This window comes from Phalacrocorax aristotelis, chromosome 5, assembly GCF_949628215.1.
Source record: "Phalacrocorax aristotelis chromosome 5, bGulAri2.1, whole genome shotgun sequence".
Lineage (NCBI taxonomy): Eukaryota > Metazoa > Chordata > Aves > Suliformes > Phalacrocoracidae > Phalacrocorax > Phalacrocorax aristotelis.
The window spans coordinates 29850385-29952548 of NC_134280.1; the positions used below are offsets into that span (position 1 = coordinate 29850385).

At 39.9% G+C, this 102164-nt stretch overlaps 4 protein-coding genes and 2 non-coding genes across 9 annotated transcripts; 4 read left to right on the forward strand and 2 right to left on the reverse strand.

Annotated features, from left to right (window-relative positions):
• Window positions 1-8588: 8588 nt before the first annotated feature.
• On the reverse strand, window positions 8589-24438 carry NDUFS1 (NADH:ubiquinone oxidoreductase core subunit S1). 2 transcript variants are annotated; one of them, XM_075093721.1, is made up of 19 exons: window positions 24160-24438; window positions 22550-22617; window positions 22221-22312; window positions 20675-20782; window positions 19451-19527; window positions 19277-19358; window positions 19037-19167; window positions 18133-18318; window positions 17562-17696; window positions 17045-17159; window positions 15900-16045; window positions 15177-15305; window positions 13240-13369; window positions 12572-12732; window positions 11181-11335; window positions 10409-10584; window positions 9540-9674; window positions 9268-9340; window positions 8589-8949 (listed from the first exon to the last, which is right to left on the reverse strand). In XM_075093721.1, the coding sequence occupies exons 2-19, from the start codon at window positions 22611-22613 to the stop codon at window positions 8858-8860; spliced, it is 2187 nt and encodes a 728-aa protein (XP_074949822.1). In that variant the 5' UTR covers window positions 22614-22617; window positions 24160-24438; the 3' UTR covers window positions 8589-8857. The 2 variants fall into 2 exon arrangements, with proteins under 2 accessions (XP_074949822.1, XP_074949823.1); XM_075093722.1 differs by having other exon boundaries at window positions 24002-24226.
• Window positions 24439-24582: 144 nt separating this feature from the next.
• On the forward strand, window positions 24583-28625 carry EEF1B2 (eukaryotic translation elongation factor 1 beta 2). Its single transcript, XM_075093725.1, has 6 exons — window positions 24583-24735; window positions 25125-25247; window positions 26539-26662; window positions 27041-27107; window positions 27787-27912; window positions 28435-28625. The coding sequence occupies exons 1-6, from the start codon at window positions 24656-24658 to the stop codon at window positions 28587-28589; spliced, it is 675 nt and encodes a 224-aa protein (XP_074949826.1). The 5' UTR covers window positions 24583-24655; the 3' UTR covers window positions 28590-28625.
• LOC142058192 (small nucleolar RNA SNORD51) lies at window positions 26889-26968 on the forward strand. Its single transcript, XR_012660883.1, has one exon. It is a non-coding gene; the product is annotated as a small nucleolar RNA SNORD51 (small nucleolar RNA).
• On the forward strand, window positions 27404-27538 carry LOC142058181 (small nucleolar RNA SNORA41). Its single transcript, XR_012660873.1, has one exon. It is a non-coding gene; the product is annotated as a small nucleolar RNA SNORA41 (small nucleolar RNA).
• Window positions 28626-32775: 4150 nt separating the features above from the next.
• CMKLR2 (chemerin chemokine-like receptor 2) lies at window positions 32776-58316 on the reverse strand. Its single transcript, XM_075093724.1, has 4 exons — window positions 58054-58316; window positions 47919-48033; window positions 45457-45603; window positions 32776-34389 (listed from the first exon to the last, which is right to left on the reverse strand). Exon 4 carries the CDS (start codon window positions 34371-34373, stop codon window positions 33321-33323), a length of 1053 nt encoding a protein of 350 aa, XP_074949825.1. The 5' UTR covers window positions 34374-34389; window positions 45457-45603; window positions 47919-48033; window positions 58054-58316; the 3' UTR covers window positions 32776-33320.
• A 71-nt stretch (window positions 58317-58387) lies between these two features.
• ZDBF2 (zinc finger DBF-type containing 2) lies at window positions 58388-81385 on the forward strand. Of its 3 annotated transcripts, XM_075093727.1 has the most exons (10): window positions 58514-58573; window positions 59818-59876; window positions 61757-61865; window positions 62487-62538; window positions 63073-63124; window positions 67294-67399; window positions 68282-68409; window positions 74604-77434; window positions 80440-80542; window positions 81077-81385. In XM_075093727.1, exons 3-10 carry the CDS (start codon window positions 61842-61844, stop codon window positions 81105-81107), a joined length of 3327 nt encoding a protein of 1108 aa, XP_074949828.1. In that variant the 5' UTR covers window positions 58514-58573; window positions 59818-59876; window positions 61757-61841; the 3' UTR covers window positions 81108-81385. The 3 variants fall into 3 exon arrangements, with proteins under 3 accessions (XP_074949827.1, XP_074949829.1, XP_074949828.1); XM_075093726.1 differs by lacking the exon at window positions 59818-59876 and having other exon boundaries at window positions 58388-58573; XM_075093728.1 differs by lacking the exons at window positions 59818-59876; window positions 80440-80542; window positions 81077-81385 and having other exon boundaries at window positions 58388-58573; window positions 74604-78888.
• The last annotated feature ends 20779 nt before the right edge of the window (window positions 81386-102164 follow it).

Consider the following 102164-nt stretch of genomic DNA (forward strand, 5'->3'; position numbering starts at 1 on the left):
AGTTGTAAAAATTAATCAGGTAATGTAGGCTAATTGGACTGCAGTCAGACTAAGGTCATATGAATGAAGGTATTCAATTCCTTAATATTTTATCAACCTCTCCCCGTCCTCTGTCAAATCTGAAACACGTTGTTTTAGCTCAGTTACTGTAATCTTAACAAAAAAAAATAAATTCCTGAATCTTGATACGTTCCGTTTTCAAAACATACTTTTATGAGTTTGCCTAGCTAATATAGTGAGCATCGTTTGTGTGTTTATAGTGGGCTTTTGTTTAGATAACTTAAAGTATAATTAAAAGTCATCTGCTCTTTCTGTCAAATGGTGTATTTTTTGTTCAGCAGGAATTTTTTGAAATTATGGTTGGTCTACCTAGCATAGATTAATAATCCAGCGTATTATGTTCTATGGAGTTACTGCATAGGAGATGTTTTCCTGCATCAATTTATTAATCCATTAAATGCATTATTCTGCACTGACATTAGAAAAACAAAAAATAATTAAATACGTTGCTCCTATGTAATATTTTAAAAGATTTTGTATAGAAGTAATGTGATAATTAGGGTACTTCATAATCCTGCCAGTCATTTTTGTGTGCTTTGGAGCATGAAGTATAATGATCCTTTCTGTAACATATTTAAACAAAAAATACTTTTCTATTCTGTATCTAAAATTTGTTACAGGAATGTCAGGGGTTATAAATGTTAGTCATATACGGGATGACTAAAACCAAAATCCTTTTGAAATATTACAAATAAATTATCTCAGTGGATTCAGAAATTCAGCAGATGCAGCACAAACTAATATTTCATTTTCTCTTATTCTAAATAAATAAAGGACCAAATTCTCAGGCCCCAGTTTGCAAGTGCTTGCAGGCCTGATTAATAATTCAGAAGTGTGTGAAGAATCACTCGATACTGACTTGTGTAAAACTCTTACCGAGTTGATAATGTTTTGCTACAGTACTGCATTCAAGTTTCTGCACTAAGTGACTTCTTGTATCTGGTATTATGTTAAACAAGAGAATTGCTACTTTTAACTGTAATTCAGTAGTTCAGTATAATTCATCTATAATTCAAGTTAGTTCTCTTTATTGCACTATTAAGAAATTTTTAGTTTTAGGAAGAGAGGGATACCATGAACAACTGGTGTATACTGAGTCTTTCCATGATACTCTTAAGAATATCTGTACAGCACGCTGAGGGTTATCTTAGTGTTTTTTCTTAAATGGGATGCAGATGATACATGTTAGAAAAATGGCTGTGAAAGCACTTGAGAACCTGAACACAGAAACAATATTAAACCCTTTCTTTGGCATATGTGCTTGACTTTGAAGATACTGACTTTAATCCAATTGCTTGCATGCCTAAATTTAAACGTGCATCACAGTAGCATTACACATTCTGGTGACCTCCTGAAATCTATTTGATGTATGTTAATAGCAAAGCGAAAAGCTTAATGCTAAGGGAAAGGAGAAACATTTTGAATTAGTTTGGAATAGGAAATCTCAAATGGGATATTTTTTAGTCTTGTACAAAAAAAAAATCATTGTAAGGAGGACAAGGTAAAGAAGACAATTCACTAGATCTTAATTACATGGACTTGTGTAATCATTCAACAGAGAAACTAAAATCTGTACGTTATGGATGGAGGAGTTTATTTAACAAAACTTTATTTACCTGAGAGGATCAAAAAGATTTGCTTTCCAGTAATTTACTAAAAATTGCAAATATTATTTTAATTTTGCTGACAACAAAATGTTATACAGTAACACCCTAAAGGAGCAAAGTCTGCTAGCTTTAGTAATGCAGAATTGAAAGAAGTTTTAAAAAAAGATTTGTTTATCTTTATGGATAAGACTTTTCTCCAAGTTGAGAGATGCATCATTTTGGTAAAGTAGAGCAGCGCTCTGAAATTATGCTGGGGAGCAAATGGGACTGTAAGACTCCTGTTCAAGGACGGTGCGTAAACCCAAAGCAAGAAACGCTCCCTGTACACCACGAAGAATTGTATTCTGGAAGTTCCATTTCTTCATTGCAGAATAGGTCTGTCTGCCCTGACTTTAAAGTGGCTGCATCCTTGGACCAACTGCTCCAGCCAGTAAACGTATTGTACACTTGAGCACAGAGTGGTCAAAGAACATTAATGTTCCCTAGATCACTAGTTTCTAGGTAATGAGGCATACTTCACTGATGTGTCTCACTGGTATTAATAGTGAGACAGAGGGCAGTGACATCATGAATAAGCTTTGTGTGTCTAATAAATATAATGGAATAGGTGCTTTAGGTTATATACCAGTTATGGGAGGATGCTGCATCAAGAAATGAACCTTGACTCTCTCCCAAGGTCATATGCACAACCAGTTCAGACCTTAGGAATTTCTGGAGCGTGACTTAGGCACTGTGCTTGTGGTGAAGTATGGAGTTTTCAGCAAATAGTGTTATAATGTCAGCATCTTGGTATTATTCCTTGAAAGACACATACGTTCTGAGGAGACAGTTCCATTGTCTTCAAATGCTTGTGGAAGGGATCCACAATTTATTTAAAATGCAGATGAATATTGTAAAGGGGAGGAACAACTTTAAGAGTATAGATGTGAGTCGCATTTGTATAGATCTTTTCTTTAGGTGTTTAAACACTGAAAAGGATGACAAATTAAATAAAACCCGAAATTATTACTAGACACATTCTCCTAAGCAATGTCTTGAGCAGCAGTTTTATGTGGTGTTGGTTTACTTAATTGTGGTAAGTTCTGGGGCCAAGCTAACCATTAAAGCCCAGCATAATATTACTGAAAAATGCTTGTTCTTATTTTTCAACAATTCGTTAACATGGAAATTTTATTGCAGTGGTTGTCTCTAGCAGTCTGACTTTCAGTTGGATAACTGTCTGCTGCAGTAGTACTTATTTGGTAACTGGCATGCTTTTTGCCACTTTTCCAAACACTGAAGTATAGGTCCCTGTACTAAAAACATTGTGTTCAGTCTAAGGTTTTTTCTAAAGCAAATACACCCAAGTTATGGCATAAATTCAGTTTCTTCATTCGGCTGCTAAACCCCCTCAAATCCATGAGGTGCACTCCTACGTGGCAGATAGCACAGCTGAAAGTATAGGACAAGCCATATGTAGGACGGGAACTTTGCTTTACTTCATCTACAGTCCTAAAATGCTAGCAAAGCAACACAAAGTGCAGATGACTGGCCTTGTTTTCCTGAGTCTTAGGGGCTTCATTAAAGCTTATTGGAGCAATGGGAACTTTGCTGTGGATTTTAGTAGTATAGTTGCAGAAGTATTTAACCAATTGGGAGCAGACATATGCCAGCTATTGCATGATAATCTAATTAATTGATAGTGAATTGTACTGAAAATAGTAATTAACTAAGTCTTAACTAATCTGTTCTTTGTTATCAATGTGTATTGTAATCTGCATTAAATAAATGGTATTGTCTTCCTAAGGCTCACCAAAGACAAAATAGTAAGACTATTAACTGTGGGAAGGTTGTCCAGAGTAGATGATGGGCATCTGTGGGGACGGGTTTAAATAAACAACAGATAAATGGAATAAACTGTCCCAGCAGAATGCTCTAATGCAGTCCCATTTTACTGGGAAGTCCACTGTTAATTCAAAGTATACTACTGCATTTTTACTATCCCTTTCTGTCTATCGATATTTCATTAGCTGTAATTGTAGCAGCTAAGAAGCTACACACTTCATCACCAGTCCTTCTTTCTGCTCTTAGTTCAGTGATCATATACGTTCACGTTAGAGTGGGTCTTGGTCATCACTGCAGTTTGGAAAGATGAGAGTTCCCGCTCTGGACCAAATCAGCTATCTCTTAGTCCTCTGAGAGTAGCCACTATACGATGCTTCCAACAAAGGTGTGGAATATCCTGTGGTGGATAATTCAGAAGTGAAAAGCATGCAGGACAGGATTTTTCAAAAATAGTTAGGAGTTGAGATAACATTAAAGCATAAGGCTTAATTAGACTCTAAGGTCATGAGATCACAGTGGATTTTGAAAGTTATTTGTTATACATGAAGCATTTTGCTCTTAGAATGTTTCTTTTTGATGCATGGTTCTAATCTCTGATCCATTTCAAACACAGACAAAGGTATACAGAAGATGACAAGATGAAATAAAATTATTTATTTGAAATATTAGTTAAGTATATTCAAAATTCAGCATTAGCATCAGAGCGAGGGGATGTCTCTACCAGTTATTATGTCTTACTATGCAAAGAGGCCTCAGTCTCAGTAGGCTTCTCAGCATTAGGCACCGAGAATGGATGCTTGCATGTATCCAGGGGAAAACATTTATTAACAGTGTTTATTGAGCATAGCAGGCTTTGCTCATTATGGAGTCACTCCTAGAGAGTTTAAATCGCTAGGTTTTATGTATATATATAAAAATTCTCCGTGCCATTCCACTGTTGTGCTCAGCTGTGGGGAGCTGGGGATACCCAGGTACTTTGGGACACATTTGCAGAAATCACTCCATCAGCTAATATGCGTTACTGTAAAGTGTCTTTTGGTTAAAACCTTATACAACAGAGAGGACGATGACTTGCATAAGCCCACACACACAACGAAGGATTCAGTGTTTGTTTCTGAAAAATATCTTCCTTGTGACTGACTGTAAACCTCAGTGTTTCATTCCTAAAGGTACCTGTGCCCATCTGACATTTTAATAATAATAATCTGTTAATATCAATTAATACATTGATAATAAGTTTGGGGTTTTTCTAAACAGGAATTTTAAAACTGCTTTAAAACTTTTTGGGTAACTCTGGGAGAACTTACCCCATAAAACATGTTCTTGTACTCCTGAAAAAAACCTTACTTCAGTTGTTAGTGAAGTCCTTAACTTTTTGGTGCTCTCTGTAACTCCCTGATTACTCACTGCTAATTTTTTTTCCACAGTGGTAGTCACAACTAAGTCCTCTTCTATCGGTTAGCTTGTTAGCGCTTTTTCTGTTCATGTCCTGTCAGTTCCTTGAAAGAGTCAGTCTTTCAATCCTTCATCACTGAAAGTGATTCAATCTAATTGCATATTTGAAGGACAGAAAACCAAATCATTATTAAGAGACACTCTTGTTTTGGGAGAGGATGTTTTGGCTTAGCCATTGTTTGGAGTATTTTATGAGGAGCAGGTGTGTGGGGACAGGGATGGGTATGAGGTTTTATTACCTTTTCTTTTTGATTAAGGCTGATGCCAGGCTGCTGCTCTTTTTCTTTAGCCCTATGAATCTGAGCTGCTTTTCTACTGGCTTCAACAGTAATATCCAGCACATCCCCCAACCAAGCAAATAACAGCTACTGTCTTGCAAGAATCTATCCGCATCAGAAGAGGTGTTGATCCCAAATCTTTTACTTCCTGGGGAAATGCTACAGACACTTCCTTTTCTGCCTTGAGCTACACTTCAAAATACATTTAAAAAAAAAGAGTCAGTTGCAACTATTTTTATGAATGGCCTAGTTTTGTTGGCTGTTTAAGAGTCTTGCTGAGAACATACCACAGTTTGATTTGCCTTCCATTTGGGACCACGTTGTCTGGTTTCTTTTTATTCAAGCAGCTCGCTAAATTGCCCAGGATTTAAAGCAGTCTCCCTCTGGAACTGTAGGGGTATACCCATGGGATGCTGGTGGTTCCGGGAAGGTGGCTGTTGAACAGGGTTTTTAAAAAAATTTTGTTGTTTGTTTTAAAATCACAGCTTTAGACTTAGATGCTTAATTCTGCCTGCAGTAAAATACAAAAAGACAATCTGACTGTTTGTGTTAACCTGGTCTAAACGTGCTTGAAAATACAAGTGCTTAGTAGGGTTTTACCTTGAATTAACCCACCCTTCTCCACTCCCTACAACCTTCTGCTGAAGACAAGGCTACATAAAGGCAAGGTTTAATCTAAGCCATGTTTGGCGATAATTGCTTGCATGCAAGAGTTATGGTGACAGAGTGCTGTGTTGAGAGAAGAAGGTATTTAATGACTAAACCCGTCCATCTCTCTCCCAGACATAATACCTGTCCTTTCTCGTGCTGTCTGTGCAGGCAGGAGTGTACACGAGGAAGTGAGCTGAAGGTTACTAGACCGTAACGCGTGATGCAACCGGTGAGACATTCTGCCAGTTGGCCACTAGGTGGTATTACGGCTGCATTTGGGGAATTTAATATCGTTCAGTTCTGGTCTTAGCTTTAAAATAAAGTAAAATAAACCCCCTGCCCACCCCCCAACAGAATCTGGATAAGTGCACCCACCAACATGGCATTTGGATATTAGCTGCATCAGCTGAATGGGACATTCAGGCAATGTATCACCTAGCTGATAAGCCTTTACTTTAACAGCCAAGAAGAATACTTTGAGCATGTTCATCTCCCATCATCCCAGCAATTCATTGCTGCCTTCTCATAATGCTCTGCTTTAATCTGAGGTTGCAGCTTCTGAACCAGCAAATAGTAGCACTAACTGCTAACTTTTTTTTTTTAACTAAACAGAACTAAGTTGCATGAATATCTCTGTTTCTGTAGTTTTCTGTTCCAATACTTTGCCCAAGCTACATGGCTTCCATTCCTTTGCAGACCCCCACTAACCTTTTATCGCTGGCTGGGCAAAAGTCCACATGTGCACTGACTGTCCAGCCACCCGAACAAACAGAAGAGATAAGCGAAGGGCTACACTATAAACTCAGTTGATAAGAATGCTAATTTACATTTCTCATTACTATCTAGTTTCCAAGAGTCACACTTGTAGAGAGCCTTGAGACTATTATAAAGTTTGGCTGAAAAGTTCTGTACTTGGTGATTAGATAGGTTGGGGAAGAGGGTGGAAGCAGGACAGACAGCACTGCATGTACTACTTATCCTTTTTGTCTTTCAAGGTAGGGGCTAGACACTTTGTGAATAGAAATAAGGATCTCCTATATACACTCCCTGAAGGATGCAGAGCTTTAAAAAAAAAAATTTAAAAAACCACCAACCAAACAACCACAAACAAACCACCAACCAAAAAGTAATGTGTGGCAGAGCTCCCAGAGTTAAATAATGCTGTAACATTTAAGACCAAAAAACACCAAATCTCTAAAGCTTTTGAACCTTTAGAAATTTTGAAGTGAAGAAGTTATAATTGAATTGTTGCACAGCTGAAATTATTCCTCTGTGTTTGTACAACATGGATTTTCAGGAGGGAAAAAAAGGGTTTTCATCCTAGGAACCTGAGAACCAAATGTTTTACTGAATATAGGATTCAGCTACATCCTTTCCTGTTAAACCTACCATCTGTGAGAGGAGCCAACTGCCTTGCTTTGGCATATGTTCTCACACACATTCTTTTGCTATGTCCAAGCCATAAACACCTCTTCCTCCTAAAGAAGTAACGTTCCACACAGACAACATGAAGGTTTTATGCTCTACTTGGTCACACATGTGGACATACACACTATGGGGTCCTGTGAACTGCCACATTAAAAACAGACAACACTATTTCTAGATGTCTTGTTAACATGCATAGTAGTATCTTTGAATAAAGTGAATAGTTGTCTGTATTTTGTACCACCAGGAGAACCGACCCTGTTGGTATGTAGAAGATGGCAGGCTGAGGCAAGCACTGCCCAATATTTAAGACTCAGTCAGCGAGCGTAAGGACACTGGGCTATACCAGGATAACCAAGATGATAATTTTCTTCCTGGGTAGAATGAAAACAATTTTTTAAAAATTATTTGCTTGTTACTGAAAAATTTCAAGCATGGAAGAAAAAAGGAATTCTATAAAGCTAAGGCTTCTATAGCAGCACTGTTATGCACTCAGGGTTATTCTACACATTCTACACTGGAATATGTAGCTTTTTTCCTCATGCAAAATTAATTTTTTTTTTTTAATAAAGTTGGAAGTGATGGCTTTACGATACTGTTCCCATTTGCATGATTGCTGGAAGGATTACTCTAAACCTTATTACCCTAGTAGCCCATTGAAAAGGAAGCTATCCTTATTCCAAACTTACGTTAACCAACATAACAGTGGAGAGAGTCACTGTTCTGAAGTCATTCTAAAGCTTAATAAAAAACCCAAACCCACAAAAACCACCACACACAACCCCTTCCCCTTCTTTGCTATAAAAAGATCAGTGCAGAGAAACTATTCTGTGATCTTTTCTGTATCTGAACTGGTATAGCGAAAGGCCTTTAATATTTTTGCTCAATTTTAAAGCAGCTCAATATGAGGAAGCTGTGTAAAAAGTCACTTTTCTTTTTCACAACATCAACATTATTCTTACTTCCTCCATGAGTAGTTTCTCAATTGAAACAAAATGGAGAAATACACAAGTATCTAGAGCAGTGATAGGTCTGAACACTGACATAAACCAGGTATGCTTGGCTTAAAAGCGGTACAACTTGCTCTGAAAATGCATTACAAAAATAGCATATTCACACTCTCACCAGTGCTTAAAATTAAGACAGCTGGATACTCTGGAAGGTTACAATCTAGTATTTTTGCCATGTAGACTTGTTCCTCGCAAATCAAGACTTACTGAGTCTGAGTTGCTTACTAAGTTCTTTTCATGCAAGAGGTGTGAGCTGTATGAATTACACAGGTAATGGATCGGTTGGTATTATAATTTATTTGTATACAATCAACACATACTCTGCTCTGGGTACAGTAAGTTGAGTGCTGCATGTCCTCCCAGACACAACAACAGTCCTATAATATTATGGGACTATTTGAACTGATGAAAATGAAAAACTGAATTAAGTGAATGAAGAAAAGAAAAATACAACAGCCTAGTAAATAGATTTTGAAAAAAAATATATCAGTCACAGCAGTTAACTGCAACAAGTACTTGGATGGAGGTGTAGCAGTCTGATAAGTCTCTAGCAGATGGTTGGCTCTTCCACTGCATGAGCACCTTCAACAACAGCTTTCACACACTTGGCCATTGTCTGGGATGCTCTGCTGATTGAATCTGGGGAAAAAAAATCCAAACACACATTACTGTGTTATAACTGTTCATTTTAAAAATGACACAGACACAATGTAAAAGAGATTTAATACAGGACTGCATGCAAAGAGGGTGAAGAAAATTGTTTAATTGAAAATATAGTCCCAATAGTCTGTGCTTTCTACAAATTCCAAATCATTTTACTGGCGAATTTTGTTTCTTCAAAAGACTCAAATCCTACATGTCTTAGTGGAAAGCTTTAAATGCCTCATATGAATCCTATTGTAAAGCTAAGCAAAATGCATTGCTGATTTCAGAATGGAAAGGCCATACTATACATACCTGTCATATAAAAGTCCTTTATTGTGAGCTGAGGAGGAACAAGAGGATCAGCAAGAAGCTGTTGCTTCACTAACTGTGGCAGGAAAGGAAAAAAAAGAAAGTCAGCTTTATGATAGGAACTTGTTACCAAAACATTTGTTGAGTGAATTCTGCATTAAGTGCAGGTCAAAGAATGCTTGTAGTACTACATATGAAGAAGGCCCATTTCTTTAAAAAGCATCAAGCTGTGTAACAGCACTACATCATGCCCCAGATGCTTCAGTTTTGATTACCTTTGACAGTTCATTTGCCTGGTTGAAGTAGTTAGCCTCTTCCACATCATCGTATCGAACCAGATTAGGAGATACTTCTTCTAAACGCTTCCGTATTTGATCAAGGTTCTCGTAAGGCAAGGTCATACCAGCCAGCTAAGAGATTCACCAAAAAAAAAATGCCATCAAGTCTAGGGATTTAATATGTAGTGGTTTAGGTTACTAAGCCATTAACATACCTAAAGTAAAATCAGGAAAAATCTACACTCCTGAAAACACAAGTAGTTACAATGTACATACTAAAGCAAAGTCATAGTGTTCTGTTGGACTTCTGATGCCTACAGTTAAGACTTCCCCATGTTAAAAACTAGGCTGTCCTGTTTGCTATACAAAGGAAGAAAATAAGTACTTTTCTCCTTCCATACAGATGTCACTTGTACTTTCCCTACCTTACCACCAAATGTGATAAAAGTTGATGCAATTATCAATGTATCTTGTTTCCAGTGACTAGCAAGCACGTATTTCACCTTATCCAACAATACCAGATCCTGTCCTCAGAGTTCATGCTGTTTTCTTTCTAAAAAGAAAGAAACTGCATCCTCCCACCAGTTTCCTCTAAAGCATTTCACGACGATTTTGCAGACAAGGTTCACCCATTATGCATTCCAATGGCATACAGCAGCTATAATGTTAGTACTATCCTCAAAAGGGAAACAATATGATTTAACTCACAGAATTAACAGAGGATTCAATACAAAACATTGCTTCTTAAGACTACAGTCATGCATTTCCCTGAACATGTACATTTTTTTGGAAACACTTCTCAATACAAAAGGAACTTAACCTCTCAGTATACTTTTATTAGAAGTAATTTATAACAGCAACAGTACCTCAGAGATAGCTCTAATAATTCTCCAGTCTTCCCTTGCCATCCCAGGAGGTGTTACTGCTACTCTTGTCTGCTGGGCCCTACCCTCAGTATTCACATATGTGGCTGCCTTCTCTGTATATGCTGCTCCTGGGAGAATAACATCAGCCATGGGAGCTCCCACATCCCCATGATGTCCTAAACACACGGAAAGAGGAAACAATATGCAACCACGTAAGACCTAAGTGAATCAAAATGAAAAGAAATGCTTTACTAAAAATACAGAATTTCTCTGTTCCCAGAAAAAAGGAGTTTCTAAGGTTCACTTAACCAGTAATATAAAGCCTATTAGGCCGACTGCTCCAAGGTCTTACTTGCCTAATCTTTGGGGACAATGAATGAACTACAAGCAGTAGTAAATGTTAGTTCAGTCTCTACAGTCACTCAGCTTGGGGGGCTCCTGGAACAAAGATGTTTAGTGCATTAAGGTAAGACCATGTTTTGGTATGACAGAACAGCTGGGAACCAACACCATTTTGTCTGCCACATTTGAAACTATGCTCCAGAAGACAAAACTGTTTATATTTCCTTATTACTCATCAACAGTTTCTCATTTTTACCTAAAAAATAGGTAACCAGTATCTCAGTTATGTGTTGGAAGTTCTATTTCTTGGCAGAAAATAAAGGCTATAAATTATCAAAGGGTCAGATATGTTTGTAAGAGTATGCCACTGTTTAGGCTTTCTCTCTATCTACTAGATAGCAACATTTCTTAATTTACATCTACGAAGTACCTTGATAGATGATAAAACAGCCCTTTGGCAAATCCTGACGTGTTATACAGCCTGAATCTGCTCCCAAGAGATACAATACTTTGGGAGGATTTTTCCTGATTGCTTCCACTCCTGGTTTGAAACCCAGATCCAAAGCAGCTACCTGGCTTGCAACCCTGTAGGAACAAACACATTATGACTAAGTTATTTCAGAGTTCTCCCTCTCCCATCGGACCAGACCTAGCTTCTTTTTTTGACTAAATATTTAGGAGGGACACAAGAGGTCTCTAACAGTAACAGGAAAAAATGAAGCATAAAGGCAACTGAAAAATTTGACAGAGTATTTGGCAGAACATCAGGTTGGTTTTGCATTTTGACAAACTGATGGCAGTTGAAGTTTGCACGGGGCATCTCACCTATTTAAGATGGGATAGCAAAGTAAAGGCAGATATTCCAGGTCAGGGCCTAGTGGCAGACAGCTCATTTGTTATCTGGAACATCAAGGTTCACATCTCAGCTATGAAATGAACTCAACAGGCCTTTTATTTAGGGCACTCACATGGAAGATGTGAGCTACTGGACCATCAGCTACTCTGAAGCATTTAAGACTTAAGACCACTATTTCATCACTATTCATTTATTCACACATAAAAATATTGTTAAAAGAATGAAAAAATCATTCTCATTTTCTGGCACTCTCTTTTGTTTCCAAAACAGTTTTGCATATCCTGCAAAATCAGGTGCCAGACTTACAATTATATTTAAAAGAAAAAACATTCTCTCTGTAGGGTACGGATCTTTCAATGTCACTCATGTTTGTCTGATATAGTCAGACATCCCAATAAGTTAAGTTATGTTGCTTAACTTAAGGTAGAGAGGATGGTGGACCAAAAGCATGAAAGTCAGTAATACTAGATTGTCATGGTCTAACCCCAGCCAGCAACTAAGCACCATACAGCCACTCGCTTACTCCCCCTCAGTGGGATGGGGGAGAGAACTGGAAGATTAGAAGTGAGAAAACTCATGGGTTGAGATAAGAGCAGTTTAATAACAGAAATTTAAAAAATAGTAGTAGTAGTAGTAGCATCATTATTATTAATAATAATATTAATATTAATATTAATAATAATAAACAAAGCAAGTGAGGCACAGTGCAGTTGCTCACCTGCCAACCAATGGCCAGCCAGTCCCCGAGCAGTGGTCACTGCCCCTGGCCCACACCCCCCAGCTTATATACTGGGTATGACATCATATGGTATGGAATACCCCTTTGGCTAGTTTGGGTCAGCTGTCAACTGAAAAGTTTGCCATGTCAAGGAACCCATTTTTATTAAAAAGTTTCTGCTAGTTTGTACTCCTTGCATAGGCCCAGCATGAATGAAAGTAGCTCCCAAAAAAGCTTTAAAGCAAACCTGTGGAGGATGTTCATGACTTTCCAATCAGAACCAACACCGCTCTTAGTCCTGGCATTTTGTGCAATGGTGGAAACAGCAGCATGGATAGCTGCTCCGTCACTGCGCTGCAGTGCTGCGCTACCTACCACCACCATTGGCTTCTTGGCCTGGTCAAGGACCTATGCAAGTAAAGAAGCAAGAAATTCATTCCAAGGCTCTGAACACAATTCTTGGTGCAGATAATGTAATAAATACCGTAATTTCTATGTTAGTCTTTCATGCAAAGCTATAGTTCTGAAATCTCTTGTTTCATTTAGAGACAAGGCCAAGAGAAACTGGTATAAGCAGTATGCTTCCCTGTCAATACAGAACTATACTCTTGATAACCAGACATTTAAGTGGAAACAGCAGTGGCTGAAAGCCTGTTTTATACGAAGAAATATTTCAGGAGTTGCCTGCACTGCAGGAATATACACACCTGAATATATTAAATACACACCTGAACATATTAAACTGTTCACACATACTTGGCGAACACTGATCATCACCTCATCTCTGCATTTGATTAAAAGCAAATAGCCCCATATACAACATGGCAGTTCCCTTCAAATCTATCTCTGTGGAGAATTCAGATTATTATTCAATACATCTGAAATTCAGCAGACACACTCGTAACTTGTGTGTACCTTGGAGAATGCATGTTTTCCAGAGGCAATGTCCTGGAGTATCTGTGGGGACTCTCCTAGATGATCATATGTGTAGGTCAAATTCACAGGGGAGCCGACAAGGGCCACTTGCAAGTCGTTGTGAAGCCAGCTGAAAACACAGCAAATATTTTATAAAAGTTAAAGAAATAAGAGTTTTACTCAACCAAACCCACTAATTATAATTTTAGCAATAACTTGAAATAGGATGCAAATTCTTTCAAAGTACTTTAAACAGCATTCATTGTTTCAGTAACATGCAGTTTAGCATTATTCTGACTGTAAGCTTAAGTTTCTTTTAGAAGGACTATTTCTCTGTGTACATTCTGGCACCAGTGCAGCAACACACCTTAGATGAGAAGTTCATAAATCAATTCCCTCCTCCCCTCAAACTTTTTTCCAATTCAGTGGAAAAAATGGGTTGTACAAAATTAGGTGCTACAACTTTAAACCATCTTTTTCCAGTATTAGGCAAAAACAAACAAAACAAAAACCACCCCACACCTACAGCTATTATTAAGTTCATTTAGCTTGACTTAACTCTTAGTTAATTGAAGAATTGAAGCTAAAGTAATTTGTAGGAGGAAAGAATTTCTTGTATCAGAAATAGTGTGGCCAGCAGGAGCAGGGAGGTGATTGTGCCCCTGTAGTTGGCCCTGGTGAGGCTGCACCTTGAATACTGTGTTCAGTTTTGGGCCCCTCAGTACAAGAAAGACATTGAGATACTGGAGCGTGTCCAGAGAAGGGCAACGAAGCTGGTGAACAAGCTCTAGAGAACAAGTCTTATGAGGAGCAGCTAAGGGAACTTGGGTGGTTTAGCCTGGAGAAAAGGAAGCTGAGGGGAGACCTTATTGCTCTCTACAACTACTGAAAGGGGGTTGTAGCAAGGTGAGTGTTGGTCTCTTCCCCCAAGTATCAAGTGATAGGATGAGAGGAAACAGCCTCAAGTTGTGCCAGGGGAGGTTTAGACTGGATAATAAGAAAAATTTCATCACTGAAAGGGTTGTTAAGCATTGGAACAGGCTGCCCAGGGAAGTGGTTGAGTCACCATCCCTGGAGGTGTTTAAAAGATGTGCAGATGTGGCGCTTAGGGATATGGTTTAGTGGTGGACTTGGCAGCATTAGGTTAACGGTTGGACTCTATGATCTTGAAGGTCCTTTCCAAGCTAAATGATTCTGTGATTCTATGACTTGACAGTGCTCATGGTTTTAGGAATCCACTTATTTCTTAACTAAACAGAGAAAAATTTAGCTGGTTAGAAATTTTTCCTTTTTTGCAGCTTCTCGTAGCACGGACATATATGAATAGTTCATAAATGTCATCATTTTTTCCTCTCAAAATTTTCAGGCTGCCATTGTTTAAAATGATGTATTTTGGAAGATCCCAGCATTAGGAAAGACAGGGCTTTTATAAATCCCTGTTGTCTCCTACTGACATATCTTGTTGAAGTTGAATTAGCTACGTTCAGAAGTTGGGAATATGGGAAAGCCACATTATTTGCCAAAGAAAATGTTAAACTTGAATGCTTCTAAAATCAGCAAGTCTGATTTGTTACATCAACAATACAAATAGGAGCAAACTGATGCTGAAAATAAATCTTTAAGGAATATGCTTTAACAAACTTCCATAAGACAGAAAATCTGAGATGTCTGTGTAATATAACAAATGAATAAATGTCTAAGTATATGAACTTGCAGAAAATGTCAAAGTGAGAATGAACAAAGCATAGCTATACACTACAGGGAGAAGAGACCCCCTTTTTCTACACATAAATCACCATTCCCTTTACTAAAAGGTGAACTAAATCCAGTTAGTCCATCTGCATGAACACCCTCTGCATACTGCCTGCGGCTCCACCTGAGCATTGTATCAAATCCAGATGGATTTGCATGCTTAATCACCAGCAAGGAATCCAAACCTCTTTCGAATTCTGGCATTAAAAAGCGGGGCCTCAAAGCGTGGATTGGTGCCAACCAGAAGCAGGACATCTGCCTCCTCCACTCCAGCAATCTTGGTATTAAGCAGGTAGTTAGAGCGTAAATCTGTGCTGTAACAAAAAGATTTAAGAAAGAAAACTGATGAGAATGCAGTAGAGGGAAGGAACGAAGATGTGATAAAGATTCTAGATGCTCAAAATATTTCTTCTCAAGAGGAGAAAGGGAAAGGAGAGATTTCTCCATCCAAATAACTAACCGAAATAAAAAGTAAGAGCTGCTCTCTTTCAGGATTATCAGAGACAGCAAAATATTAATTGAATTACAATACAGTTATTGTCAGCCTTCACAAAATTCATCTGTTATTACACAGTTTACAAGGTCATAATTGTACTGTAGTTTTCACAGTACAAATAGAAATAGGCTAAATTATCCAGTTTACAACAGAGTGTAACTGGCTTTTGGTAGCCTACTGTTAAACTGCAGCAGCCTCAACATACAGTAAAGTGTGCAACCCTTGCTGTACTAGATACTATGTGTCAACTCACAATCCATAAATACTGTCTATAAATTAATATTGTAAATTCAAACAAAAGCTGCTAACGCATCAGCAATTGCTGTCCTTGGTCATTTTAGAATCTTACCATGAGATGATTTGCAGACTGGAAAGTTTAACATACTAATTACAGTATTGCCTGAACTCTTACCCAGCTCCAGCAGTAGGGAAGACCTCTTCAGTGCAGAGTATATCACAATTCACTCTATTCAATAAGTCTTTCAGAGCTATCAGCGCTTCTGCGTCCACCAGACCTCCTACAATTGCTGCTGCTTCCTTACCTTTGACAGCCTGTAGCTGGAGAGAAAGTATAAACGTAAGCAAAAGAAACCATTGAAATAAATTCCCATTTGGGCCAGGTAAATGTTTGTTACATTAGGATGTGCCAAAGCCAGCAGCACAATCCGCTGGCCTGGAGTAGCACAAACTGATCAGCAGCATCTGACTTCTGCAAGGCAGCAACTCCAGCTCCTTCAGAACTCACGATAAGCAAAGAACAGCTCTCTGCATTCTGTGCAAGTCTCTCCCACTCGACTTATTGCTCAGATGTGGCTGATTCTCATTTGGTGTGGTGAGGAGAGGAAGATTGGTGAATGCTTTTACTTTAATGAAGTCACAGTACAGACAATACAAACTTCTGTAACGCAAGCTCAGGTAGTAAACTCAACTCAAAGGTATTATCTCAGAAGCAATAGCTTTTGTAACAAATCCTGCTATTGTACCATGGGCAAAAACATCCTTGAGGAAAGTTCAACTACAGTTATTCAATTCTACTTTGTCCCACATAAAATTTTTAATCAAAACCCAGAGCAGTCATGCAGCACTTCATTTGTGCAGCAGAATCAATCACCACACAGAGAAAGCACTGAGGAAAGCATAATTCAAATATAAATAATACAGAATTAATGGCTTTGATGGCAAAAGTGGTGATAGCAGAGTTTAAATAAATTTAAGGAAGTATTCAGGCAGATCAGAGTAATTCAGGAAAGTTGCTTCCTCCTAAGATTTCTGAAAGAACAGTTTAGTTTCCTATTTAAATGAAAGTAATTTCTCTCCCAATGCCTGAAATGAAATCATGGTAAGATAAAGTTCTTCAGATGGCATAATCCATGAAACAGGAAATAATATTCAAAAGAAGAACTTTAAGTGGAAATACAATGGATTAGAAGTCAAAAGCACCCCTCTAACCTTAAAGAAAAAAGCCCTTTTCTATATGACTGCTTTCATATTAATCATTGTAATGTGCCCAGCTTTAGAAATCAATTTTATGTTATGTATATTGAAAATTGTTCTTACCACACCAGCAACACGACTTAATACATCCTCCCATGAGGCATAAACAAGTAGTCCTTTCTCATTTTTGATCATTGGCTGAGTAAGTCTCTGACGCTTCAGACCATCATACGCAAACCTAAGTGAACACCACTAATAGTATTAAAAAGCAAACACAAAATAATTGTGTATACTAAATATTTTCCAAGACTGAGTTTTCTAACAGCTTGCAGTTAGAAAAGAGAAGCACAAGAAATATTTCTCCTGAAAGTTTACCTTTTCCTTCTCAAAAACAAGCAAGAAAAATGTGATATAAATAAAAAAGTTACTGTAAAAAAAGCTACAAAAATTAAAACATTAGAAAACTCAGTAACTTCAATTACAGTATTAAAAACATCTTTTACCTTATTCTTCACTAAAGCTTTGCAATATTAACAGTGGAATTCAGAAGTCAGTGCTACTGTCCTCATTTCTGGTTCTGCAAAGTGTGCCTTTAATGCATGCATAAACGCGCACGTGGGTACAAACACCTGCCACACACCTTGTTTTGTCAGATATCCATTCCTCGTTGATATCTTCATGCAGCCTTGGCAAAATTCTCATCACTTCTCCAGTTCTTGTGCTCACTACAATGTTGCTTCCAACCGCATCAAGAACATCAATTGACTCTACCTTCCTGTTTAGAAGAACAAATAAACCATTTATAGTTTTCTATATACAAGCAGCAACAGACTGTGAAACAAACAACAAAAAGTGTTGTAGGTTTAGCTTTAGCTATACATATAAGAGCTTAGTTTCACAAGATATTTTAAATAATATCCTCAACAATTCCTTAGTTAATTAATTCGGAATTTTCCTTTATATACTTTTTTTTTAACTGAGCAATCAGCGCGACCTACAAGTCCAAAACATTTTGGAGTAAAAATAAGGGAAGAATAGTCTACAAACTGTATCTGTGTTAGATTCAGCCAGTGGAAAAGTCTACAACAAAAAATGCTAAGAATAAAAAAAATCAGAGAAAACCCTTGGTATTGTGGATGCACACAGTCTAAGATAAAGTGTATGACAGAAACAGAGAAAGCTGCATCTACAGTATGAGTTAAGATACATACCTTGTCTCCCATGGGCGTGCAGTAAAGGCATATGGCTTGGAGGTGAGAGCACCAACTGGGCAGATGTCAATAATATTTCCTGATAACTCAGACATGAACATTTTTTCAACATAAGTACCAACTTGCATATCATTTCCTCTTCCGGTTGTTCCCAAGTCGTCTACCCCTGCAACCTCGCTAGCAAACCTGGCAGATGCAAAAAGAAGGAAAAACAAATCTGGAACGTACAACAGCAAGACAGCATGTTTTTCAACCCTTATCTGTGTTCTTAAGATACAACGTTAGCCTTAATTCACACACCTGGACAAAGAAAACAATTGTTTAGATACATTTGTCAGAGCACATGCAGGACTACACATTTGCAGAATTTCATTCAGAGGGGGCTACAAAAACTAGATGGATTTAAAAAACAGAGCAATTTGGTGCTTATTGAATTTCACAGTCTGAGTCCAAGATTAGTCCTAACTAACAAGTTCTTTCTAGAAATAGGCGGGTATGTTGTATTCTTTTCCATCTGGCTCAAGTTTGCTGGTACTGAATCTCAAGACTGCAGAACAGCATAAATAAAGCTACCAGAAGCTGTCAGGAATAAATACATCTTGCAACTGTGGTTAAGGAAGTCAATGTTTTAAAATCCATTCTGCCACTAACATCATGGGACCAGTTCTGCCCTGTAGAACTCTGATTTCACTTGCATGTTTTGGCCACCTCTCTTTTTCCTGCATGACAGCTGCCTGGTAGCTCTGGGAAACCATCTATCAGTCCCTACCAGAAATAAAATCTGAAGTACAGTCAGAAAAGAAATAAGAAAAATTGACTGCCTCTCATGGTCTTTCTTTCACAAGTAACAAACTGATATAAATATGCCTTAGTAACTCTCTCCAGTAAAAATAAAGGACATTACCTGATACATCGAGTGCACTGTATACACCGAGTCATGATTGTTTTGACTAACGGGCCAATGTTCTTGTCCTCCACTGCACGTTTTCCCTCTCTAAATCTACTCCTATCACTGCCAAACATCATCGATTGATCCTAGAACACACAACAGAAAACAGACATATCCAGGCTGCTGGAATATCCAGTACAATTTCACCTAAGAATATGAATACATAAGTCTACACATTTTAATTGGATGTTTTACCTGCAGATCACATTCTCCACCCTGATCACAGATAGGACAGTCCAATGGGTGATTTGCCAGCAGGAACTCCATTACACCCTCTCTGTTGGGTGCAGGAATTAAAGCTAATGTCAACTTCGCATCATTTAGCAGACAGTACAACTAATCAGCACTAGGAGGCTAAAAGAAAGGTACCTTGCTTTCCTGGACTTCTCAGAGTTTGTCAGTATGTTCCAGCCCTTCATAACTGGCATGGCACAAGCAGCAACTGGCTGCAATCATCATAAAAAGCAAGCATGAACACAACTTATTTCTTCTCAATATGAGCACAAACACCGACATCCCTCTCCCCCCAAATTCTTACATAGACATATTGTAGAAATAAAAACGTATCTGCAAGGAAAAAAAAAAAAAATCTAACCAATGAAAGGCATATTTATTAATAAATAGCCTGCTATATAGAAAGGTTAATTAGTTGTGATTTATTTATTTTCAAAGTTGAAAATGTTACACTTTCAGGTTCCAATTCAAGGAGTTACTAGCAAGAAGAAAGTCAGTTATAAGAGATATAAGGCAAATCAAAGAGATTCAGTAGAGATCTGGAAAACCTCTAGAACTGAAGTTCAGAGTATGCATCATTTTAGACATTTATTTGGACAAAGCCTATACAAAGAGTCTCAGAATAAAGCTTTTTCACAGGATGACTGCAAGATTAACAAAAACTCCTGCTCAGAAAACAAATCCCTCCTACTTTTCAATTACATCACGAGATAGACCATCATGACTTCAATCTTCAGCAACAACCCAGCACTTCCAGAGGCACAAAGCTCAAACTATAGAATTGAGGTGTGCTAAAGAGTTTTATATGTGAATATAAATGTGTAATCCAAGACTGAACTCCAAAAGAACGCCTCAACTATCCGCATAGATTTCTTAATACTGCTAAAGACAGCCTTCAATTCTGAAGTCAATGACTATTTTACAACAGACATCAATGGTACATAATGCATTAAAATATAAACTAGTAAGTAACTGCAATCTCTACTTAGCTAGAACAAACCTGCAGACATTAATCCTAAGGCAGAATTCATACATTATCTGAAGTTTAATATTTGTATAATATCAGCTGAAAATGCGCAGTTGAAGCCTGAATTACAGAAAATAAAAATATCTCTAACTGAAAACACACAACTATCAAGTGCTCACACCCAGGAGCAAGTTACTCCATAAGAGCCTGAGAACTGACTTTGATCCATTGGCAATCACTGCAATCCAGTGGGAAGAAAGGAAAAGCCTGCTCGGAGCAGCTGAATGACAACAATTTGTGTGCTAATGATAGTGCAAACAATTATTTACAAGATTTACACTAGGTCCTAAGCACAGCAGAAAACCATAATTCCTAGGAAATATACACAGTACCTTGGGTGCTTTCTCTATTTCCACAAGACACATCCTACAGTTTCCAGCAACAGAGAGACGATCATGGTAACAAAAACGAGGTATTTGAATTCCAGCCTTTTCACAAGCCTATAAACAATACGAAAAAAAGTAAAATTAAATTTTAGTTAGACCTTTCAGTTCCACCTCATAAAGCATTACTCAGTTTTTCAAAGAATAACAGTGTTAGCACTCAGAAATATAGAGCATTCAACCTTTTATCTTAAGAAGTGACCGTAAAAAAAAAGATAGTGATCAAGCAGAAACACGTCAGGTTAACAATTGCATACATAGCTTTTCCAAAATTTGTAACTGAGGAAATGAGAACTGACCTCTCTTTGATTCTTTCCTCCAAGAACAGAGAGAATTCTCTTTGATAGGACACTAGCAATAAAAATAACTTTTTAAAGAAAGCATGCATTATTTAAAGAAAAAGCACATAACAGAGGAAAAGTTGAAAAAATACAAAGGAAACAACAATGGGCATAATGACTTTGACAATTTAACAACACGGATACTCTCTATAAAGATACTGGAACACAGTCAATCTTCAACTTCAGTAGAACTCCAAACTCAGAAACATTCTTCCATGACACGTCTGAAGAAGAGGTAGGACAGAGACAACAGACTTCAGAGAACAGATGACAACAGCCTTTCCTGCACAAAATCCCCATGGCTGATGGGGTCTATGCTACAGCACTAGCTATGCCTGCCAGAATAAACACCACTGAATTAAATAAAAAAGAACTAACAAGACCTAATTTTTCTCATGATTTCTACAAAAAATTACCACATGCAAGCAAAACTCAAAAGCCTATTAAAAAAAGCATTTAAGAAAATATTACGTTAGACTCCTGATAGGGGCATTCTAATGCCAAAATAATTAGTAACTTGTATCCAAAGAACGACAGATATATTTTGAAATAAACACTATGTACTTTCATCTTCTCACTACACCATGTCCCCATTTAATGATTTCTTAGAAAGAAGTTAGACTGGAAAAATATCTGCTTGAAATTTTGGCCTGAAAAGTAACAATGCTTAGTACAGGCTGGGAGATCCAAGTTCCATTTCATCCCATGCGAAGAATAAAAGCAGTGAAGGATCAGCATTCTAAATCATAAGAACTAATAACCTAAAGGAGAAAATCCCTCATTTACCTGAGACACCACTTTAATAAGATACAAAAGTAACAGGTTCTGAAAGGCAACCAGGTCACACAGAGTTCAGAGCTAGAATTTCAACCACAATTTAATCAAAGCTTGTTATTGCATTGGATACATTTTTGCAGTTGGGATCCAAGTTGCATGCATCTTCTTTCAGGCAATCATGTCAGATGCTTCTTTTTCAAACACTGAACTCCCCCCAAAGGATTTCTGCCATGTGAAATTGTATCACAGTCAGCAAAAACATCACTATGGAATTACAAGAAACAATGCAAAGGGTCTTTTTTTTTTGCTATATGGAACATGCTACAAAAAAGTGATTTGGGGAGTCCAAGAAAAATTCAGTATGCCACTCCCCCCACCTGAAGTACTGTGGTTCCTGGGTTCACCAGTACAGGATGACCATCCACAAACACCTCAATTTGGTTGCTGGCTGCTGTTGCAGTTGTACGTCCTGAGAGATACAGAACAAGAAAACAAAAAAATTTCAGTTACTGCTGGATGCAAACCGTTAGACCCTATGTTCCTTATCTTACAGTTACAAAGTACTGATATATTTCCAGTTCTATAAAAAGCAAAACACAGACTTCCAGAGTTGCAAACAAAGTATGAATACATGCCCTTCAATAATCCAATTACAAATACATTAATTCTATCACTATACACACACGCATAAATTAGAGACACTTACCACACACTTTGGAGGACTGGGCGACCCCAGCTAGGGTCCTGCGGACAGCAGGTAGTCGAAGCATGGTGCTTTGGTATGAGAGAAGAACAGCAGTGAGTTTTGATCAGTTCAAATTTTTGCTGACAGGTTTTAAACAGGCCAAGTAAAAAATGCTGCACCAGTTGCAAAAAAAGTCTGTCCACACCTATACGTGCAGAGGAATCACAGAATCACAGAGTGGTAAGGGTTGGAAGGGACCTCTGGAGACCATCTTATCCAACCCCCCTGCTTGAGCAGGGGGCACAGGAACGCATCCAGGAGGGTTTTGAATGTCTCCAGGGAAGGAGACTCCACAACCTCCCTGGGCAGCCTGTGCCACTGCTCTGGCACCCTCACAGTAAAGAATTTTTTCCTCATATTGAGGTGGAACTTCCTGTGTTCCAACTTGTGCCCACTGCCCCCTGTCCTGTCACTGGGCACCACTGAAAAGAACTTAGTCCCATCGTCCTGACACACACCCTTTAGATATTTTCCCCCTCAGTCTTCTCCAAGCTAAACAAACCCAAGTCCCTCAGCCTTCCCTCATAAGGGAGATGCTCCAGCCCCCTGATCATCTTGGTAGCTCTCCGCTGGACTTGCTCGAGCAGTTCCCTGTCCTTCTTAAACTGGGGGGTCCAAAACCAGACACAGTACTCCAAATGTGGTCTCACTAGGGCAGAGTAGAGGGGGAGGATAACCTCTCTCAACCTGCTGGCCACACTCCTTTTAATGCATCCCAGGATACCGTTGGCCTTTTTGGCCACAAGGACACATTGTTGGCTCAGGGTCAGCTTGCTGTCCACCAGCACTCCCAGGTCCTTCCCAACAGAGCCGCTTTCCTGTAGTTCAGTCCCCAGCCTGTACTGGTGCCTGGGTTTGTTCCTCCCCAGGACCTTACACATGCAATAAACATACAAGACGTACTCTTACAAGAAAAAGAAGTTACTTTCTTAAACTGCAAGATACGTCTCTCTTTTTGTAGCTATGTAGCGATACTTCACACGTATGTATATCACCTTACAGTAAAACCGGTACAAGTGACGATGCCGGTACAGGTGACGACGACCAACAAGCGGCAGCCGAGCTGAGTGAGGCCCCTCAACCCGCAGGAGCCGCCGGGAGGGCGGACGAAGGGACAGCGGCAGATAAGAACGGGTCGCGGCTTCGCTGCACCCGTCCGTGTTTACAAACAAACGGGAGGGCGCACAATCCGCGCCCCGCCGGGAGCCAGGGAGGCGGCCTACACCTCGGGGTTCCCGCCCCGGCCCGGCGACTCTGCTCTCCACGGGCCCGCGACACCGCCCGGCGCGGGGGTCACCTTGGAGGCGCCACTGCCCGGCGGGCTGAGCCCGTCAAGGGCACCGGGAACCATGACAGGAGGAGAGCACCCGTAACAGAGGAGCCGCCGCCGCAACCCGAGCTCCCCGCCGTTACCTGAGGCGGGACAGGCGGCGGAGGCGTCTCGGGCTCTATGGCGGCAGGCCCGGGCCTGTCCGCCGCTCCCCAGAGCCCCCCCGCAGCCTCCGAGACGGGCAGCCTCAGCAGCCGCCGGCTCTTCCTGAGCCGCGCGTTCGGCAACCTTCGGAACTCACCGCTTCGGGCGTTTCCGTCGGGTACCGGACACAGGCGGAACACGGCGATTTCCGCCAGACTCTCCGCGCCTTCTCGGCCACCGTCAGGCGCGTCACCCTCAGAAATTTCCGTCTCCTTCCGCTTCTGGCTTCGGCCAACCCCGGCAACTTCCGCTGGCGCCAGCCGTGCGGGGGCGGGGGGGAACACAGAGTACAAGGAATGTTACAGCACCTTTGTAACACTGAAAAGCTTCCTGGGCTTTATCACTAACTCCGCACTTACTACTCCTGTCCTCCCCCGCCCCTCTGGTACTCCGACCGCCTCACGCCGCTCGCTGGAGCGACCAACCTGTAAGGAACTATTTGGCGGCTTATTCTTGCGGAGGGATCTCTATGCGTGTAAGTACGCGGAGGGATACCGAATGTATATAAAGACGGCGCCGAGTTAGGCGGTCCTCTTTGCGCGGCGGCAGGGTCGGGTCGCGGGCGGGAGCGTGTGTGCTGCGCTGCCGCCGCCATGGGCTTCGGGGACCTTAAGTCCGCCGCTGGCCTCCGGGTCCTCAATGATTTTTTGGCTGATAGGAGCTATATCGAAGGGTGAGAGGCGGACGTGGGGGGCTGGGGGGAGGGGGGCCCGGCCGTGCCTGGCCAGGCCGCGGTGAGGGGCGCCGGCCGGGGGCGGGGGGGACGGCCAGGGGCCGCGCCGGCGCGGGGGGACCTTACAGGACGGGCCTGTTCCGGTGCCCGGCGGCCGCCGCTGTGAGACACGCAGGGCCGGAGGTGGCCGAGCTCGGGGGCCGGCGCAACGCGCCCGCGGGGCCGAGCCCGCCCGGCTGCCGCCGCTGGAGGCGGTGTACTCGCCGCTGGGCCGGGCGGCGGGGGCACCCCGCTGCGGCGGCGCGGCCGTCTCTGCGCTCGGCTGCTGCTGCTTCGCATCTCCCGGCGTGCTCCGAGGAAGGGGGTTAACTTCGGCTTATTCTCCGCAGGTACGTCCCTTCTCAGGCTGATATAGCAGTCTTTGAAGCAGTCGCTGCCCCACCTCCTGCAGACTTGTTTCATGCTCTTCGGTGGTACAATCATATTAAGTCGTACGAAAAGCAGAAGGCAAGGTATGGTTAAATTGCAAAGCTGGAATATACGGCGGACTGGCCTGTGCAGTGTTGCATTTGTGTTTTCGAGTTTGAATAAAACGGTGCTTTTCGCTCGTGCCACGTGGCTGTTTGTGTTGCCGTTGGAACTGGATCAGCTCCAGAAGCAGAGCAGGCTTCTGTCAGTACGTTACACTTATCACTTAGAATTTGGGCAGCCTGATTCTGTCTCTTTCTAGTGGCTGAACTTTCTACTAAAGCTTATAAGAAAGGCTCAAGTTCTGTTGCTGTCATTTACACAGATAACTGATGAAAGCTGAAAACTACATACCAGTAATCTACCCAATAAAGACAACACCAAAATGGATTAGAAAATATGGTAGAAGTTGTTAAAGATAAATATAGAGTACATAGATGATAAATAAGGAAAGTGGTTTGTTCAGGTGTTCGGAAGATAAAGCAAAATGAATGATTTGCAATGCAGAAGCCCATATAAAGAAGGGGAAATATGAAAGCAAATGCTATCTTTTTTTCTTTTTTAGTGATTTTAGTGTTCATGAAAGGTGCTGTATTGACATCCATGGAGACTGCAGGCCTCTCTAAAAAGGTACAGCATAGGTAGTGTCAGTACTGCTACACTGCCTCCTCTGTGTGCCTCAGTCATGTTTGGAGGGAACTCTTGTAAAGTTGGGCGGCTCAGTCACTGGGCCATTTCCCAAGGTCTTCTAATGCTGAAGGTGGCTGAGATTATACAGTTGCTTCACAAAGTGCACTCTGTGGAAACTACTCTTTGTTCCTGAAAAATAAAGCTAGTTTTACAACTCTCATGACAGCAGTTCACAGTAACAGTAGAACTGCAAGCTTATTCTAAGACTGCAGAACTATAGAAGAAGAATAATTCAGGGGTTCTGGTCTCTCATGTGCTGTTGAGAGCTAGCTTTCAGAGTAAAGCATTCACTGAAACTTCCAAAGTCACAGGATTAGTTAGTTACCTTGCAACATGTTTTCTGTCACTATTAGTTTTTGAACAAATGAAAATATTTTTAGGGAAGCATGAACAAGAAGTTGTTAACTCTTCCTCCACAGAATGTAATGCAGATAAATGATTTCAATAAGAAAGCTTGTTCTAGCCATATACCTAGGTGGAGCCGTAATGTTGAGCAGGATCGCGTCAGTTTATATATACACCGTCTTCCAAGATGGCATTTGCTGTGGTCTCAACTAGTATGCCAGGAGCACTGAGGATTGTCTTTGGGGAGGTTCTGTTTTCAAGTAGCGGAATTGGATCCTAATATCTGCTGTTTTCTTTCAGCTTGCCAGGAGTAAAGAAGGCTTTGGGGAAATACGGTCCCGCTGATGTTGAGGACACGACAGGTGCGGCCACAGATAGCAAAGATGATGATGACATTGATCTTTTTGGATCTGATGATGAGGAGGTACTTGTGACCTTTTTGTATTATATTTGGGTTTTTAAGAAATACCTAGATAAGCAGATTTCTGCCTTAACTAGTTCATTACTTAAATTTGCAACCCTGATATCAGGTCCTACTTGGAATTCTCAAATTCAGCTGTCTTTGCAGAATAGAAAAGTTTGGAAAGTAAACACTCAAGAGTTAGGAAGGAATGTGTTGCAACGGGATGAATTGTCATCTTTAACTTTGACTGGTTACATGATGAATAAAACAAAAAATCACCATCTTTCGGCTGACTGTTGTGATGATTTGTTTTTGCCTGAGTAGATGCCAGTCATTTTGGTAATGCTTTAAAGGTGCAGGGTTTAGGTGCTTTTCTGTAATTTTAGATTTCTCTTTCAGGAAAGTGAAGAAGCAAAGAAACTGAGGGAAGAACGTCTGGCCCAATATGAATCAAAGAAGTCCAAAAGTATGTGTACCAAGAATTTGCTGGTATTTTATGCTTGGGTTAATTTTCATGCATTTAAACAGGGTGGCTAGAAACACTAATTAACTGTAATAGATATATTTGATGGCATGAGATGGGAGTAATCAGCTTCACTTGAATTGCCTGTGAGCCTAGCCTTTCCCATAGCAAATGGGAACCTTAAGTTTTTGTCCTGCTTAATGCACTCTTGTTTGTCTTACCCAGAGGCTGAGCTTTCTATATAAAAAGAGAGAGCCCCAGGATTTTTGTTAAAAATTTAGAGAAAAGGCTGCAAGTCCCTCCACAGCTACTGGTCTGGAACTGTTCAGAACTGTAGCAGTTGCAGTATTCCCTCTGTGGAAAATAAACTGTTACACGGCATTAAGCTCCTTCTCAGACTCTCTGAAAAAGGACTTCCTATGTAACAAACAATGTTAGCTTCTTAATCTATGCTATCTTATGAGACTATTTCTCAAGACAGATGTATCTGTTTGCATTTTGAACATTGTGATATGCCTAAATACTTTTGAAATGTATGTTGGTATAAGAGCCCTTTCACAGCTATGTGAAGAGGTTCTTGTTGATGAAATTGGGAAAGTAGTTCTTGTAAAGCTAGTTTGCAAGTATATTCATGAGTTTTTGAAAAATTCCTAGCTTTTAATGGTGATTTTTCTTCCCCCAGAACCAGCTGTTGTTGCCAAATCATCAATCTTGCTCGATGTGAAACCTTGGGATGATGAGACGGACATGGCCAAACTAGAGGAGTGTGTTCGAAGCATTCAGGCAGATGGCTTGGTCTGGGGATCTTGTAAGTAAGAGAAAATTTCAAAGCAGGGAGAGGAGAGGTAGTACCATCTCTTAAAATAGCATATGAATAGCTAGACTTCTTGTCACTGTTTGCTGATCTCTGAAAATGTGGGTAGGTAAAACAGTGCAGGAATTACCACCCTACGGTACTTCAGTATCTTGACATAGTCAAAAAGGTGTATTAGTGCAGTGGCCAGGTTAAGATTCAAATACAGGTTATAAAAGCTTTAAAACTTTGGCTCTGCTGTCCTGCAGCTCCCGCCACAGTTCCTGATGCGGCAAGCAAACACCCATATGTCCACATCACTGTTTTGGGGTGGGGAGAGGGGAAACACCCACAAAACCAAACCCATTTTGACTACCTTGTAATGTATGCTGTGTTGTTGATTATATGGAACAAATCACTCTTCTTATGTATTCCTGCAGACTGCTTTGGTCAGTTCAATCTTAGATTTGCATTTTTAAGGGATTCTACCAGTCAGGGAATACTAACTGCCTTTTTAAAAACTTTTTCTTTTTTCAGCCAAGCTAGTACCAGTTGGCTATGGTATCAAAAAGCTTCAGATCCAGTGCGTTGTTGAAGATGATAAAGTTGGAACAGATATGCTGGAAGAGAGAATAACTGCTTTTGAAGACTATGTACAATCAATGGATGTAGCTGCTTTCAATAAGATTTAAGTCTTGATATATCTAGAATAAATGCAATTGCAAAAATTGGGCTGTGTCTGTGGTTAATTCAAAATCATGGTGTAATCCAACTCTGAAATGTAAAATTTGGTTGATGGGTATAAGGTAGAAGCTAAAACTGAATTTCAGAGTTGCTCCAACACTCCCCACTGTAGTACCCAAGAGGCTGAGTAGAGGAAATGGAAAATTTATATTTACCATCAATCCAGATCTAACATTTACTTGGCTTTAAAAATCTGAAATGCTCTTTGCTCCATTTTGGAGGAAGTTGCATCTTTGGAAATTTCTGTAATTCATCTGGAAGGAGGGATGGCTTTAAGGGAAAAGCAGAGGTCTTAGGCACTGTACAAATAACTTTTTTATAACCTTTGTTTAGTAAGGGGTGGTGACTAACCAAATATACTGTGGCTTTTGTTGAAAGCTAAGGCTCCATTATCACTGAGGGAGTAGAGATGAAGATAAGTTAGAAGCAACAGGAGTGACTGCAGTGCATCGGAGATGGGAAGGCATAGATGGAAACAGCCTCTATCTGACCTGAGACTATAATGGTCCTCTCCTGCAGTGTGGACTTGGAGCTGTGTTCCTCTGAGGTGTGAAGACATTTGTAGTGAAACTACTTCAACTTTCATGTCTTTTTCGGGGCTGCTTAATTAGTACAGCAAATAACAGTGTTAATAAAAGCTCCTGCTTTCCTATTCCAATGTCCTTGCATGTCCTGGACCTCAAAAGGAGCCTGCGCAGGCGCTGGTTATCCTGGGAGCCGTGCTTCTTGAAAGGTGCTCTGAGCTCGCAGGCGACTAGGGGGCAGCAGGCACCTTCTGCAAGGGCTCCTGGAGGCCTTGGCTGTCCAACACCCAGCCTGGGTGAGGATTTATGGGGTGCGTTGACCACAGGCTGCAGCTAATGCTGGTGGGTAACTTATAAACTTGAAGCATGCTCCAGGCTAAAAACAGCAATAAAAAAAATAGGTGTTCAATTAAAATGCACAGATGAAGTAGCATAATTAATGCCAGTTTGAGTTGCTTGGCTCCAGCATGGCTTCTAGATTGATTTTCTGACATTTTTAAAGACTATCCATAGGAATGATACAAATGTAAAAGCTGTCAAAGTTGTGATGCTTCTAAAGAAGTTCACATTTCTAGGCCTTCTGTTGGACTGAGAGAATTTATTGTGACCACGAAATGGAAGCCTTTTGTATACCACGCTGGTCACTCTGAGATGAAGATGCTCACTGCTGAAGCCTGACAACAGCAGCTAAAATAACTCTTTGTTCTTTTTTCATGGAGCATCTCTTTGTGGTTATCTGGCCCAGCAGGTCCTGTTTTTGTTTAAAGGTCTGCCGAGTTCAGATTAGGTAAGAGCTTTGTTTTATAATTTGTCTCAGAAAAACCATTTGCCTGCCAGAGGTTTAAAGCATGATTAAAGAATTGAAAGTGAGTGTAATTACAGGCTTCATTCCCATTTTCCATAAATTTAACTCCTAAAGGACTAGCTTCATCCTGTGTGTGTAAGTAATGCACAGTACCTCTTCTGTGGCAATTCTCTAGCTGTTGCTTCTGCTAAATCATATAGCTTATTTTTAGCAATTCTGTCCTGTGCTGTTGAAAGCAATAAATTAGCAAATACCACATCAGGAAAAAAAATAATTCTGCCACAAAAATGTAATTTTTATTATCCTTGCCCATCACTGTTTCTGACCTCCCATTCAACATGCTTCTTGCCTTTAAAGTCTTTCCTTGCCCTTGAAATTAAAGCTCCAAGTGGATAAAATGGTTTGATTTACAGACTAACTTTGCTAAAATACAGTACTATGAGCCATCCACCTGCCCTGCCAGACTGGATTTTTATGTTTGTTTCATTTATGCTCAGCACACATGTACAAACTCCACTTGTTTGGATTTCTTTCGTGTTTTTTTTTTTTTTTTTCCCCTGATGTTAGAAGGAAACTCGCTGCACAGAAACAAAACAAAAAGAAAGGTGGAGAGCACAGTCTCCCCAGTTACAAAATAGATAGGCAAGTGCACAACAGAATTCCACAGAATCTGCATACATCTATGTTAGGGGTTTTTGTGTAGTGTTTGGGTGTGTGCTGGTATATTACTGTGTTATCGTACCTGCGAAAAATCAGCACCCTAGAGTAAACGAGACACTTCTATCCCAAGTGCACCCCATAACAGAAAGATCAGCAGAAAGTTCCATAACTTGAATCCCTGATATATAGGAACACTGGGAAAAGAGTTTCAACAAAAGTGTTGGTTACAGACTAACCTACCTAACAACCTTCAGAAGTACAAACTGTTCAGGAAGCAGGTAAGGGTAAGTAACCAGAACCTGTCTATTACAAAATGTGTTTATAGTTGTTATTTTTTAATGAATGGTTGATCATAGACCTATTTCCTATGAAGTGATTTTCTATATTATCTTTTAGTATGATAAGATAGATCCCCCTCGTCTGCCTTTTTTTCCATTGCAGTGGGTTGAGTGAGCGTTCCTCAGTCCAAGCTGTGTAGAACTGTTGGTGGTGTTTTGGACACTCTTTGGAAACAAACTTAGAGCGTTTATCATCTGTTTCATTTAGGTATGTTCCATTACTCTTGCAGAAATTATTTGGAGATAATTCTGTAACTGATCTTTGTGTGAATGAGGTAGTAGTTACATTGCAAAATTGTTAATTCACTTAATTCCATAGACCTTTGGCATTATTCAACTCTATTCTGTATCTTTGTTGTCCACTTCAGGGGAGGCTTTCTGATAATTTATGCAATACAGCACATGTATGTTCCCCCATTTGAAAATCGATCTCTTTCTACTGTATACAGCAATATGTGTGCTCACATAGCTGACATGCAAGAAGAAAGCTGACATCAACCTTAATTCCTGTAGTAGGTCAGAGCTTGCTTTCATCTTCCAAAAATCTTTGGGAAGGAGCTGTTCTAAGAATGGACAGTCACTGCACATTGCTACTGAGAAAAGCAAATGAACAACTCTTTGGAAACAACAAACTTTTATTACTTCACTTGGAGTACAGTCAGGAGAGTAGTACTAATACATCATTCTTAAAAAGATGTCAGGGAACATGTGAAGAAAAACTACAAAATATTTGATCTAGGCACATTCAGCAGCACGATGCCAAAATATTATGAGTCACTATGTACCAGGCAGCAAATGACTCAAGAGTGCTGCTTACCAACTTTCCAGCCCCAAAGTGAAATACACTGAAATTCCACTGATCCTGCCTGACTCTCCCAAACTCTGAAACCAGAGCCCAAAGAAACAGTTTCAAATCACAGTCAGACTGTTGCTATTTGTACAGCTACCCACGCTGGATGTGCTCATGCATGTGTGTGTATATATATATTTAATACAAAAGCAAATATATTTACATATAAGGCCTCAATTACAGTATAAATGCTACTTATGTGTGTTGGCAAGCCACAGAAACTAGGTAGATTATCTGAAAGGCAGCTTTATTCTATATACCTAGGCCAATAACAAGGAAAAACCAGTTAAATTTACCCAAAGCTTATGCTTTTACTTTTAGGGGAGTTTTATCCAACATTCAACTTTTTAAAGAAGTGGTATTGCATCAGAAATTGGTCCGCTCCACTTAGAATATATATTTTCATTGGTGCATGTGTGATCCTACAGCAAGCAACAAGTTGGAACAGGATACAGCATAACCGGGACTGCTTCATCTTTCTTATGGGAGTGGACTCGATTTCCTGGATGTACTGCCTTGCCTCTCATTTGGCAAGGAAGTCCAAATTTGGCTACATACTTGTAACAGAATATTGTTGAATTCACTCTGCCCATTTTTTGAAGATTGGCATTAAGGCAAACAAAATGTTATATTATTACTTTACCTTTGTTTGACAGAGCAATTAAGAGCAAATCAAGAGCAACTGATAGTTGTAAACCTCTTTGAGCCTGAAAGTTTAAACACAGAAAAAGAACAAGTGTGGCAGGGGACCTTTAATCTCAGCCTCTGTAAGAAAACTTTTCACTAATTCTTTGCACATTTCAAATGAGCTTAATACATACATGAAACATCTGCTTAGTATTTTGCACCTAAACGGTGCTAAAAGCACAAATGACCAGAAAACACAGGATGTCCTTGGTTTTGAGTAGAAGATAAAGAGCACTGGGAGAAATCAACTTTAATTTCCCTATTTTTCTCTTTTGACAAGGAGGGCAGCAATTCAGTGTTCTCTGTCTTGGGATTCTTCTCATTGGAGCCACCAATAGCTTCACTTAGCTGGGATGTAGCCAAGTGATTCCTTCTTAAGGCAATACTAGACAATCAGAAGACTCATGACCTGTTGATGTATGGCCATGACCTCTTGGATGAGAACACCTCGATCAAGAGCTTTATCAGTGATGGCAAGGAGGAATATTTTTATAATGTGCTCTTTTGATATCAATGAGGTATGGAACCACAACAAAACAACAGGATTGCAACAACATCCCTGATCAAAAACCTAGTTCAAGCAATTCCACTTATGCTGACAACTTTCAGTTCAGGCTGTGTGTGCATTGCAAGTACACCACACCCAAATGACGTGTCCTTTAAAAACCTTTCAAGGAAAGCAGCAAGTGCAATTAAGCCAGCCTTTTACATAAAACTGTATATGCAAAGACGCACATCTGACTGGCAGATGTGAAGTCGAGAACACGTCCAAATCTCCTATCAGCTGTTTTGGAGATGGGTGATGACAAGAGCAGTCATTGAGCAGTTTCACAATAGTGCACAGGCGCGTGGGTGTTGTCTGAGCTCCACAGCTGCTCACTGACAGTTCCTGAGCGGCTTACCTCCCACAGTGCCAATTTTAGCACCTCAGAGACTGTTGTCTTGACCTGGGCCTGGAACTTTTTGCTAATCAGAACATAGAGAATTGGATTGAGGCAACTGTTGATGAAACCAAGTCCAGTGGAGAGGGGAATGCCATCCTGCAGTAAGCCATGCAAGTTTTCATCATGGTGAGCAGACAGCTCCACAATGCTGAATATGTGATATGGTGTCCAGCAAACAAAAAAAGCTACAACTACAGCAATGATGGTCCAGAAAAGCCTGCTGGAAGTCAATACAGTTCTCCTCTTCACTTTGACAATCAGCAAGGAGTAGCAAATTACCATGGTCACTAGTGGGAAGAGGTAACCGAATGCAAGCCTCACCCAAATGAGAATGTGATGTGTCAGCAAAATAAGTTCTCTGTCATGCACATGGAAGTTGTTGTAGCAAATGGTGACGTTGTTGAGAACTGTAGCTGTGTCTCTAAAGTATAAGGCAGGACCACCAATAACTGCAGCTGACATCCAAATGATCCCACTAAGAATGAGGGTATTCCTTACAGTCCGATATTTGTAGGAAAAGACTGGGTGGACTAAGCGGATGTAGCGGTCAAGACTGATGAATGTCAGGAAGAAAACACTGGCAAACATATTAAGTAGTGCAATGAACGAGTTCATTTTGCAGAGCCACTTCCCAAAAGGCCAGTGGAAACCCAATGCCACGTATGTAATATAGAGGGGCAGGAAGAGAACAAAAATGAAATCTGCAATGGCCAGATTGAGGAACCAGAGTGTAGAAACAGATTTATCCCACTTAAAGCCCATAAACCAGATGACAATGGCATTACCTGGCACTCCCAGAAGAAATGCCACACTGTAAAAGGAAAGGGAAATCACATGGGCAATGCTGAGGGAGGACTGGGGTGATTCATCTTCCTCAGACAGGTCGTAGAAATAAGAGTAGTTCTCAAAATCTTCAAATGTCATGTTGCAGATTTGGTTTCTAGGGAAGAGAAGAAACGGAACAGTCAAAGGAGAAATGTTTTACTGCACTGCAAATAGTAATCTGCAACTCCTTTAAGATCTTGGTCATAAAAAACACCCAAAACATTGACTGAGTTTCACAGAACTATCACTTTTTAGTTGTCAGTTGCCAGCACAAAACTTGTGGAATATTTTGGTCACAGGCATTTCAAGAAATACTCAGATCAAGACAACATTTGAAATCTTCAGGAACTGTTTTCCTTGCATTTATTTGTTAACAGAGAACACTGAGCATAGCATCACTGATAAACTTCTGCGAGACCAGATGCAAAGTTTTACTGAAGCATGATCTTTCTATTCTTTTCTAGTCGGGTTTCATATTTTACTGCTCTGTTCCTATTCGAAGCAAGTTTTCTGGATTATATCTGTCAGAAATCAGAGAAGCACCAGGCATCTATGTAGGCAAAAAGGTGCAGCTAAAATGCCAGTAAGCCATTTTTAATAGAATTACCACCCACACCCCTCCCCTCAAATTATAGTTAACAAAATCATAGACAGTGGTTTCTTCAGCAACTGAAAGTTCATGGGTTTATTCCTCTCTATCATGTATCTATCTTTGTATCACAGAATGCTGACTTTCAGACACATTCAATGTATTAGCTTTCCTTAACATAGCAAAGGATGTAGAGAAGGAAACATACAGAACATATTTCAGGGTCAATATATAAAATTGGTATTCTTCCACTGGTGAGCTGAGAAACAGGTAATAGATGAAAGAAAATAAAGCTTCCCAGGAGAATAAGACAGACTGTAGGAGCTATAGGTGAAAATATGTGTGTGTCCTTTTTTCTTTAAGACAGAATTACAGTCTCAGTTTTCTTCTGTTGCAAAAGCTTCTGGAACTTACAAGTACAACATGATTTTTGACACAGGAATTTTCTTCTAAGATTTCAAAGGAAGAGTGTGGGAGGGAGAGAAGGGGAGGGAAGGAAAATATAAACCAAAGAAAAAACCCAGAAAAAAAAATAATGGGAAAACAGATAGCAAACAGGGGTTGGACAGGAAAAACACTCAGAAGTTATGTGTCCATTCCACAGTACAGACAAAGCTACAGCACAGCACAGACTGCCGCAGTCTCACAAAAGTATCTGCCATGGTCAAAACAAATATTCTGCTAAATTCTGTTATCATTTAAAGATATATTGTCTGGCTGGACTTGGCTGCACTAAAAACCTGTCCCTGAGAGCAGGATTACAACCAGTCCATTAGCTGTATTATGGATGAGCTCACCAGTACACTTCTGAGCACTAGCTCAATTCAGAAACTGAAATTCAGCCCATGCTTTTGGAACCCAGCCCTGCATTCCTGTAATTCCATCGATTTTAGCATGCTAAGGGCAACAGGAGCAGGGTCTCCAGAGCACACTGCCTGTAGAACCACATCTGCAAGCTTGTATTCATGTACATACCTTTCCTCCAAAAAAGTAGTTTGCTTATTTTGAAAGGATTACTCACACAAGTGAACACAAGTGCACATGCATTAGCAGGATTAGATTTCTCATTCGTAGATGGACAGACAAGGAGAAGAAGAAAAGTTGTGTAATTTTAAATCTCTTTATTAAAAAAATATGTAATAAGGGTCAAGGCAGCCTGCTCTGTCAAGAGGCTATGATAACATTCGCCCTTTGTAATTTACATCAGGCTGAAGGAATGTTATTTGGTTTGCTATCCTGATAAAATGATACTTATTGGGCTGCATTTATGTAATTACATGCCCTTTGGGGGTAGATTCTGCATCAAATACCAGTACCACCCATCTGAGTCATTTCTTCAAGTAGTTTAACAGCTGCTGAGAAATAGTGTAAACAAGAAGCAGTACCACTAACATCCAGAACAACATTACATTTGGACAGTTTTAGGGGACGATCAGGTTAATAATTGGGTTTCTAAGTGTCCTTGTCTATATACACAACTATACCTTCAAATAAAAATTATGCAATTTATCAAAAACAATTCCAATTTTTCAGACTGTTGCTGATCAACATCCTGTATTCCAGTCACTAATCAATTCTGCTTTTAAGTTTCTCAAGAGCTAGCACAACAAAACAATACTTGCATTCAAACATTTCCTCCCAAACATTTTTTTTCCTAATGGTGCTAAAAAAACATAACGACAAACAAACATTTGCCTACTGCCCCAACAACATTAATTTTATATTTAGCATTTCAAAGATTATGTATAGCAGGAGAAAGAAAACATACCTAAATGAATACCAAATATTTACCAAGCATCCTGTAGTTCAGAACTCCTCCATTGAAAGAGCACACCTTTAGAAAGCAATTATTCTTCCAATCTTGTAGTTTTCCTTACTTCTAACTCCCCGCTTTCCAATGCAGTATCTCTCAGTAGTGGGGGCAAAAAAGCAGTAGGAACATTGCATATCATTGCTCCCAGTGCACAGATGCTTGAACTAGACTCTAAGGCTAGGCCTTAGCAAAGACAGACAATTACATCTGCAGAACCCAGAACTTTTACCTCTGACATCCACATATATGAAGCACTTCTATAACAGGACTCATGGTCTTAAGCCCTGCCCTGAAAAAAATAAGCAGTAGGAGATTATCAGTGGAGCTATGCTGGTTTATATCAATAAGAACCCAGATTTTTTTCTCTGGTATAACCATTAGCCATTATTCAGCAGGTATGTTTCTTTGTGTTCTTGAAACACATATAGTCTCAAATACATGAGTTTCATTTTTATTTTTCAGAGTGACACTGTCTTGCAGTTCAAGTCTAGGTCTTGAAAGTGAAGAAATCTAATTCTATTCCTTATTCTGTCACTGATTTCCTGTATGATCTTTGACAAATGGCCTAATTTCTGGGCTGGAAAGACTCTCATGAACCTGTCTGCAAACAGAGGTTCGGTAGAGAAAACAAGACACTTTCCCAGCAGTTTCCGCTTGGCTTTCAGGCCAACTGCTAGAAAGGGTAAGGGAGGTTTGGTGCAGTTCACTGGCTGAGTCCCTGCTGGTCCAAGGTTGCAAAAAGAGCCAGAGTGAGCAAAATATTTTTCAATAAACAGGAAAGTGTGGTTAGAGGCCTGGCAATAGGACTTTGGGGCAGCCACAGGTTACAGAACAGTGTTGTATTATATACGGATGAATATAACCAAGTTTAGACTTCATCCTGTCTTCTTTCTTTTTTTTTTTTTAATAGTAAACAGCTTGTGTAAAGTGTACAGTCAGCAGCTGTTTAACTGGAGTCTGTTCCTGTTTGCTGAGGTCACAAGCAGCTCTGAAAACTGAGCATCTTTCATTCAGTTGCTTAATTATGAATATAGTGGCATAATTTTAAGCAAATAGGCTTCAGAAGGTTGGACCAGGAGGCTTCATTTCCTGTCCCCTTCTGTAAAATAGAAGTTAATTACTACATGACTTCAAAGGAATATCACAGGCTGGCACTTGGTGCTAGTACCTTTTAGGTCCTGGGACAGAAAACAGAATTACCAAGAAATACAGATCATTAGGAAATATTTCTAAAATACGAAGCCATAGAACTGCTGAGAAGAGACTTCACCATGTGCTACATGAACTGTCTTTCTCTGAATTTCAGCAGGGAATTACAGAATTGGATCTCAAATGACATATTCATAGCTTTTTACTACAAGTACCTAGAGTTCATTTTCTTTGCCACCATTACAGTATTTCATAAAGTTGAGCCAGAATGACAGCTTGGACAAATGATTGGGTCTGCTTAAAATAGAACAGCTTTTGTCACACTAAGAATGGCCTTACAGTTATGACATGGGACCAGTACTTTGGACTCTATTCATGGCTATGCTACATGCATCCTGTTTGACCAGGGAAAGTCGTTTGACCTCTCCATGCCTCAGCCCTGAGGTCAGTGGAATGGCTTTGGAAATAAATTACATTGGCTTTTCAGGCTAAAACAGGAGAAAACAAAGGAAACAGTTGCAATTTCCACTAACTTCACTTGATGCAGTCTTCCTGGGAGTTCAAAGTTCTCTGGGCACCACACAAGCGAGGGTCCAACTTAATCACACTCGTAGTTTATGCCACATGTCTGGGCTACAGCCCACAACAGTTCTCTCTCACATTTGGTCCTCATTACTTCTGAAATTTGCAGAGAGGACCAAGGGAACAGCTTATTCATTGTCTATGTGAGTTAAAAGTTAGCACAAGTATTTGGGTAGTAGTCCAAAAATCTATTTGTTCAGTGTGATGAACAGTTCTCAGAGCCTCTGGCCATCTAAATTGATTTCAGAGGTCACAGTAATGGGTCCCAACTTAACAGGAAAATTATGGTTTGCGGAGCTGGCTGCCTCAAATTCATAGAGGGAATATGTTACACAAACACTCCTATTAATGTCTTTATGAATAATTCTGAGCATATCACATTCCACATGTTGATCTATGGCTAAAGGGAAACTTATTTGATTGATTCACTTCAACTTTTGTCATTTAAAAGAGTCAAATGTCGGAGAACAACTAGTTTCTCAAAAGGTCACCTAAAGCCTCCTTGTCATGCTGTGTCTCAGCAAGTTTGTCTGGATATTGAATTCACCTGAAAGCCCGCAAAAAATTTTCTTGGGATTTTTGAGGTGCTAAATTTTTTTATGTAGCTTCAAAACCATAAACATGAAATTCACCCAGTAATTTATCTGTAAAGTTCAAAACAGAGAAGGCTGAGCAAGTTTTTTAGGGTTATTTACCTATTTCTGGCAAGTATTTTACAGAGACATTAGAAAAGATCCTAGAACTCACAAGGAATACTGATGAGATTGCAAACTGTCATAGATTCATATTTGTCTCTCAAAAGAACCACTCACATCCAGGTAGAAATATTCCTATAGCCAAAATGCCTGCTATACCCATACTACAAAATTAAATCATAGCTATGCTATAATTTAAGCCTAAAGCTGGCCCTGCAGACAAAGCTTCTAGGAAATGAGCATTTTAAGCTAGTATACACAAAAGCAGATTCAAGGCTTGTGTGTCTGTTTTCTCTTTCACTGACACATACACAAATGCCTATCTCTTGACTATCATTTTAATGGTCATTAGACATGGTAACAAAATTACTCTGTAAGCTGTCCTGAATTCAACAACTAGAATGGGTTGTAATAGATATGATATGTGACTGGAAACCTTTTCAAGCCACAATATAGATGTATTTGTTCTAGCAGACAAGGCAAGAATGCAAATAACCATCATTCTCTATTATGTCTCTCAGTGAAGCAGTGTTAGAGATGGATACACAATGTACTAGCTAGACATCTCCTAAAATTTATGCCAAAAACAACTTACTTTGAGCAAGGCCAAACATGACCCTGTTAGTCATAACACACCACTTCATCTGTGGTATTGAAGTCATTTGACCAGATAATATCCCCACAACATTTTACACAAAGTGAGCATTACAGCAGGATTAACAAACCCCTATAGAGCAGACTCAGTTAATACCAGTAAAGCAATGATTTCAGACCAGCACTTTTGCCACCACAGAAATGTTAAACAACAAATGGAAATCCCAACTTTATAACTAAATAATGCTGCTGTAATAGGAAAAGTATCTACAGTAGGTCTGAGCTGAACATAACATATCATCCAGACAGCTGTTGCAACTGAGCAGCGTACCATTACCACAATCAGGTAACTCATAAATGTCTGCAACCAGCAACTGCATAGCATCAAAAGTGATTTATTTCCATGTTGATCTCAAGCACCAAGACTTCCATCCCCAAAGAAGACAAAGAAATTCAGATGTCCTTGGAATATGCACAGGGGGCGGGGGGGGGCACTTGGTAACTGTGTAGTTAGCACTTGCTCCTGCTCTTATTTCCTTCTGTCAATACAGCTAAAAGTAGAAATATCTTCTTTCATATTCCTTTTGAACATAAGGAGTTGCTGTAACCACTGCAAACATCAAGAAAATGACAGGTGATATCTGTGAAACACTTAAAGCGACCCCGTTCTGGAAAAAAAAAGAACATCTAATCAGTCTTACAAGTAGGTAAAAATAGAAGTTTAGGGAAACAGTGCCACTTGAGATTTAAAATGTGGTCTTATATTGTATGTTTCAGCACTGCTGAAGTATTTACATAACCAGTCATATCACCTCAGTATTCATAACCCTTAGTGAAAGTGGGCTCAAGTGAGAAGTATCATCAGTCTGGTTTACAGACGAGGAGGCTGAGAATGACCTACAGGAAGTCTCTGATCAAACAAGGTGCTAAACCTAGAATCTCTGCCTAGTGGTTCAACCACAGTCCTATCCTCCTTTCTTAAACATAACACTGTCCCCTCACTCATGATGGAGCCGAGAAACCACAGCTTCTCCTCTGGGAGACCTTCCCCTTCCTGAAGAGAGGCTCTCCCATGTGCTGTCATACCCACTGTGTTGGAGGGAGTCAGCACCTACCTGGACAGCCCTTGCAGATTCTTGTCTGTTTTCTCTATGCTGAAAGGAAAAGGAACCTGGACCATTTGCTCATCATATACTTTAATCTGTCTTTGCAGGCCTAGGACATACCTCAGAGCCATTAAGCACACCTCTCAGATGGCAAAGCCCAGCAGGTACACCATATATCATACTGGCTGTGTCCTCAGCATGTAAGATATGCACACTAATGAAGTACTGTTCCAGGGAAGTTTCACGTGTTTTCTGTTCGTCCACAAATGCCACAAGTATTTTCTTTGGCTATAAGCCACCATACTAACTACGTATCTGGAGTAATGGAGATACCCGATTTAAAATTTTAAGTGCCTCAGCTTCACAGTGGCTGAATTGATAAGATAATGAATGCTTGTATTTCTAATCAAGCATTGCTTTTTACATTTTTTCATGTAAAAAACATTTAGAATTTTTACTTTTCAACTGTTTCATATATTTGTGATGAAAGAAGATCTTGACTAGCATTCATATGATCGTTACATGATTACACAGCTCTGCACATTTTTTTAATGGTTGTACTCCTTCAGCAAACACATGCTTTAACCACAACTCTCTCCTAACAGGAAGTAGCAAAATGAGAGCAGAGAATAAAGAGTGAATGCAGAGATTTCTTTCAGACTATCAATTGTTGTCTCAGCAGACAGATTAAGACCCATTAAACAGATGTTAGACAACAGCCATTCTAAAGTTGCTGCAGGATAACAACAGGTCATTATGGAAAAAAATAAAATAACCCTCTCCAGCAAGACACAAAACCTCTGTTAAATAACAGATAAAAAATAGCTTACAATCTGTTATACTGACAGTCCTTTTAACAAGAAGAGTTAAGAGCTAACCCCAGAGAAAATTAGCAACACAACTCATTCCTCAAATATGCCTTCTTATATCCCATTCTATTTCACATATTAATTTCCCTGTCACTCCTAACAGTACGCCTGGCTATGTACTGCCCTCTAAATTGATCTGTTCTTCTACGTTTATTCTACATCAGTAGTTTCTTCTAGCATGGTCATAACATTGCTGTGATTATGTTACTCTTGGCACATACTTTTGCATGGGTATATCAGAATATCCAGTTCCAAAATATGGCTAGTATGTAACCAAAACATTCCAGCTGATAACATACTTTATTCTGTCCTCACAGTTCGTAGACTAGGATCACTGTGTAAAGTAGATTAAGGGTGTCTACTTCTGTATCAGTGTTAGGCAAATGTACCTACTCATACAAAGCTATCTATTTTATTTATTTTAAGATCAAGTCTAACATAAGCGCTGCCTGTATTTCTGCAAAATTGAAAAATTCATATTAATACAATTTCAGGAAGGCTGGATATTTATCTGTCTCCCTAATATGGCATTAGGAACACTCCCTAGCACTGATAAGAATAGATGGCGCCTATGATTAAGGTGTTAAATTAGGAACTTGGAAATACTGGTTTTACAGGCTTCCCATATTACCTTTGCAAATCACTTCTCAGTTGACTCAGCCAGGTATGGTACAACACCCTCAGTTCAACACGTTACTTGGTCTTAAATGGACAATGGTTCTTAACCTTACTGAAACATCTCATTAAAATGATGTAGGGCTAACCTCATTAAAAAAGGATCACTAGAAAGAAGAAATGGGAGTGTAGAAAGTGATACTACATTGATGATCCAGGACTTGATACTCACCACTTCCTCTTTCTTACCTAGAAGGCTTCAGAAGAGAATAAAACTTCTGTGCCAGGCTCACACTTGCTAAAAGCAGCAAGTATTTTATGTTGGGAAAGTACCCAAAGACCCTAGCCTTTGAGATCAAAGCCTCACTAGATCTAGGCACTATTAGCACATATTGAGAGACAATTCCTGCCTTGTTTATAATTAGACAAAATAAACAGACACAAGAAGAGTAGGGAAAGGAACAGAAGTATCTTGCCCAAAGCCAAACAGTAGATTCAAAAGGTATAGTTGGAGGCAGAAATTAGATCTTGCCAAAAGAATGAAGAGGCAAACATCTCTTTCTGGGTAGAGGGAAAAGGTGCTGGTTCTTCATACTTGTGCCTTGTGATTCTTGAAATACAGCCTTTGAGAAGTATCAAAAAGGGACACGAGAGCCTGAGCTGGGGAAGACAAGTAGGAGACGGCAGCCAACTCTTTGCTAGCTAATGTCCCTGGCAAGGACTAGAGACGTCTAGAGTGCTGGCCTTTGCAGATAACCCTTGCAAACAAATCTGACTTGTAGCAATGGGTTTTATTAGTTTCCCTTTGAGCCCACCAATGAAAAGTATTTTATCTGCAGCAGGTCTGTTCAGTTCTCCTAAAGAACTGTAATGCAGTAAAATGGTGGGCTAGGTGTAAGAGAGCTTCTATAGCCAGCAAAAATTCTCTCTGGAGAAGAGCAGCCGTGGGCTGATACAGGGCTTTTTGCTCCTGTCTCCAGGCCCTCAACCTCTAGAATGTACTGAAGATACAAAGAACACAGATTTAGCTAAGCTCCCCTGGAACTACTACATGCTTCTTTTCAGGATACATATTTTTCTTTTTCTTTCAGGAGCCTCAAGAACACTGCAAAAGCAGTAACAAGTGTGGGAGAGTCAATCTGTGCATGATGGCATCTTCCCTTCTGAAACCAAATGTCTCTTGGACGCTTCCCACCCCAGACACAGCAATCCCTTCTGGTAACAGGCCATGAGAAACTGTTCCTCCCACTCAGCTCTCTCTTGCAAAGCCAGCAACAACAGAGCCCTGCACTGTTGTGAAACTACTAGCTTCAGACTGAATGAACACAAATCGAACCATTGTCAGAAATAATGAGTGAAAATCAGCCAGGCAACCAGCCACCACAGTAAGAGAGACAGCTGAACTCTTGGCACGTTCCATAAGACAAAATGAATAAATAAGCAAATAACAAGACCATTCAACAGACTATAATCCTCTGCAAAACTAGCTGCTTAGTGTGTGGAATAGCAGTTATTAATAAAAATTTAATATCTAAAAACAGATCACAAACTTCAAGTGGCTTTTAGGAAAGAATTTTCTTCTTATGTTTAAGTTAACTGGCTTTATTAGGAAACAGAGATACAAATTTTCCTCTTGAATCAATCTATTAGAAAGAAACACAAATCTAACAGCATTTCAGAAGTTGCTGGCAGCAGAGAAAGAAATTCTTAAAATTAAAAGGAAGAATTTATAATGTATAGTACATACAAATTGCATTATTTTCATCACCAGTTTTCCTCTGCCACCACCACTGCAGTAAAAACTTGTACTCAGATCCCACCTAGGAATCCTTATACAGAGTTTTCCTGACTTACGATTCCTCTTCACAAAGGCAATTAGAAAATTGGAATCATAAATTCATTCTCTAGAGTCAAATAACTTCGACTATGCCACACTCAAAAAGATTCTAAGTGCAATAAAAGCAGACTCTAATATCACTCATAGCACGTATAAAATCCATAGGATTAAAGTACACTTGGTAGGACCTCTATCCTGGCATAAGTGGCTGATAATGTTTTAAATTTGGGCAGAAGCGGCAGTGACATTAAACAAAAGTAAACTGGGTTATCAAAATATTTGCATTTCCTAGTTCAGCTGAGGCAAAAAAATAATATAATGCTAGTGAAAGTAAGCTGTCATAAGCAAGTTCATCCTGACTCAGTTTCTACAAACCTGATCTGACAAATTCATTTACCCTGATGTACCCTCACTCACTCTCTTCTCCTTAGCTATTAATTAATAAACATTAAAAATTATTCAGTAATACCATTTTATTCAGCTAGAAAGCAAATGTGTTTTAATTCATAGACAATCTATACATCTTCCGTAAATCTACAAGAAGAGGTCTGGGATATTGTTTGGCTTTGCAAGATCACATTTAGAAAGGCTACAGGTGACAATGCCATGGTTATCACAAAGTCTGAACAGGAGGTGGAATCTAGCCCTGTCTCATTATACAATAGTATATAAGGCTTCAAATCTTCTTGTCACTTCCTAGGAAACATGCTCCCAAGCACTTAATGACAGCTAGATTCATACCCTACCTTACTCCACAATGCTAAGAGAAAACACAGACACACCTTCCAGCTCAGATCACAGAAACCATTTTAAATTCTTCATTACTGTAATTCTTCAGATTATTTTGTTAATCTGCAATTTAAATTGAAATGATTTCCAGTTTCTGTTCCAGAATATGTTCAGATCAGAACTGATGTACTTATTTCTAATGATACTGGGAATTGCTATATGTACAGGAGATACAGTAACCCTAAGGAAATAAAAAAATTAAAAGCAACACACAACGGGAGATGGTGGCAGGGAGAAAGATTTAAATCAAGGTCACTCACCATTCTCTGACAGAATAAGACACTCCTTGAAGTGTGTATAAACACATTCAAAAGTAATCAAAAATTAAATTCACACATACTTTTGTATCTTTTCTTGTAGCAGGGGTGGTTCAAAATAATCTTTGAAATAAATATCACATTCTTTCTTCCAAGAAGCTCTTTTAGCCACTATATGCTACACTACCTTACAGGATTTGCCTGCAAGTGTTGTTGTAGCTGTAGAAACACATTACTTAGAAGGGAGGGAGAGAAAGATTTAAAGTATAACAGAGAGATTGACCTACCTTATTTAGTTCTTTGGAACAAAACACGCTGTAAATCAGGGATGTGAGCTCTGTAGCAGAAGGAAGAAGTAGTGATCTGCAGAGTTCAGAGTGACTTCAGTGTGATTCCAGCTGCTTCACTTGGCTACTGCCTTCCTTCTAATAAAGCTGCAGAATGATATAACACCGTGTTTGTTTTCAGCTGAGGAAGTTGCTTCCAACTTCCCTTGGTTTTCCAGACCCAGTTTTGAAATATTGCCTTTCTGTATAATCCCAGTATTTCACCAAAAATAAATGTTAGACATGTGAATGAATCATTTTGGTCAGTGTCCAAGCAAACAACAGATGTGGTGGCTGATGAATGGAAAGAGACCTTACAGTTCTAGGCTGCTTTTTGTTATGCAGAGAAGAGATTGAACAGTATTTCTTTGTAAGCACTCTGGTTTATAGAAAATAATGTTGAATGAGCAGGAAGATGCTTAAAAAGTCACACTGAAAGCATCATTTTGTAACTGTACGGTGAGATACACTAATTTTGTATTTATGATTAGTAAATTAATCTCCTTTTGTACGTAAGAGAGAAGTGAGCTCCTCAAAACATCACTAATTCGTGCCTCTGTCTGTCAGTCAGTGCAACACTGGTCAGAAATTTGATCTGGGTTTTAGGAGAGGTTTTTTTGCTTGTAATGGCACATGAGTCTGTGTGTCTCTAGGTACTTTGCCAAATCCAGTTATTGTAAGGCAGTTAATTCAAGGGCTTGCTTGGTACTATTTCAGTAAGACAAAAGAGGAAATTACTGGGTAGATAACACTCATGTATAATCTACAGTAAAGGAAAAAGACCTCAGCAAGCAGAGCCACACATTTGCCAGATGCTTTTCACCTTCTTGGTGAAGGGAGCATTCTGGAGAGTGCAATGGATTCTAGCAGTTTTGGGGTAGTGAGGAATTGTCCTTAACGGGCTGTTTCCTTCACCATAAACTAAAGCAGGCTTGGGACTACACTAACGTGTACTGGGGATGATAGTTAAACTGCTTCATCCTTCACAACCAAGGGCAGATCAAATCTCACACAGCAATGTTCCCCACTCTTCCTACCACTGTACCAAACATGAAATCACAACTGCTAAGGACCCAGAAGACATTTTGTGGTGATAAGCTGTCATAGAAAACGAGATTTTTCCCCCCCCCGAAGAACAGCAGATTAGTGCATTTAAATTATTTTTTTCTACCAATCTGTCCTGCCTACATTTGCTCCTTTTCAATTGAAAGGGACTTTTGCTCTGATGAGCAATTACCCGATTTGCACAGTATAACCAGCATGTGTAACATATCTGGGAGAAAAAAGAGAACAGAAATTTACAGACAAAATTGCATTTAATCTGAAAGGATTTTGTTCTGCTTGTTTTCTGTTTAGAGCTACATACAGCACTTTATTCTTCTACAGTTTTGATTAACCACAGTGGGAACCTTAAGTTCCTGAAGAATATAAGCTTGGGCCCTAAATGTTTCCTTGTTCTAGTTCCTTCTATGCTCAGACACAGTAAAACTGGAATGGTGAGTCCCAAATTACGTGACTTTCTAATATACACTTTCATGCAACCCATTAATGATTGACATAATTTTACAAGTGTGATCTTTTCAGATAATTTTGTGAAATTTATATGATTGGAAGAAAATTAATGGAAAAAATGTACCTTGTTTGCTTTCCTGTATTCTCTCCTTTCTACTTGGTAGCTGTATTTTATTTTGCCACGTCATTTGTGCTTTTTCAACAGGGTAAGCTAATGAAGCCTTGGAGTTTTTACTCTATACTAAATATGCCAATATGCCAGAGCTATACTGAAGAGGGACATGCATTCATGAACATATAGTGCATGTGGGACTTGCAGAGCAGAGAAATACTACTTTATACCTGATGGAAAAGGAACAAAGGAGAGCATTTTCATACAAATAATAGATATTGGGTTGTCCAGCAGCAAATAAACTAGGTCTATTGAAAAGCACATGAGTTTTAAAAGCACTTCTAAGTCCTTATGGTTTTTTAACCCTATAAAACAAAACAAATCCAGAGGATATATGGGGAAAAAAAAAAGATACAGAGGAAATTGTAATGGTTCTACCTTTAAATTGTTGTAACCCATGATTTGAGTTGCATGTTATAGGAAAACCTTCAGAAATACTTCACCAAAGCACGAATTACAAAGCAATAAACAAAACCAATGTAGCTTTAATTTACCTGGATTACCAACAATTGCCTGATAGTTCTGATAACGACTTCCCACTGCTGGGACCACCGGATCTTATTGAGCTGCTTGTTAGTATGTGCAGATAATCCCAGCACTAACAGACACCTCAGACTGAAGTAAACGTGCACTAATTTAATTAAGTTGTACCATGAATTTGCAAATTAGGTCAAACAAAAGGTACTTGTTTTTTCTCAGGGTTAATTTAAGCTGAAAAACACATTAAGAAATTACTTACCTTTTGAGGATTCAGCTGTTTACAGTTCTGTTCTTTCTTTAAAAAAAAAAAAAAGATCTTCACTGTTCCTTTGTCCTCACTGTTTGAATTAACACCTCATCGATTAAAATCCACTCTGGAAAGACAGAGTTACCTGACAATCAGGAAAAGGGTAATTTCCTTCCTTCCTGTGAAACTAATGATTATTCATGCTTATCCTTCTGGTAAAGTTGTAATGTTTACTTGTGGCTTAACAGCCCACTATATACCATAGTCAGCAACTATGACAAAATTCTCCAGCGACACATTTAATCCAAACCACCTTGATGAACAGAGGTTTGGCTCATTTAGAAAGGTCCACATCCTCTTTCTCTGCTGATATGAGAAACCTGAAGATTTTAATGTATAATGTGTTGAAGAAATTCAGTAATTCTGCAGAAGGCAAAATCCTTCATTTATTACTTTAGTCAGGTCAAAACACACAAGCATATACATGAATTGCTATACGTATACGTGTGTATATATATGTATATACCTACAAGTTCGAGCAGGATCTTTAAAAGCAGCACTTAATGAAACTCCTGCAAACAAAGTCAGCAGAGTGTTACATTCTATGAAATCATGAATACAGGAGAATAATTTACGAGGAAGGGAAAGAAAAAGATATTTTTTATTATGATACCTGGAAAAAATACTATTAGAAATAGCCCTTTTTTCCCCCTACATTTTGTTTTTATGTAAGTATATAAAACATTTTTTTTTCATTTTCCATAAATAAGTAGGAATAATTTTCTACATAACTTTCAGACCACAGCTATTCAAATTTTGTATTCATATGATTATAAAATAAGAGATTACACCTGCCACTCAGATAATGCTTGAAATCCATGGAATTTTCAGAGGGTGTCTTAACAACAAACCTTCTGATATGTCATTGAGAACTAAAGAGTATAGTCATTGTATAGCTAAACAGCCAACTTGGCAACAGTGTTTTTTCCATTTTAGCCAAGTGCTGTCTCCTCCCATACAAAGGAATGCCAGTGTTTGGAAAAATAATTTCAGAGAGAACTACAGAGATTACAGAAACAAAAATAAGGCTACGCAAAATATAGTTGTTTCACTATGTATTTCACAATCTTTAGTACTGCGATAGGGATTAGCCAACTTGCACTTTTTTACCTCATAAATTACCAAGAACTCCAGAGTCACTTAGAGAGGTCTTGGGAGAGAAGCCCTCAAAAGGGAAGCCAGAATTTACTGTTATGCATCTAATTTACAACATACAGATTAAGTCAGGTGTCTCAAAAACTGCTGAAAGCCTAACCAGACTAGGTTCAAAGAAATCCAAAGCACAGAGATGAACCTGAGCCACACCTCTTCAGGATTTTAGCTGCCTCCAACCTCTCAGGATCCAAGTCACTAGCAGAGCTGCCTACACCTTTTCTTTCAAAGAGCTGAGAGATTATTTTCCATTTAGAGTATAAATTCCGGAGGTTCGTCCATCTTTTATGTAATAGGTCTTTTGATTAAAACCCCAAATCCACAGTTCAAATAGGATTATATTGTAGTGTGACACACAATGGACATGACGCAGTGCCCCAAGACGTATTTAAATTTCATGTTCTGCATTCATCTACTAAAAATTCACAGCTAAATTATTGAAGCCTGTCATGATGAATAACAAAGCACAAAACAAGCAGATCCACAGGGAGATGATGATCGCAAGTTCCCATCTTTCACTATTCTGCAGCTAGACTATTCTCTTGGCTACCGTGACTGAACTGGTCTCAAACACTAACAAACTGCAAACAGGGATATTGAAAAGGACTCCTAATCCCCCGCAAAAGAAACAGCTGAGGGTCGATACAAAATTAAAGACAGCTCCCTGAAAATACATGCTACGAGGCAGGGTGCCTCTACAGGAGTCATGGGAGATCAAGCAAGGTTGTTGCTTTGCAGCATTACTACTCAGAATCTTAACTAAGGGGAACACCTATGCACTTGTGGAATCATGGAGCCTGCTGGTTACTCTTTATAATACTGACCAGCCATTGACACTCCTTAGGATTTATGGAGATGCAATGGTTTTAAATTGGACAGTAGTTCAGAATCACAGAATGGTAGGGGTTGGAAGGAACCTCTGGAGATCATCTTGACCAACCCCCCTGCTTGAGCAGGCACACCTAGAGCAGGAGGGGGCACAAGAATGCATCCAGGAGGGTTTTGAATGTCTCCAGGGAAGGAGACTCCACAACCTCCCTGGGCAGCCTGTGCCACTGCTCTGGCACCCTCACAGTAAAGAATTTTTTCCTCATATTGAGGTGGAACTTCCTGTGTTCCAACTTGTGCCCACTGCCCCCTGTCCTGTCATTGGGCACCACTGAAAAGAAGCTAGTCCCATCGTCCTGACTCCTACCCTTTAGGTATTTATAGGCATTGATGAAATCCCCCCATAGTTTTTTCTTCTCCAGGCTAAACAAACCCAAGTCCCTCAGCCTTCCCTCATAAGGGAGATGCTCCAGCCCCCTGATCATCTTGGTAGCTCTCCGCTGGACTTGCTCGAGCAGTTCCCTGTCCTTCTTAAACTGGGGGGTCCAAAACCGGACACAGTATTCCAAATGTGGTCTCACTAGGGCAGAGTAGAGGGGGAGGATAACCTCTCTCGACCTGCTGGCCACACTCCTTTTAATGCATCCCAGGATATTGTTGGCCTTCTTGGCCACAAGGACACATTGTTGGCTCAGGGTCAGCTTGCTGTCCACCAGCACTCCCAGGTCCTTCCCAACAGAGCCGCTTTCCTGTAGTTCAGTCCCCAGCCTGTACTGGTGCATGGGGTTGTTCCTCCCCAGGCGCAGGACCTTGCACTTGCTCTTGCTGAATTTCACCAGGTTCTCCTTGGCCCAGCCCTCCAGCCTGTCCAGGTCTCATTGAATGGCAGCACAGCGTTCTGGCATATCAGCCACTCCTCCCAGCTTGGCATCATCAGCAAACTTGCTGAGGTTACACTTTATCCCATCATCCAGGTCATTGATGAATATGTTGGACAGGACTGGACCCAGCACAGACCCCTGGGGAACACCACTAGTGACAGGCCTCCATCCGGACTCTGCTCCATTGGTCATGACCCTCTGAGTTCTGTTGTTGAGCCAGTATCTCTATCCACCTCACTGTCCACTCATCCAACCCACACTTCCTTAGCTTGCCTGTGAGGAGGCTATGGGAGACAGTGTCAAATGCCTTACTGAAGTCAAGATAGACAACATCCACTGCTCTCCCTTCATTGACCCAGCCAGTCACACCATCATAGAAGGCTATCAGGTCGGTCAGGCATGATCTTCCCTTGGTGAATCCATGTTGACTGTTTCTGATAGCCTTCTTGTCCTCTACCTGCCTGGAAATGACCTCCCGGATGAACTGCTCCATCACCTTTCCGGGGATGGAGGTGAGGCTGACCGGCCTGTAGTTCCCCAGGTCCTCCTTCTTGCCCTTTTCAAAGATGGGAGTGACATTTGCTGTCCTCCAGTCCTCAGGCACCTCTCCTGTCCTCCATGACCTTTCAAAGATGATGGAGAGTGGCTCAGCAAGAGCATCCACCAGTTCCCTCATCACGCACAGGTGCATCCCATCGGGGCCCATGGATTTGCGAGGATCCAGTTTGCCTAGGTGATCTCTGACCCAGCCTTTCTCAACTGATGGTAAGCCTTCCTTTCTCCAGATTTGTCCTCTCTTTTCTAGGGGCTGAGATGCCTGAGGGCCAGCCTTAGCAGTAAAGACTGAGGCAAAGAAGGCATTCAGCAACTCCACCTTCTCTGCATCCTGCGTTACCAGGGCCCCTTCCTTGCTCAGGAGTGGGCCCACTGTATCCCCAGTCTTCCTTTTGCTGCTGATGTATTTAAAGAAGCCCTTCTTGTTATCTTTGACATGCATTGCCAGATTTAATTCCAAGTGGGCCTTGGCTGTCCTCGTCACATCTCTGCACACCCTGACAGCATTCCTATATTCCTTCAAGTGGCCAGTCCCTTTTTGCAGATCCCTTTTTCCAGCTGCTTACAATGGGGTATGCTCCCGAACATCAGTGCAAAACTGGTGCAAATCAAATCCAAATCATACTCAATCAGCTATGGATGTTCTGAGAAGCTGTGGACAGTGGTTTCAGCACATATTAATTTGTATTTTTAAAGTTGCTTTTTATAGTCAGCTACATTTGTCAGATTGTTTTTCTGCTTAGTGGATGTAAACACATTTGTGGAGTGTGCCAGGTGACCTTGACTCCACAGGGATTTAAGTTATTTATCCATAGAAATGCATGTGAGACAGGGAGAACTAACGCAAGTTTCTGCTTACTGCTCTGCATTTGCCCTCTCCTCTGATCACTCTCAGGGGAGAGAAGATAGTTTTGCTTCTAAACACCTACCCAGCTCTCAGCCTCTCTAATGAGATGGGAGCTGATAAATCCCAATAAACCTGCTGCTTGTGATATAGGCAAAGTAAATTACTAGAAGCCATGAGAAATGCTTTGCTAGTTAAGGGCTCAGTCTATAAAGTCAATATTAACTCTTCCATCGCCTTCAATGAAAGCAAAACTAGCACTGTCTCTAATAAATTGATAGTGGGCTCAGGGAAGGAAGCATAGGAAATCAGTCTAAGCAAAGAGGCAGCTAAAATCCCCAATATTTATCTGTCCATGCTAGTTCTACTCCTTAAGCTGTATCAAGACATACAAAAGTTAATTTTAGCATGAACTTGAATATGGAACTTACATGAATATAGAGACTAGAACTACATCATTTTCTGTAAAGGCTATTTAAGTAGCTACTTGACGTTTCAAGAGAAGTAGGGACCCTTCTTTTCAAGGCAAGAGAAGGGAGCTTGTGGAGAAGGGAACAGACACTTCTGCATCTTAAGATGAGAACTAGGCAAAGGGGAATTACACTAACTGTACATTCCTTGGGTGCAAATCAGAAACTGATTACTTCAGTATTAGAAACATAGACCATCCAACAACATAGAAGAGACTTCTGGTTTTACTGATGGACCAGAAAAGAGAGAGACTAAACTCTGATCCAAAGAATTTGTTCCACTAACAGTACGTGCAATGCTGAAGAAACACAAATCAAACAAAAGGCTTTTTGTTTAAAAGTTCTTTCTCTCTCTTTTTAATTTTTTCCATGAAAATGTCTGTATACTTTCAAACGATGAGGAAAAGGTTTCTTTCAAAGGCTGATGTTTTTGCTTATCAGTATTCCTAGCCTAAAATTAAGTTTTGTCCTTGGGGGGAAAAAAAACCAAAAACCCAGGAACTTGTTTAACTTTCCATTTTTTTTCCTGCACAGGATGAAGAAACCCTTCTTTAAATTATTCCCAGGGTAAAGCAAAGTAGAGAGTCTGCTTGCTCTGAGATATAAGAAAATATCTTATGTGGTTTATTGCGGAACATTAAAAAAATTTAACATGATTTAGAACAGCCAGTGCAGAGGAAAATAACACTTACTTAACTACCTTGGGAATACATTTTGACCCCACCTTAAATTGACTGCAGAACATCCAGTGATTCAACATAATAGTATATCTATTTGGAACTCCCTGACTCCTATAAAATGACACTACAGACAAGGAAGCTGTAGGGGTATTTTACATTCAGGATCATCCTATGTTCATCTGCATCTATTTAAGACAAGAAGAGTTCAATTGAAATTGATTGATATAAACATTTAATCAGAATATTCCAAGGGGTCAAGGCAGGTTCTCAACTTCTGGGAGCTTGAAAATTGTTGAAAAACAGAATAACCCTCCAAGAAGCTTTGAGAAAATTATCTCTTTGTATCAGAAATACATTATTCCCTGTTTGAGTAACAAGAAATAATATTTACTTTTGCAAAAAATACCTTGGAGCTTCTACTATCATAGAGCGTGAGGTAGGCTAGAAGGGAGTAATAGTCTACTCTACTTATTTAAAGTATTTCAAGACTCTCACATTAGCATCTGATTTAAAAGCCCACACTAATTTATAATAAAAAGGCTGGTTTAAAAAATGCTAATCAAAACATTTTGCCATGCAGATGAGAATAATTCTGGGTATAAGTGTATTTCAGTCATGTTATCTGACTGTGGTTAATACAAGAACCTACTGGTCCTTTTCTATTCCCTTCATAGCTGGAGACTCTCGGGTTGTAGAACTTCCTTCAGTATGGGGAAATGGAGTCACTTTACAACTTTCCACTGCATTTTCCAGCATGTACATATCAGAAACTATATTTCCAAGTAATTTGATAGTGAACAATTATATTAGAAATCTTTGCCAATTTTCAAGAGTCAATCTGACTATATCAATCAGACAATTTAAAAATCCATGTTATTTTTGAAAAATAGTTTGAAACAATGGCAAATAGAATTGAGAAAGTCTAAGGGACTGTTACTTTTGAAGCTAAAAAAATTCCATGCCAACACGAAGGTCAAAGAATATCCTGCACTTCATGAGCAGTCACCTCGAGGCAACCCCCAACCTGCTTCCTGACCTAGTCCTTTTCTTTGTGTCAGTTCCCTAAAAAAACAGCCATAGTTATTTCAGAGAGATGAACTGAACAATCATAAACAGAAAACAAATGGCTGTGAATGTAACAGTAAACTATTCAGCATTTTATGATGAAAGATGTGTTCTCTGAAAGCAGATTGCTCTTTCAGGTTACAAACTGGAAAAGGATCAGGAGATGAGTCTCCCCTTTACTTTCACTCAAGTGAATTTTACTGTGCTCCGCAAGAGACCACCTTTCCTCCACAGTGTCTTAGGTACAGCATGGTTTGTCTTGGTCCAGTAAAGAAAAAATTCAGGTAGCGTTAAGCCATGGTATACAAACCTCTCAACTGCTGATTTAATTTCTTTGCATTTTCTTTTAGAACAGAAAGTCCTAAAAACATGTTAATTTACTAATGGGCAGATTCAAAACAATTGCAGCAATATTAGGGTATGGATTTGAAATGTAATGTAAGAACATAGTAGCCCATCATGTAGAAACTTTCTGAAAACACTGAATTTGGATAAATTTTGTAGCTGTACTGTTTAAAGTGACACATTTAGAGTTGTCTCATCAGCTGTTCCTTCTGGATGACCTGTCAAACAAACAGCAACAGCTGTAACAGCAATAATACTATGCTCTGGGATCAGCATGAGTATCTCAGAATTTTGCTCAGCACTATTAGAATAAAAACCTCTGTATTCTCCAAAGTACATGTATAGAGAAATGTATTCTTGGGAGCAATTTTAGTGCAAAAAAAGAAGGGTAAAAACCATACAACTCTGAAAAACTAAGCCCATGAAAGCAGCAGCACAGCCTTCAAATAACAGTCACAAAAAAAGGCTCAGGGAGGATTTACTTCTAAGACGACATGCAAAAAGATTCAAACTGCAAAATACTTCAAGTAAAGTTTTAAAAATTAAAAACTAGACTAAACAAAAGTAAAGCAATATTTTTTTTGAGAAAATTATTGGTCCATACATTTAAAAAATGCTTTTTATAACCCTCTCAGTTTTAAGGGTATTTTAAAATATTTCCTTGTTCCCTATCCAATCATGATTCAATTATAAAACTACTGCTAAGTTTTTTGGTTGTGTTAATGATTAAGCAATTAAAATGATAATTTGTTACAATTTTTTACATCTTAATAGGGTAGTTCTGGCAAGAGAATGAAAAATAGAAAGAGCAACCTTAAAATTAGACTATCCCTTATATTTGGAGTTAAGCTAATATCCCATATATCAAGGATGTTTTATTGTTAACTCAGGCAATGCTCTTAAAATTTACAAAACCTTGAGCACAACACAAAAAAAGAACGCTCAGTTTTAGATAAAGTGAGCAGAATGCCCATAATAATGAAAATAAAATGTATAAAAATTTGTTTTTCCTTTCCGGCTTGCATTTAATTCCAGTGCCATACCAAAATAAATAAAAGACAATTATTCTTTTAAAAAATAATATATTTTTCATATGTTGAGCTCAGATCCTTTGAAGAATTTTACAAAATACAACAATTTAAGGATAAATCAGGTTTTAAAAATTAGAATGTACAAAGCACATAATGTAACAAACTAAAAATCTAGGCAAGAGTTTCCTGCCAGCTAGTTCTACCAACCTTGATTTTCTCTCTTTACAGTCTGAACCCAACTGTTGGAAGAAATTTGAGACTTTTTTTTAGGAAAATAGCTGTTGTTCACCTTTGTCAATTTTTCTTAATGTTTTTTGTACTTTGACATATATATTTTGCTAATGGAAGTGGAGAAACAGCAAACCAACGCAAAAGCAGAAAGCAAAGCAGTGAAAGCGGTACCAGACAGTTTACAGAAATTGAATAGATGAGTATAGATATCAGCAAAGGGAAAAAATCAGATGCTTAGAACAGGAGAGAAAGAGTTTTTTAAAAGGGGAAAGGAATTTTGTAAGCCCTGCTCAGTGTTCATGCACGTATGTGAGGAATAGGTTCCTAGGGAGGAAAAGGAGACTGAGGGAAATGGATATCTCTCAATACCTTACCCAAGCTTGATTCAAGGTGCAACCTCAAGTTCATAAATACAGAAAGAGTTGAAAGTCAATAAATACTTGGCAACATGTCTAAATTCTGCAGTCTTTGAATGATAGTCCAAAAGATAGACTTACATTCTATCCTTGCAAAAATATTCAGGAACATTCCAAGGACAAGCTATATGGCGTTATAAGACAGACTCTATAGCCTTCTCTTTGCTAAGGACTACTTCTGTTTTACATGAGCCATTCTGGAAAAGAAATGTCAGTACCTCAGCTATGTGATCGAGTTTACTTTGTTTCAAGTTATGAAGGGTCAGCTGAGCCACAGCAACTCACTAAGACTGCTATGAACAGTCGTAAAGGTAAACTATCTTAGTCTCAGATAACACGTTTCAGAGTCTGGTTGCCACAGATGGAGTACACACTTTTAAAAATTGCAGCTCTGCTGACAGGCAATAAATTGGGCGCGTGCTTGAGCTTTCATGCATGTAAGTCTTCTCTGCAAAAATACTGCATCTGCAAAATTTTACAGCAGCTTCTTACAAATCTCCACTCCGATCCATAAGATTCCATCTAAAACTAGGTCTTCACTTGTCCATCACTGAGTTAAGAAATCCTTTCCATGTTACCGAAGTGATTGACTCTCCTACATATGCTTGTATTGGAATCTTGTATCTGCCAAGATGGCTCAAGTAAGCCATCATCTTATTCAGTTATCTCCAACAAAGTGAATATAGCTAAAACAGGCATAGAATGATTAGGGGACCCTGTCAGCCTTAAAAGGCAAAAACATTATGCTACACATAACTAAACAACTAAAAAGTTGTCTTCTCTCCCTCTTTTTTTTTTTTTTTTAAATCAGCTCCAGTTTTGCCGGGTGCTGTATTATACTAGGCAACAAAATATTACCAGGCAACTTCAGTTCTGTATTAAGTAATTATTTTTCAGCAATAAAAACGTATTCATATCTATGCACATATCAAAAGAATTCAACAGTAATGAAGGTAGTTACTTCCTAAAGAAAAGTCTTCTCCTGCTGTTCTTCCATTTGAGATTTGTGTTCAATTACTCGTTCAGTGTGGGTGGACATTTCTAAGCTATGGTTTCATAATCACACAACAGCATCTTTTTACAGCAGGCTCTGTTTAAATTTTCCATATTATGGTGTATTCAAGATTCCCCACCACCACCATTGTACAATCCAAGCCTGTATCTGTACCTGCCTTCACACACAGGGGCGTTGAGTATCTTCGTGTCTGCCCAGATTACTTAAAAAAATCCTGCTGCTTCAGCATAATGAGACAAATATGCAATAGCTGGTTTCCCACGGGAGAGCAGATAAATGCTAAAAACCACAACTAAAAACAATAGAACCTGAACCCATTATTAAACCCATTTCTGCGGTGGGGACAGACGAACGGGACGACACCCAGATCTAGCATTAACTCAATCAATAAGTCAGTCTTAGACCTTTCTATTTCTACTTAAACAAGGTACACCATGAGGAGCAAGCTATTTTTAATGACAAACATGAAAAAAGTGTAAAACCTACAGTCCACTCTCAAGCATATGAAATAATGTGTTTTGAAGGAGGAAATAACTATCACGGTTCTTGAAATAAAACTTATCAGAGACGCTACCTCCCAAACCAGAAAAATCCCGACTGGAGGTGACAAAAAGACGCAAACCCCCGGTTTGTTGGAGCAGGTTTCCAGCGCCTTGGCTGGAGAAACCGAGGCTTTTCGGGCTCCGTCCGAGCTGCGTCAGCCCAGCTCCAGGGACAGCGAACAGCCGGGGCCGAAAGGACGGGCAGCCCCCCGCTCTGCTGAGGCGGCCGCCGCCCCTCAGGGGCCGAGCGCAGCGGCAGCTGCCGCGGCGGCTACGGGCCCGCCTCCCGCTGCGCGGGCGCGGCTGGCTCGGGACGGCGGCGCGGAGGGGCCCAAGTGGGCGGATCGGGGCGCTGCGGAGAAAGGAGGGGCCGGAGGCGGGCAGGGAGCGGCGAAAACCCCACATCCCTCCCGCAGCGCAGCGCAGCCCAGCCCCGCCCCGCCCAGCCCCCTGCTCCGCCCCCGCCGCGCCACCCGACCCGGAGAAGGAAGCAGGGGATGGCGTCCCTTCACCCCAGCGTGGCACGGAAGAGCTCACGGGGGAGTGATGGAGGTGAGGCAGCACCGGGGCGGGAGCCGGGCGGCGGGAGCAGCGGCCGTGCCGTGGGAGAGGGCGCGGCTGGGAGCGGGGAGCGCCGTTGTGCCGCGCCTTCCTGTGCGGGCGTTACCGCGTGGCGGGGCGCCGCCAGCCTCCCCTGCGCGGCGGGGAGCCCCTTCAGCAGGGGCGGGCGCCCCGGTTGTGCGCGGCGGCGGAGCCCCCTCGAAACAGAACGGGCGGCGGGCCCTGGGGGCTGCCCGCGGCTCCGCCCCGGCCGGTTGGTGCGACGGGGCGAGGGGGGACCGCGGACACGCCGCCCGGCGGGAACGGGACCCGGCCCGACCCGGAGCCCGAGCGGGTGCGGTGCGGCGGTGGGGCAAAGGCGGTTCTTGCAGTAAGTTACCGCCTGCCTCCCTGTTCGTGCCCGTGCTGTTGGAAAATAGGTAACTTTGTTTAAGGGAGAGTTTTCCATCTTTGTACCCGGCACGGACCCTCTTGGGTGAAGGGGTGAGAGCAGAGGGCCGGGTGAAGCAGAGGTTTTCGTGAGGTGTTTTTGGAGGAGCGGTTTTGATGGACCTTTTTGCCCCTTTTGTTTATACCTGTTGCAGTGCAAGAGTGACGCTGTCTGGAGAGTTTCTTTGATGCCTTTGACGCTTTTACATACTATCAGAATCCACCACTGATTTTTTTTAAAATGTGTACATTTCATGCCTTCTGATGGCCTCTTTATGGATTTCTCTGGTTAAATGGGATTATCTGAGGCTTTTCATCCTCTGGCTGCTGTATGCAGAGTAATTTGATAAAACCAAAAAGAAGCATTGACGTTAGAGACAGCTAAAGTAGCCTGGTTAGACATTTACCAAATCAAACATTTCTGTGTGTTGCCAACTGGTTTTACATTGCTTACAGTTTACAGGATTTTTCAGTGGTAAAGTGTTTATTCTAAAGCTTGTACAGATATAATTGACATTTTGAATCCAACAGTTTAAGCTATTTACAGTTGGAAGTAGCTTAATAAAGCTAGGGTTTTGTAGGCTTTGTACGGACATTGGAAAAATCCTTTGTGGATTTATAGCTGTAGTTTCTGTTTTGACAAAGTAAGGATTGCAGTTAGGCTCTCCAGATTTTGGCAACATAAACAAGGCATCTGTATATCATATTTCCTTTACGTTAGTAGCCTGTGATCTGAGCTTGACTTCAGATGGTAAGCAAGCGGTATACAATTCGAGAGTACATTTTTTCTTTGTCCTGTATACTAGTTTTCTCATAAAACACTGAGATGAAGAGAATATGTTCGCCTGTCTTGTCAGCTTTGTACGTAAGTATCTCTGAAAGATCTTCGTCTGAAGTTTTTCTGTCAGTTATTAAGTGATAGCCAGGCTTTTACAAGTTTTACCTAATACGCCCTACCTCCAGCGGGAAAATGTGGTCCATCAAATCTCCTGGAACTGTGGAAAGATGATGAGGAGATCCAGAATGGAGTGATTCAGTATAGTTATTTTCGTAGCTGTGTGCTGTTTAAAGTTACTGTACTCCTAGCTTGGTTTAAAGCTGTGATTCTGTAAATGTGCGTGAGTCTGTGTCTCAACCTGGGCGTGTACTTTACGGAATTGTACTTGCAGCTGAGTGAACTCTCAGTAGCACACCGCCATTGAAATCATTCCTTGAAATCAAGAAGTAACGGACCGTTGTAGTAGTTATCCTCTAACATATTGCAGTTGCCACTGCCTGGCGTCTCTGAGATAAAACTAGGCAATTGTATACCGAAGTGCTTTAATCCAGTTTTGGGGCAGCGGATGTGGGGAGTGCTTCTGGTGCCCCCTGCTGACTGACTGCCCTGTCAGTGGAGTAGCCGCCTCTGGCTGCTACGCTCTTACTGTGCTCCACATTTGTAGATTTATCTTAAGAATAGATAGAGAGAGACCTTAAAAAAATAGGTAAGTTGACTTTGAGCACGTGAAACAAGATGTTTTCCATAAAGCATCTTTCATGAAAGATAGTCTTGTGGGGTTTTCCTTCACTTTCTTTTGGATCCCAGCTGCACGTAGGACACTGAACAGGGTGACTGAGATCAGTTGATCTATGAAGAAAGCTTTTCTCAGTTGCTTGATGAGAAGGTTTATAAGAACAGCTGGATTGTGTTTGTCTGGGTTTTAAAAATATTATTACATGAATTGATGCACTGTGGGAAGAACAATGCAGTGTTTTTGTTGGGTGGTTTGCTGGGGGTTTGTTGTTGTTGTGGGGTTTTTTTTGAATTCAGATATTAAGATAGTACTTCTGACCATAGCTGCTCTAACAGCCCTGCTATTTTATAATGAGCAGTGCATAGTCAGGGACAGAGCAAAACAAGTTTAAAGAAAACAAACAGCAAACCACACATTTGTCAAGCCGAACGGTATGTAGCCTCATATAGGAGCATCTTTTCCACATATATGAGGGCAGGAAAGAGAAGAGGAGGGATGATTCTTTTAAAAACAGTTTATAAAGGATAAAAAGTAGAAGTGGTTGATTTGAAACTTTGCCATACCACGATTACATAAATGGTAAGCCAAGAGCAGATCTAATAATTGCTAAGCTCTGAGGCAGAATGTGGTACATTCAGTGTGACACTGGTGACACTGATTGTGCAAATTATTGTGGCCTTTGTATTCTCCTGTCTGTAATGCTAATGATAATACTGAATTGAGTATGTAATGAGTAATTTCTAAAATGCTTGGAACAGTCAACATACTGTGAAAATTCCAATGAATGTATTATTGCTATTTCTAACTAGTTCATGTAACTTAAGCAAAATAAAACATTGCTTTTCTGAGCAGGTTCGTGGATGATGCTCAAAATAGATTCATTTTGATTTGGTTAATATTGAGGAATTTGTTTTCTGTTACTGTAGAAGTATACTTAATTTCCTAAGTTCTAGCATCCAAAATAACAACAGTATTTAATACATAGGGACTATGAGGAAGAAAGAAGGAACAAAGTTATTCCAGAAGAAACAGTTAACGTTTATGTAGGAAAGACTGTCAAAACAACTTCCATAATAAAAAAGGACATACTGCAGACTTCAAAAGGAAATGTATTCATTTTACTGACTGACGTGTTTGCAAAGTGGTACAGAAAAATTTACATGCCTTAGGGTACAGAAAACATGCATTATTAACTGTATTCTAAAAGGCTCTTGAACTTCATTGTTGCCAGATGGGATGAGAAAAGATAAGTGTCCTGTACTGCAAATGGCCTCCTGTTCAACATTTATTTGCTAGTCTGGAGCCAGCTTTGGTGGATGAAGAACGTTGATGACTCTAAGGTTTGTACTAGAAAGCAGATTTTATGCTTGCGTTCTGAAATGTAAAAGGACTCTGTGAAACTTGGAAGCCCTTTGTGTTTGGGCACCCTAAAGCGTGTAATTGCATGTTGCTGCAATCATATTTTAATTAAAAATTGTGGGATTCAGTATTGGTTTGCAGGCTTTTTGGGCAGTAAGAGTTGCTTTTCCAGCCTGGATAATTATTTTGTGTGGTCTAGGTCTTGTATGGGTTTTATTAGCATATGTCTCTCATCTTTATTGTAAAGGCAACTTAGAAAAATAAGTAATTAAATTAATTCAACAAGGTTATTGCTTAATAACCTAAGAGTCTAAGCTGTATTCATAAGTATAGTATATGAATTCGTTAATTAGATCAGAAATTAACCCCTTCTATCAAAGCTAACATGCATTGTTAAATATAATATTAGGGTAACCTAGTAAAGCAGAAATTTATTTTCATGGTGCAGCTTCATATAAGTCAAGTCTTGGTCTACAGCTGAAACAATATAGTGCTTCTGAATGGCTTGGAGCTTGGACTGAGGGATGAACTTAAGGATGGGCTTTACTGTGGGTTTTGGTTTTTTTTTTTTTCTTCTCAGTTATCTTATTTTTTACTTACAGATGTTTGACAGAAACAAACCATCTGATGAAGCTTCTGCTTCTTCAACACAAGGTGAGAAGTTTAAAGTAGGTGGTTTTGCTGCAGTTATTATTTTTTTTAATGTAATAATTAACCGTATAAGCATTAGTTCACCTTGTAGTTTCAGTTGCATACTTTGATTTCCCAAATTTCATTACAGAACTTAGATGGAAGGAGTGACTTCTGAATCGTCCACAGAGTTTCTATGTAGATGTAATTTTCTTTTCGTGTAATAAGCTGTTTAAGGCATGCTACGTTTCATCTCAGTGATCAGAGATGTAGCAGTATATGTCTAGATCGCCTAGTCTTGATCCCAGGCAAATGAGCAGAAAAGTTCCACTCACTGCAACCATAAAAGAGTAAAGCTTATTTTATGAAGTTCTTAGAGGAACTTTGAGGACAAAAGGATCTCTCTCTATATGCTTTCTTAAACTTAGTAAACTTTTAATCTTCCTTTTATACAGTAGTTTTGACAAATGCAATGTAAGAAAAGTAACTAATTGCAGGTAAAACTCTATTCCATCTCTTTGATATTCTGTTTTGGGTTTGGTTTTTCTCCCCCTATAGGAATTGAAAGACATGGTGTTGAAGGCTCTCTACGACAGGACAGCAATAGCAGGTAAGTTATGTGATGATCTAACTGGCATCTAGCTTACTGCTTACACAGGGTAAAACAGGAAGGATCTGTTTTTCGGCTTTATCTCTTATCTTGTGCAATGGATGACAGTGATGCAATATGGATCAAGTGTATTATGGAGGTCCTTTTTATCTTGTACACACATACTATTATACACTGTGGGGAAGGCATATTGCAGTGCCCAAAATTAATATGTGGGTATGAGGATTTCTTTGTCTTCGGACTATTTTTTTTTAAATTCCAAAATACTAAAAAACAGAAGAAGAATGGAAGGATGACTCTGCCTTTTTCTAGAGAGACAGTTCTGTTCAGATTTCAGCCAACTGAAATCAGCATTTTTCTTAGCTGTGCTTTCAGTCTGTTATCCTTTGCGCTGCATTTAAGGAAAATTTTCTTCCATGGCATTTGCTTGGGAATACCTTCAAATATGTAGTCCTACTTGCCATTACAATTCTGAGATAGAAATGTTTATCTTGCAAGTTTCTTCCAGCTCTATATTAAGGCAGATATTTAGAATTTCCATTGCAAAAATGTAGGTTAAACAACACAGAATCACAGAATGGTAGGGGTTGGAAGGAACCTCTGGAGATCATCTTGACCAACCCCCCTGCTTGAGCAGGCACACCTAGAGCAGGAGGGGGCACAAGAATGCATCCAGGAGGGTTTTGAATGTCTCCAGGGAAGGAGACTCCACAACCTCCCTGGGCAGCCTGTGCCACTGCTCTGGCACCCTCACAGTAAAGAATTTTTTCCTCATATTGAGGTGGAACTTCCTGTGTTCCAACTTGTGCCCACTGCCCCCTGTCCTGTCATTGGGCACCACTGAAAAGAAGCTAGTCCCATCGTCCTGACTCCTACCCTTTAGGTATTTATAGGCATTGATGAAATCCCCCCATAGTTTTTTCTTCTCCAGGCTAAACAAACCCAAGTCCCTCAGCCTTCCCTCATAAGGGAGATGCTCCAGCCCCCTGATCATCTTGGTAGCTCTCCGCTGGACTTGCTCGAGCAGTTCCCTGTCCTTCTTAAACTGGGGGGTCCAAAACCGGACACAGTATTCCAAATGTGGTCTCACTAGGGCAGAGTAGAGGGGGAGGATAACCTCTCTCGACCTGCTGGCCACACTCCTTTTAATGCATCCCAGGATATTGTTGGCCTTCTTGGCCACAAGGACACATTGTTGGCTCAGGGTCAGCTTGCTGTCCACCAGCACTCCCAGGTCCTTCCCAACAGAGCCGCTTTCCTGTAGTTCAGTCCCCAGCCTGTACTGGTGCATGGGGTTGTTCCTCCCCAGGCGCAGGACCTTGCACTTGCTCTTGCTGAATTTCACCAGGTTCTCCTTGGCCCAGCCCTCTAGCCTGTCCAGGTCTCATTGAATGGCAGCACAGCCTTCTGGCGTATCAGCCACTCCTCCCAGCTTGGCATCATCAGCAAACTTGCTGAGGTTACACCCTATCCCATCATCCAGGTCATTGATGAATATATTGGACAGGACTGGACCCAGCACAGACCCCTGGGGAACACCACTAGTGACGGGCCTCCATCCAGACTCTGCTCCATTGGTCATGACCCTCTGAGTTCTGTTGTTGAGCCAGTATCTCTGTCCACCTCACTGTCCACTCATCCAACCCACACTTCCTTAGCTTGCCTGTGAGGAGGCTATGGGAGACAGTGTTGAATGCCTTACTGAAGTCAAGATAGACAACATCCACTGCTCTCCCTTCATTACCCAGCCAGTCACACCATCATAGAAGGCTATCAGGTCGGTCAGGCATGATCTTCCCTTGGTGAATCCATGTTGACTGTTTCTGATAGCCTTCTTGTCCTCTACCTGCCTGGAAACGACCTCCCGGATGAACTGCTCCATCACCTTTCCGGGGATGGAGGTGAGGCTGACCGGCCTGTAGTTCCCCAGGTCCTCCTTCTTGCCCTTTTCGAAGATGGGAGTGACATTTGCTGTCCTCCAGTCCTCGGGCACCTCTCCTGTCCTCCATGACCTTTCAAAGATGATGGAGAGTGGCTCAGCAAGAACATCCACCAGCTCCCTCATCACGCACAGGTGCATCCCATCGGGGCCCATGGATTTGCGAGGATCCAGTTTGCCTAGGTGATCTCTGACCCAGCCTTTCTCAACTGATGGTAAGCCTGCCTTTCTCCAGGTTTGTCCTCTCTTTTCTAGGGGCTGAGATGCCTGAGGGCCAGCCTTAGCAGTAAAGACTGAGGCAAAGAAGGCATTCAGCAACTCCACCTTCTCTGCATCCTGCGTTACCAGGGCCCCTTCCTTGCTCAGGAGTGGGCCCACTGTATCCCCAGTCTTCCTTTTGCTGCTGATGTATTTAAAGAAGCCCTTCTTGTTATCTTTGACATGCATTGCCAGATTTAATTCCAAGTGGGCCTTGGCTGTCCTCGTCACATCTCTGCACACCCTGACAACATTCCTATATTCTTCCCAAGTGCCCAGTCCCTTTTTCCACATGCTGTGAACATCCTTTTTCCGTTTGACTTTCTCTAGAAGTTCTTTGATCATCCACGCAGGTCTCCTGGCTCCTCTGCCTGACTTCTTTCTCCTGGGGATGCATCAATCTTGAGCTCAGAGGAAGTGGTCCTTGAACACTGTCCAGCTCTCTTGGACCCCCCCTGCCTTCCAGTGCCCTAGACCATGGGATTCCTCCTACCAGGGCTTTGGAGAGGCCAAAGTTGGCCCTCTTGAAGTCCAGGGTTGTAAACGGACTCATAGCCCTGCTTCTACCTCGCGGTATCCCAAACTCGACCATCTCATGGTCACTGCAGCCAAGGCTACCTCCAACTCTCACATCCTCAACCAGCCCTTCCTTGTTTGTTAGGATAAGGTTGAGCAGCACATCTCGCCTTGTTGGCTCTTCCACCACTTGCATCAAAAAGTTGTCCTCGATGCTCTGCAGGAACCTTCTGGATTGTGCATGGCTTGCCGTGTTGCTTTTCCAGCAAATATCAGAGTGGTTGAAGTCCCCCATGAGAACCTGGGCCTGCGATTGTGAGGCTACTTCTAGCTGTCTGTAGAAGGCTTCATCAGCTTCCTCTTCTTGATCAGGTGGCCTCTAGCAAACTCCCACAACAGTGTCGCCCATATTTGGCCATCCCTTAATTTTTATCCACAAGCTCTCAATGTGTTCTCCTTCCACTCCAAGGCAAAGCTCAATGCGTTCCAGTTGCTCCCTTACATAAAGAGCAACTCCCAACCTCACCTTGCTGGTCTGTCTCTCCTAAAAAGCCTGTAGCCATCCATGACCACATTTCAGACATGTGAGCTATCCCACCATGTCTCTGTGATTGCAATGAGATCCTGGCCCTGTGACCGCACACAGACCTCTAGTTCCTGCTCTTTATTCCCCGTGCTGCGTGTGTTGGTGTACAGGCATTTCAGAAAGTTGCTGGAGCACACAGGTTTCCCCGGCGGGTTGTACAAGGACCCACTACAGCTACGCAAACCCTTGAGGTGGTTGGTCTCCTGGTTGCCATCGCATGAGGCTGCCACCGGACCTTTATCACTGCTCAGGTTGTCCTGTCTTATTCCCCCATAGTGTGTGATGGCATTAGCATTGCCAGTTTTTCCCCCTCCCCCCAATTTCCTCAGTTTTAAGCCCTCCTCACCAAGTTTGCCAGCCTGCTGCCAAAGATTCCCTTGCCTCTTCCCGACAGGTGGAGTCCATCCCTCCCTAGCAGCCTACGGACGTTGAAGAACGTCCTGTTGTCATAAAAGCCACTCTCACATCGACACCAGCCACGTAACCAGGAGTTGATTTGTATTATTTGCCCATTTCTAGTTGCCCGTTTTTCTCCAACAGCTAGTATGGAGGAGGAGAAGATAACTTGGGCACCAATATTTTCCAGTTGCTTTCCCAGAGCTTTATAGTCTTGCTTAGTTCTGCCCAGACTCTGGCTTGCAGCATCATTTGTGCCCACATGGAAGAGTAGCAGAGGATCGTAATCAGTGCTTTTGACAAGTTGTGGCACCCTCTCAGTGATGTCTCGGATCTTAGCTCCCGGAAGGGAGCAAACCTCTCGTGACTCCCTGTCAGGTCAGCAAATGGGTGCCTCAGTCCTACTAATATTACTCAGCCTTCTAACTGTCTCCTTCAACAACATGACTTGGTAATATTACCTCCTTCTTCCAGTTTGCACACAAGAAGACAAGAACATCCTGGGCCTGGAGTATCCACTGTGCGAAATAGACAAGGATACTGCAACTGTTGCCATGTACACTACAGTAATCTGGAACGGGTGAGAAGGTTTCTGGGTAATTCAGGAACAGATAGCAAAGAGTACCAAGAGGCTTTATGAGCTTATAAAATATCAGCCTCTACACTGAACAACCAGTACAGAAGGAAAAATAATCATTTTGTGAACTGCACAATGTATGCACTGAGAAGAAGCTACTCTTCTTATCAGTTAGCTGTTAAAAAGGTGCTGGTGGAGTGTCATGGCTACTGCAGTCTGCTCTTCTGAAGTGGCACACTGCTGTGCATTGCATCCATTAGGTTTATTTCTGTGGCTTTAATCTTAAGATCTGTATATATTGTAAAGTATTAGGGTTAATGTGTTCGATATCAAGGCTGAAAACAGTTGATCAACTCTTTTCTGTTCTTTAATTCTGTCAGTCTCCTGTCTTTGAGACTTTTTTTGTTAGAAATAGAAGCCTATTTAATCTTCCCTGCTTTCAAAAATTCTCAATTCGTGTGAATTATAAGATATTTACTCATATGAAGTTCAATAATATTTTAATAGTAATTTATAGATACATTTAGAGTATTTGTACTATATACAAGAGACTGTGAGCAGCTATGAGGTTTGTGAGAGTATTTATACTAGTTACAAGAGATTTGTGAGCAACTCTCAGAGCTGATAATTTAGGTTCCAACTCAGAAAGATGTTTCAATACATTTTAGTATTATATGAGACTCCCTAAGCATGCTTCAAAATCTAATTGAATCAAGGCCTTAAAGTAGAAAAGGCTGAAGACTTTTTATTTCAATATTTTCATAGCAACGGTGTAATGGTTAACCTGGGCAACAGTATAATGTTTAACCTGGGAAGTAATTTTTAGGAACAGGTCAGTGTGTTAACAGTAGTATTAAACCAGTCATCTGTTTTGTCTTTCACCAGCATGTTACCAGCTCCCAGCACAGACATTTTACCACTTACTCTAGAAATCGTATGGGTACCAGTAGCTTGATGGAGCGCTTCCTGCAAGATGTTTTACAGCATCATCCCCACAGATACCATGACAACAGGTACAATACAGCTAGCTTTTTTTCACTTTTTTAAATATCTGTTGGAAGAATGCATGTATTAGAGTTCTTATTTCTGTTCAACTGCTGAGCAGTAATTTTGCCTATTTGAGGTGAAACGTTCACATGGAAGACAATTTAGAAAGGGGTATATTTATATAAACATTGTCTAAGTATATTGCTGTTGTGTTGTCTCTGCACTTTTAAACTTTGTTTCACTGCTTAAGGATTTGATACAACACTATTGATAGCAATTAAATGTGAAGACCTGAAAAAGAAGGGTTATATGGATCAGCAGGTATAATGTCAGACTGTACAATCTGACAAACATTTACAAATTATTGTAATTTAGGCTTTAGAGAGATATGTATTATAATTCTGAGCTTTATGTATATATTTAGCAGATTATTTTATGGTATGTTTTGAAAGAGTTCATAATTTTGGTTTGTTGTTTGTGGAAAATGTCAGGTGAATATTTATATTTTTTCATTATCCTTATAGTTCATACATTCAGTTAATCAATTACATTAAGTGGCCAATTCATTAATGCTCAGATTTTGAAAAGCGTTCTCTTTATTTGTCATGTGCATGTTTAAGAGTGCTAAGAGACTCAATGTATAAGTTTTTCTCTGTAGATGAAGGGAAATTAATTAAATCTCATTCCTCATTTGTTATGTTCTACAAGGCAGACAAAATTCCCAGCCTGAACCCAGTATAGTGTGTCTTAACATACAACTATGTTATAGATATGAAAAACAAGTAGAAGGGTGTTTTGTCTGAAGGCAGTCATATTGATATTGTCAAAGATTTGACAAAACAAGCTAATAGGCATGTCTATGACAAATTAGCCCAGGACATGTAAACATCATTGCAAATAAATAAATTAATCCTTCCATCTTAAATAAATTTAATTCTTCTGGCTTAAGAGCATCCACAAATTTTTGTCATGGAGAAAATAAGGATTGACTTCAAGGCAACACCCAAACGAAAAACACACTCTCTTGAGGTGTTGCTAATACAGGGTTATTCCTTTGGTGAACGAAACCTACTAACCACAAAAAGCAAGCTACACATGTTCCTTTTAAGTTGTTGGAAGGAATGGAATGAGAAAAATTATGTACAAAATCTAGACAAAGTTGGAGGGAGAAGGGGGGAGGAGTAATCCCAAATCTAGACAGAGTTTGGAGGAAGAAAGCAAAGATGGAAAAGAAAGTATGAGTAGATTTATGTTGCGATCCTGCTGTGAAAAATGACTGGAAAAAAAGTCACATTCTTAACTGACATGTGAGGTAAGAATGGATTCTCTTCTTTCTTACATAAAAACACTTGGATTAATACACAGTTTCACTCAGTTCTTAAATACCTGTTTTTACTATGTAGCTGCATTCACACAAAGGATCTTAAGAGTGTCATTTAAAAGCATTATAGAACTATTTGTGAGACTTGATTTGTTTTGCAGAACCAGTATGCCTAGTAGTGAGTAGAAAAAGGTAAAAATTCATTAGAGCTTTGCCTTATACTGAATTTCAAAGTATATTGGTGTTCTGCCCCCACAAACCAACAAATCATTCCTTCCTCCAAACTCTTGGTGTAGAAGTGATTTTTACTTAAGGAAATAGTATTGAGCATTTAAAATGGTAAATCTTCACTCTGCTTTTGGGGGTAATTTGTAGCAAAACTGTCAGAAGTTCCTAACTGTATAGACCAGTAGTTCTGTTCCCTCCACCCCAGACATTTTCTTTTAAGTAATTTTTGAAAATTGGATATAGGCTGTTAGGTGAGCTAGAAGCCTAGGAGTTTTGGTTTATCCATATCAAAATCCATTTAGTCCTATATTCAAGTGTTCCAGCAGAATCCAGATGCTAGGTGTTTCATGCAAAGATGGTAGAACTCTGAAGTAAGAAAGTTAAAAAGATTATATCTGCTGCCTTTGGCCTTCCCTTTAGGTCTAAATCTGATCTGTAAGATTCTGAAGTACGAACAAAGGTGCTTGATCTCAGAGCTTAGGTGGACAAGAATGCATGCAGCAGTTCAGCTGACAGGCATTGTTTGATCATCTGATGTATTTGATTACACTGCATTCATATGATAATAGAAATAGTCCTTTTCTTTTAAAAAATGTTCCATTATATGATGTTTCTCCTTTTGCTTAGCCCTATCTGTACTCTGATGAATTCTGTCCCCTTTTCTTGGATAACCAGAATTCTACTGTGTTCTAAAAGCTGATACACCTTTGAGGAAAATGTTATATTTCTGGAGTACACAAGGAATATTGCAGGTTGTGTCATAAAATTTTATTAATTTTCTTTTAAAATAACAGATCTTGAGCAGGGAGGAGTCGTTGAAATGCCGTTGGTGAATTAATGTGGGTTGTTAGGGTCGTGCAAAGTGTGTTGTAAGTTTTATCCCTTGTTTATTAAAATTTGACTGAACATCCCTATTGTGTTCCTTTACTTAAATTATTCAGAGGATCCTTTTAGCATTTCCTTGTCATCTAAAGATTGTAATGCTTTACCCTTCAAAAACTTTGAAAGGGGCAAGTCGGTAATAAGACTTAGCCTGAACAGGAGGGCATTCTGCTTCTGGTCTTTTATTGTGATGACGTGTGATTGTTTCACCCTTCCATTGGATATTAGCAACCACTTCTTGGTGTTTGACTGGGGGCTTTTTCTACCTCCCCCAATGATTATTTAGCTTTTTAATAGACTCCCAGGGACCTAATGAAAGCATTTTGCATGTCAAAGCAGTAAATCTTTTCTTCATATGCTCCTTTATCACTGCCTAACATATCGTCCAGAGATTAGTGAGGTGCAACTTTTCTTTTCCTTTTGAGTAACCTTGATGGTAGCTAGATCTTATAGTCTTCCACCTATTTTATTCTATTTTAATTGTTGTTACTTGGGCTAACTTGCCAGGTACAGCTCTAAAAGCTTTTAGTTGCTATGAAACTTTTCGTATTGCCACCTATAACCATTATGTTTTTAAACATCAGCAATGTATTTGCCACCTTCCAGTCTTTTGTAACTGTAATTATTTATCATAGAAAAGTTTTGTTGTGGCATTTTTCCTTCAGACTTTCAGCCTGCGGTTGTATTCCATATGCATTACTAGGAATAAAAACCAGGTCTGTGGCAGGTATCGATTAAAATTCCTTTACAGTACAGAGGAAAAATATAATTTGGCATCTCAATTAGGTCAGTTTTTGTTTTGTTGTTTCCTTTGACCAAGACATCCATGTCTTCCGTGAGATTCCTGCTTCTGGTATGCATGAGCCACGACAGCTCCCACTTTAGTTTCCTTACTTTCACTTAAATTGTTTAAGGATATATATGCATTCACACATACTTCACTCCTACACACATGCGTGTGCTCTCCTCACATACTGTTTTTACAGATACAGTATTACAGATACAAGAATGTGCACATCTTGTACATGCTTTTGAACATTATGTAAAATTATAACAAGTTAGATAGGCATGGTGGCCTTTATCTTCTAACCTCTGGAAAGTAAACAAAGGTAAAATTTTGCAACATGATTTTTTTCAGCGTTTAGTGTTTGGACTCAAGAAAAACTTGGACTCAGCTTTACCTATGGAGCCATAGGTAGTGAGTCTGTAATAACAAACATCTTTTTTTGGGGGTGTGTTAATAGTACTTGCACCATTAGTTCAACTTAAGTATTGGCAGTCAATATTTGATATGTACAGCACTTTAGTGACTGAAGAATAATATGCTAACCGCCAAGTAAAATATAAGTTACTTCATTATGAATAGCATGCAGTGCTTTATCACCTTTTTATGTAGCCAGAGTGGTTTTTGTTATGAGTTGTAATGGTTGGAGGAGATTTTGATCTACAGAATGTTCATGTGACTGCCCTTGTATTTCCTTGGAAGGCTTTTTTGTTTGTTTGTTTGATGGATGGTGCTTCAGTCTCTGCTCTGTGAAATACCTTGTAGGTCTTGGTCTTCTGATGACTTTCACTTCCATGCTATTTTGCATTAAAAAACTTGTTTTGTTTATTACCAAGGAGCTGTGTAGTTCTGCTCCCGTGACCTCAGTAAATAGGGTTTTCAGCACTCACGATACATGATACTCTGTGAAGCAGTCTGGGAGCTGTTAGTAATTATTTTTGAGAGGCCATGGAGACTGTGTGATGTTTCAGAACGACTGGGAAAAACCAAATGTAGTGATTATCAATTATCAGTAGGGGCAGAGAGAGGATCTGCTTACAGACTTTTTTGCTTCAATTACAGTATTTCCCCGAGAGCTGAATAACCAAACTGTTATAAGAATCTAGAAGACAATGAAGTGATGACTAATGGTTACTGCTGATTTAGTCAAGAAAAATCACATCAGGCCATCCTAATTTCCTTCTCTGACAGGATAACAGACCTTGTGAATAGAGGAGAATCATCCATCTTGGTGCCATCTCTCATGGCACATCTATCATGCCATCTCTCAAAAGCCCAGCTTTTGGCATGTTCTTCTATGAGGTTTATTAGCAAGCTAATGAAAATGTGTTGGAGATTAAATGGTGATGAAATGAATAGAACATGTAGCTGGCTGGAAAACTATTTTCTTAATTGTTAGTAGCTCAGAGAGAGAGAGAACAAATCTAATGGTGGATCACAAGCCCTACCACTGAGCCCTGTCCTGAGGTTTGAAGTAGGTGTGCTTTCAAGTGTGAGTTATTGGGGGGGGGGCGGTGGGAAGTTTTGTGTGTTTGTTTGTTTTGCTGGTGATCCTGTGAAGTATGGTTTTCTGGGCTAAATCTTGTTAACTCTGTAGAGTCCAAATGTCAGTTTTAAATAATTTTTTTTTGAAACATAGGCCAAACCTGCCTTTTTTTTTTTTAACTGCAAAACAGTTCTTCCAAGCTGAGAATTCTTCTTTTATCTGTCATCTCTCAGTAAAAGGCTGAGCCATAGCTATATTCAGATAAGTTACCTTGTGATTGTTTTTCAGTGTGAAGTAACTAGTTAGAAATACTTGCTACAAGTTTGCTTGGTATCAGCTGGCTTTATTAATAACTAATTTCTGAGTCCTTCAAGGACTTCTGCACGTGTTGACTATTGAGCATTGCTAATTCTATTGGCTCCTGGTTGATTTTTAACTTTCAATAAATGCAGAAGCTGAATGTTTATAACTAAGGAAATTACTGTACAATAAAATTTATTCACAATACTTCTGTTAGCAGATGAATGCACTGTAAGAGGTGCATGGCTGTCTGCCATGTATTAAAGTAAGCATCCATTTGGGTCTCGCAAGGTCTGTTTATAACTTTCAAATGAGAGATAATATTCTCTCTTCAGTTATATCTACTTTTTAAAAAATTATTTTTGTTGGATTTGCCCAGCCATTACACATTAAACATTGTGGGTTCCTGTGTTGTGTAAGAGAAATAGTCTTTGTCTGTCTGTTCTGTTAATTCTGCAAGACATAAACACTTGTATTTGACGCAGTCCTAAGGACAGAAGTGCCAGTTACAGAATATATAAAAATCTGCTGTTGTCACAGTTAGGCTGAACAATCATAACTTGGCTTCTTATAGAAGTGAGTCGGAAGCTGTGGTACATCTGTGAGAAAGAGTAAGCATGGAATTCCTTGGCCACATGTGCAGAGTTCCTATCAGGCAGCCACATTTTGTAGGGAAAGGGGCATTTGTACTCAATAGTATTTTTATACTGTGCCATATTATAATGTTCCATTTCTCTACAAAAGCTCAATACTAATTAATGATAGTTTTACCAGTGAACCTCTTCATAAGCTCACAGCTTCAAACAAAGGGAATACCTTTACTTTTTCTTGCTTTGCTGTATTTATAAAATGATCATAATGTGTGTTTGGCCATTCTTAATGGGTGGTTGCATGAAGAAGGTAACCAACTAACGTCCAAACTGTTATTTTTGCTTTGTGGAATGTTTCCCCCTCCCCCCTTTTTAAAAATGGAAAATCTCTGCTAAAGTAGCAGAGCTGGTAACTTGAGTTTGTTCATTAAGTGCGATGCACTCTAGGTAATTACTCTCTTTTTTTTTTTTTTTTGGGGGGTGGGGGTAGGGGTGGTGGTGTGTGGAACCCAAACCCCAAACAAAACCAAAACCCAAAACAACACAACAAACCTAACCTATTTTTTGTAAAATCTTCAGCATATTTACAGTACTCATATATGGTGTGTTTTTCCCCCCCTCCCCTTTAGACCAACCTATGATGACATGCCACTCCCCATCGCTTCAGAGGTTGCTAGGATTCCTTGCCTGTCTGCAGAAGAGATGAAGAAAAAGAGGAACAGAGACAGACAGGAGATCTCCAGCAAAGACCAGAAGTCCGCTGGTGAAATATGCTCTTCTGCTCCATACCTGTCTCATGAGGGCACAAAGAAAACTTCTGTAACACAAGCATTTATTAAAAAACTAGAAAGAGGGCAGGAACATGTTATAAGAATATCCCAGCAGTCTATGGGCATTTGTAGCAATGAGAAATGGGATACCCTAAAAGATGTTCAAATCGCAAATCATAAGCGTGAAGGCCAGTTTATAGCTGTGAGCCCTATACCTCAGCATTTTTCTGTCAGTTCTTTAGACCATAGTTCTTCTGTTAATCCTAAAACAGGAAAAAATGTTAGGAATTTGGCAGCATCAAATCTGATTCCGCATAGTGGACATGATAAAACAGGAATGGAGGTATGCAATAGCGATGCGTTATTGAATCCATGCTGCAATCCTGCTCCAGCACTGGTTCACCCAAAACGCCTTTCAGTTTCTCACCAGAATCCTATGTGCAGCCACAGCAATTCTTTATGTATTACCTCAGGTCAATCTCTCTCAAAACGAGATGGTTTACGAACTCAGGATGAAACTTTTGTGTCTGGTTTCCATCTCAGGGATACTGTGGGTGTCAGCAGCTCCCTAGATCTTGGGACATCCCCACAACTAGCAAGATGCAAAAACGTGAAGATGAACAGAGGTGATGTAAGTTCAGTGGATGAAACTATTGAAGATGTTATTTTGAAATACTGCCATGGAACTACATCTGAAGAAGTTTATTTCAAAGAAGAGAATAATGCCTGTTCAACTTTTTCATCGCTTCTGGACCATACTCATTTAGAGGGCTCTGAAATGAGTTTTGACTGTGATGCACCTATTCAGGCAGGAATAGACTTACCCAAGGCAGCTATAAAAGATATAGAATTCCTAAAAGAGGTCCAGATAAGTCTGCAAGATAAAGACTATGGAACACAGCTCTCTTCTGTTTTAAAAAGTGAGTCAGTAGAGAAAATAGAAGCAGTGAAACAGGATGTCGTACTTCATACTGAAGAACCAGTTCTTCCAGCTCTGCCTCATGTGCCTCCTTCTTTTGTAGGAAAGACTTGGTCTCAAATAATGTACGAAGATGATATAAAAATTGAAGAACTTGTGCGTGATTTCAGGGAAGGTCGTTTTCGCAGCTACTTTGACAGTGAATCTTCAGCCAACTGTACAGGGAAGAGAATGAAGAAAAAAAAGCAGAAGGGTGAAAAAAAGGACAGTATTGTTGAGGGTAATAGAACAGAAAGTGCACCAGTTAAAGTATTGCCAGAATTTAATGATGCTTTAAGTGGTGGCTCTGGTTTTGATAACCGATCTTTAGCCTCAGATAAGCTATGCAACCCAAAAATTCTTAAAATGCCTAGGAAAAGGACGTGGCGCCTGGCTTCAAGATGCCAGGTAGTTAAAGTCAGCCACGGCACCCAAACAAGTCTATTGAACTACCCTGTAGCAAAAAGAAAAATGTCTAGAAGGGAATCCGATCCAGCTGATCAGAAGGCAAGCATTGTGTGGCCGGAGAATGAAAGAACTCCAAACATGAAAACTAGACTCTGTGCCCTTAAACTTCCTGAGTCCTATAGCAAGATTTTGAGTCCTGTACAACCCAAGACAGTGGTGTATGTGCTTTCATGTCCAGAGATAAAACAGTGTGAAGGTAAACCTATAGATGGTCCCAAAATGAGGAAAAATCGTAGCTCCACAGATAGCAAGGACTCGGTAAGGTATAAATACAAACAGTGTTCTTTTAAGTATTATGACCCACTGACAAATCGAATTCTGAAAACGCCTCCAAAGAGTACAGTTGGAGAAACGGCCAAGAAGCCCTCCCATGTTCGACAGCTTTTCAGAAGTCTTAGCTTTGATACAAACATGAGGAAACTGTCTGATGCACAGAGAGAAAGCACACCATCAAAGTCACTCAATTGGACAGACTTCTGTAATTCATCTTCAGCATCTTTCCTGACAGATCCAGGTAAAGGGAATGATGCAGCCTCAAGTCAAAAGGCAGATGGATCTTCTGTTTCCACAGAAAGAACAGATTGTTTGGTATCTGGTCACTCTGAGAGCTCTTTCAAACACCTGATCATTTCACCTTTGAACTCTCACCAGCCTTCGGTAGAAGGAGATGGTAGATTAACTCCATTTAACACTAGAGTTACCAAAACTCCTCTGACCTCCATCAGGAGTGAGCGGTTAGAGAGGGAGAATCCAAAGACAATATGGAAGAGAAAAAAAGGCACTAATAAAGAACCAGTTTTTTCCAGAAAGGCTGCAGGACCCATGTCTGTCAGATGTACTTTTGGGAGGAGAGGAAACCGAGTAACTGCAGGCAAACAAACTTCCAGAACTAAAAAACAGCAAAAAGAGGGAATGAGAAGGAAACTTTGTCCTCATGCCCAGAAATCTCCTGCTTTCTCAATCCATAGATGCCAGACAAGGAAAACTACAGTGGGAAAGCACCTTAAGAAAGAAAAGCCTGATGCTAAAAAAATAAAGGTGAGGAGGAAGCCAAAAAGGAGCTTTCTGAACTCAACAGTTGTCACAGGGATTCCCGAAAAGAGGCAGAAAGTCACATCGGAACCTTTTGCCAAGAAGCCAGAGGGAGCTTCTTCCAAAGTCAGGAACTGGGAAGTAAGTGGAGATCGGGGTCACCCTAGCACTGTGAACCAACCCTCTAGAAGAACTTCTGCTGTACCGTTACTTCGAAAATGTCATCTACCAGGTGAGAGCTAGGTACCAAAAGAACTTTTCTTTTAATAGCCAGCACCTGGAATCAGATTGAGAAAAAGGAAGGGGAGCAAAAGGAGGTCATAGACAAAGCAGTGGAAGCACTAGAGCTGCAGAAAGTGCAAAGCCAGTCTCATGTGAAACAAGTACAACTGTAAACTCAGCCCTGTTCCTGGAATATGGGGACATAATGTATTGCACTATTCTACTGTGTAAAGCTGCAAAAGTTGTGCATTTGAATTAAAAAGCACTTAGAATCCTATTTACTAGACTTCACCGGTACATGATTAAAATCAGCTTGAATAGTATCATATTGTTTTTATGGTATTATCAGTGCGTAATAGTGCACTATAATAAGGTAAATTAGAAGCTGTATTAATGAATTGTGCCTATTCTTATTATTCTACATAATTCTAAAGTGCAAAAAATGAATCGGTTGTTATGCTAGAAATTAAATGAAGATACATTAATTTGGGCTGAATTCTGTGTATGTATTTTGTGTTTGTGTATTTGCACACCTTCAACACGTAATAAATACTCGTCTGTGCGGTGGCATTAAAATCAACACAGTATGATACAATTCAGATTAATTCAGTGCTTTCTTGAAATGAAATATAATTGTACATGTTTTTATATTGACTTTTTTTCCTGAAACCATGTCCAAAGCATTTACTTTGGGCAAAAAATCACTGTGGGCTCTCATCAAGCAATAATGGACCATCCTGGTAAGGAGAGATGTCTCTCTAGGGCACTGTTCAAATGGTGGTGGCTAAAGTGAGATCTCAAATTCTGAAAAAAATATAGGCGTAGGGTTTGGGTTGGGTTTTTTTGTTTGGGATTTTTTTTTCTTTTTAACTAGCTTATTGATTAAGCTTAGAGGTGAATTGCACATTCCTTAGTGGGAGGATGGAAAAGTTATAATACAAACAAATAGCAGTGAGTTGTTCTAGAATTCCAACCTTAAATTTGAGTTTCTGCACTTTTTAAATTTTAATTGGGTGTACTGTTCATTACATTTTTATGTACTATAGTTCAAACTTTCTTTTAAACTTTCAGTAAAATATTTAAATAAACTTAAAGCAGCATCCGTCTAAACGTATTAGAGTTCTAATATCTTCTAAAACAGTTATTTAAATATATGTTTAAAATATTTAGTTGAGTTAAAATTATATTCTATAGTCACTCATGTTTGGCCACTAATGGTCTAGCTACTGTGATTCTATGGCAAAAGAGACTGTAGTGTTTTGGTTTTGTTTGTTTGTTTTAAATAGTTATTATGGTGACAGCTTATTTAATGTGTTTAGGAGACCTAAACCCCAGTCTTGCAAGTGTTTCTATGCTTTAAAATCTAAGATTAATTGTTCATTGTATTAAGCATATAGTTAAACATCATCACAACCAGGGTTCTGGTTTGTAAATCTGCAATTTGGTATATTATATAACCTGTCTTACTTTAAAGGTCTTTGTAAACTCTATAGTTGTACAATACATCTTTCAGAACACAAGAAAAACATAGAAAACACCAGACCCTTCTCTCTCTGCCATTGAACATTATCTGTGCATTTTCCCCTGAAAAAACAAAATCATTGATTCATTTTCTGAAATGTCAAGGGTCACTGGTTTGGATTGAGATAAAGGTAGACTTTGAAATACTTTATTTTAATAGACAGTATCTGAAGGAAGTATAAAAGCTGTCATCATAAAACACTTGTTCAAAAATATTTTGGGGATTTTATGTGCATATTTCCCAGGATAAATAGAAGAAGTGCATGCAGTTGAGCCAGCTGGAAACTAAGTTCCTTTACAAGTAAAATATGGTCTGACAGATTTTTGATATATTTTTTAATTATTTTATTTTTTAAATAAAAGTTGATTTCTGTAGGTGAATTTTCCTATGGTTGTCTGTAGACACAGAATCTTATGACTGTGTTGCAAGTCACTGGAAAATGAAGGGTTATAATACGAGTTCTTATAGCCCTCCTAACTAAATGTGCCTGTATAATTTAGTATTTTGTCTAATATGAAACTGATTTTTTAAAGCAAAGTTTTAAAGGAATGGCTTTTATAGAAAGGCTAATTTTTAGATAAAGCAAAAGATGATTTTTAAATAAAGTTTGTTTTAAAGCAAAGCTTTAAATTAGCTCTAGATAAGTCTGATTCTAACATATTTTTATGATACAAAAATGTTTTCCTATCTAACTTCTTCCATCTTATTTTTCACAATATTGTACACATGAAGAGCATTGTTTTGTGTGTGATTAAAGTTTAATGCACATTGTACTTTAAGATCACTAGTGCATATTTGTTTACAGCCAAAAATACTGTTCTCCATTTTCTCATTCGTTGCAAGCTTGTGTTTCTCTAGCACACAACTTTTCCTTGAAACCTTGAGTAATAAAAATTATTTATAAATAGAGTAATAAAAATATCTTGAGGACTATAGAATAACTAATATTTTTAGCTTGTAATGTCTTTTTTTTCTTTTGTAAATAATGGAGCCCCTTGTCAGAGTGTTTTTTTTTTAAAAAGAAAAATGTATTATATTTAAATAAAAGTGTAAGTAGCTATATATTTTCCTTTAAAAAAAAAACCAAGGACTATGAAATGTGACAATTAAAAAAAAATAAAAAGACTTGGGGTGCAAGCCTGGAAAAATTTCTGTGGTTGACACTGTCAAAATAAGATTTACTGTAAGCTTGTATGTTATTCTATGCCTCACTTCCAGCTGTTTAGAAACCTCTTCTGTGCATGCTCAATGACTGCTAGGAAAAAGAGGGGAGATTGTGATATGAGAAGTAAGCATAGAAACTGCTTTGGAAAGAGAATTGATGAAGGTATGTGCAAAACAAAAAAAATTGCAGACACACTCAAAGTATCATGTGCGTGAAGGAGAAAAGAGAAGTTTTCTGGGGGTCTTGAGCAATTAGTCTAAAACTTCCCTATTAGAAAAATGATAAGATTCTGCTGCCATTACTGAATAGCGTGTTGTTTCATTGGCAGCATGGCTGAAACTTTGCAACATGATTGTGAAGTCCACCAATGGAAAACTTCAGAGCAGAAGTAGTTTCTCACTGAAATTGATGGGAGGATTGTTTGGTTTGGGGTGAGTTTTCTTAAATTTTGTTTTTTGTTTTTAACGTTAGTGGACAAAAGATGTTTGTCAGTATGTTTTCATGTCTTAATCTAGAGAAGCAGGAAAAGATAACTGGATTAAAGAGGAACAAAGTCATGCTTTTTAAATCTAATTGGCAGCAGTTAGATGCAGGATATTTTATAACAGTTGAGAAAAATGTTATCATTTGTTCTATGCATATGTAATTTGACCTTCTGCAATTTCATACTTAATGTTTTTGATACAGTTCATAATGTAAAAAAAGTTTCTCCCCTCCCCAAAGTACTCATTCAACTGTTTAAAGCCACCTCATTCTAAGCAGCTAAATTACAGGACAGGATTTTCTGTTTGGAAGTAAATCAGTGACGGGTAACAGAAGTGGATGGCTTCCTGATCTGAAGTGCAGAGGACAAGCTGCTATATGTGCTCCTGTACTTGGGAGTCTGCTGACTTCACAGAGTAGTGCAAAACAGGATGATGATGAATCTTGATTTCTGTAGCTGTCTTCCTTTTTCTTCCCCCTAGGGTAACTCTGCCTGGGAATGGAGTGATCTGAACTCATACTTACTCTGAAATAGAACAGTGTTTCAACTGTTGATGTTTTGGGGACAGATAAGTAAACTGTATCTCACTTGCTAATGCAATTAAAATCCCAGAATTTTTGTTGCTAATGATCTATCTGCTATGAATTACAGCATTTCTGAATCTTTTTCAGAAAACTTTGTAATAGCATAGGTTTGAGCATGCCCAGAAGCAAAGGTTGTGTTCCTTGTTTGCTTATGTTTTGCAGTTATGAACACATCTTGTTTTAATAAAATAAAGACTGAATTTGTGTTTTTGTGTTTTCTTTATTTCTTGAAGTTAAATTCAACTTGAGACTGTTTGCTAGAATTTGTTGTGGAAAGAACACCACAGAATGCTATGGAATAAGCTGCTATTATGAAGAAGGCCAGTCATAATTGGAACAGTTGTTCACAACTGTGATATCTTGACCCAGTGAAGTCTTCTGTTGACTTCAGTGAAGCCAAGATTCATCCCATCTTATAGCAAATGAAGCAATGACATCCTAGGATGGCATTGAAAAAGCATCGGATGTATTTGAGATGTCTAATTGCATTTTGGCAGCAGGAAACCGACAAGCACAAACCAGATAGCAGGCCAGATGCCTGCAGAATTACTCATGGACAGGTTTTTTTGGGGGGTTTGTTCCCCGCCCCCCCCCCCAAATGTGCACTTAAGTGAGGGCAGGGACTGAAAATATCATAATGTTAAGTAGCTTTCTACTTAATGCAAAGCAGATTGGCTTCTCTGTAATCGTAGACCAAATCGGTCCTGATTATGATGTTAAAATGCATGCAGAACTGTCTTCAAAGCTGTGTGCAAAAATACTTTAAAGATATTTTCTGATAAATAGAATACTAGAATACCTTGAACAATTGAATAAATTGTGTAGAATACCCTGTTCTTTAAACTTAGTAGTAATTTGCTGTTTGTAACAGTGCCTGTTTAAACAGCATGATCTTTTGCAGGAGCAACACACACATGTGTCAGTTCAGATCAATAAATGGTTGAAAGGCATAGGCATATTGTTTCTGAGGCCTCCACATGTCATAAAATTTCAGGACATGCTTTGCAGTTTTCAACCGATACTTGAAGATAGCTATGTATTATGTAGTTGGCTGAATGAAGTTACTACTGTGCTGTCAGAAAATAATTCATTAAAGACATAACATATTGTTCAACCATCTAAATGTTTAGTTACAAACATGATACTGTAATCAAATTTTAAGTCTGGTGATAGCTTATATTTCCCATGAAAGATGCAATTAATGATATGCTTATAGAGTGTCAAGTACAGCGGAGGTCCAGTTCCAGTTGGAATATGAGAGTTATATGAAATCAATAACATGGTTTTAGTTGGCTTTGGATTCACTGGAGTCATTAGAAGTTTGATGCACAAAATTACCTTGTTTCTGTGGTCCTGGAAGTAAGAATAATTTTCTTGAAGTGCAGAAGCATTGTTTTGATGAAATGCCTTAACACAGATCATTATTACAGCTTATGTGATTTAAGAGTGTCAGTGATTCTAAACCCAGGTTTTTCTTTGTCAATGTTCCTTCCTTAAGGAAAACTGAAAAGCAGTTCTTCCCAAATATTAGCATTTGTAAACAGGTTTTTAAATCTCTCACATCCTCAAATAAAAATGCACTTCAGTGTACTAAAGCTGGTCAGCTTTTCATATTTGCTATGTCAAATTGCATCAATGTTAGTACTGTTGCAGGTAAAAACGTTGGTTATAGCTTACTTAGTCATTATTAATATTGTACAAGCAAGTTGCAGAATCAAAATATACCCTTGCTCGCTCATGCAGAGAGCTTAGATGCTGCTGGCCTGGAGGTTGTGCTGTAAGAATTAACAGTGAAGGGGGTAGGCATAGTTCTCAGCATACATACTGCATCCATCCCTTGTGGATGCAATGCATGTACATGACTTGCTTTTTATTACACTAAAGTGTTAAGATGAAGAGGGAGGTAGAAATGAGGAATATGACTTAGAGATGTAGTATAGATTGGAACTCTCTCAGCCTTTCTTCATAGGAGAGGTGCTCCAGCCCTCTGATCATTTTTGTAGCTGCTCCAACAGATCCATGTCGTTCCTGTGCTGAGGGCTCCAGAGCTGGACACAGCACTCCAGGCGGGGTCTCACCAGAGCAGAGCAGAGGGGCAGAATCACTTCCTTTGACCTGCTGGCCACGCTTCTTTTGATGCAGCCTAGTATATGGTTGGCCTTCTGTGCTGCAGGCGCACATTGTTGGCTCATGTCCAGCTTTTCATCCAGTGGTGGCTCATCGCATCTCAGATTCCATAATTCTTCTTGTATGTTACTTTTATATGCTTAATACGTGGATAATATTTCTCCTGACTACTGCTCGTTTTGATCCTTTTGGCTACTGCTAAGAGGGGAAAAATTATTATAACAAAGATTGTGCATGTGCTGCTTTTTGAAGTCTAAAGAGAAGAGTTGTAAGGCAGTATGTGACTACCAGCAGATTTTGCCATACACTGAAAGCAGCTCTGTTAAAATTCTGGTCTAATGATGACTAATCAATCAGTTGCCCAAATGATGATGGAAATAAATACTTGTGCTCTTCATTTTAATGGTGTTAGACTCAATCTACATACAATTAAAAATAAATATACTGACTTTATTGTAACAAATATTTTATGGATATCCAAATGTGTCTAATGTTAATTTCCCAGTCTGTTCTAGCAAACTGTCATTTCCTAAGTTACTGCCAACACACTGCAGTTTTGATTGAATCTGGGGTCAGGATAATGTTGGAGTCAAAGCCAGCATATTTTCACCCACCACAATTAGTTAATGCTCATACAACACTTTTTGTGGATGTAAAGAACTCTTAAGTGTTCAATATTATCAAGAATTATCTTCTATATTCTTATCTTAGATGTTAGTGTCCAGTGGTTTTTGTGAAATGGATTGGTAAACACTACTTTTTAGAGCTTAAAAGAGAACACAGTAATGAAGTTGTATTTTACATGTTTTTATTTCCAACTTTACAGAGACTGTTCACTTTTTCTGTGCTTAGCTAATTTCTTTTCTTCTCCCTCACACACACTCCTCCATTTTAAAATAAGAATTCATCTGCAATGCAGAGTTCTCCATCTTTATTTTCCCAAAGTAGGGTGTGATAAGTGCAATTTGGCTGTATCATGAATATAGCTTTATGTAATTGTGTAGTTATTGCCTATGCCTTCAGAGAAATCTCTGCCTTTTCATGGAAGCTGTAGAGGGCAACCAAGCATCCACATCTGTCTGTCTCTCGTCCTTGGGTCTTGTTTTATTGCCTACTGCATCCTTTTCAAGCTCCCTAGTGCAGCCAGTGGGTCAACTCCTCTATTTTGCTTTTATTTTATTTAATCCTAGAGTATGTTGGAATGCAAAATTTTTAATTAGCAGAAAAAAATGGGTTGGAAGTTCATTTTCAACCAACTTTTCCTGTAAGAGACTCACATTCTAGTGTTTGCATAGGGAAACAACAACAATCTGACAGTTGTGTTTTGGCAAGCCCAGTGTTCCCACTGTCTCCTCTAAGTTCACAGTACCACAGTAAAGGCTGAGGTTGGCAGGCACCTCTGGAGACCATCTAGTCCAACCTCCTTGTCATGGTTTAACCCCAGGTAGCAACTAAGCACTACACAGCCACTCACTCACTCGGGAGAGAATCAGAAGGGTAAAAGTGAGAAAACTTGAGGGTTGAGATAAACAGAGTTTAATAAGTAAAGCAAAAGCTGCACACACAAGCAAAGCAAAACATGGAATTCATTCACTCCTTCCTATCAGCAGGCAGTTGTTCAGCTGTATCCAGGAAAGCAGGGCTCCATCATGCATAACGGCTACTTGGGAAGACAAACACCGTTGCTCCGAATGTCCCACCCTTCCTCGTTTTTCCCCTAGGTTTACATGCTGAGCATGATGTCATATGGTATGGAATATCCTTTTGGTCAGTTGGGGTCAGCTGTCCCAGCTGTGTCCCCTCCCAGCTCCTTGTGCGCCCCCAGCCTGCTTGCTGATGGGCTGGGGTGAGAAGCAGAAAATGCCTTGCCTTTGTAAGCAGTGTACGTGCTACTTAAGTAAGTGTAAGCTACTGTGTGAAAACGTCCCTGTATTATCAACACTTTTCAGCACAAATCCAAAATGTCCCTGCTAAGACCAGGCTCAGCTGGAGCAGGCTGTTCAGGGCCACATCTCATGGGATTTTGAGTATCTCCAAGCACACGCACTCCACAGGCTCTCTGGGCAACCTGTTCCAGGACCTGAGCTCCCTCACAGTTAAAAAGATTTTTATCTCTATGCTTAAATGGAATTTCCTGTATTTCAGTTTGTACTAGGTACCTCTTGTCCTTTCACTGTGCACTGCTGAGAGGAGTCTGCCTGCTGGCACAGTCTGCCATGGCTGAGGGGAACAGCTGGCACTGAAACCCTTGCCCAGCTGTGCCAGAGGAGATTTTCTTCAAGTGGGGAGTGCAGCCCATAAAGGCAAAGGTGGCTGTGACAAACAGCTGTGCCAATGAGAACCTGTGTGGGCTTTGGTTTTCCTGTGGTTTACCTGGCTTCTGCGGTTTCTTTTTATCCTACGGTAGTCAAGGGGTTTCTTTCCAGTGGCAGATCTTTCCTCTGTTCTTTTTTTGACTACTTCAAGTTGTATGGGTTTGCTGACTGTAAACCTAAAACTTTATAGTTGTTTGCTACAATTGTAAATTTGTTACACTTCTATACAGTTCTTGCATATGTTCTTTTCATGTATTTTTTCCCTCTTTGCTTTTAGCTCCGTTTATTGTTACTTGAGATTTTTGGATTGGTTTACTTTGTTTTGTGCCCAATATTTTGTTCTAACTGGCTTAGTATTGATTTGATTTAATAAATGTTTTGCAAATGTAGTATTCAGGGTAACTTGATGTGGCTTTGTTCTTTTGGGCTTGTTTGGGCCATGAGTTTTTTATTGTTGTTTTTGCTTGTTTCTTCTGTATGTTCTCTCTGAATTAATCTGAGCTCCATTCTCATCAGTTTGTATATACCTTACTGAATTCTTGAATTACATCTGAAGAGGGGGGAAAGACATGAGCTTGCAAGCCACTCAGACTTCTCTGGAAATTTGATGTAAAGTATTTAAGTTGTGGGTTTGGGGTTGTTGTTTTTTTTTTTTACCTTTCTTTTTCTTCAGCCACTGTTTTAAAGAACTACATTGCATTTTTATCAATGTCTTGACAGTCAAAATGCTCAGGCTGTAAGTGGATTTGAAAGGACTGAGTGGTGAAATTCAGGCATGTCTTGACTCTTGTTTTTAATTTTCTTTTTTGTGTTTCTTACTCTTAGAAGCAAAAGGACTATCACTTATATAGCAGTCTCAGGTTTGTACTTTCAAGGAAGGAAAATTTTGTTTCTAAATGATGAATTCTGATGGTATTTGCATACTAAGTATGGATGCTTCTGTGGGGAAAAGTTGTGGTGGTTTTTATTTTTACTTAAAGTAAATGTTTAAACTTAATACACTTGATGTAAATGAAGGTCATGTAGCAGCTCAGAATTTTAGAGATCATTTTGTAAGTGGTGTGTGGGAGGATACCTGCTCTTTTTCAGCCTTAAAGCACATAGAGTTTTGCTCTTGTGATTGCAAAATACATGTGTCTACAACACTGAAAGTTAACGTTGGAAGAAGCATTAACTAAATGGGCAGAAAACACTGTTCTTGATTTTAAAAAGAGTTGCATATAGCATAAAAGGCCTTTATGGCATTCACTGTGTGATATCAAGGTTTTATCCATTCATATTTGTGCATGCACTGGGCTTATTCATCAGCTAGAGTGTGCTTCATTGAAAGATGGGTTTGAAAGAAGTTATTATGTTGAAGTAACTGAGATTTTGGAAAGTTTGGATGTGCATCCTAGTTTTGCTGTTTGAATACATGAATTTAATAAATACAAAATAAACTTCAGAATTGCTTTATCTGCTCTACTCAAGGGAGGGCAATAGAGCGTCAATCCAGTAAGTTAGAGCCCAAATCATCTAAGAGAAAACCAGCAAGCTTCCATCAGTTCAAGAGCACCTACTTCTGAGCTTCAGCTGAAGTCTTTAATGTTTTGTGCTGTTTCAGAGCCAGAATGCTGCCGGTATAGCAGAATATTCATCTGCATGGTTGGGCTGAGATCAGCTGGTGTCAATGCAAAAACCTCCATTGACAGACATAAGCCTGGATCAGGTCCCAAACAGGATGTGCTATTCTGTGGGATATTCATTCCACTAGTCATACTCTGAGAATATTTGTGCCATTCATTTGACTTAAATATACAAATTATTTTGCTATACAGTTATCCATAGTGAAAAAGCTTTACAACCACAGGAAACAATAATTTTCACGAGTCTACATGCCTTGTACAAAAACACTCAAGAAGGTTAGTTGCATTAGAGTTTCTTACCTGCTGCTTCCAACTAAGAATCTACTTAGCTTGATTTTCTTCAGTGGCTTACATGTTGGATAACATAAAATCAAAGACTGCTTCTTATCACTCTGCCTTGAGCCAAAACGCTAATTCTTCCTGTGTTTTTAACTGGTGTTTTGATAGCAAGTATCACAACACAGGCGACTGCACAGATAGGCTGCTAGTGTACGTTCTTCTCCCAGCTGCGCAGCTGCCTCAGGCAAGCTAACTATAGCTTTGTTTTTGTGAGTGGTATGTCAAAGCCATCTATTTATAAACCAAATTAGAAAATGCCTTGGAACTGTAATTTTTCTTTCGGGCTTCACTTTCAGCTATCCAGAAGCTCAGTATGCCATATTCATAGATTTTGTTATAAAATTTAACTTGCCTGAAGAATAAAGATAATATATGAAACAAAACAAAACCAACCCTGTTAAATTATTAAAATTTTGGAATATAAATATCATTCATAAAACACTTAAAAATATTTTAATATCCTTATTTGCAAGACGAAATGTGAAGGATGTGGGAATGCACTAACCAAATAGAGAAAACACATACTTATTTTTTCCGTTTTCCATAATTTCCAATTGGTAGTTATCCTTAAAAATATTTCTTAATGATAAACTGGTGTTATGCTTGTTTTAAAGGTTGGAAAAGTGAGGTAAGATGCTTTAGAGGAACATTCTAGAAATGTTCACTAGTTTTGACCTTCTTCAGTTTCAAATTGAGATGCACACTGTTTAACTTTTAGAGGTTTGAATGGCCTGGGTGCCGGTCCAGGTCTTTGCTAAGATATTTATGAGGATCAGGCCCTAGGTAACCTGAAATGAATATCAGTAAAAATGGCATTCAGTGTAAATGTAGATCCTTGATAATGTGAGGATAAGCAACCTTCCAGAATCCACAAAAGAAATGCAAACCCTCCAATTCTTTCCAATTTTCACATCAATAAACTGTATTGCAGGGCCCCGAATTTATTCTGACTTTGTTGTGGCCTGGGTGAAGTGGTGGAGTTTAGATCTTGATTATATGGGCCAAACTGCATTAACCTCCTGAAGAGTAGTATTTTAATCTGTAAGTAGCCAGCTTTTTCTCAGTGGAGCCATTCTCTAACCATAAGAGCAGACAGCACAAGGAATGAATAGCCTATAGTTACCCAAAGGTAGGTGATGCTAGGAGTCTATGCAAATTATTTTGGAAGTGTTTTCTTTATTAAATAATAGTCCTCTCTTGCAGATTAATCTCCTATAACTAAGCACTTTCTTTAAATATAAACGACTCTGCCACTTTTAGAACACTCAGATTACTTTGTTAAATTATTAACCAGTTTTTGTCATCAGTAGGGGAGTTTTTATAGAAATGAGAACACGATCTTACTCACTGGTTATTTTTAAAATGTGCCAATGTGAAGGCTTGTACTTGTGACAAGGATCATGAAGCATAACAAAGCTGTTCTATGGATTTTAAAGGAGTGACAAAAATTAGAGGTAGAAAAAATTATTTTTAGGCATAAAGCTCCATCCAGGTTTGGTCCTCACAGTGTATTTTATGTTCTGCTTCTGAAATCAGTGGATGCTGAGGCATATTTCAGGATCCAGCTAGTAGGCTATGAATATTTTTCCTAATTTTGGCTGGGATAGAGTTCATTTTCTTCATAGTAGCTAGTATGAGGCTATGTTTTGGATTTGTGCTAAAACCAGTGTTGATAACCCAGAGATGTTTTAGTTGTTGCTAAGTCGTGCTTACACAAGTCAAGGACTTTTTCAGCTTCCCATGATCTCCCAGGTGCACAAGAAGCTGGGAGGGGGCACAGCTGGGACAGCTGACGCAAATGGACCTGAGGGATATTCCATACCGTATGATGTCATGCTTAGCATATAAAGCTGGGGGAAGAAGGAGGAAGCCAGGGATGTTTGGAGTTATGGCATTTGTCCTCCCAAGTAACCGTTACATGGGATGGAGCCCTGCTTTCCTGGAGGTGCCTGAACACCTGCCTGCCCATGGGAAGGAGTGAATGAATTCCTTGTTTTGCTTTGCTTGTGCACATGGCTTTTGCTTTACCTGTTAAACTGTCTTTATCTCATCCCTCAAGTTTTCTCACTCTTGCTTTTCTGATTCTCTCCCACATCCCACCAGGGGAGTGAGCGAGTTGCTGTGTGGTGCTTAGTCGCTGACTGGGGCTAAACCATGACATTATTGAAGCAATGGAACCTGGAATTCAAGGCTTAAATGACTGGTAAGCATTTCCTGCCTTGACACAAGACATGGGTTGGCAGTAATCTATATGTCATCTTCTCTCTCTTTTCCTGCTTCTTCTATTATTTGCATTAAGAGCTGCAGGTAGAGAAGCACTGAGGTCCTATTTTGCTTGAAGGCCTGACAGGAGGAAGGTCCACCTGTAGGTGTAGCTCGTGGGTTGCTGTGGAGGAAGTATTTGGAAGTCCTTACTCCCAAAGTCTCCATGATCTGCCTGGAGGATACCAATGTGCCTGCTACCCAGCAATTCCAAATGCTGGCCAAGTGGAATGGGGTCAGGAATGGGGAAATCTCTGTAATGATGTCTGCCAGCTTCTAAGCAGCTCAGCTTCTGGAGAGGAGAGACTGGTTCTTCCAGAGCTGGAGCTCTGTCCTCCTTGGTAGGCAACTGAAAACTAAACAAGTCTGTTTTGCTCCAGACTTCAATGAAACATAAAGCAAGAATATATCAAATCTACCAGAAAATTGAATTACCTTTCTGCAGAGTACAACATATCTGTTGTTGTAACTGAAAATACTTTGGTGAAGGATGGTGTATCAAATGAGAGTTGAGAGAACATGGGTGTCTCTTCCTCCTAGGCCCTACAGTGTTACTTTCTCCAAATAAATTTCAAAGTCTTTGTTTTAAATCTCACATGCCTGTTCCAATTTTCCTATTCATCCCGTCAATCATGTATTTCCTGAGCAAGTACAGATGTCATGAAGGTGATTTGTGAAATCTCTGAGAACTTGCATTACATGGCCATTTTTGACTACTAGTGACAGTGTGCCCAAAGTTAAAATTTAAGATTCAATAACATCACTCTCCGTGCCTTGTTATGCTGTGGTGCATTTCCACTTTACCCTTTTGCACTACACAAAATCAGATTTTATTTTCAATGGAAAATTACTAAATTTAAAAATTGTATATGGATATGTGCTTTGTGCAATTTATATAGAAAAATGCTTTTCTGACATTGGCAAGGCATATTCATCAGATGGCTGGGGAGAGCCTAATCCTCTTCCTCCTGGCACAAGGTATGTTAATTACTATGTGCCTTGAGCAAAGAGCCTTCTAGTTATTCAGCCACCTTTCGTCTTAGGACAGAAATGTCTGCTGGGGAAGGTAATGGAAATATCTCAATTTAAATTCCTTGAGGACATCTTTAGTGTAAAAATGAAAAAAATGTATGAAAATCTTTACTCTCTCTAAACGTCAGTTGGAAAGGCAACAGGGCTTTCTGTCAGCCTAATTCAGATCCCACCAGGGATTTGTGCTGGTTGGACGCTGGGTTTGGCAGGATAAGCGGGAAGAGATTACAGTTGCTTCCATGAAAACAGAGTCAATTTTCGGGGGAGGCAGCAAAGGATCTCTCTATGTCTCCTCCTGACCCAGCCACCTGAGACCTGTGAAAGATGTGGTATGAGGATCACTGGATGAGCATTTGGCACTTCTTGTCTTGTTTGCAGTTCCATTGAAGTGATGGTGTAGCATTGCAACAGAGGAGCCAGAAAGAGGCCAGGAAAAAATGGTGCTTGCCTGACATGGGAAAATCGCTCACTGAAACCCAAGACACTCCACCATGAAATCAGAGAGCTCCAGTAATTCCAGAGCTTTTCAAAGAGGGGAGGCACCCCTAATGCTGACCCAAAGTCCTCATTCACAGGTGCCTCAATTCCAACAGTGACATGATGGGAAGCCAAGGGATCAGAAAGACAGAAGGATACAGTGCTTGCACCTGCAGAGATCTGGCTGCCCTCACTCAATTGCTACAGCCACCGAGCCCTTCCCTGCTCCTGCCCCGCCACTTGGCATGGCAGCGAGTGTGAAAGGTGACCTGGCTGCAACAGCAAGTCTGCTGTGGGGGCTGCTGGTGCCTGATACGGCTGGGAGCAGGGAGGCAGGGAATTTGGAGAGATGCTGACCAACATCTACACCCGGCAGTGAGGTTTCCTCCAAAGAGCCTGGAGATGGCAGTGGGGAGCCTCCTAGGCTGTTGGGAGGGAGTCAGTCACCTGGGGGCCTCCTTGCCTTTGTAATTCCAGCAAAGGCCATCTTGCCCAAACGCTGCAGGTCTTGGGCATGATGCTTAGCCCTTTTCCCTGTGGGCTCTTGGAACATTTTACCCAGGGACTTACTCTGCGAAGATGACCCTCATGAAACAAGCCCTCCCATCCCTGCCCAAGCCTGTCCCCAGAAGCTGGATGCCACATGGTGACCCAGCCTCTGGAGAGACAGCAGTCGTGTGCTCCTCCAAACTCCTCTGTGGCAGTTAGCCAGCCGGGAGGAACTCCCTGCCGTGGAGAGGTTACATGGGCAATACTGATCTGTACTGGCTGATATGGTGGCATCAGCAAAAAAAAATCCTGAAGGGAAGATTATTATTTACCCAATATCTGTGCTGTTTAGAAGTTAAAGTTGTTACCACCTGCTATTTGCCGTCTTAATACTCTAACACACCAGCTGCTAAAGGTTCTGTGCCACTAGAAGATCCCATTTCTTCTCACAGCGATACCAGTGGAGAAAGCTGTCGGGGTCCATTGCTCCTGGCCTGCGTTGCTGCTGCTGGAGGCCCTGTGAGGTCCAGTGCCAGAACCACAGTGGGAGCAGCTGGGAGGCAAACAGGGCAGTCCAAACTGCAGTAGCAAGCTGGGAAATATGCTATCTGCATGCTCAGAGAGCGTTCCCCTGCTGTATGAGCACATTATATCCTCAGTGACCTAGTTTTATGAATAAAAGTCTTTCCTCTTCATAACTACAGCAACAGAGAATTTTATTAATGTTTGCTACTATAAAGAAAAGGTTACTGTGTCTTGATTTTACTAGGTTACTTTAAAACCTATAAGATCTTTATGGAAGTTAGGAGGTAGCTTGTGATCAGCTGTCAGTCCTATGTGCACGCTTCTAGAAATGAGTCTGTAGGGATGACTCAGGTTTGGCAGCCCAACAAAAGATGTTCCCTCTGTTAAACAGTTACATCTGAAAATGTAAGACTGTTCCTTCATTGCTCTCTTGGAGGCAGTGAGGGGGGAATATTGCTAGAATGATCATGAATATTTTAAATTTGAGCCCTGCAGTTCAGCTGCATGACAGCTTGTATAAGCCAAATAACATTTTATACCCTGACTGGATAAGCACATTAGTGCTTCCAGTACAGATTCTAGTTTTGGCTCTGCAACTCATTGCCTTTACACATATGTCTGAGATGAAAAAGGGTTCAAGAAACCAGCATTTAAATGTCACTTTAAACCTATTAATGTACTTATCTAAGCCTAGACTGAGGGCTGTTACCATACGGCCACATCTGTAAGGGCTGCTCTGGCACTAGGAATTACTAACTACAAGGCATCTTTCCCTGTAGCCCAGCAGCAAAAAGGAGGTACCATGTAAGCTCTGCCCAGCAATTTGCCTCTCTAAAAGGAACTCTTAAAAAAGGAATGAAGGCAGATTTACAGTTGCTCTACTGCTGAAGATAGGACCACAGGGAATCTAAGGTCATGTGAAATGTCTGAAAGTCTTAGTCAGCATCCACACCTGGATACTAGGGAGAGGTTGCAAGCGTGGTAGCTCCTGGGTGGTAACCAGTGCTATTTTATACTGGTCTGGGTACTGCACTGCAGCGTAGGGTGGGAAAGTCAAGTTTAAAACAATTGAGGTAAAGAAAATAGGGTCATTCTTCAGCTATCATAAAACAGGCTGACATTTTAATCTGTACTGTTGAATGGCCAACCTTCCTGAAGCAGAAATAGAATTGCATGGGTTTCTTGTAGTTATAAGAATGCAAAATAATGCAAAAGAGATTATATAACTCTGATTGCATTGCTTTCATTCTAAGCACGATTTCTTGTTTTATTAGTGATGCTCCTTGTCCTTATCCATTCAGCTATTGTTATATCCCCTCAAAAACATTCTAGGTGGTATAATGTTGTGAAAGACTTGCATTGCTTAAATAGTCACCGAATCAATGGATGGTTGTGGCTGTTTAGAAACAGTTTTCTCTTCTACAAGAAAAGTTAATTTATCTATAGGCAGAATAAGGAAAAAGAGATAGTTTGTGCTCAGCAGGACTTCTTTGGTAAATGGAAGTTTCATTGATTATGCAACTATGTTGGAGAGCAACATAAATTTTGGGATGGGGCTAAAGTAATATAAAAAAATAAAGGCAGGAAAACACTGTCCAGTGTGAAGGGCCTTCAAGTCCCTTTGGCCTGCAGAGGTCAGACTGTCCTTTGGACAGTGCAGCTTATCCGTTTTTACCTTTGGGCATGTTCCACTGCTGTTTAATGCTTCAATCCACCAAGCTCTACCAGTTGAAGCATGCTTGCTTATTTAAGAAATTATTTTGCAATCCAAGCTCCACATGCAGTATCAGCACATGAGAACAGTAATAAAAATAAAGAATAATTCAAATTTCTGTAATTAAATTATTTATTTTGCAGCCCCATGATCCAAGTTTTGTACAAGCATTTGTTATGGGAAGAAGATTTGGTCTGAAATCCAATTTAATCAGAGGTGAGATTTGTTTTGATTTTGGTTCTTGCTCAAGCAATTTATGCTTGCAATGCTTTGGTTATCAGCAAACTGGTCCCTTTCAGCTACAAGTAGGAGCAGCTAATTTTCTGGAGTTGCTTGCAATAAGCAAATATTTTCTGCTGCAAGTTAATGCATTTGTATGGTTTTCTTAATACTTATGTGATAGTCTAGTTGGTGCAAGTAAACCTTAACTGGATGCTTTTGGTGATGTCTCACTTCGAGCAGTACCTGGCACATGTATGCATACAGACAACTTTGCCATGCCACTTCAGCCCATCTGCAGCAAGAAATTGTCCTGGCATCATTATGCATTGAAGCCTTTGGTTTCTCAAGGCAAGTCTTGAGAAAAGAAGTTACCCCCTTCTTTATTTATGGGTCTTCTGTTGCCCACATGTAAAAAGCAGAATGAAGAGGATGAGAAACTAGAAGGTGGTTAAAGTTGGAGCATTTCTTAGCCATAAGGTATGGATGGAACTTAAAAGAGAAAAGCAAATTAATTAATTCCCTGTAAGAAGTTTAGTAATTAATAATAGAAAAAGTTATTTTTGAAGCATGGGTTTTGAATAATAAACATGTTCTTGGGGGTGTGTGCGTAGTATAGGAGAACTAGCACTTTTTCAATCATATATGCTACAAAGGTACTCCATGGAGGATAAAATAATGCTGCTTTAATTTCCAAGGAAGTCTTAAAAAAATGCTACATTTCCACAGTAACAACAAATATCAATGTGTATTTAAACTTATAGTTAACTAGTGGGACAAGTAACTCCAGAAAATCATGGGGAACATATGCATATAGAGAACTAATAAGATCTTTGAAGGGTGACTAAGTGTGAGTTCATGTGGGCGAGAGGAAGAATAGAAGCAGCGGGGTAAAGGGCATAATTTCTCTTCCCCCAAGTGTAGGTTCCCAACATGACAATCCACATGGTCAGGCTGTGTGTGGCTCTTGTGGGTGTGAGAAAGGAATATCCACTTCCATGGTTGTGAGGGCTTTGGAGGTTTTTGTGCTCTAGACATTTGTGGCTGAGATTTTTGTCCAGAATATTAGCAAGAAGACTGAGGGGTGCATACTACATAGAGAAAGACTGTTTGGGTCTTATTTGCCTTTGTACCAAGCTGACAAAGCAGAAGAAGTTACCCCCTGAAATACCTACTGCACTATGGCACTGGCTGTTCCTGTCTAGTAAACTAATAAAATATTATTGGGCTGTGATTCTTTCTGTGCCTTGGGAGATTGAAAATTTTCTGGAGCTTCCTTAGGAAGGAAGAATGTGCTCAAGGAATTAACAGGAGAAATTATGCAAAGCATTCACTGGAATCTGTGCATAATTTTGATGCAATGTTACAAAACAACTATGTTGACATTACCAGATGCTGTCTTTAGCAGATGGGTCATGAGAATCACCAAATCTGTGACTGACCTCTTTAAAATTTGGGAATCCATAGGTGCAGACTGATTGGTAGGGCAAAGCTGAAAGAGGACTTTCTTTGGTTGTATATCAGACTTGTAAGGAAATTGTAAGGATTGGTGCAAGGGATAACACACCAATCTGTGATCCACGTCCAACACTGAAAGATATCTATGTGACAAAAAATATATTTTAGTAATTCAAATGTGTTGGGGACACCCTAGGACTTTAGTGCAATGCTTTGATAATACTTTGCACTGATTTTTTCTTAAAAATTCAGACCATCTGTCTAGAGAAATGATGGTTAAATGTTTTAGGCTCTCTAGATGAATCAGTGATAAATCTTAGATACACCCTCAAATAGGAGTCTTTCAGGATAGTGTATTTAATGTCTGATTCATCCCTATGCCTAATTAGGGAAGAAACAGGGAAACTGGTCCAAGTTTGTCTATGGAGAAAAGGCAGGATGCCTAACTGGATATAGCAGTTTCTGGTTTGTTTTGGGTTTGTGGGTTTTGGTTTTTTGTGTTTTTTTTTTTTGTTTTTTTTTTTGTATTGCATAGAGCTGCATTTTATGGAAATGCCAGGATTTTCCCCACCTGACAAACATTGCTGCTTCTCAGCATTTTTACCTACCTTTTATAGCATAGGATGACAGCAGTGATGACAGCAGCATCAGCACAGGTCTCTCTGCTGAAGGCAAGACTGTGTAGAAGTCTCTTACCTGAGCCTCAGCACCTGCAAATTATTGGAGGAAGAATTTTTGGTTTTTTTGGGTGAACTTAAGAAAAGCAACTGATGCACCTTTAAATGATGCATGTCCATATCCAGCAAACCAGCTTCCAACCAGCTGTAGCTGGGTAAGTTCCTTTTCTCAGTGAGGTTTAGTAGCTCAAATATGTGTTGTAATGGGATAGCCATATTCCTTCTGCTTCTCAAGGTAATGCAGTCCTTGCTCTTCTGGGCATCTCTATGCTGAAGATAACATCCTTAAAGTTTTCAACCGCAGTCTCATGAAATTTTCACCCATCACTTGGGCTTAGATGCTGTAAGCATAGAGACTCTGGTCATTTCTACCAGCAGGGGGAATGAGCTATTAATGCTAGCATTGGCACAAGAACAAATGGGTTTCTGTTAGGCATGAGTAAATTTAGGCTGGGAAGTAGGAGGATTTAGTGATTCTAACAATGAGCTTCTGGAACACCCTTCCAGTGGTAGTAGAAGGGCAAAATTCCCAATTACTTTTAAATGCAATGTATAAAAGGAACTGTGCAATGGAATAGCCAGTGGTAGCTGGGGGCTGGACCTGATGACTTAAGAGATCCCTTGGAGCCCTTTTCTCCCCTGTGCATGTGCAGCTGGGTCCAGGAAAGAGTGATATCTTCCCTGCCCTTTGCAAAGTCACACTGGAATAGCTGCAGTCTGGCTTTTTTAGAACCTACCACTTGGAAGTATTTGATCAGTTGTGGCAAGTTCTTGGGATGTGAATATGTATTTAGTTTGAAGAAAATATAAATCAAAGTACATATTTAAGTAGGATTTTCCCTGCCACCCTGTCTTACTTTCCTGACACTGTTCTTACATTTTAACTCACAAGAGTGAAATCAGCTAGCGATGAGCAGGCTGGTGTCACGCCACAGTTAGAAGTGCTTGCTTATTGTGAGTGGTTTGTTTTTTTTTTTTCTGCTGGTGGCATATGTTTTACTTGCTAAGTATATCCATGTCAGAACAGCTGACAAATGTGTTCTACATAACATCACTGACCAGCATGTTTCTGCTGCTTCTCTGTCTCTTATTAATAAATTGGACAATATGGTGAATAACTGGAGCCTTTAGTATCATAATATTTCCATTGATGGCAAAAATACCTCACTGCAGTATCATGTATACAATGACTTACAAGCAGTTGTTTAAACATCGCTGAGGAATCCTACTAAACAACTTGTAAAATCCTTTGGCTATGAACGCTTAGTTAGTTGCACAAGGGTACACGGTGAGTTAGTTCTGAAATTACAGCCCAGAGTGGTTTATTAAAAATAATTTTTCCTGCAATCAAAAGTAAATTACTGATGCTAAGTTTCACCTGGGTACAAATTGAACTGCAATTAATAAAACCTCTGACTTGTTTGCTATTAGCCCCACAGCTGTGTTCCCTTCCATTCTTTGCTGAATGTTGGTAAGATATTCTTTTTTATCATCTTACTTTCTTCACTTGACTTTACCATCAACATTTCACAATATTGAGGGGAGGGGACTGGCAACTATATCCTAATTATTGTGTATTCTAACTTGTGCTGGAATATATGATACTCACAAAAGAGTTCATTTGTGTAGTAGTAGTGGTGAGAGGAGTAGCTAACAATGGTGTGCACGCAGATCTCAGTAAATGAGAGACAGTTCTGATGGAAAAGGGGCATTTTTACTGTATTGTATTTTATAATATTTCTGTGTTTAAAATAGTGTGGTGCCCAATATTGTACATTGTTCCATTATTGTACATGGAGGGGAAAGCTGGGTTTAGAACTCTGTTGAACTATGGACTAAGTAGCATACTCTGAAGAGTATGAGGTTGTAATAAAGAAGATAGAAAAGTGAAGAGCAATGGAAACCCTGTCCTGTTAGATCTACAGTTTGGAAAGTGATGCTTGCTTCAGAAGAATCTAGAGCCACAGCTCTGTTTCCTGAAACAGTCTTATGTGTTTGTCATGTTACTGTGACATTTTGCTTCCCCCCCTTCCCCCAGTCACTAAAAGGCATTTAAAGCAGCTAAAAGAAACAGAATAAATGAAAAGTACTTATTTTTCTGACCAAATGATGGGTTGCTGCTGGCCTGTTAGGTGGTGGGATGTGTAGCAAGAGATGGTCACATTATAAAAGAATTTTTAATAGCCCTTCATACAGAAATATTCTCTTTCACACTAATGACTGAGGAACCCTGAGAATAGCTGAACATGTAGAATCAGTGATTATTCAAACACGTGTGATTAAAAAGATGTTATACTAATGCAATGGATTGTTCATTACAATTCCCAGGTTTCTTTGAAGTATAAATTATCCATATTTACACTGCATATGATATAAAGTAAGCAAACATGAGTGGCATGAAGTTTCAGTACAGCTTTGTCTTAGCTGTTAACCACCTGTTGAGAAACAGGCTGCCACCTTCTTTTTGCATGCAAATTACAGGTTGTGTGGATTAGTTATGTGCCAGCTAATGAGGTTCTATTCTTCAATGTCCCCTGGTAATTACCGCTTTTTAGACCTGTGGTGTGCTTGGGACGCCTCCTACAGCTCTTATATTTTTTTTCTGTTAGTTACAGCACTGACTGACTTATTTGCTGCTGCAAATCAAAAGGAAATTTCTCTAACAGATCTGTTATTTTGTCCTGGGCCTTACAGCACAGAACACAGCAGGATCTTGGCCTACAGCTGAGCCTGCTAGTAATATGAATAAATCTTAATCATACTTGATTACTGCACTCACCTAATAGGAGAATTCAGCAACAGCTGCTCTACCCTGCTGTTTGTGTTGCCTTTTCCCTGTGGCCTTATACCCTTCATCACGCAATGCAGGTCTTGAGCTGCCCAACTGGTATCACCTGTTATTACCGAGGTAACTAAGCTTGTCTTCCTGTGCTTAACCTCCTGTTAAACTAAATATTTCATGTTGCGGTTTCCTCTTCTGTAACGATCATCACTATTGTAAACTTGATCGCCAGTGTTCTTACGGCATCCTTGCTAAGAGTTTTTGATAAATTAGTCATCCATGTTTGTGCCTCTGGAACTTGTCTCCTTCATATTCCTTCTGCAACAGAAATATTCCTCTTTCTGTTAAAATGGGAAAGAGTTTGTCTCTGTGAGGAATATCCAGGAATACACCACCTGCTCATGTGTTACAGGACCTAACTGGATTCTTGAAATAGGTGTTGAATAAGAGACTACTGTTGAAATCCAAAAACTTGATTTATTTCCTAGCAATACACAGACCTAGTGTGCTCACTCAGCAAGATCAATATTATTTATACCTTGGTAAGGAGCAAGTTCTTTTGAAACATATTCTACATAGAGACTTTCCCAAGTCAAGTCATATGCTAACTTCTTTCTGGTGATATCAGAAGAGGCATTGGTTCATGTTGGAAGGTTAGCACTAGGTTAACAGAGCCTGGACTAACATATCCTGACTGGCTGTCAATATGAATAGCCAAGACTACTATCAGCAGTTCTGCATCTGACGACTTTCTGATTTGAGTTGTAGCATTACAAAATTTCATTCCATGTCCTCACTGGCCCTCACCCTGATAAAGGGGGAAGGTATTTAAAAGCACTGGCAATCATCTAAAGATGCGATGGAAAGTTTGTTTATCCTCCAGATTGGAAGTGTATATACCTTGCATATTATACCTTTGCTCCCTAGCCACCCTTGAAGCACCAGCTATCAGCGGTTTCCTGCGTGCCTCTGACTTAGATGTTTCAATTTCTTTCATTTGATACAGATGCTGCTATGATAATCCAGGCTTCTGGTATTTTGTTTTCAGACACCTGCAGTGCAATCTGTCTGGGATTATTTTGTAGCGTCTTTCAAAGATGAAAGCAGGTTTAAAAAAACAGCAGCTATCATTCCTAGCAGGGTATTTAATCTGGAGCTGATTAGGCTCTGTGAATTGCACATGATCAGCTGAAGGTTTGTAGCAGGTTTATGAAACGCAGCTTGAGTTACATGTCCATCAGGGACCCAGAGACTAAGCATGTCTGCTTCAGGTGATTATTTCTGCTGCAGACTTGTACATGAGTTAAAAGAACTTTTTAAAATCTTTGCCCTAGGCAACCTTTGTAGAAAGAGGCAAACATTATTTTCTCCCCTCAAAATCTGGACACTAAAAACAAGAACTGATATTTTTGGAGAGCAGGTGCTTCTAGCATTCACTGTTGCTAGACTTGTTTTTTTGTTGTGTGGTAAAAGTTTCTTGAATTTATTTTTTTAATTGGATGGTCATTCTACTCTTTTGTTCTTTGCTTTGATTTTTTTTTAAAATTGTATTTACCTACTTTATATCTAGATGCTCTGACATAACTGGTCATTTGATCTGTTTGTATGTTTATGGGGAGAAACAGGAGTTGCTGTTGGTTGAAATATTCTAGTGATATCTAATGATGAGGAACAGCTGGGCTAGATGAGGCGGGCTGCATGGAAAGTGCCTGGGAACGTGAGCATCAAGGAAGACCGTTTTATACAGAAAACTGGTACAGCTTTCTCCCTAGATGCAGACAACAGAGAAATCTTAGGCACATTTTCTGTTATTTTTCACACGTGGTCAGCCTATTTGACCAGCATGAGAATTCAGAACTCATTTTTCTTAAAAGTAATAACACTACTGCTATGAAGTAGTCTGCATGGTAATGATTTGTAAAATGGCTTCTGCTTTCTAAATTAACAACAATAATCATTTCAGGCTGGAATCTAAAGAAAATTACATGAAGCAGAGAAAATTCCTATCTTTCTGGAAATCCATGTGGTACGCAGACTCAGATTAGCAGGAATAAGCTGACAAATAAAAAGCAATATCCAGAGAAAAAGGAGTAACATCTCTATTTCCTCAGCAATGACACCTGCACCAAAATAAAACATATCTATTTGTGGGTATTAGAAATCTGCTGGCAAAATGTGCACTAAGAACTCAATATCTAGACTTGTCTCTGAACTCAGCTTCCAGGTTCTCTGACTCCTGAAGCCATGGAATGAATACAAAGCAGCAGATTAATCTTCTCATACCACTTTGAAGCTATTTTTATCTTTGCAGATATTCTTCATATTGGAGGTTCACCCCAGGCACACTGAAGTATGAAAGATAATACTTGCTGTGCAGAAATGCACTTAACTTCTTTCTGTTGGTGGTCCAGACTGTCTGTAGCTGAACACAGCATGCCAGAGCAGATTTACACCAGGTCACAGTCTGATCATGCACCTTCCTGCAGTGGTCTTTTTTGTTTATTGTATACACGTCCATTTTCTTTGTCAATATACACATACAGTTTTGGTACTCTGGTTCTCACCTCCACAACCCCTTCATTGCAGGTTAGCTGCAGTCAGTAGGGATGAGCAGGTCACAGGGACTAAAGAAGGGAACTTTCTGGGGAAATGCAAGGAAGAAATCTGTTGGGGAGAGGCATTGCGAGGGAGCAGAGGGGAGCCTGAAGCTCCACACAACACTTGGAGGAGGGGAGGGTTCACAGGAAGGGTATCTTCCAAGCCTTGCTCAGGGATGCCAATTTTCAAAGTAATGTCACTCTGCGTGGAGTTCTTAAAAATAATTAGACTATTTCCAAACTCATCTTCTTGCAACTGTGCACGCTGCAAGAGTGGGTTTCTCTGTGTTACCCCAAACAGGAGATTCCACACCCGCTCTCCGCCAGGCCCAGGTGCTAGTTACAAC

What these genes read in the sequence shown, in the direction of transcription:
- NDUFS1 (XM_075093721.1), bottom strand. Translation starts at nt 22,613, where the DNA reads ATGCTTCGACTACCTGCTGTCCGCAGGACCCTAGCTGGGGTCGCCCAG. An exon ending in CAGGAACCACAGTACTTCAG is followed by an intron (nt 20,783 to 22,220) that starts GTGGGGGGAGTG and finishes TATTGTTTATAG; the next exon opens with GCTTGTGAAAAGGCTGGAAT. An exon ending in TTCCCTACTGCTGGAGCTGG is followed by an intron (nt 15,306 to 15,899) that starts GTAAGAGTTCAG and finishes TTTTTGTTACAG; the next exon opens with CACAGATTTACGCTCTAACT.
- EEF1B2 (XM_075093725.1), top strand. Translation starts at nt 24,656, where the DNA reads ATGGGCTTCGGGGACCTTAAGTCCGCCGCTGGCCTCCGGGTCCTCAAT. An exon ending in GATAGGAGCTATATCGAAGG is followed by an intron (nt 24,736 to 25,124) that starts GTGAGAGGCGGA and finishes TATTCTCCGCAG; the next exon opens with GTACGTCCCTTCTCAGGCTG. An exon ending in TGAATCAAAGAAGTCCAAAA is followed by an intron (nt 27,108 to 27,786) that starts GTATGTGTACCA and finishes TTCTTCCCCCAG; the next exon opens with AACCAGCTGTTGTTGCCAAA.
- CMKLR2 (XM_075093724.1), bottom strand. Translation starts at nt 34,373, where the DNA reads ATGACATTTGAAGATTTTGAGAACTACTCTTATTTCTACGACCTGTCT.
- ZDBF2 (XM_075093726.1), top strand. Translation starts at nt 61,842, where the DNA reads ATGAAGAACGTTGATGACTCTAAG. An exon ending in AGAACGTTGATGACTCTAAG is followed by an intron (nt 61,866 to 62,486) that starts GTTTGTACTAGA and finishes TTTTACTTACAG; the next exon opens with ATGTTTGACAGAAACAAACC. An exon ending in TCGAAAATGTCATCTACCAG is followed by an intron (nt 77,435 to 80,439) that starts GTGAGAGCTAGG and finishes TTTCATTGGCAG; the next exon opens with CATGGCTGAAACTTTGCAAC.